This window comes from Arachis hypogaea, chromosome 19 (assembly GCF_003086295.3).
Source record: "Arachis hypogaea cultivar Tifrunner chromosome 19, arahy.Tifrunner.gnm2.J5K5, whole genome shotgun sequence".
In the NCBI taxonomy this organism is placed as follows: domain Eukaryota; kingdom Viridiplantae; phylum Streptophyta; class Magnoliopsida; order Fabales; family Fabaceae; genus Arachis; species Arachis hypogaea.
In genome coordinates, this window is record NC_092054.1 from 153216466 (window position 1) to 153330992 (window position 114527).

Below are 114527 nucleotides of genomic sequence, written 5' to 3' on the forward strand. Positions count from 1 at the left end.
AAAATATTTTTTATTTTTTAATGCGTTTAAAAAAAATTTTAGTAGTAAAAATGAAAATATATCTTTTTTAAAAAACTACCATTTATATCTTTTAAAAACAAAACTTCCTTAAAAAAAGATGTCTTCACATAATAAATAAATAAAAAATATTTTTATATCATTTTACTCAAATATAATTGATAAATAAAAAAATTTACATCAAATATTAAAATATAAACTTATTTTTGTTTTTTTTATTATTTTTAAAAAAAAATTCAACAAAAGATATTTTGTTGGGTGAGCACAGGTATCAGGTACCCGATTACCCGTCTGAATCCAAATCGAACCAATTAAATTAGTTCTGGAACCAACGGGTAATTGGGTCCAATCCAAAACAAACCGATGGGCTTTGTTAATGACTGGTTCGGGTATCAGTTTTGGGGTGCGAAATCCGAACCAACCCGTGAACCCGATCATATATTAATTAAATAAAAAAATAAAAAAATATATATGACTTTTCCATTAGACAAAGATTATTCACTATTAATATGTTTGGATTTTAATAAATTTAGTTTTTAATGTATTTAGTATTTAACATGTTTGGATTATTTCTATTGATATTACATGTTTATTGTACTTGTTAAACTTTTAAGATAAAAATTTGATTTTTTTTTTATGAATTTCAAGATCATCGAATATCCAATTACTCGAACCGAACCAATACGTTTTTAATCGATTTGGTTTGATTCGAATACTTATACAAAAAAACACAAATCCAAACCAAACCAAACCAAACTGATTATATTTTAATCGGTTTGATTCTAATTTTACCATGAATCCAAACCAGATCCGTGATCACCCTAGTTTTTTAGAAACTTGTCCAAATAAACCTTGACAGAATAGCCGGATTGGCTGGGGTAATTGGATTGATGAGGTAGGAAGCAAGGCCCAATTATCTGATGGGCTGAGTCCAACAAGAATAGTTTCAGCCATTCTGTCGAGTGCCGATTTCAATTCCCAATTGCGCAGAAGGCTAGGTTAGGGTTATTGAAGTTGAAAGAGATGGAGCTGAGAAATGTGGTGAAGGATAAGAAATTCTGGTTGGCGTCGTTGATAATAGTGTGGGCAGCTGGGCTCCAGGGACACATGATGTGGCTGCAGCGCCAAGAATCCTTCAAACACAAGTTCGGCGACCTCAACTCTCAAGACCATTCCGATCCACCAACCTCATAACTCGATTACTCCGTTCGTCTTTCTCTCTCTCTCTCTCTATCATAAATCTTAGCTTTTTCTGTTTCTCTGTTTATTACACAACGTAATAGTGTATTGTTTCGCCATATTCTAGTGTGTTCATAATTAATTAAGCTAAGCATGAGTAGAATCCCAAATTACTTGGCTCTGCTGTTTTTGCACATTACACAACTTGAATAGCCCCAATTTCATTGCCTGCAAAGGTTTAATTTGTACAATCCAACGCCATCTAACATTATACTATTTAATATAACAACAATAATAATAATAATAAATATAGTATGTTACCTGTTGATTAATAAATTGGATTTCATCTGCTCTGTGCATTCATAAAATTATATGTATTCAAAGATGTATGAAATTTGAGATTTCGGAGTGCTATATCTGTCAATATCATTCTAAACGTTTTTTTTTTTAAGTTAATGAGAAATGATATTAAATTTTTTTCAATGCACTATAAAAGATCATTCTTTTTTATCAATAAGTTTTATTACTAGAAATAAAAAAATAATTACATAAAAGTAGGATATATAGCATTGTTCTAACTTATTAGACGTACTTTCTATTTCTACATAGTAGCAAAGCAAAAAGAGCATGGTATGATACTATGATTAGCTTTTTTGTTTTTAGTATAGTATCTTACAAAATTAGATAGGAATAGCATAGATTGAATAGTAGTACTAGGAAATAAACGAGCCTAAATAAATAGCATTCTTTGTTTCCGAAAGTTGAGCCGAGTTTTGGATCGGTGGTAGGTGCAGTGGTACACTAACTGTCACTGTCCTAAGTCAGCAAGACCTTAAATTGGTAGCTGATCGGTTCCAAGTTTCACCATCAACTGCCTTTTTGTTATACGCCATAATATAATCTCTAAATATTGTGCGTATAAAAAAAAGTGGTAGGTATAGTTCAAATAACATAAATTTTTAATACTTACTTAAAGATGGTGGATTCGAGTCTCTCTATTTTTAGTAAAAAAAAATGATAAGCTAATTCCTTTCTTAAAAGAAAAAAAATAGAATGAAATGTACGTGAGAGCAATTCGAACTACTACACGATAAAAAAAATTGAACTGGCAATTATTCGAATAATACGAATTTATTTAATTATTTTTAATATTTTAAGTGTTATTATAGATATTTTAGTAATCTTATATTATATATTTATATTTAGACTTATTTTATTTTAGTAATTCCGGCCCGTTGACATCCCCTTTTTAATTTCATTTCCGCATAATACACCTTACTACTTTTTTTTTTTTTTGGTGACAGACCTTACTACTTTGAATGCAAAACAACCTTTTCTTTCTGGTCGTGAATCAACCTTCAATATAGGAAGCGTTGATTTGTAGTATAGACTACTTAGTTTATGTTCTATTTTCCCTCCTTTTTTAAAAAGTTTATTTGTTTACGCCTTCTAGAATGTGGATAAGCCTCAACTAGCTATAGTTAAGCGTAGAAGCATCGTTTCGTTATCGTTATGCATATATAAAATAAAAAATTATAAGTCGCAGTTTCTTTCATTCAGAAAGCTGGTCATATTCAATTTGGAGAGTCATACTCATACAAAATACCCTAAATCACAAAATCAGAGTGGTTTTGTGTATGAAACATGATTTGGAAGTCAGCTCCATCGTGTTTAAGTTTTGACCCACAACAAAAGCACAAAAAATAGCTTCTTAATTAGACCAACAACGCCCATACTAAAAATCTAGCCTCCCCTCTTACGCACAAACTCGTATGCTATTTCTAGACTCGTTTTAGCCTAACATAATTTTCATTGTCGTGCACGTAAAATATAACACCCTATCATCAATGTCTATATATTCACATGGTTTAGCTAGTAATTTGTTCTTCTTTGCCAACGCTGTATGATCCATGTCACCGTGTGCAAGATGACCAACACTTCTAGAAATAATCCTTGATAAAATCCTAGAATTTACAATATCGAAAATTAATATTAAATTTATATTTTTCGCTGGACTTGAAAAATACTGTTGGGCCTTTTACTGACTTAGCCCAATAGACCTTATGAGTTGTCATCATTTCAGCACTACTGTTTTTGAGATGAATGCTTGGTTTTTTTGATGTCTAAGACCGGCATCGACATAGTATAATTCTTCTAGTATTCAAATCTTTGAACGTGACAAAATTATCATTCTGCTCCTTGTGTCTCTAAAATGATGAAAATACTCTCCTGAACACACTACAACAATATAGATTATTTTTTAGGGTTATAATGTGTAAAAGAAAATTAAAATTTGTCAAAAAAACAAAATTTTGACACTATTTTAACTATGAAAATATGTTAATAAAAATTTTGTCAAAAATAGTATTTTTAACATATAAGTGATTGTAAAAAAAATTTAAATCTTATTAGATAAATATTGGCTGTCAAAAATAATTTGTTAGAAAATTTTGAGAACATATTTTCTGTGATACTTATTAATTGTCAAAAATACTATTTATTTTGACACCTATTGACTATAAAATATTTTCAACAAAAAATTTTAACAAAAAATGAAATGAGATCTTGAAACTAAAGAATAAATTGAGATTTTAAAGATAAAGAATGAGTAGTATAATCCTAAATTGAGAGCAGTGTGATGTCAAAATTAACAGAGCCCAAAGAAGAAGAAAAATAGTGGAGTAAATTGAAAACAAATGAGTATCAAAATTGAGGAGTAATTTTCTACGGTCAAATTATTCATCAAGAAAATATAGAAAATTTGACATTTGTGATATTTATCAAAAATATATATTAATTTTGACATTTAATTATGGTGTTAAAAAATAAAATGTTAAAATAACTCTATTTTCTTGTAGTGACACGTATCATTACTACAAGATCATATCAATGAACTGAAAAATGTGAAAATTGATTTTCTTTTTTTTTTTTTGAAATTCTAGATAACAAGGCGACAATAAAAATCTTCTTTGAATATGTACATGTAGCATTTACTATTCATTTTGCTCATTCAATTTCTCTAATGTGACTTGCTCAGCAAAGAGAAAGAAATTGCTGCTAATGACAAGCTATATATAAAATCATAGTGAAAGATCAGATTGTGATAATGACTATGATGAAGTCAAACCAAAATGTATTCTATGGATGTTGCATTGTTGGATATATTATCAACCAAGAAATATCTTATCGGATAATTAATGATAATCAGATAAAAATATTCTCTTAATTCAAAACTAAAAGACATGAAATTGATCAATATAGTTGTCATTTAATTACTTTTTGGTTTGTGTAACTTAAGTGTCAATATTCCGTGCATTCCCATCCAAGAAAATAATTAAAGACCCGTCAGTTTCGTTCTCCTGTAATTAAAAATAAAAATGCACTCACAAATAATCTTCTAGATGCATGATATATCTAATATATTCTAACCTAGTTAGTGTGAATAATTGGTATAACTTGCTCCCCACTCCCAGTATTATAATCCTTTGAAAATAATTAAAATTTAAATTCCACTTTGTTTTACATAATTATAAAACTTTTTTTAAAATTTGATATTTTCTTTTAACCAGCCCAACTTTTGTTGTCACTATATCATATGGTAGAGATAATACCAACCCTCAAGTTCATCAAACAATGACTAAAAGAAGAAGAACTCATCTTTCCTTAAATAATCGTTTGTCTGTAATTTGGTAAGATGGGAACAAAGATTGGGTTAAAAAATATTAAAATTTAAGAGAATTTTGTCCATTTCAAATTAAAAAAAAAAAAGATAAAATTAAAATGATTATAATTATTTTTTAAAGGGTTATTGGTAACCTTTGTTTAGAGAGGGTTACCCACTCTAATAGTAATATCAAAATTTGCACCATCACTTAATAGTTAGACATAATAAGCAAGAAATTAAAGACATATAAAGGAAGGAAAAAAAAAATCATGCTAATGTTAGCGAAATAAGAAAAAATAAGAACTTATCTTATTTAGTATTTATTAATTATTATAACAATTAATGAAGGCTAAATAAAATAACTTTGACTATTTTTTACTAATTTATTTTGATTATTAAACATTCCCGAAAAAATTAATGGAATTGAGAACCGAAGAAACCGAAACATAATTGAACTCCATTTGACTGTTTCATTTTAACTATAACTACCACATCTACTTTATTAGCTCTAGCTACCTACCATATATATGCACACAATCCATAATTAATTAAATAAATAAATTAAATTCCTCAAGAAACGTTGAAATTAAATATGAACACGAATGAAACAATTCAATTAGAACGAAATAACTTCTAGATGGCTACTACTATGCTAAGATAAGTTTTAAAGGGTTTATTTTTGTTACGTTGGAGCCAACTGCACGGAATTCCCTTCTAGACCGTGTGACTATAATAAAACCAATCCAACATATTGTTATTTTATTTATTTTTATATATAAGGAAAAATGTGTGATTATCAAACAAAGATGTGTCCCTCTTAATTGACAGAATCACTAAGTTAATGCAAAAGTCAATTGACTGTAGCTATTAGCTGATTACATTGAAAATGAGGTCCATATACCATATAACAAAAAGAGTACTACTGTTGTTTAGTGTGAAAAATAATGTATCCACCATGAGAATCTTAATAAAAAAAAAAAAAACTTTAACAGTTAATGTCAGTTATTTTTTTAATTATTTTTGTTATAAAATATTTTTAAATTTTAAATTCTAAAAAATAAAAATTAACAAATAATTTCTATATTTAGTCAATAAGAAAATTGAAAATACAAGCCGCAATGTATAGTTGGACATTAAAGAAAATTAGATAAGTGGCAGATTACACGAAAGAGTTTTCATATATACCATCATATACATAATTATCCATGAGTAATGTTACGTGTATATTATCAATATAAATATTAAAATAAATTAAACTATATATATATATTTATATATTTTTATTAGTGGTTAATTTTAGTATACAAATAGTATTTTTTTTTGAAGTCACCAAAAAAAAAAAAGTATTTTTGATTATCCATAGTTAAAAGTAACATGCATAAGCGACATATATTTTACACTAATTTGCAATGTGGAAGCATTCCTACCTATTAGTTATCTTGTAGTTAGCATCGATGCTGCTAATTAATCAAATCATCTTAGCCAGACAGTAGTATTAAATAAACGAACAAGATGTGCAGAATTTTCTTTTATATGAAGAAGAAGAAGAATTCGCATCGTCGGTATATAAATCCAATAGAACGAACAATAATAATAATAGAAAAAAGAAGTGATTAATTTACAAATAGAATAAAGTAAGAAAGAAATGGAAGCTAAGAAGATAGAGTATCGATGGAGGGGAGGAGCTAGCAGCTATGGCTTTTTCTGGTATACATACATACACTAATTAAGTTTAATAAATAAATTAAAATAAGTATCTCCAAAAAGCTAATAACTAAGCTGGATGTGTAGCAGAAGTAGTTACAAACAATGGACCAAGTTAGGAGGATGAGTTATTGTTGGTTGTCCAATCTTCAAGAATGCCAAATCATTCTCAAAGGGAGTCAAGTTCAGATCCACAAACATAACTTCTCTCTTTCTTTTATTATTGCTAGTCACGTCTGAAGAAGGTGGCGGTGGTGGCGGTGGCGGTGCTGTTCTGTGACGCCTCATGTGGCCACCCAAAGCTTGGCCAATGGCGAACTCCAAGCCGCAAACGGAGCACTCGTGAGTCTTAGGCTTTGCCGGAGAGCCATGGCTATCATCACTACTGCTGTCTTCTCCGTTCATGAGCCTCGGCTTCTTGTGGCTTGCACGGTGGCCTCCTAATGCCTGAAACGACGAGAATTGCCTGTTACATGTCTTGCACTCGAATACACGGTTGTTGCTGGTGGTGGTGGTGGTTCTCTCAAGTCCTCCACCACCAGAAAGCAGCATGAGATAGTTGGCCATGGCTATGCTTTCAGCCTCTCTTTCTCTCTTCATGGTCCACGTCATCATCGGGTTTAGTTTGTTTCAAGTTTGAAATGATAAAAAAGAAGAAGTGAGGGTTTAGGGTTGGTTGGTTTGGTGGGTTTGATTTATAAACGCGGGGGGAGAGAGATTGATTAAGACAGTTTGCAGTTTGACTTTTCTAGGAAAGTAGGAATGTGTTTGAGTTTGTGAGTGTGACGTAAGCATATACGAGTGGTGCTGCAATTGGGTTGATGTAAGGCCTTTCTACATTTACTTTGACTACTACTGTCACAGCAACAACATACATACACATTATATGGAGGGGTCATTATGCTATTCAAGCCTGCCATTCTCTAATTCTTAAGAGAGAAAGCACAGGCACACAACGAATTTAGTGTATAATATGTACAATATATATAAAATCGAAATTATAATTAATTAATAATTAATTTAATTAATTCTTAATAATTTTAAATTTTAAAACATAAGAATTTGGTTACTAGAAAATTATATATTCATTTATTTTACGCGTGTGAAAAATGTGGTGCAAATTTTATTTTGACAGTCTCTTACACTGCAAAGGTCATTATTGTCTGCCAGCAAAACGCAACCCGATACTGTTCAACTGTCCGAGAACGTTTAACGAAGACACTCTTTCGCACATGTTGTGTCTGTCGCGCCGCCGCCACCTTCAACGACGTCGCGGCCTGGATCCTCTTCGCCCTCGCTGTAGCACTCGCCGAAAAGGTCAACGGCAGCGGCGGCCACAAGGCCCCCTGGTGTCTGTGTTGGGTTCTCCTCTCTGACTTGATGTTCGTCATCTTCATGATGACGGTTATTCGACCGGCGATGAAGATTCGTGACGGATCTGATTGGAATCCACTCGATCTTCGGTGCATTTGTGTTCGAATTGATGATTTTAAAGGGAAGAAATTTTGCGGATAGTCTAATAGAGAGGATCGAAGATTTTGTGTCCGGGTTGTTGCTGTCGTCGTACTTTACTTGAGTGGGTTGAAGATTGACGAATTTAGATGCTAGATGTTTAATTTATTCGATATGTAGATGGTTATTTTATTTAATTCAATTTAAATATATACAATTAATAAATGTTAGATGATCATTTCACTAGATAATCAGATGATTATTTTAAATTAGGGTTGAGATTGTGGAAGGCACATTTTAAATGGAAAACAAAATATTAACTATGCCTTCTAGATGGGGGTGCCCCCGGCCTGTATCTAACTATCTATGCATGTGTTGAGTTGGTTATTACTTGGAAAATTAATCTCCTTCTAGACTTTCTATTTATATGACCAACCCATAGGCTAAAGAATTATTTATTTTTGGGCGTGTATCCCCATCAGTAATTCGGTATTTAGCATTGACAAAATAGTACCAGTCTAATTAATACTATATGTAACTTGTGAGTCACACTAAGATATCTTCTAGATCAGGTACATATTAAGTGACATAATCTTTATTAAATAAGAGGATTACTGGTTATTGGATTGGGTGAATGCATTGAATAGGACGGCCAATAGGTAGTGACACGTAAACTAGGACAAGTCAGAGATACAGCCTCCATTATCTTTTTGGTCAAACTCTATCTGACACAAGTACTTAGTTTATAAAAGTTTATTGAATCAGTTATTTGGATGTTCACGATTTAACTGATTTCTCATTTTCTTGCATAGTTCTTTTTAGAATAAAGTACTCATTTAATTTTTAATATTTAAATTAAATTATATTGTTATTTTTTAATGTTTAAAATATTTTATTTTCATGCTAAATATTTTATTTTATTAAAATTATTTTTTTGCAAAAATATTTTTTTATTATTATTTTTTTCTTTTTCTTTTTTTATAATTTTTATTTTTAAATAACTAAATAATTATTGTGACTACTATAATTATAATTTGTATTGTTATTTAAAAGAAAATTAGAATTGAAAAAAAAGTATTTTTAGAAAAAAAATCTTAATTTTATTATAAAATTAAAATAAGATAAAATAAAATATTTAAAATAAAAATAAAATATTTTAAAGATTAAAGACGAAATTAAAATTTAACTCAAATGCTAAAGATAATCCAGTATATTTTTAGTAGATTTAATGCGTTTTTTTTCCTGACGTGGAACTTAAATGCTAATTATAATCATGTTTACAAGATGCGAAAAGAAAGATCATAATCATTCGTATAAGCAAGCTACATAATAGGGTAGTTAGAATAAGGGAGTGGTATTGGCATGTCCATGTATCAATCTACTAATAAAAGGTTGGAACTATATATGGCTAGTTCTAATTATTAATGTGATCTTGATTTGCGCATACATAACTTAAATTATTCCATTACAAATTAAATACTGACCAAACCTAACATATCATTTTTGACATTTGTATACAGAAAAAGGTAATATTGTAATATTTGTACCGATATTATGGAATTATTATTAACAATAGGAAACCGCATTGGAGGTGAAAACTGAAGCGCATGCATGTGAAAGCTTGGGTGTTAGGTTTTATAAGAATAAAATAGGAAAATATATAAGAATGTGAAACAAAGCAATTAAAAAATATATAATCCAACCACTTTAATTTATATAATAGAATAGAGGCATAGAAGTTATATGCATCATCATCAATGTAAAGACGTAGAAGTATATTTGCTTTATAAATCAATCAGATTGATGTCCATAATAATGAAGCCTGACTTAACAGGTACAGGTATATGTTAATAGTTACAATAATCATTTGTAAAAAATATCATGTAATAAAAATAAATAAAATACTTGTAATGCATACAATATATTGTTTATTGGAGTAATTTTGAATATGGGAAATGGAGGAAATAAAAAGGAGAAATTAATATTTAGAATTAAAGTTTAATTTTGATGTGCTAATAATGTTAAAATATTTTACACAATTATTTAATTATATCCGTTCTGTTAGATAATTATTCATGTGCAGTCAATGTAAAATGTAGTTATTTTTTTAGATATATTGTTACAATCAATGTTATTATTCATACAGTTAATATAAAATATAGTTAATGTTATTATTCATGTCGTCAATGTAAAATATAGTTGTTTATTCATTTATATCCATTTTGTTAGAAGCAATATCAAAATTGAATTTTTAAAACTAAAATTAGATGTTTTTTTTGTATGACAGATGCGGATCTTTACTAATAGCGCTGGAAGTGAGTTAAGTCAGTTCAAATAGTTCAATAAGCTAAACTCGTGAGCTAGTGAGACACGTTTAAACTTGAAATTAAGTTCATAAATTAAATGATCCGAGCAGCTCATTAGCATCGGGAGCTGACTCGATTATATATATATATATATTAAAACTTTATAGTAATTCTTTATATATAATTTTGATGTAAGACATGAATAAAAAATTTATAATTAATATATAGTCAATATATAAAATACAGTCAATGTAAAATTTAGTCAATGTTATTATTTATGTAATCAATATAAAATGTAATTATTTATTCAATTATATCGATCTGTTCTTTAGATATATCCGTTTGCAGTTTCAAAATTAAATTTCTAAAACTAAAATAAGATTTTTGTGTATGTATCTTTATGAATAGAGCCGGAAGTGAGTTAAGCCATCTCGAACTCTATTTATTAATAGCTCAATCAGCTGAATTCGTGAGCTGATGAGCCGAGTTTGAACTTGAAATTAAGTTCATAAATTAAATGAGCCAAGCAACTCATTAGCTTGTAAACTGACTCGATCATATATATATATATATATATATTAAAATTTTATAGTAATTTTTTATATATAATTTTGATGTAGGACATGAATAAAAAAATTTATATATTGATATATAGTTAATATATAAATTGATTTTTTTAAATATTTGTTAATATATAAGTTATAATGTATTAATATAAAATTATAGATTATATTTTGTTATTTGAATTCGTTCGTGAATTTTTAGTAAGTCAAGTTCGAAGTTAAAAAATAAACTCGATTGTTAATAAGTCGAGTCGTGAACCAAACTCAATATTCATTTGCTTGATTTACTTCCAGCCTGTTTATGAATATGATTTTTTTTTGGGTCTTGGAATATGATTTTTATTTTTCTGGTATTTGTTGTTGTTTTTTTTTTATTATTATTTTTGGGTCTTGGTTGTTCTTGTTTCTTTCGCATAATGATATCTGCTAAACCAAATTCGGCCCAAAAACAGAGGACAACTAATTAAAATGAGTTATCAGTACCCGTTTACTAGTTAGGCCACACTGGCCCAGGTTCGGTGCACGTCACAGTGTTGTTCTTTTTAATCAATTATATTTACCATAAATAATATATGAAATAATCTTATTAATATCTGTTCTAAAATATATTCTATTAAAATAATTCAAAATATTTTTTATATTTTTAATACTTTAAAGGTAAATACTATAGTGTCTAAAAAATAGTATTTACTTGTCAAAAAAGTTTAAAAATTAAAATTTAATTTAAAAAATATAAAAATAAATAATTTTTAAAAATTAAAACTTAGTCAACTTACTACAAAAAATAAGTTAGGTAAAAATTTAGATACTAACTCATAGATGCTATAAAATTGGCCTACTTTGAATACGTTAAATACTTAAATAGTTAAATTTGACAAAAAAGAGCAAAATCTTAAATAAACCTTTCCTTTTATCCACGTGTACGAACATTATGAGACGGTCCAGAAGAGGAGATTGTGGACTCCCGCAGTGTATACTAATCGTTTAGCTTACTTTGAAGCCCAATACTCTCTCACACTTCAGCTTGTTCCCTCTCTCACTTCTCTGCGATCGTTTTCTCATTCTTTCTCCGGCCGCCGCCAGATTTATTTGCCGATCATTCCGGCGATTTCATCATCCTTGTAGTTCCGCCAACCACTGAACTGCGGTCTATCTCTATTTTAAATTTTTAATCGGTTATTAGCTCAATTGCTCTTACTATTATATTTTAGGTTTATTTTGTTTTTTTATATGTTTTTTTTTCCCTGCAGATTAGTTTGATAAAGTTAGAACCTTGAATTTAAGGTGTGGTGGACGAATGTATATAGTGGAATTGAGAGTCTTTTGGTAGAAGAGAAAGTTTGCATTACTGAGAGAGTGAGAACTGGGAAGGTCTCCTCTGAATAGTTGCTGTGGTGAATCATTTGAGTCATTTGAAACATTTGCCAGAGAAAAAAAAATGGTACTTTCCAAACTATGATATACGGATACCGTTTGCATGCAAATGCCAACTCTGAATCTTAATTTCTTAGCGTTTAATTATTTAATATTATGTTTTAATGCTCATATTATATGATGTTTGCTTGAAAATCGTATATGATATTACACAGATTAAGTGTTCCTTCGTTGTGCTCACAAGTCACCATGCTATCAATATGACAAATTAAAATGACCAGTTTATGGTATTATGCTGTACATTCAAAAAATAAATGCTGCTGCTACAGCATAGATGTGATGATTCTGTGCCTCGATTGGTTTTATTTCCAGTTTCTTTAAATATGAGGCATCTTAGGGTTTTAATTTGGGAAATTTATGTTGAAGCTACACAAAAGTCGGTACTCATACAAATCAAATGTAGGTTGAATCTTGTTAGAGGGGAACAAAAAAATATTCTAGTATCAAACTTTTATGGTGGCTTTGGTGGCTGCCTGGCTGGTGAGAGTTATGTAACTGTCCTTTTGTATATGTTATGTTCAATGTGCTGCTTGTAATCTATAGTGGTGGTTGATGAGAAAATATGTAGTGTAATAAACTTTTGTGGACAATGGTAAAACATATTATTCAAACTTTGTGGATGGGATAGTATAACTTGTTACTAGAAACTACGTAAAAAACTTTGGTTTAAGGGTATTTACTTTGCCTGCCATATACATTGGAGTTTGTTTTGCTGTTTATCATTATTTTATACTGCATTTTTTGCCTATAAAGATAAACATTTTTAGCCTTTTTTTTTTTTTTGCAATCTTTTCAGCATAAAAACTTCTGGACGGCACAGGATACTGGCTGCTTAACTGAAGAAAATATGGGATATGAGAATGTTTCTAGAACTGAACAAAAGCGTGGTCATCAGTGGTTTATGGATTCAGGTGAACTGCAAGTATTCAGCAACATTAAAAGGCAGGCAGTTGAATCTGTTAACGGGAACCCAATTTCAGGAGTTTCTCATGTAAACATTTCTCCATGGGACATCAATTCAGGATTTCATTCAGTTACAGGACAATTTTCTGACCGTCTCTTTGGATCTGAGCTACGAGCTCTCAATATGGTTGATAAGAACATGACATCAATTAGAAGTGGTAACTTGAACACAGGAAGCAAGGATTTTGAGAATCAATATGTTAATAATCCATCAGTGGGTTTATCAATATCCCATAATATTGAGGACCCTTCACCATGTCTCAATTTCGGTGGAATCAGAAAAGTCAAAGTTAATCAAGTAAGAGATTCTGACAGTTGTATGCCTTCATCCATGGGGAACTCCTATGGCAATGCTGATAATTGTTTAATGTCAATAGGTTCTGGGTATAGCAAGGATGATGGAAACATATCATTGGGCCCAACCTTTAACAATATAAATGATAATTCCATCTCTATGCAGACCTCAATAAGTAAGACCAATGGCAATCTTGTTCCAATGGATCATGCCTTCAGTAAGGGGGATGGTAGTTTTATGTTGATGGGGCACAATTATTGCAAAGGGGATGAAAATATTTTATCAATGAATCAGCCCTTTGACAGGGGAGATGGAAATTTCATATCAATGGGCCAAACATATGACAAGGAAGATGACAATGTGATATCTCTGGCTACCTCTTATAACAAGGGGCATGAGAACTTTATGTCAATGGGTCCAACCTACAGTAAATCCGGAGAAAATTTCATAAATATTGGTGCTTCATATGACAAGGGCACTGATCATATAATGTTGATAGGTACAACATATGATAAGGTAGATTCAAATATTGCATCGACAGTCCTTTCACATGAGAAAGGAGACTCCAACTCCTTACAAGTGACCGAAAACCATAGTAAGGGTGAGGCAAATACGATATCTTTTGGAAGTGTTCATGAGGGCTGTGAACGAAATCTTAATGGAGGGATCATTAGTGGTTATGATCTGTTGATGGGCAACCAGACTTCTCGTGATTTGGATGGGCAGAAGACTGTGACTGAGTCAAACTCTGAACTACCTACAGATAGCACTCCAAAATCCAATCCTAGTACTGATTCTACACTTAAGAATAAAGATCCAAAGACAACCAAGAAGGCTTCTGCTAACAACTTTCCTTCAAATGTTAAAAGTTTGTTATCAACTGGTATTTTTGATGGTGTTCCTGTGAAATATGTTTCCTGGTCAAGAGAGGTAAACTAATTACTAGTATATTGCTTTCTTCTCAGGGGTGTCATTGTTCTTTTATAATGAATAATTTCTTTCAGTGTATGTGGTATTTTTCTTGGTAGAGAACTCTCAGAGGAATCATAAAGGGAACTGGATATCTGTGTTCATGTGATGACTGCAAACAGTCCAAGGTTAGCACTGCAAATTGTTGCTTTCTTTGGTATTTTATGATTCTCAAGGTTGTGCTCATACATTAAATTCTGTAATGAAGGCTCTTAATGCATATGAATTTGAGCGTCATGCTGGTGCCAAGACCAAACACCCTAACAATCACATATATTTTGACAATGGAAAAACCATCTATGCTGTTGTTCAAGAGCTGAAAAGCTCTCCTCAGGAGATGCTTTTTGATGCAATTCAAAGTGCATCTGGCTCTACCATCAACCAGAAGAACTTCCGCATTTGGAAAGGTAATGGTAATTTAGTTGCATCGTTGTGGTTAACAACTGAAAATCTATGGTGTAACCTTATTAATTTGCATGCTTGAACATTCCCCTTTATCAGCATCATATCAAGCTGCAACTCGGGAGCTTCAGCGGATCTATGGAAAGGACGAAGTGATTGTACCATCTTGAGCTCATTTTTTTTTCTTGGATTTTCAGAATAATGATAGATATGTGATATGTGCATAGTGCATAGCAGCTCAATGACATAGCAGCTCAATTTTTTTTTCTTTGGAAATGATTTTTATATATATGGTGATTTTGTCATTCCCTCGCAATTTGCAGATATCTTGTCACATTTCAGGGAACAAACTATTTTAATATATGAGGAGCTCTTAGTTTCCTAGGTCAATATTCCGGTTTAGCTCAATTTTGCTGAATGCTGATGCCAGACCATCATTCGACGTCATTTTTTGTTTTAAGAAATTGTCTTTATTGTAGATTTGTTGTGTTCCATTGTAATGTTTTTTTTTTTTATAAAAAAAAGAGTTTTTTAGTCAGGTATTGTAATGGAACTTAAATTCTGTAATCAAAATAATATTAGACCAATAATGAATGGATATAGCATAGCTTATATCAAGCATTTTCCCTCTCGTTTTGGTGGTAAAAGTTCCATTCAATAAGTGAGTTACTGTTCATAGACCGAACATTTAAACTTGTGTCTGTGATTAGTCATAAGTCTATCATGAATCAATACTCATCATTGGAGTCAATTTAACATCCTTTCTGATTATCTTCTTTGACATCCTACCGAAGACCCAAGAAACTTTAGAAATAATACAAACTTGAGGGATCACCTATATAACACCCCACAATTATGGAAGAGGCACTTGGGAATTTAAATAAAATAAAATATAAAACACTGGAAGTTATCAATTATTAACTCGCCATGAATTTCAGCTCACCTGGCATTTTGTCAGAGGCAGAACATACAATGTAAAGGGTGAAAAGTTTGTACAAGAATCATTATGTGAAGTACCCCTCAATTATTGCTCCATACATATGGAGGTAAAATCAAGTGCATCATCACTCTTGAATTCATCTATGGATGTATGTATATATGTACGTATAAATATCTGCAAAGCCTCAGTAAGGGTAGTTGATTGGTTCTGGCTGAATAGCTTTCTGAACAAGTTCAGCTTGCTCCTTAAGGTGAACACTCAGAAAACCAGTGGCTACAGCTGCAGACGGAGCACGACCGACATAATTGATGTCTTCATAGCCTCCTCTGCCAAGAGCCTTCAACGACGTTATAAGCCGCGGTAGAACATAAGTGTATGCCCCCATGTTCATTGGCTCTTCTTGACACCAAACAATTTCCGCATCTACCATAACACAACACACAAATGAGTGAAATAGTCAGTAGATTCAATCATTTGGCTTTGAATTGAACCACTGGTTGTTGCATTCAGGAAGGAAGTAGATTCATTACTACTATCGCTGGAAAATACTTACTTGGATATCGCTTGAGCTCTCGTTGGACGAGGTCATAAGGGAAAGGACATAGCTGCTCAACCCTACAGATTGCAACATCTTTTGCATCTTGCTTTCGTCGTTGTTCGTCAAGTTCATAATAAACCTGCAAGGGATACCAGATATTGGCCGTTACTGTTAGAAACTTAGAATATAACTATTTATGCGTCTCTTTCTATTAGCTTTAAGTTTTTGGGAAAATTAATTTCTTGACAGATAGTATCACAACTTCTATGATCAAAAGGTCTAAAATTTAATACTCATTAACTTCCAAAAGCAAAAATTTAAGACAATAAAATGAGAAAAAAGCCTATGCAAAATTCACAAAATCCAAAGAAAGACTAAGACGTGTTATGAAAAAACATATTAATGGATGCCATAGCATATTATAAATAACATACCTTTCCAGAGCAGAGTACCAGACGCCTGATACCCTCCTCAAGATCAGAGTGGTTATTTTGATCTTTGATGAGGCGCTTAAATCTGGTACCCTGTTTGTCGAAACCCGGGTGTCCTTGGACATCATCAAACTCAGATAAATGTGATCTACAATCCTTATGCCGAAGCAGGTTCTTAGGGGACATTACAATTAGAGGTTTACGGAATTCTCTATGTATCTGAAAAAGGGAAGGGTGGAGAAATTAATCAACATAAACTTTTAAGCAGAATGAGCTAAAACATTATGCCAATACCGACCTGCCGCCTTAGAACATGGAAGAAATTTGCAGGAGTTGTAACATTTACAACCTGCCAATTACACTCCTGAATTTGTTTCCTAAGAGTTGGCTCCATTACAGGAATCACATAAGGATTATCATCAGCCATCTGCAAGAAAATTAGAGAACTTTGCTAATTTAAATACTACCAAGAATAAAACATTGAAAGGTGAACTCAATATTAAGAGCAGCGAAAGAAATCATGACATAGATTCATAACAGATTACCTGAAGATAACGTTCCAATCTTCCACTAGAATGCTCAGGTCCCTGACCATCATAACCATGCGGAAGTAACACTACCAGTCCAGTCTGACGGAGCCACTTAGACTCACCAGAACTCAAGAAATTGTCAAATATCACTTGAGCACCATTAGCAAAATCACCAAATTGAGCCTCCCAGATCACCAACGAATTCGGATTCTCCATTGAGTAACCCAATTCAAATCCAAGAACACCAAACTCAGAAAGTGAGCTGCATATTCCATTAAAAAGATTTCTTAGATGAAGACATTCAACATCAAAAATTAAAATGCACAAGATGCCCGGAAAGAAGATTACCTGTTGCTAACAGTAAACATTTCTTCATTTTGGTTACTTATGACATGGTCTAGGGGGCAGTATTGCTCCCCAGTTGCCTGATCATGAACTACAGCATGGCGGTGACTAAATGTTCCTCTTTCAACATCCTGACCACTTAGCCGAACATGGTTACCTTCGACTAACAATGTAGCGAAAGCGAGTGCCTCGGCAAAGCCCCAGTCAATATCTTCTCCTGATTCGATCATTTTCGCACGCTGTTCATAAATTCTTTTTACTGCTTTATGAGGAGTGAAATTTTCAGGTAAGATTGTTATTGCTTTCCCAACATTTTTTAAAATCTCCGGTTTCACTCTGCACAGGATAGATCATATTTCAGCAGTGTTTTAGAAACAATAGAAAATATTCCAAAGTAACTGTAACATGGAATTATCATACCCAGTGTTCCGAATTCGTGAAAGCTGTTCTGGTGACTTGAAACCGGACCAATATGCAGAAAGCCAGTCCCTTCTTTTTGGAACATAATCTTTGCTAGCCAAGAATTCTTCATTTAGAATTGACATGACCTTCTTGTGTATCTTATCAATGTCCTGCTGTGTCACCTCCCCTGATTCCAAAAGTTTCTTCTGATAAATCTCTAGAGCTGATGGATGGTTTTGAATCACCTAGGTATATAGCTCATGCAATTAAAAATCTAATTGACTCATGCATATAAAAGGACTAGAATAATTAACAAGGGGGCTAACCTTATACATTTTAGGCTGTGTAAAAGATGGTTCATCAATTTCATTGTGACCAAATCGACGGTAGCAGACCAAGTCAACGACCACATCCGAATGGAAAGTCTGGCGCCACTCGGCTGCAAGTTCACAGGCATGAACAACTGCTTCCACATCATCACCATTCACATGAAAGATGGGAGCATTTAAGGCCTTAGCAACATCAGTGCTATATTGAGAAGACCTTCCAGCCTTTGGATCAGTTGTAAATGCAACTTGGTTATTTAACACAATGTGAATAGTCCCACCAGTAGTGTAATTCGGTAGTGCACTAAGGTGAAGAGTTTCATAGACCACACCTTGTCCAGCAAAACTACCATCTCCATGGATCAACACACCCATATTCTTCTTCCTGTCCACATCATTCGAGAAATACTGCTTTGCTCGAGTTTTCCCAACCACAACTGGATTGACAGCTTCCAAGTGACTAGGATTCGCCACCAGAGACAAATGTAACCTTCTCCCACCCCGAGTTGGGCGATCATACGATGTTCCCAAGTGATATTTAACATCACCAGTTCCTGTGTATAGCCCAACTTCATCCTGAGGTTGGCCACCACTAAATTCACAAAAGATCTGGCGAAGTGGCTTCCGGACCACGTTGCCTAAAACATTAAGTCTTCCCCTATGTGCCATTCCCATGACAATGCTCTCAACCCCAAGATCAGCTGCTCGATCAAACATTTCTTTCATGCCAGGAATAAGTGTCTCTCCTCCTTCAAGCCCAAATCTCTTTGCTGATTTCCATTTTGTTGCCAAGAAATTCTCAAAAAGAGTACTCCAGGAAAGCCTATCAATGATAACCTCACGACGCTCCCTATCATACTTTGTAGGTGTGGGAGTTTCAATCTTGTCTCTAAGCCAATTACACTTGTCCCGGTCCGGTATATGCATGTACTCATACCCAATGCTTCCGCAGTAAGCTTGCTCAAGCCGTGTCAAAATGGATCTAAGGGTCTGCACCGGCCTATTCTCGGACAAAAATCCAGACATCCTCCAAACCCCCAAGAAGAATTCTCTGTCAAGATCAGCCTCAGTGAACCCATAAAAGGCAGGGTCTAATTCATCAGGGACTTTTCGTTCTTCCAAACCCAAAGGATCTAACTTTGCTTTCATGTGGCCATTAACCTGATATCCTCTCACCAATAACAGCAATTTCATACTCTCCTGGATTGTTTGGCCCGAAATCCCTGGTGTTGTGGAAGCTTGACCAACAAAGTTCCTAAAGAAATTGTCCCAAGATTCGTCCACACTGTTAGGATCAGCTTCCCAAGCTCTTTGAAGCTCCTCAAGATACACACTGCTTGTTCCATCTAAGAAGTTGTCAGTCAACTTGGAAAGGGGAACAGCACGCGGCACAGGCGCTGATTCTGCTTTGGATTTGAAAGTTGTGGTGTGGAAGTTTCTAGAAGCTGGTGGAATTGGAACTGCCGTAGTCCTTGCTACATGATAATACGATCTACCCCTATAGATATTTCTTCTAACTGCATGCTTAGCAATGCTGGAAGCAGCTCTAAACCATGCCATGGTTTCTCACAATCAAGAATATCAACAATTTCTCAATACCATCAGTGTTCCCTAATTCCTATCAATGATGGAACCGACGAACGAAGAATTTATGTAAGTTCACATGTTTCTAGTAATTTAGATTTTGTAACAGATATATAAATTACTCAATGCTGCTTCACCCAAAAAATTAAGAAAGAACAAGAAGATGGTAAGAGGATAACCTGAAAATGATAGAGAAGAGTGCAGGAACTTTGATTCGCAACGAAGAAGAAGATAATGAATGTAATGGCAGTGAATGAAAGATGCTACTTTAATGCAGAACCATACAAGAGTACGTCTCCTTCCAGAATGTGTTTGCTCTTTAATTTTGCCCATACCAACAATACCAGACATCTTTCTTACTTTTCTTCTGTATTTTTGTGGGTCCCAAATTCACAATACACAAAAGACAAGTCTACTCTCTAGAACTCCCTTTGAAAATGTTAGACTCGTCCAGAAAGTTCCCATCCTTATTATTGTTATTATTAGAGTAAAGTAACAATGACATCTTTCAAGATTTTCGATCTAAAACTAATTAGTTATTAAAAAAAATACTGATTAAATCCTCCGATAATAGAAGATGGACGTATCAATAATGCGAAACAAAACAGAATTACTCGTTATTTACTGTCCCGTTACTGTCAACATAGAAACAAAAATTTTGAACACTACAACATTTATTATCAATTTTCATATAACTATAACATTTATCAACTACTTGGAAATCTACACCTAATCGTCATTTTACTTATTATTGTTGTTATTATGTTATCCAATATAGATTTTGTTTTGTTCGCGCGAGAATTTGAATAAGTGCAGAGACTTAAAAAGTGATTTTAAAAACCTAACTACTAGCCATTGTTATGTTATCCTATAACCATTGTTGATTGATTTACAAGACTTGTATTTAATTAGCGTATTTTATTTTTGCCAACTCCTTTAAATTAGTTTTGGTTTATAGTGCAACTCTGAATATCTTTAAAAAACTCAAGTCTTCCCTTAGTAAAATGATCATAACTGATATATACTACAGATGTAAAATACTTTAACTAGGTTGTAGGGCTTTACCCGTGAGGGAGCCCTTCCAGAAATTCTCAAAGGCCTGGGCCAAACCCAGGCCTAAGAGGGGGTTTGGAAATAGTTTTCAACCAGCAATAGACGCGCCTCGGTTAGAACCTCACTAGCTGCGTCATTGCCCCAAGCGCAAAGATGCTTAGCCACTTCTGAGAGTCTTACTTTTATAGAAAGCTGAACCAACTCCTCTTAGTGGCTTCACCCGATGTGGGACTCTGCAGCCTAACAATACAGAGAAAGAATAACAAGTGCTACTAGCCTACTACGAGTATAAGAGATATAGCGATTGATATCCATGTGGCTTCTAACCACAGATATCAAATTATCTTTAACAAATAAATTTTATACAAATTCCTGAAAATATGACTATAAAATATTGCTAGTCCAAAATAATAATATTTGCTGACTTTATTATGCTTCTAATGTATTATTAAATACTTGAAAAAACTCGGCAAAGACTTTATACCGATGGCCTATTTGTTGGCCTCATATAGCCACATCTCAGGTTTGATTTCCAGCTTTAGCTGGGTGTGATAGAAATAAAACCTGTATTGTGTGTGTGAGTGTGGTGTGCGTGAGTGGATAATACCTAAGATTGGGAGCTGTCCAATCCATTGACAAAAAAAAACCTTAAAAAAACTCCATATGATCCTAACTAGTTTTTCATTTCTTTAAAACTCACCATATACCGACTCGTGTAAACTAAAGATTCATGGGTATTCGTTAGAAGGTGATTGCAAGACTTCAAAATAACCGAAGCAAAATACGGGGGCAAAGAATGCATACCAAAAGAAATTAACAAAAAGAGAACGACCAGATGAAGAGAGTGGAAAAGAAAGAAATAGTAAACAAAAATTGTCAAAGAAAACGCTTAAAAGTTTATGGGTAAGTGGCTGTATCATTCTCAATCACTTAACATACGATATAATTTTAATTTTAATTTACTTTAAGAAATTCAGTTGCCAGTTCCACCGTATAACCCATTGTGATCGAATGAAGTGATCAAGTGAAACGACTGCAACGCTATGATGCAGAATAATTGGTTAACTTTTAAGCACAACATTGGCGGTGAGGAAGCAAAGAAAGGATTCCGTTTGTTTCCATTTAAGAACATTCCTTGCTATACTTATGATTGTCTACATTCCTAAGCAAACCAAACCAACAAAATTAGAGCACTTGGAGTGATATACTTTGAAAGTGTTAAAGAGAGTATTTCTGATAATCTATCCGAAGCAAATTAACTAGTCACAACAAATTCCACCAACTAAATTTGTAAAAAAAAAAAGGAAAAAGAAATTTAAAACACTAACTTTAGAACATGACATTTGCAGTTGGGAAATACAGGGGACAAATACACGCTCCCACTTATAATGTCATCAATATAACTTTAGCACCTCATTAGTGAAACTATAGAGTCTTCACCCTCTTGCTGCAGTGAAGATGCTGGTTCTTCTCATGAACCACAGCAAGCTGACTTTGCTGCAGGTTGACTACCACCAGCGCCGGCATCTGGTTGGTTAATCTTGATAGTCTGCGGCTGCACCATCAGAGAAGAGATATTACATTATTCAGGGAAACAATAACAAAGAAAAAAGAAATAACATTCAGGACCGTAAAGAAAAATATCTACAAAATACCTCCGTTTTAGAATCTGTGTCTGCAAGCCTTTGCTTGATGTCTCTTGCTATTGAAAAGAAAACCTCCTCTACATTCATGTTTGTCTTTGCACTCTGCATGTGTTACCCAATGTAAATATCATGAAATCGCATATGCTTTCGACAAAAATGTGATTGTGAAGTATGTTGCTACTCACAGTTTCAAAGAACTTGATACCATACTCATCAGCAAGAGCTTGTCCTCTGGCAGTAGGCACAGCCTACAGGAGAAAAAGGAACAACTTTAGCTTTCATCAATGGAGAAGAATAATAACATAAAGACAGATTAAGAAGACGGAAATCTGTCAATATCAGATTAGCAGACAACTTTGGCTTGTATAGGTAGTCAATTGAGCAACAGCTGCTTGGTTGGTTACTTTTAAAATACAGTCAACCATGGTGTAAGATGTAAAATGTAAACAGGAAAAGAACCCCAGATGTACATACCCTCTTACTTTCATCCATATCAGCCTTGTTTCCCACGAGTATCTTGTTTACATTGTCAGAAGCATGTTGTTCAATATTGCGAATCCAATTCCTAATATCTGAATAGAAGGAAACTAGCTACATTAAAAATTGAAAGCTGGGCAGAGTGGACAAAGGAAGTTCAACTATAAAAGACATGAGAAATTAATTAGAGGAATAGACTCCTGGGGGAAAAAAGAAAAAAGAAAAGAAGATAAATCATTTTAATGGGTCAGTTAAAGAAATGAACAATGTTGAAATGTTAGTGCAAAAAAATACATCAAAATATCACAGGAATGCAATTGATTGAAATATCTATAAACTTTCAAGAAGACCAAGGACAGTAGCGTACTATTAAAAGATGCCTCATCGGTAACATCATAAACCAGCAAGATACCCATGGCTCCACGGTAATAAGCTGCAACAAAGTGTGGCATTGTAAGTTGAAAATATATATAAAGTTTTCTTTGGTCAAAGAAATGGAGTATAGAATAAACATATAGAGAATTGTAACCTTCTATAAATACTAAATAGGCATATGCTTACTCTTCTTTTTCTTTTTTCTTTTTCTTTTTTAAAATTAAGTTGCAAGGAAGAATGATTCAAGTCACTATTTCTTCAAAAATTGTAACTTATAGGTAAAGAAATTATTTTCTATAAAAATTTTCACAAGTTAAAACTTAAAAGATAATGTACTGATCATGCTTCAATATTTAATTTCCTTCAAATATACACTTTCAATTAATCATAACAACCACAGTATTTTCATCTTTGACTAACTTCCACAGGAATGCATGTCAACATACAAGATAAACCCATAAATTATCCCTTTCCTAGTATATGAAGAACAAAAAAAGTACACAGTTAACAAATACCTGTGGTAATAGTTCGAAATCGCTCCTGACCAGCAGTATCCCATATTTGTAACTTAATGCGTTTGCCGTCCAGTTCAATGGTCCTTATCTTAAAATCAATGCTGTCATATAGATTATTATAGTAAGCCCTTTTTTCCCCATCAACAGAAAAATAAACATATGCTTGTGTTCAATTATTTACATTAACAGAGATTAAACATACAGCCTACAGGCAACCCAGTACAACAACAACGAGTAAGTTTATACTATAAAAATACCAAATGAGCTTTAGACATCAAGTACTTCAGAAGCTTATTGGACGAAAACCAGAAAATTTATTCCAGGTAGCCATATACTCAGTAGACAATATAATTACAAGGTAATAGCTGCTGAAACATTTTAGATAAAAAGGTGTGCAGAGACTAACCCAATAGTGGTGATAAAACTGGTTGTGAAAGAACCATCAGAAAATCGCAAAAGCAGACAACTTTTCCCCACACCTGAAATAGCTTTCAGTCAGTTAAAAAACAAAAAGACTACGACCAAAGAAAGCCAAACTAACATAAACACTAGAGGACAAGACTCTGATATTTAGCAATTATACAATCCCCTTAGACCTTAAGAATTAACACACTTATCCCAGTCAAACCAAGGTTACTTAATAACCTGCTGAAGAAAATTTCTGAAAAACCCCTAAAAACTCAAGTGTACGGTCTCCCTTACCCTAGAAGATTAAGCATTTCATGAGATTAATTGAACTCAAAAGGTTGAAAGTTGACCAACTACCGTTTTAATGTCCGATTCTAAATAATCAAAAGTTAATAAACGAAGTAAAACAAAAGAGCAGCATAAGAGTGAAGATCTGGAAAATAAGAGCAAGGTATTTAGTTTCCATGATAGTGGAAGGGATGGAGAAAAAAAGAAGAGATTTTGAGGGTTGAAAAGGAGGGAATGGGATAAGCAAAAACGAACCGCTGTCGCCAATAAGAAGGAGCTTGATTAGGTAATCGTAATCTGCACGAGCCCTAGCTGGTGGTGCCGCCATCGATGCTTACCACTAAACTTTGAAGGCAGAAAGTGAGAGAAGGGTTATGGTATATCCGGGAGAGAGAGAGAGAGAGATCGGATGGGAAGAGAGGGAAGAGGTGGCGTCAGAAATGGTTAGAAGAGAATCGGCGGTGACATGGGAAGAGATCGGAGAGGAAACCACCGATTCAAACGGGTCTTCGTTTTCTCTCTCTCTTCTCTTTCTCTCTCTTCTTTGATGTTTCTATCTCTCTCTCTCTCGGAGTCTATGATTATTGATTAGAGAGAGCGTTATGGTAGGAGAGTGGGCAATAACAGTTTCCGTTTCGTACTCCTTCCCACACTGGATTCTGCCCCCTCACTCTCCCACTCGTGTTTCTTCTTCACATCATCAATTTTTAAAAATAAAAAAAATTTGCTGACCATTTTTTTAAGAATTTTATTTTGATGTATGTCAATATAAAATTATTTTATATGTATATCTAATTATATAATAGGGCAAAAAACAGAAATAAACCAAGGAAAGCCATAATTTATGTGAATCAGCCAAGTTGAAAATTGCTTCATTAATCAACCAAAGGATATCTTTATGTAATTCGAATCAACCTACTTCGAATTACAGTTATATATAATTCGAACCTACTCAACTCGAATTGTACAGAACGAAATGCACACTAATTCGAATCTACATGATTCGAACTATAAGCATACATAATTCGAACTGAGTTAATTCGAATTACACAAATAGTATTTCGAACTAGGCTGGTTCGAATTAGTGAGAACCAGACCTGTATATATATGGTGTAAACGTGAGTTGCTCTCATTAGAGGGGATAAGATGGCTAGTGAGGAGAGTTTTGTAGTGTTGGTTCACCACAGAGGATCGATTAAGAGGAAAACTCGTTCCGGTGTGAAGTTCGCTGATAAGGATCCTCTCTGTATTATCGTGAGGCCTACGACAAGCTATGATGACCTTGTTAGCTCTGTATTGCTGAAACTTGGTCTGGAAGGTGTGAAACGGATTAAGAAATTTTTTTATCGCATTCCAATCACTGTGCTCCAGGAAACCGTGAAGTATGATTGTTTCACGATTAGGAGTGATGAGGACTTGCAGGTCATGTTTCATTGTTGCCGGCAGTTTCCAGAAGTGAGGACACCAGAACTGTTGGCAAAGTTGGTTGATGTGGTATCCAGCTCGGAGGGTTCGAACCGGAATACCATCACTTTAGCCACGATAGCCGGTTCTAGCTCCAGACCTGCTGTTGCTTCTTCCTTCGTCCCTGCGTACCAGCCACCCGTCCAGCCTGTCGCCTCCCCTTCGTTCGCTGTTGATCTCAACGGCAGTGTAGGCGACGAGGTCGGAACATGGAAATTTCTGCCGACCTCTTTACAGTGTGCTGCACCGCCTGGGGTTGGAGATGAATTGTTGGATGATCCAGAGGACGGTGATGTCGAGCTGGATATGATTGCTAATGACAGTGGCGATGATATTGGAGCGAGCGAACCTGCTGGGGTGGGAGGTGGTTCTAGCTCTGTCACACAGCAGTATCCTCCACATTTTTTCTCTTTGAACTTGGATGCAATGAGGCAGGAGGGAGTTCCTGGGCAGCCTGCTGGATTTGGCGCTAGAGATGCGGAAGGGTCTGCAGGTCTGACAGAGTTCCAGGTTGGTCAGTAATTTCAGGATAAAGATGAGGCCCTGTAAAGTGTGAAGACTTACAGCATCCGCCGAGGGGTACAGTACAAGGTAGTGGAGTCTGACTATCGCCGGTATGTGGGCAAATGTTCTGAGTTCGGGAATGGGTGCACATGGTTGATTTGGCTGAGTCTCCGACAGCGCAAGGGCCTTTGGGAAGTCAAACGGTACAATGGACCGCATACGTGTCTCGCCACCTCCATCTCCAGCGACCATAGGAGTTTGGATTATCATGTGATATCGGCATTCATTATGCCAATGGTTAGGGCTGATGCATCCGTCAACATCAAGGTGCTCCTAAATGCCACGGCCGCACACTTTCGGTTTAGGCCGACGTACAGGAGGGTCTGGTTGGCGAAGCAGAAGGCTGTTGCACTCATCTATGGTGACTGGGATGAGTCGTACAACGAGCTTCCAAGGTGGGTGTTAGGAGTCCAGTTGACGATGCCTGGTACTGTTGCAGTCCTTAGGACGAGCCCTGTTCGAGTTGGTGGACAGCTGGACGAGTCTCAAGCTTATTTTCACAGACTATTCTGGACGTTTTCACCGTGTATCGAGGCATTCCGTCATTGCAAGCCGCTGGTTAGTATTGACGGCACCCATCTGTATGGCAAGTATGGGGGAACGTTGCTTGTCGCGATTGCACAGGACGGAAACTCCAACATACTCCCTGTTGCATTCGCATTAGTCGAGGGTGAGAATGCTGAGTCCTGGTCCTTCTTTCTCTCCCACCTGCGTCAGCATGTGACACCGCAGCCGGGTCTGCTGGTTATATCGAACAGGCATAACGGCATCAAGGCCGCGCTTGAGGCTCCCGACGGAGGTTGGTTACCTCCATCTGCATACCGGGCATTCTGCATTCGACATGTAGCGGCAAATTTCGCCCTAACCTTCAAGGGCAAAGACGCAAGGAGGCTACTTGTCAACGCAGCGTACACTAAGACCGAGGTAGAGGTCGATTACTGGTTTGATATTCTGCGGTCTGAAGATCCGGCAATGTGTGACTAGGCGAACCGGATTGAGTATTCCTTGTGGACACAGCATTGTGATGAGGGGTGGAGATTCAGGCACATGACGACGAATATCTCTGAGTGTGTGAACTCAATCCTCAAGGGTGTCAGAAACCTCCCTGTGTGATCGCTAGTGAAGGCAACGTACGGAAGGTTGGCCGAACTATTTGTTCGCAAGGGGAGAGAGGCTGAAGCCCAGCTGGGAACCGGACAACAATTCATTCAGAACTTGGTAAAGTGTATCGAGGCCAACTTGAAGACGGCGAGGTGCTTCATGGTGACTTTGTACGACAGGGATAACTCGGAGTTCACCGTTGCAGAGAGACTCCGACTGGTTCGTTCTCACTGGGTAGCTACAGAGTCTCGCTTGCATCTCAGATATGTGACTGCGGATACTTCCAGGCACTTCATTTCCCGTGTCCGCACGCACTGGCATGCTGTGCCTACTCACGGCTCACATGGCAGCCTTATGTCCACCAGGTGTATCGTCTTAGTTCGGTGTTTAGCGTGTATCAGATGGGATTCACACCTCCCATTCCGGAGGGTTTCTGGCCACCATATGACGGGCCGACTGTGATCCGGGACCCTAACAAGAGGCGTGTGAGAGAGGGTCATCCGAGGTCCACTCGGATACAGACCAATATGGATGAGGCAGATCTGAACCGGCCAAAGAGATGTGGCCTCTGTCGGCAACCCGGACACACACGTCGGAGTTGCCCACAGGTCGGAGGAGCAGAGCACACAGGGGGACATGAGTAGGTGTATTGTTACCTTTGGTACTTTGTTTATTTCACTTTGGCGTTTAGATTCCACTGTTATCGGTTTTCTTACTTGTAGTTGATAAGCGATAGAATTTGTTAATGTTAATGCGATGTACTGTGCATGGGATCTTAATTAATGAATATGTTCTGTTTCCGGAGTTTTGAACGAAATGTTTGTTGAATGCACACGGCAATAAATAAATCTACAAATTAAATTAAGACATGATGCGGAAACTATGCTAGTAACTGAAATAAACACTAAACAGCCATTTTCAAAGTACAATATCATGATTTGGAACAACATACTGAAACATAAAAAACCAAACTACATGTTGGATCGTCAAAGTACATCAACGACAATAATAAACTTGGCTAAGATACAACAATGAACATGAACAAACAACATACAGGATACATGAATCATCTAAACAGATGCGAGCCGGTGAAGCAACGATGGGGTACCCGTGTCCTGTGGCCTCTCCGGATAAGCGGCTCCTCGTCCTCGATCTCATCCTCCTCCTCATTCGGAGCAGGCTATGCAGATGGCCTAGGCTGGACGGGTGCCCGAGACGGCCCGGCAACTGAATGTGACGCAGCAGTGTAGGCGGAAGGAGGAGTACCACCCAATGCAAAATGGTCAGCAGCAGGCATCGTAGGAGGCTCGTTCAGATCGACATCTAAAGGTGCCTGTGTGCCGGAGCTCTGACAACGCCTACGGTCCGCATCATCCTCCTGCATGATGGCAGTAATCTCCTCTAGAAAGTGTGACCTGCCGAAGTCCGCATCAAGCTCATCACCTGCCATGAAGTCTGAAAACATCATCCCCGGGCTAACCCATGGCGTACTCTCCTGAAGTGTCTGATCATCGGCTGGGACACCAACGAAGTAATCTCCAAGCGGCCCCGAACCAAGTCCACCGTCACCATGGTCAGCCCCGTCATCCATACCTGACCCGTACCACTCGCCTCCATGCCCGCCAACATGGGGACTAACACCACCAACTACAACATGCCTTGCAGCAACCCCCCCTCCACGGGCCCGTGCTGATCATCGTCATCGTCGTCACCATTATCACCGTGCTCGTCCGCCGCATCACGTCCTCTCCGTCTCCCTCTGTGCCCTCGTCGTCTTCCTCCACGTCGACCGTCCCCGTCAGCCTCGTCCATAGCCTGGTCCAGCCACCTCCACTTATGCTGGCTCCGTCGTGTCCCCACACGGGCTCTCCTCTCGACCCGACGCCTATCCGGTACGTTGTCAACACGATCCATGTCAGGAACTCGCCCAGCACCCCTCTGTGATGCCTCCACAGGAATAGGAACGGCTCTCGGATCCCTCAAATACATCTCTGGTGACAAGAACCTCTTTCCATGCTGACTCCACCACTCCAGGAAGTCATGTGAGGGTCCAGGGTCTGCAACAACATCGAACCGGAGAACGTGGTCCGCACGACTCTCCCAATGAATATGCCAGAACTGCAAAGCGGACGGGAACCAACGATCACCGCCTCTCCCGTCCTTCGACATCAGAAAGTCGATGTTCAGGGCGGGCTGCGGACGGGCCTGGACTCCGCCGAACTGCGGTAGAACCCTATCTATCTGATGCCACTCTATAACGGCAAAGTATATCAATGACGTCACAGACCGCCACATCGCCGTACGCCGAGGCTCCAACGCCTCCAGATGCACAACCTGTAGTACCTCGGGGGAGCTATACGGCATCCAGATAAACTGCACAAAAATTCCAACATTGTCAGGCCAATTCATGTTCCAAATTCATAAAGTTTAGTTAATTAAATAAACTTAGCCAGTAGTATACTCACATCCCTGGCCTGTAACATGTCTATCCTCAGTCTCCACGTCTGCACTCTAGGTCCCTTCTCGCTACCAGAAGAGTTGTAACCTGACCACCTGCATCTCACATGGGTGTTATAGCTAATTAAAAGTGTGACAGATTTGTAATACATTACAAGCGTACATGAACATTAACTATTTTAAATTGAAATAGAAAAGTCTGAGTAGGGTACCTCGAGGCCAACGGCCAGCTGCAGGTATCATACCCAGCAGGCCTAAACCTAGGAAAGCGCCAAAAGATCCAGGACTGAAGTAGCTGAAGTGGGCCCGCTAATTTCACCACATGTCTGTTCGCCACTCGGCACATGCACCGGTACAACCATGCCAGTGCTGCAGACCCCCAGCTGTAGGTACCCATCTCCTCAAGCCTAGCTACGTAGGGAAGCCATCTGATGTGAATGCAGTTGTTGGACTTGTCGGCAAACAGCTGAGTGCCCAACAACATCATGATATAGGCATGAGCAAAGCGTCGCACAGTCTCCTCATCGGCTCCCTCGGGGCACTCTCCAAAAGTCTCCTCGAACCAGGTGCAGTTTACTGCGAACTTCTGAACCTGGCTCGGAGGAGGAATCACTCCAAGCAACTCCTGGAACCACACCCAAGCTAGATGGCCACCCTGTATGTATATCTGGAAATCTGTAAGGCAACCGCTGACATAACGCCTGTCCACTGGCAACCCCAACTGGTACGCCACGTCCTGAAGTGTGATCGTGCACTCTCCGAACGGCATATGGAAGGTGTGCGTCTCCGGACGCCACCGCTCGACGAAGGCACTGACAAGGGGCTCATTTAACCGGAACCATCTATCGTTCAGCCTCGCAATATGGTATAATCTGGCCATCTGCAAGTACGAAACATACCGCTCATCAAGTCGCATGCCTTGCTGCCGCCGCATGCTCCTGATGCATCGTTGTGGCTGCGCATTACATGGACAGCATTATTAGAACCACTTAGAAAATCAGTGACAAAAATAATTAACACCAAAAACCACTTATGGAAACCGCTAACAGAATCTACATGCAAAACCAATATAACAAACCAGTAGCAAAACCACATGCTTAAACCGCTAACATAAACCGCATACAAATCAACTTACGAAAACCACATGCAAAACCACTATCATAAACCGCACACAAAATCACATAATAAACCACTTCCAATACCACAAAAAAAAACCGTCAACATAAACCATCAACAAAACCGCATACAAAACTACTAACAAAAATCACTAATAAAAACCACTAACATAAACCACCAACTAAACCGCATGCAAAACCTCTAAAATAAACCACTTGTAATACCACTAGGATAAATTGCCACTAAAACCGCATGCAAAACCACTAAGTCAGATAAACCGCTAGCACAAAGTTTTCTATCTACTAACCTCGTTGTTGATGACCTCGGCTATATGAGCAACTCCGTCCAACCAATATAGCCTTTCCGGATCGTCTCCCATCGCCTGAGTATTTTGTTCGAGTCTTTGTTGGATCGAATCTGTGTCGTTTTCTCTGGGATTTGGTGGGGTATGAGAATGGAAAAGTGATTCGAATGAGGCTGATTCGAACTCCTTATATAGCCGAAACCTATGTAATTCGAACCAGCCCCGTTCGAATTACTTGGGGAAGCGTTAAAGTGTGTAATTCGAACAAACCTAGTTCGAATTATGCATTGGTAGTTCGAACCATGTAGATTCGAATTAGGTTAATCACATGTTCCTTCATAATTCGAGTTAGGTTGGTTCGAATTATATGTTAATGTAGTTCGAATTACATAGTAATGTGCTTTGACTGATTCGTAAAGCTATTTTCAGTTTGGCTGATTCATGTAATTTGTTTCCTCCCTTGGCTTAATTGTGTTTTTTGCCCTATATAATATCACATTAATAAAAATAATTATCTTTTATATTAAATATGTGAATGATTATCTAAAAAACAATTATAATTATACGATTATATAAAATATGTTATATTATTAGTATATCAAAATTAAACTTTTTTTTAGGTTAACAAACAATACAAACTTTTCACATCATTGTTTTAGTCAAAATATAAATATATTATATAAATAATTAAATTAAATTATTTTTTATATGAATAATAACTTTTTTTAGCAAAAAAGACAATAAAAAGAGAATAAAAATAAAAAGAAAAAGAGAAAAAATAATATTCTTTTCTAATGATTTTCATATTTTTTTAACTAATTCCTATTCATTTCTTTTAAGTTCTAGATTTTTTTTATACTTGAAAGTTACTTAAATTTCATTAAAATACTCTATTAACGGAAAATTTAAATAAAAATAGAGTAAATAATATTATTGAAGATTTAGATACTCATAAAATTATCTATAAAAAATTTTAAACTAATTTTATATTCATAAAAAAATAATTTTTTTAAATAAAAATATTCGATCGTTAAATTTTAGTTAATTTTATAAAAAATATTATTCTAAAATTATTCTTCTATTATCATCTTCAATTTATTCTTAACTTTTTTTTTAATAACATTAACAAAAACACAAAATTTATCTCTAACCTCACACAGTCACACTCATCGATAGAAAACTATTCTTATTCTCTTCTTTTTCACTTCATCACTACTCACAGTTACAAATAATACCACAAATCTAAAAATCAATCAATATGGTCAAATTTAACGATTTAAATTAATTTAAAAAACAAAAAATACCAAAATTACATATACATATTTAACATTTTAAAACACAAAATAAATCCTAGCACATCAATACATAATCCAATAATTGAATTACTAATGAGAAAAATAAAAACTCTAAATCTTGATACTTAAATTTTGTTGGCGAGTTGAACGACCAGTCGTCCAACGGAAAGAGAAGACTCGTAGATATATGAATAGTTAATGCACTCGTTGCGCATGTACCAAGACAGAACGCAGTCGTTGACGGAGAATTCTGCAATGGCGGCGCCGATGTAGTAATCGACTTTGAAGATCTTCTTCTTGTGAGAAGAGAGCTTGGGGTTGGCCTTGTTGACGCATGTCAAAATGACGTGCATTTTGGATCGGAAGCCAATTGCAGTAGAATCCTGCTTTACTATCTTCATGGCGTATTCAACCTGAAAGAGCCTCTTAACGCGCGAGCCCCATGTTGTAATGTTGGTGTCGTATTGGTTACTGAACATTGTCGTTTAAAGGTTTGGGCATTAGTTAGGTTTCAATAGATTGAAGATGGTGATAGAAGGATAATTTTATAATTTAATATGTTTTTTTTTATAGAGTCAACAAAAATTTAATAATTAAGTATTTTTGTCTAAGGAACTCATCATTTATAGGTATAAGATTGGCTTAAATTTTGAGTAAACTAACATTTTTATCCATAAAGTTGAAAACGCTGACACATCTTCCCATAAAAAAAAAAAGAAAATTATCATTTGTATCCATAAAACATGAGTTTCATATAACAAAATTATCTAAACACTAAAAAATTACATAACTCCAAATTACCCTTATCATCATCTGCATTATCTTTCTCCTCTCCACTAGTCACTCCATCATCCTCATCTGCTCGTCACCTTACCACCACCACCACCACTAATCCCATCCTCTCTCTCTCACCAATAATTAATTGATTTTTAAACAATCCTAGCAGCAATTTTTTTAGCCACGAGCCACCTCTCCTCTTCTGTGACAAATGTCGCGGCCTTTTTTCAGCCACAAGCCACCTCTCCTCCTCCGTGACAAATGTCGCGGCCTCTGTTTTCGTTCTTGCAGCCTCCAGCGTCAGCGTCAATGACTACCCCTCCTTCTCTCCTTTCCTGTCTCGCCCTTGCCGACCAAAGGACTTTTGCACCAGCCCCTGCATCGCCGCCGCCAGCAACCCTAGAGTCGCAATGCCCCCTATTCTCTCTTCACTGCCGACCACCCTCACCTACCGTGGCCACCTTCTCCTCATTACCAAACCAGTGCCCCAAATGGGCCCTGCGTTAGCCGCCACCACCGCGGTCTCCTTTGCGAACCAAAATCGCAGCGAGCTCTTTCTCTCTCTGTCTCTTTCGCCATTTTTCTTTCCTCCCAGAAAAAGTGAATCAAAATACATGAGACTTCTATGTTTGGTTGTTCAGATTTGATCCTTTCTCTTCACACTTTGGATCTGTATCATTTTTCGCCCTATTTTTGTCAGCTTTTTCCATGACACCCTTTTCGTTGTTTTGTTTACTCAAACAGCTTCACACTCAACTGGAACCAAGATCTAATTTTGACTCTCACCCATTGTCATCCATTTCAAATTTCTTTCTGAGTTGATTTTGATTCCTCCAAAGGTGCTTTTATCCGAGGTAATTCATGAGGTCACTATTTTTCAATACACTGTACTTTAATTGAGGTGATGAAGGAGCGGCAATGAGGTGGTTTGTGGCAGAGAAATGAAGGTTAGATCGGAGGGTGTTCAGGTGATGCGAAGAGAGAGATGGGGGATGATGGTAGTAGTGGTAATGATAAGGGTAATTTGAGATTTTTAGGTAATTTTTTAGTGTTTAGATAATTTTGTTGTGCAGAACTTATGTTTCATGAGTATAAATAGTAATTTTCTTCTTCTATGAATAGAGGTGTCAGCTTTTTTAACTTTCGTGGGTTGAAATAGTAGCTTTTTATGATTAGTTTTGTCAACGTTTAAATTTTGATGGTCAAAACTCAAAAATAATGATTTACTCATTTAAATAATATACATGATATCCTAAAATTAATTTTTCTTAATTTTATATATATATGAGTTGATTGATTAACTTAATCATTTATTTAAATAAGTGTCAAAAATTTAAATTTTATTTTATATATACAATAATTTATTATTAACTATAAATTTTTAAATAAAACTTCAATTCATAACAAATTAGTCTTTAATGCGCGTACACGAGATATTATATCATGTTTCAACTTAATTCTCATTTAGCACCCGATCAAATACAATTTCATTTCAAATGAACTCCATGTAATTACCTGATAACATTATATACCAGTACTATAGAACAAAGTAATATATATATTAATAAAATATTTTATATTTAATATGTATAAACAATATTATTTTATTCAAAATAAATCAATTTGAGAGATGCTTTAGTCACGCAGATGAGTATTTTTGGGTTAAAATTTAAATAAAAAATGCCACTTTTTATAAACTGTTAACTGTAATGTTTATAAGAGTTAATAGTCAAAAGTCATTTTTGAAAAATACTTCGATTTTTATATTCATCTCCAAAAAATAAAATTAATCAAATTCGTCTCCAAAAAATAACCAATTTGATTGCGTTAGTCCTTCCGTCATTTTCTGCGCTGTGACAAAAATTCATCCATTCTATAATTCAATTAATGTATCACGTCTTCGTCTTTAGCAGATGGAACCGGCATTCTAATAAAAACCCATAGCATCACAGAATCCATGAATTCTACTTTGAGCGACGGCTACGATGCAGACGACGTCGATGCACAGACAATGACGGTGTTGAAGGCATAGGCAGTGACGCAGGCGGCAACATAGACAACCTGGGAACATAAAATCTGCTATGGAGATGAGGTTCGATTCCTTTGAATTTGGAATTAAGGTCCATGAATTTAGGGACTGATTTGAATTGATGTAATAAATTTATCTTATCAGCAACAAAAAAGTACTAAACGAGTGCCACATTGGCAGTTAACAGGTCATGTCAGCGAGCGTTAGCCGCCTCAGCGCAGGAGATGACAGAAAGACTAATGCGACTAGATTGTTTATCTTTCGGGAACGAATTTGATTAATTTTATCTTTCGGGACAAAAATGAAGATCAAAATATCTTTTCAGAACGATTTTGACTATTAACTTATGTTTATAACTTACTCTAACAAACCTCTTTTAACCATTTTTTTTTTTGTCTTTTTTCCCAAAATTAATATTATTTACTAGTTTAGGTATAACGCGGTGGTTGGGCTAACATGCAATCCGTTAAGATACCTTATTTTATCAAACTCGCCTGATCACTTTGAACTTTGAAGAAGAAAGAAATAAAATGTAGCATCCAAAGCCAACAAAAACCAACCTCTCAACATGGAATAAGTAACATGTACATGCCAACCTCCTGAATAATTTATAGAACCCTAGTACAAATTACAAAAGACATATCTTGATATTGTCATAAACAAAAGCCCAACAACCACACTCCCAACTTCCAATTCTTTACAGATAGTCACATTAATTGATCAGACACACAACTTGTACCAAAATGAAAACAACTCATCATGCATGTCAAGTGTCAACCCCCCAAGTTGTAGTCTCCTCCTTGCTGATATAAATTATACATTCCACCTACTTCCATTTTTCCATCTAGATAATCTCCCCCTGCAAAAATAAAATTAATAAATATAGTTGGACTTAGCTGAATTGCTATAATAGAATGATAGATTAAAGAGAGGATCATCTATAATACTTTGATGGTTTGGGGGGTGGAATTTGGTTTGATTAAAGTTTAGAATTAGGATTAAAATAGGTAATTGAGAATAAATTTGGAAAAAAAATTTAACTAATAGTTGATGGTAAAAAAAATAACTAACTATAATAAAAATAGAAATAAAACATATTTCAAATATTAGAGAAAAAATTGAATCAAATTAAACTTATTTTATTGTAGTATAGATCTGCTTTTCTAAATATCCAATGAGTTTCAAAGAATGTGAAGCCACGTACTTGAGTTTGATAGAACATCATCAAAAACAGGCATACGACTAAAATTCCTTAAGGGTCTTAGAGTGCCATCTGATGTGAAAATGGGATCTGATTTGTTGTTCTTGTTTGGATGTTGATTATTTAAATACTGCAACTCAGGGTTTTGAAAGCACAACTTTTCTGGCCTATTAGTAGCAGAAGCATTAGTCATTATGATGGTACTATGTTGTTGTTGTTGGGAACCAATTAACTCCTCTGGCCTTGTCTTCTTATCCTTAGAATCAACCTCAGCATCTACTTCTGATTCAATAGTAGTAGGTGGCACATTATTTTGAAGCTTCCTCTTTGATCTTGCACGCCTGTTTTGGAACCAATTGTATACATTTGTTTCAGAAATCTGGCCATGGTGGCTAAGTTCAGCAGTGATCTCTTTAATCTTCTCCTTGCTTGGAGTTCCATTTCCTTGATCAAATATCCGCTCAAGAATTTGAAGCTGCAATGGTGTTGGTGTCCACCTCTGCCTAGACGTTATTTTCTGCCCTGCTGATGTCATCAATGAATCGCAGTATATATTTCCCACCCGAACTCCTAATCAAGAAAATTAAACCACAATCACTTTCTTATATTAACAAACAAATAAAAAATTAATCCTCTGCACAAACATCTCAGTTAACACATGATTCAGAGAAAGATCACACTTAAAGAGTATAATGTGCACACTCTAAAATAATTATATGTCAGTTTTCACGATATTAACAAATTCGAATACAATAAAGATATTAATCAATATACAATAAAAAATATTAAAGAATTATCAGAATTTATTATTTTTTGCTATCATTTAATTATTAACTCAATTTTTTTAATCTAATTCTTTTAGTTTCATAATCCAACGACATATTTTATTTCATATTTTAAATATTGATGATTAACTTATAGTAAAAAATAATAAATTCTGATGATTTTTTTAACAATTCTGCTAAATTACATATCATAGAAAATCAATAATAGAAGGGAAACTTGTGCTTGGGTAATGATTATTATTGGTTAATGATTATTATTTTGTTAAAGCTCGCATTGGCTTTCGTGTAAATCGACAAAGACCAAATTGGTGAATGGAGAGGGATCAGATATTCAGATTGGTGTTCACTAAAGAGAGAAAATTGGATGATAAACCTAAACCTTAGACTTTGGGTGAAGAAATTATCATCGATTAAATTTGCAGCTGCAATAATCAAACAATTTTCAAGCTTGTTAAAGAGTTGATTGCTGAAGATTGAAACTGAAAATTGAAGCTGGTTTATGTTTGTAGATAATCTATCACAAAAGTAAGATGATTGATGAGAGAATTAAGAAATAAAAATATGAAACCTGTAAGATCGTGGTGAGTGGAGAGTGTTCTATGCATCTCAACGAGCTGGTCACAGAGAGTGGCATAAACCGCAATCTGCTTCCTCAGAGTTTCTAACTGTTCATCAGTCATAACCTTCACAAACATCATATTGTTGTTAGTACGATCTGCCTTCTCATTATTCTGTAACTGCTTCTGCCATTCTATCATCTTCACCACCATCCAGAGAGAGAAAGAGAAGCTGAGAGAAAAGGTTCGTCAGAAAAAAGTGCAAGTGGCACCAAAAACCAACAAAAAGGTACGAGAAAGAAAGAAAGAGACAAAAGGCGCAAACATGAAACGTTTACAAACACGATCCTCTATTCCTTTTTACGCTGTGCGGCATGTGACTCACTTCGATCATCTCATTCAAAATATTCAAAAAATGAAATGGACACCCATGTGATGTGCCCAAAATTCTTCTTCTATTGCAATCATTTTCTGTTTATGCCGTAAGCGCCTCAAATTCATAATTTAATGGTGCAAGGATAAGTCATTACTCATTAGTAAGGGTGTACATGGGCTGGGTCACATCGGGTTTGACTTAACCTAGACTTGTTCCGAAATATAGACTAGGTCCATAACTCGATTTTAGACTTAATGAAACTTACGTACCTTTGGGCTGGGTGAAAACCGAGTTTTTAACATGTAAGAATCATCTAATTTTCAACCATTATTTCACAATTTACATAGTAAAATTGACTTAAAAAAATATAATAAAAACCAATCCTTCTCTAAAATTATAGTATAACCATAATCAATACTAATATTGTCTAATAATACCAAATATTTAAATCAATACAAATAACACAATATTATGCATTAGTATAAAGTCTTATGCATTTTAAACATAAAACATTAACTTATAATCTTATAATGACTAATAACACAAAATATTAAGGTTTACAATATTTAAATTCCACATAAAAATAGCCACCATCCATCACTAATAACACAAAATATTAATTGTGTATGATGACTGGGTCATCGGGTGACCCGAGCTATGGTCCGGACCCGACCCGAAATAATGACAAGATTTATTTTTGAGACCCTTACCCGATCTTAAACCCGATGAAATCACACTAAATTAGCCCCTAAAGTGTTTAAAGCCGGACCGGATCTTCGAGTCGGGTCGGGCCATGTACACCCCTACTCATTAGATTCAACTTGAACCAAGAGTTTTGTACAACTTTTATGTACACATAACATATAGGGCAATTTACGCAAATAAAATGATTGAAGAAAACGTTTACGCAAATACAACATTGACAATTTTCAGACGCAAATGTAATAAACGCAACTATATATAATCCGCTACACCCTGTAGCGGAAATCAATTGCATGTAATTCGCTAAAGGGTACCGCAAATTACGTTGAGGGCTGCTTTAGTCATAAACCGCTACACCCTGTAGTGGTTTATCTCAAATGGTGCTACACTCATAATCCGCTACACCCTCTAGCGGATTATGAACAATGTGGATTGATGGGAAGATGCCTATATATACCCAACAAGTTGTGTAGAGTGTCATTCTCATTCATTCATCACTTGAGGAATGGAGAGTGAAGAGAGCTTTTTGGTGTTAGTGCATCATTCTGAAAAAATAAAAAAGAGTAAGAGGCACGGTGTGAAGTTTACAGACAGAGAACCGCTGAGTGTTTTTGTCAGAGAAGAGCAGTATACTGCAAAAGTTGGCCGTGGGTGGCACAAAGTGGGTGAAGAAGCTGTTCTACAAGATCCCTATTGCGGTTGTGTCAACCGGCGTGCAATATGAAACGTTCGTGTTACGAACAGATGAAGATATGCGGGTGTTGTTTCATTGTCGTCGGAGTTTTCCAGAAGTGAGGATATATGAGTTGTTTGCGAAGCTGGAGCATGGGATCGATAGTTCTGGTGCATCCGCTCCAAACCCCCAGTCCACCACGATGGGTGGTGCCTCCACCTCGATGCCCGTCGTTGCACCTGAGTGTTTGTTGGAGTATCGGCCAGCCGGTCTAGTTGGGGCATCTTCCCATCAATCCACATTGTTCATAATCCGCTAGAGGGTGTAGCGGATTATGAGTGTAGCACCATTTGAGCATAAACCGCTACAGGGTGTAGCGGTTTATGACTAAAGCAGCCCTCAACGCAATCCACGGTACACTGTAGCGGATTACGTGCAATTGATTTTCGCTACAGGGTGTAACGGATTATATATAGTTGCGTTTATTACATTTGCGTCTGAAAATTGCCAATGTTGTATTGCGTAAACGTTTTCTTCAATCATTTTATTTGCGTAAATTGCCCTAACATATACTTATTATTAGAATATATTTAGGACATTGTATATTAGTATAGTATTTAAGTATACCTTTTGTTGATTTTATGTTTATTTAATTTTATATTAAATTAATTTTATTATTATGATTAAATTATATTATTGATCTGTAAATAGACAATTTTTTCATAAACGAATCTAAAAATTTTAATATATGGACCAAATTTTATGCAAATTTTTTAATTATATTTTTTTATTACATAAAAATCTATGCATGATATGTAATTGCTGAATTATTCTTTTTAAAGATTTTATCAATATATAAAAAAAAAATATATTTTTTTGCAGTAATTTTATTTTTGACATAAAAATTATATAAAAAATATAACAATATTAATTATACTCTATAAATTACAAGATACTAATACTTTTATGATATGTTTAGTTAAGAAGTTTTTACATATATTTTTAATTAAAATTAGTTCTTTAATAGTTTAAAAAACTAGAAAATAAATTATGAATTATTAATTATCTCAAAGATACGAATACTTTTATAAAATATAAGATACAACTTTCAAAGCTATGGAAATAAATTATCATAAAAAAGTAAAGTAAAAGTTTTATAAGTTTAGAAAAAATAATAATAATTTTCATAAGAAAATAATATCTAAAGTAAATAATATATTATTAAAACATAAGCATGTAAGTTATTATTTCTATAGAAATAAGTATATAAAAATTATTTAAAAATATAAAAACTTGAGTATATAATATTGAATTGATTAAGTAAATGTATTGGTAAAGAAAATAAGTAAAACTTAAACTCATCATATTATAACAAATAATTACATATAAAGTCATTAAATATTTTTATTTTATCAAACACATATCTCATATGTATAGTTTTTCAAAATTTTGGAGGACCAAGGCTATTACTTGTCTCCTTAATCTCATCTTGCATTTCTCTTTGAACAATATATAACAACAACAATTTGATATTTATTTTTAAATTATTACCATAAATTCTAATAAATATATGTCTTTTAGTTAACATTTAACTAATTTGTCTTTTTTTCACTTTTTCTTAAAAAAAACTGTATCTGAACTTTTTTTTAATAGAAAAAGTTAGTTTCTTAAAATAAGTGAATACTTATGTATAAATTTAGTGCATATATTTCTTTTTTCATGGGTCATGTTGTGATAAATTTAGTGCATATATATTTGTTAAAATGAATTCTTATTATTAATTTATAAACTATATTTTTGGGTATTTTGTCCCCTGTTAACAGAAGTTTAAGATGAAAAGATGGCCCTTTTTTTTGAGAGAGAGAGAGAGAGAGAGAGAGAGAGAAGGTTGTTTTCAATCTTGTTTTTAAAGGCATGTCTTGTGTGCCCAAAATATATAAAATGGCATGTCTCTACTAAAATTGGACACTTACAATTATAAATGGTACTAGAAACAAAACAATTCCCTTGAACATAAGAAAGTGCATGAGTAGAAAATTGGCAAGCAATGAAGCAAACCTTTGTTAGCTACTTTCGGGTGGTACGTAAACCCGATATAATAAGTCACCACACAGTATATTAATATAGGTGAAAAATGTATACAAATATATTTCGAAACAAAAAGGAGATAAAATATACCGTTTAAACTATGAAAGTATGAAGAAAAAAAAATTAGTCATAGGAGAGTTGATCACGGCGTAAAATCCGGGCACGTCAGCCTGCTTAAATAATAGTAATAAAGAGGTTTGTATCTATTCTAATTTGGGTTATAATAATAAAATAAAAAATTTAACATTAAATGGGTCCATAGCTCAGTGGTAGAGCATTTGACTGCAGATCAAGAGGTCACCGGTTCGAACCCGGTTGGGGCCCTTTTAAAATGATTTTTTAATTCAGTTTATATATCATAGTTCATACACATCTATATTGCAACTACAAAATCCACAAGCCAATGCTAGTGCCAGATATGAAATACCTTGAAATGTGAAAGGGGTATTATGAGTAATTGTTACAAGTTAAAACAACAATACTACGAATTTACTTTTAGATTGAATGAATGAAACCAGTTCAAAGAGAAGAAAAGATAGACTGAAGTTGACAATATCGCATACCATCACATACAAATAGAGTTATCATCACACACAAATAGAGTTAATGGTCAAATACTCTCTTAGTTCCTTTTAACATTTTGAAAAAAATTTAGAGAACTACCATTTTTAAAAAACAAGTTTGACTATTAACCCCCACACAAATTTCCTATTTTGTGTATGGGCTATGGAGGCATAAACATTGAAGCAAAATTTTTACTAATCAACATGAATCATATCATAAATTCATAATTAAATATATTTCGTTTTAAGTTAGTTTCTGCATTGATAATGAATTTTCAACATAATTTGCATTGCATTGCTCTTAGGTGGGTGGAAGCCTGGAAGGGACACAAAGATGAAACAAGCTACTCGTTAATGGTTCGTATAGTCGACCTCTACTTAGGCATAATAAGTCATGGCGTTGGCATAGATGCCTAAATAGAAAAATCAAATCTTAGAATTTAGAAATTCATATTCTGAATGCTAACATCACAAAAACTGTATGAAGATACATCCAACATAAGATACTATCTTATGTAACTTTGCTACCCTCACTCGAAGGATATAAAAACTTTAAGTCGCCAGGAGAATGCCTCCGAATCGTGCATATGGCTCCGAACTTTTCGACTGTATTGCTCCAAGGTATGTGCCTGCTCATTTATGATATCATTAGACATTGTTTCTTCAGCTAATCTAACAGCTGCTATTTGAGAAAGTTGAAAGTTCTCCGCCACATGTTGTAGCTTCCTAGCTGTTTCGCCCTCACCCAACATCATAAGGGAAACCAACAAAGATTTCAGCTCGCGTCTGGCTTCCGGTGTCAAGGACATGCCTTTAAGATGCTCCACCAAGGCCATCTCCTCATCAGGACTGCAATAGTGAGTAAACCAACGTTAGCATTCACGTGTTTCAGTTACTAATAAAAACAACAATTGTGCATGAGGAGAAGTTGCTGGGTCGGGGTTCACAGAAATTTATCATGTCCAAATACCTCCCAGGACGGATTTTCCCTCTTTTCTTCTGACGTCTGCTGTTTCTTGCCTTGCTAGTTGCAGTTGAGCTAAGGGAAGCAGCAGAACTTCTCTGGGTCCTGTTGATGAAAGGAGAAAAATAAATGATAGCGAACAATATCACTAAAGTGAAAATATTTCGGGGTGTATTATAAATCAGCATGATACATCTTGCAGAATATAATCAGATAATATAGGATCAATGCATACCCTGTGGTGTATGCACTCATTCCACTCAAATTACTGCTAGTTTCTGAAGCAGCATCATCATCAATATCACTCGCTGCACGTTCCTCTGACTGGAGCTTTGCCGCCAGAAGTAATCTTCTCTGTCGAACAGCCAAGTAACGGGCCAAGTATTTCCCTGCTTTCTCTATGCCTTCTTCATATTCCCCAATAAGTGTGCTTGCACATTCCGCAGATGCGTTGTTCACTGCTTTAATTAAGTCATCTCTTCTATGCATAAAAGCAACCCTCAGTGCCTCCTCCCACTCCCTTGCAGAAATCAGCAAATTCACCCCATTGCTAATATCTCCACAGTACTCCAGGGCAATTTTGGCAGCTTCCCCAGGTTTACCAAGGGCTTGAAGTTCTTCACAAAGCTCACTAGCAAGATGCAGGACCTCATCTTTTCCAAGATTAAGGAACCCAGCAATTGTAAGCACCCCACTCCAGTTATTAATAGCACGATAAGACTTCAGAGCCTTATCCAGGCAGGAACATGACAAATAAATTGTTGCAGCATCTTCAAAGCACTTTTCGTCACTAAGATAATCTCCCCATGCCTCAAGGAAGGGCATCTTCTTTGCAGGGTCAGTAAAAAGTTTAAGAGACAATGGAAAAAGTTGAGGGTTTTTCTTCACAAGTGCCATACAATCATCATAATAAGAATCTCCAGCGGATGCAAGATGTCTGAGAGCCTTTTCAAACCTTTTCAGCTTCAGGTCAATATTATATTGCATTAACAGAGTAGGCATACGCTGCAATTCTTGTAAGAAAGGCAAAAATTCTTTAGGATCTTTCTGAGCATTCAATGCCACAATTGCTGCAAGATTTAAATCATACAGACCCAATGCAGATTCATAGACAGCATCTGGATCAGCCAACCACAGAAGATGCTTCAATGCTTCTTCAGCAGAAGGGTAAGACATTCTCCTCTGGTCATCAGCATGAGACAATTCCATTTCACGGATGACTTTTATTCTCTTAAGAGCATCTTCAAGTAACGGAGGATCACTCCGGGCTAGAGTGGTCAAAATGCAAAGCTCCCTACTTGGACTTTCTGTCAAGTGATCCTCAAGTGCTTTCCTTACAGCCATCAGAACAGAAGAAATCTTGTCACCAGCGATATCTCCAACTAGCATAACATTAGCAATCTCTGGACAGGGGACTGAAATATGATTTTTGTAGAGTTTCTCTATAATATTTTCATTCTTTATGGAACAAACAAACTCGGTTATGTAACCCAGATTGTTAACCTGTCTAACAAATTCAGAGGCCAATAGTGAAAATGCCTGCCAACCACAGTAATCTACAATAACATTGAAATCTATTCTATGTCGCCTAACCATAAATAATGCATCTTTAAAGCGCTTTTGAACTAAGGCATTGATGATAGAGGCCAAAACCAATTTTCTAGGGTACGTGCACTCTAGGTTTCCCCGAGTAGTTTGCAGTATAATGGCAGCTTCATCCCCATGTAGGACTCCAACAATTTTAGCACCTCTCTCCCATATATTTATGTAGTTTTCACTTTCTTGTCTTCTCCTGCTGTTGATGTGAACAAAGTTCGCATACTTTGTATCTAACTCACCATTAAATATATCAGAAATGTCAACAATAAAAAGCAAATCTTGTTTAGTTGCAAGAACTAAATGTGTGGTAACTAGATCATCCAAATTTGAGTAAAATGAGAAACTGCTACAGTTGCTACAGATTATCCCGCCATTTGCTTGCAGTCTGCCAATCTCATCCATCCCAAAAAGCACGGGTTTTGATTGCCCACCACTGTCAACTAGCACTACACTCATCCATGGGCAAGCCGATGAAAAATCTTGATATTCTTGCTCAGGATATCCTCTATTAAAGCCAATTTTTGAGACATACTCTCTGATCTTTCCACCAGAAAACTGCATATATGCAGAACATTTACCAGCAGGATTTGGAGCAATGCTGATCACTTGATCTTCAAGGGAACTTTGCTTTGAGATTCTTGCATGCCAGCCTGAGCACGTCAATAATCCCGGAACATGATCCTCAGAACACTCTAGTTCCATTTCCTGCAAATAGAAGCCTCGGACACTTCCCTCACTCAATGAGGTTTGAGATAAGTCATTACTGTAACAGAAACCATAATGAGAAACAGCTAGTAGTGTACGTGAATCCAGCCACACAAGATGTAAATTGGATCCAAAAACTACTTCGGCATGAGAAGCTTCAACATTGAATTCTTTCCCCTCCAGTTCTTCCCAGGTTTCAATTGATGGAAACTCAACAATACATAAGCAACCATCTGAAAGAAATGCAGCTAACTGGTTCTTGGAGTTTTTGCAATATAAAGCCATACCCCGGACATGAGAAGAAAATTTCAGGCTAAATAAATACATAGGAGGTGGCATTAAGGATAAGGAAAGGGGGGTTACATGAATGTTAGAGCCATCAACAACTAGTGCAATAGAATTCTCTGTAACAGCTGTGACCCAGACAAAGTTGTAAACTGTGACCTGAGCACCACGTGTCCAACAAATTAACTGCAATGGCTTTGCTGGATCCCAGATGAAACTCACTTCATCTTGCTTCAGGTATCTAACTTCATGCTTCAGGTACCAGTGGTTATTACTAAAATACCATACTTTTATAGCATCATAATTTTCACATTCAACAACACCCGCAAGAAGATCAGAGCTGCAATTCCACTTCAGAGCTTTTATGTTTGCGTTAACTCCCTCATTGATGCTAAATTTGCTTCTTTCTAATCCATTTCTCTCAAAGAAAACAATTGAGGGACATTTATTTTCATCTTTTCTATCATAAACTGCAGCAATTTTAGCGCCACTGGGCATCCACTCCAAAACGGTCCCAGCAAAAGGTTTTGCCTCAGAGGAAGCAAGCAAAGCCCCAGAATCTCGTTCCCAAACCTTAAGCTTCTTAAGCAATGGATCAGAACTTAGCACATCACACATCGCAGCGAAGTATTTTCCATCTCCTCGCCAAGAGATAGGATGCTGTTCAAACAGATTCGACAGAAACTTTTCTTCACCTGAAACACAGCAAGTTTGGTCACTATTTTGAAACGTCTCTGCATAAAAATAGAACACTTATCACCAGTTAGTTAAAGAACAAGTAGTGGCATAAGCCCATCGATATTAATATAATCCTTCACCTCAAATCCGCTTATTTTCAGGATCTCCCTAAAAACCATCTAAGAAAATGGGTTAATACTTAATATCTGCTAGCAATATAAATAGCACTATACAGAACCATTATCGCACAAAATGATAATATACATATGTTTCTTCTTTAAATAAAACAAGAACACTATCTTTTGTGGGCATGAAAAACAGAGAGAAGGGTGCTTAGTCCTTACTTACGTCAATGGCTTCAGGAAGATCATCACCAAGCGGGGTTTCATACAACAAATCCCAATCACAAGTCATCACCAAAATCTGCCCAAAACCAGTGAGTATAGCAATGAGTTCCCCATCAGGACTTGGCGAAATGCACCTGACACCACCCTCCACGTTCCCAACAACTTCAATCGCATTATCTTCGACGCTGTAGAGAATCAAAAGGCCATTTGCAGTTCCCAGAATAAGCGCTTCTTTCTCCATAAGATAATCAAATGAAGTAACCGAATCATCAGGTTCCAGGTCAACAGTGCCAACACCATCCGCAGGTAAAGAACTCTTGCTCCAAGTTCCTTTTTCCTGCAAAAATAAAAAAAGTTGCAAAATGAATAAATCAGATCACGATAGAAACTGTAAATTACGGATGCTTTTGGATGGAACGTGAATGAATGATATTGAGAAGATGAATTAGGGAACTGACATGGAAGCAGGAGAGGTGAGAGGTGTAGATGATGTTGTGGGAAGAGAAGAAGAAGAGGCGGTTGCGCTCGATGTCGAAGGCGGAGAAGCGCAGGGTTTCATCGGCGTCGGAGTTTAGTTGGAGATAGAGAGGAACCTCTAAGTAGAGCTTGAGGTTCTTCATGTTTTTCAGAAAGAGTGGCGGCGCCTCCGGGGAAGTGTAGGCGGAGAGTGGCGGAGGCGGAGGCAGTAGGGTTTAAGCACTTAGGACTTAAGATGAGCGCGTGCGTTACAAGATCCAGTGCTCTGCTTAGCTTATTTTGCAATTTATTCGAATTTAATTTTGAATTAAATCTACGTTGGTTCTTTTAAATGTTTACGATATTGATATTGATATTGATATTAATATTAATATTATTTATTTTTAATCATTTTAAAGCAATAAATAATTAAATAAATAAGTAAATTTATATTTTTATTTATCCGTTTAGGAGTCCTAAGATAAGAAGTGGCATGGCAGCTAGAATGAACACTCTCTCCCTTCTGAACCCTTCTCACGTCTCTCTGCGCCCCAGAGATTCTCGATTCTCTCACAGGCCCCTCAGATTCTACTCTTCTCCGAACCCTAACCGCAGAGCTTTGTTCTGCACATGCTCCACCACAAATGGCGAATCCTTTGTCCTCACAACCCCTCTCTACTACGTCAATGCCCCTCCCCATATGGGCAGCGCCTACACCACCATCGCCGCCGATGCCGTTGCTCGCTTTCAGGTCCAACTCCCTTTCTGCTCCATTTCACTCTAAAATTTGGGAATTGAAATTACCTGCTTTGAAGTGATTATTTTGTGTTAAGTGTCTGTGACTTCATCATTTGACAGCGACTATTGGGAAAGAAAGTTATATTCATTACTGGCACCGATGAACATGGAGAAAAAATTGCAGCTGCTGCAATGGCCCAGGGTTCCACCCCACTTGATCACTGCAATGTCATCTCACAAGCTTACAAGACACTGTGGAAAGATGTAACTCACTCCTTAATATTTGCTGGAATATCTACGCTTTATTTTGCTTTAATCGTTGAACATTCAGATTGGTGCTTCCTATTTTTGGTGATATTCTTTTGTTATTCCTTTTGATTGCAGTTAGATATTTCCTACGACAAATTCATTAGAACAACTGATAGTAAGCATGAAGCAATTGTGAAGGAATTTTATTCAAGAGTGCTCGCCAAAGGTGACATTTATCAAGCGGATTACGAGGGACTTTATTGTGTGAACTGCGAGGAATACAAGGTGATAGTTTGGACTTTGTATGGGCTCTTTGTTTTGAAGGGTCCGGTGACTTTATGTACAAGCAGTCTTGAAGAGTGTCTTGCTATTTGATGCAGGATGAGAAGGAATTGCTTGAGAATAATTGCTGTCCTGTTCACCTAAAGCCATGTGATTCTAGGAAAGAGGAAAACTATTTCTTTGCACTTTCAAAATACCAGAAGTCATTAGAGGAAGCTTTGAATAAAAACCCGAATTTTGTGCAACCTTCTTTCCGTTTAAACGAGGTAAGGCAATGAAGAATCCTTTTTGTCTTTGTAACTATATTTTAGTTGCCTTTGTCAATTGCACTTTTAGTCTACTGCGTGTCATGTTTGTATAAAATTTTATCTTCAGAGCTCATTTAGCTGCATTCAGTGCCAGTACTTTCAGAGTAGATTGAGAAATGGAACTTATATGTTTCTGGGATTGGCGTAGATACAGGTGAACAATCCCAATGTACCTAAGCCATTTTACGTCTCTTAAGCCTTGGGTGGTGCTTGAGTTAATGATGAGGCCTGTCCAATAATGCTCCAAGATAGCAAGAAACCTAAAACCAAAAGAAGCATCCTATTATAGTTAACATTTGATAAATTTTTATAAGAATCTTCAATACTCAGCCAATCAGACATGACTTTATATTATATCTTATATGTTTATAAGGTTGTGTGACTAAAGACAATAGAGTTTCTACTGCCACTTCAGTAATTTTGTGGTCACAAATCTGAATTTGACTTCATTTTGTTAGAAGTCAAACTAAAGCTTGAATTTGAGTTTCATTTTTTAAGTCAAATATAAATTGCAAGGTGTTAGACTCTGATTGGTTTTAGTACTTGCACTTCTACCAACTCCCTCATTCGAGCCCAAGCATATTAGAAATTATAGCTGTTTAAACTACAAACTATAGGTAATAATGGGTATCTAATGAACTTCATATTGTCTCTTTAGGTATATCTTTAAATGGAGTTTCTTGAATATTATCTTCTTTAAAAACTAATTTCTTTCTTATACATCAAGGTTCAAAGCTGGGTTAAAGGTGGCCTTAGGGACTTCTCTATTTCACGAGCATCAGTTGATTGGGGAATCCCTATTCCCAATGACAGAAGTCAAACTATATATGTATGGTTTGATGCTTTACTTGGGTAAGAACCCCCTCCCCCAAAATTTATTGCTGAATTCATGAAAAATGTTTAACAATAATTCAGAGTGCTACTATATCACTTATAATATTTATTTGATTGAATATTTAAATTGCAACCTGCCTTACTAAATTTCTACTACGTACTTTTTATTTTCTATTGGTATTTGCAGCTATATATCAGCGCTATCTGATGAGCAGGAGCAGCCTGATCTACTAAATGCTGTTTCTTCAGGTTGGCCAGCTGCATTGCACTTGATTGGTAAGGTATGCCCCCTATTTTATTTTCCTTCTTTTCGTTTAATATTCTACTACATATATTTTACTATCATTTAAGCAAGATATTTGTAACCATTTTCAGTGGTAATAACTTGTAAAGGTCAAATGATCCCACAATTTATTTGTAGTTTTCCTTTTTGCTGGTATTTTTTATCTAACATTTTTTTATCTTTTTTATTTTTTTTAATATCTGTAGGATATTCTACGCTTCCATGCTGTTTACTGGCCAGCTATGCTAATGTCTGCTGGACTAAGTCTTCCTAAAATGGTTTTTGGGCATGGATTCTTGACAAAGGTAATATAGTTGAACATGCTTACTATTTCTTATGTTTCTTCTTGAAGTAATTGTTATAGCAAGTATAACTTCCTTGTATTCCACTACTTTCTTCCCAAGAGATGATAGTTGTAATAGCTGAGAAAAGTCCAGTATTATTGTTAATAATGATAGTAGTAGTAATAATAGTAATAAAATTTAAGGTGCTTTGCTTCTCTCTGAGGCACCTCTTGAAAACAACCCATGGCTATTGAAAAAGATCAACAACATCAATAATAATCGTAGTTATTATTATCACTATTATTTGACTTGGGATAGTTTGATTGAATCAATTGTTTAACAAAATATGGGTTACTAAAAGCTTAGAGACCAAAGTTTTATGAATCTGGTTCTTATATTAAATTTTATTTCATGCAGCAATGCTTTTTATTTTGAAAATGTTAGGATGGCATGAAGATGGGAAAGTCACTAGGGAATACTCTTGAACCAAATGAATTAGTTCATAGATTTGGGACAGATGCAGTTAGATACTTCTTCCTCAGAGAGGTGGAATTCGGCAGTGATGGAGACTATTCAGAGGAACGCTTCATCAATATTGTGAATGCACATCTTGCCAACACAATCGGTATTTTTAGCTTTGCTTTCTTTGCTTGTAACATTCAGTCACTTCTATTTATTTTTTAAATTTTTATTTAAGACTTCAATGTCAAGTCTGGTATGCATTTCCTTCATTATTTTTGCAGGAAATCTTCTTAATCGTACACTGGGACTTCTAAAAAAGAACTGCCAATCAACTCTGGTGGTTGATTCTACTACTGCAGCGGAAGGAAATGAATTCAAAGACAACGTAGAGAAGCTGGTAAAGTCTTAGGAACTCTAGGTTTTTCATTATTTCTGTATTGAATTTAAAGTGAGCCATTTTTCAGCAGTTAGAGATTATGCCAATTTTTCACCAGTTAGAGATTATGCCAATTTTTCACCATTGTTTGTGAGTTCGGGGAGTTTGCTCTGAGGCAAAGGTTTACCGTTGTTTACATTTGTAGGTTGATAAAGCTCGTATGCACTATGAGAATCTTTCCCTGTCATCAGCTTGTGAAGCTGTTCTTGAGATTGGTAATGTTGGTAATTTCTATATGGATGAGCGAGCACCATGGTCTCTGTTTAAGCAAGGTGGGACTGCTTCTGAAGCAGCTGCGAAGGTAATTTACTACAACCATTTGTTGATGTATTTATATACTGTTGTAAAATTCCATTTGCTCTCAATAGAAGTTACATCATTACAATATTAAGATGTTTCACTTGCAATGAATGCTTTCTAGTCTTGGTTACAATAGTGGCATCATATGGTTCATGAACACTGTCATTTCCTCGCATTGAACTTTGTTTTCCATCTTAACGAAGTATAATAAGCTTAACCAATTCATTTTTTTTTTCTGATGATGTTGGTGCAGGATCTTGTAATTATATTGGAGACGGCGAGAATTATTGCAATTGCATTACTTCCTGTTACACCGAGCTTGAGTTGGAGAATATACGAACAGCTTGGCTATTCCCGGGACCAATTCGATGCAGCAACTTGGGTTTCTTTCTTCTTTCACACAGATGCTTCTACTACCCATCATCAGCACTTGATGGTTTCTGTTGGCTAATTTTAATTTCTATTTTTTGTTGTATTATAGGGAGACACAAAGTGGGGCGGGCTTAAAGGTGGCCAAGTCATGGCTCAACCAAAACCAGTCTTTGCAAGGATTGAAAACCAAACTGAAGATGTGGACAAAGGTGTTGCAGTTGGAAAGACAATGAAAAGTAAAGGCAAGAAGATGAAACAAGCCCAGCAAGTCGCCGGGGCTTAGATATCACAACTTGGATGCATTTCTCTCTCTCTCTCTCTCTCATTTTGAGCCTCTTGTAAAAACTAATTTTTTGCTAATATACGTATTCAAATATTTGGACACATGCGTATGCAAAAACAGCATAAGTTTCTAATGTATATGTATGTATATAAATTTTTAAGAGCAATGCTAGGGGGCAACAACTTTGGTATTTTGTAACCATCAATTGGCCATCAATAATGTTTTTAATGGTGTGAGATTACATCCAATGGTGAGAAATCACTCACTTTTCTTTTGATGGTTAAGTACTGGCCAAAAAACACAAAAGTTGTTGGTCCTCTAGACTTTTCCAATTTTGAATGGTAATTTTTTGGGTTCCTTAGGCGAACAATAAATTTTAGTGCTTTAATTTCTCGTTGTGCTTCACCCCTCTGCGCTAATTTCTTTGCACGCAAGCAGAGTGGTCAGTAATGGATTTTTTTTAACTGCGTAAAAGTTTGTTTAAAATTAACTTTATTGGAAATTTCAAACACAGAACACATTGTTAGAGCTTTTTTTTTTTTTTTGTGTATCCTCCACCTATACTATGAAAATAAACCACATAAGTTTCAGCCAAAAACTCTTTATCCCTCCAAAATTAAAAGAAGCAAAAATGTATGCAACAAATGTCTATCTCTGCTAAGACCTAAGATAACAAAAATAATACGAAAAATTGGACCCAGTTCGGATCTCCAAATTTTGACTCATAATTGGCGTTAGCTTCTAAATTTATTTTTGTTAATGACAATTTGAGTTAGAATGTTAAGTTGTTACAGTATACAAATGAAAACGACGTCGATTTGTATGTAATGTAACTTGTTATAAATGTTATACGATGTCTTTGTTTTTTCTTTTTTCTAATTTGCAAAAGCTACAAAACCATGTCATTTCCATACGTGCATCGTGACAACATAACGTATTAACTCACTTGGTTAGTAAAAATCTAGGGGATCATCAACTTTATTAAATTCTAGCAAGTATGTAACTAGTAAAAAAAAAGTGAGTAATCCTATACTATTGGATAAAATCTCACATTATTAAAAACATCATTAATGACTATTTGATGGCTACAAATCATAAAAGTTGCTGCCCCAGCACTCCTCCACTTGGTTATTGTCTTATTGATAAAGATGAACGGACTGAGGGAGTCACAAATTCAGTTTGGAAATCTTTATTGGATCAATTAAAATTTCATTTATTCGGAAAGAGGAATGTTAGGCACCAGCAATTTTTGTAATTTGTAGTCATCAAATAGCTATTAATGATGATTTTAATAGTGTAAGATTGATGTGAGATTATTTTTCTTTGCTAGTTACATACTTGCCAAAATTTAACAAAATTGTTGGTACTAGACTTCCATTCGGAAAATTCCGACGCCCAGATGGTTTTTAAGTTTTTAACGTGATGTATAATAGCACGTGTTCGTTCATGTGCAGGTAGGAAGGCCCAGTCCTACTTGAATTTTACAGTGTTAGGCCCACAAGCCCCAACCACAAATCTTGAACCACCAAGCGATTCCACCCCCCACTTCACTCCTTCCGTCGGAGAAAACTGACAAGCAAATCAGGTTCCATCTCTCTCTAGTCTCTCGCGATCATAGGTTTTTTTTTTTGTTTTTTTCTTTTCAAAATATTTATACACTTATAGACGTTGTTATTCATTTTCTTTGATCTTCGCCAATTTACATGTACCGTGCTTCAATTTCCGGTTAGATATTTTTTGTTTGTTTTTTCATCTTTGCAATAATCGAAATCCAAATTATGCGATGATCTCTTCTTCTCGCTTTTTACTTCTTAGTTAGATCTATAGATCTACGTCAAATCCTGAAGTCAAAATGTTGGTTCCCTTGGAACCTCCTTCAAGCTATTTGCATTCGAGTAGTTCTCGTATAACGATCGCATAGCGGAGTGGATATCGCGTTAGACTCCGGATCTAAAGGTCGTGGGTTCGAATCCCACTGCGATCGCATTTCCTTTTTGCGTTCTTCCTCTCTGTCAGTGTAGTTTTGTTTCCTGCATGCAATGCATTCCTGAAGTGTTTGGAACTCCATCTTGTGTGTTTTTTGTGTGTGCTTCACTTAATAAGATGAATATTATGATGCGTTTGAATGATTCCTCAGATTGTGTTATCAGTAAAAGGGAAATCAAATTCAAATGGTAGTTTTTGTTCCTTTAGGATTTTAAAATCTTCTTTTACATATTCAATCCTTCAGTGGAATTGAGAGTCACAGGAATTACTTTATAGAGGGGGGAGCAGGATAAATTATTAGTAACTAAAGATATGACGGTGGGATGCTCTTTTCTGTCCACTGTCTCTGCCTGTGTTTTGCTGGTGTTGCCTCTATGTATTTTCCCCATAGTTTCTTGCTTTTGTATTCATGGATTGACCAGTGATTATTTTAAGTTGAGAATCCACAACATTATGCCGCAAATGCAGGACATGAGTCTGTGACTAAGTTAAAACAAGGTTTTTGGAGTGAGGACATAGAAATGCTGAGGAATTTTTGGTGATACGGATGTTGCAATGCAAAACCTCTCTAGGCAATAATCTGGTGCAGGGACAGTGGATTCCACTGCTATAGCAGTTGCCCATACCGTCCCATTTTGACGGATGAGGTTCAAGGAAATGCAGGAAGAGCCCAAGGATTATGGCTTAGATTTTTCTAGCATTGAAAGCTGAGTAGAGAATCATCGCTGAAATGGTGGTCTAGAGATCAAAGCTTGAACGGTTGAAGAGTACAGTACACAATCCTAATTGTTGTTCTGTCTTGATAAATCCATGCTTTAATGAAATCATAGAAATCCTTGATCCCCTTTCTGATTGCTTCTCCAAAGCTATGGTCAGGCTGGTGGTTATATCCCTTTGTAGTGGATAGATTCTCCCAATTAGGGCTCTTCATCTTTTGTGTATACCTCGGAACATGTCTGATTTGCGAGACTGCAATAGATGGCAATCCGCCATATAATTTGCAGTGATGTTAGATTCAAGCTAAGTTGTCCATCGTCTAATCTGAATTATACTGTTTTAATAGAAATCTTGCCATATGTTTGATATCGTGGCAAACATAAGTTTACCACATTCAATTTTGATTTAATGGTTGTCATGTGTACGCTACTTTAATTTTAACTTTTGTATTAGCTTTGGTAAAAATACAGGAGTCAATTCTTTAAATTACTCTAATAATTACTTATTCAGTTTTGGGTAGTTTTTCCGATCCCACCAATATGTACATGGTAGAAGAAAAGGTAAAAAAGCCGGTAGAATTTTAGCAGCTTGTGATTATGCGAGCGATCTGTTTCTTCCATTAGAAGCATCATATACTAGCACCAAATTAGTGAGTAGGAGAATGTGATGCAATCAAATCAATAATGTCTCTTTCTCTCTTTTTGTTATTCTCTCTCTCTCTCTCTCTCTCTCTCTCTCTCTCTCTCTCTCTCTCTCTCTCTCTCGTGGTGATGTCTCTTCCTCTTGCTACTCTACAATGTGTTGCCAATGAATAGTGACTGAGATACGATATGTCTCCAAGCTTAAACCATTTTTCTTTTTTAATAATAGGGGATAAGAAGTGACGGGAGAATTTGGAACTTTTCTTGGTCGAGCGTATTTGCCTTTTGAGTTTAGTCTTTTCCTACCATTTGTTCTAGTCCAAAATCTATTCGGCTTTTCATAATTTCTACACGGCAGGGAGAAAGGACGGCTAGAGCCATCGATAAATTGCTAGTTGTGTTTATTTTATAAGTCTATGAATTTTAAATTTTTAAAAGTAGAAAGGCCAATAAAACATTGGAAGTGAATATGAGGTGTACGGATTAACAATAGAAAGGGGATGAAATGGCGTGCCAAATTGGCAGAAGGAGCACTTCTTTATCAGAAAAGCAATTACATATTGAAGAATATTTTACTACTTAACACTAATAAAAATTAAAAAATGAATTTATGAAATCGATAGACTTAAATTCGAATGTAACGGGAACGCAGAGCATGAGATGGCTCAAAAATCAAGATCACACTTGAACCCTGTCAGTCCATATCCACAGTAGCGCGTTTGGCCTACAGTGAAAAAAGAAGAGGAAGAAGCACCCTCCTCAGACTCAGACCAGACCAAACCTGACCCCACCCAAATATTCCCTTCTCTTTTTCTCTGACCGGTAACCCCCTTCGCTGCACGCGGCATGGCATGGCATGGCATGGCACAACTCACAGGTGAAAACGCGAACCGTTGATTATGAAACAGACGACTCGGAAGCCCGATAGCAGAGAAGTGAACCCCAAGAACACAAACGCACCGTAGCCCAACGCGATCGCGATGTCCGATTGCACGCAGAACGAATTGCTGGCCGTACACGCGTCCCCCGCGTCCTTCAGTGTCCTGACCGTCGACGTGCCCGCTGCACTCGCCGACAATAGCAGGTATGCGAACACCTGCACCAGCACCACACAGTATCACTCTCACCCTCACCCTTACCCTTTCACACAGTAGTGAGAGAAAGAGAAAGAAAATCGAAATTCGTAACTGACCTGGTCATGGCCGAAGTCGAACCAGACCTGAAGCACCTCGGGGAAGAGCGTGGCGCCTCTTGAGATCTCCCACACCGACGCGCCCAATTCGAACAGTGAGTAAACCGCCACTATCGCATTTGCAGCTAGAACGAATCTGAAAAATAAATCCATGACGCCAATTTACCATTTTTTCTTAATTTGCTTGTTTTGAGTTGACTTAGCTCGAAAAAAGGAGGGAAGCAGGAGGTAGTATTAACCTGAAGGTGTCATAGTGGTACCACTTAGGAGATGCGGAGTCGTGAGTGTTGGTGAGCATGAAGACGGAGGAGGCGAGGGAGAAGGAGAAGGAGACGAGGCGGAAGAGGAGGATGAGGGAGTTGAAACGACGCAGTTTGTGCTCCGCCACCGTGGAGTGGAACCGCGGTGGATGATGATGCTCCTGCGGTGAGCGGTTACCGTTGCGGAGCTGCTGAGGAGAGCGCATGTCCGTTGCCGTTGAAACTAACGCTGTCGTAATCTTCCTGATGATTATTAGGAGGAGGAGGTGAAATCATGTGGAATAACTATTCTTTTTTCTCTTTCCTGTTTTGCTTATTCTGGTGAAAAGGATTTTAATTTTAGGGGGAAGTGGTCACAATCACGGGAGAGAACAAGAGTTCCATGACTGGCCACAGAATAAAGGAGGAGGAGGCTAAAAAGCAGAGTGGAGAGAGAGGGTTTAAAATTTGATTATTGGTGAGAGAGAGGATTGAGAAACTGCATGGTATGTGTTTGACAAAAGTCGTTCGAAGCAGAACGCGTGCAGGCAGAGGCAGTTGTGGTCGTTAGTCGCTACTCATCTCTTCTCTCCTTCTTTTCACATTTTCTTTTTCCTCTCTTTTTCTAATCTCCGTTGGTTACATTTTCATGCTTAGTTCAACCTTTTCGGGGCGCACACTTCTAATCTTGGGAAATTGCTCATCTTGATACTTTGAGGTTCAACACTGCTGTTTAACAGTTTAAGTAAAAACAAATTTACCAAACAGTTTATCAAACTCGTTTCTATAAAAATAAAAAAAACTTTATATTTGTTTTCTAATAGTAATGTTAATATAGATATTTGTAGAATATATATTAGTTAAACTCTTATTTAATTAAGTACATTTAATTAGGGTCAATGAGTTATAGTTCAAATAGTATAATTTTTTTATATTCATTTAAGAGGTTGCGAATTCGAGTCTTCCTATTTTTGGTTAAAAGAAAAAGGTACATTCAATTAGGAACAATACATTTAAAACTAACAGCAAGTATTACTGTATTATGGTAATTTTTTAATAGTTATTATGAAAACATGAACCATCTAACTTTTTACTTATCTAAAGTTGTATAACCCAAATTGAGAAATCTCGTAACTCTTAAGCACTACCAGTTGGCATTCTTATCCCTTTGGTAATCATTCATGATTGTGTCTACCCTTTGGAAGTAACTAATAACTAATACCAATAATAAATAACTCAACACGTGATAGTGTAGGAATATGGGTGGGTTCTTCATCAAATAATTGGACAAAAGCATTGCTGTCAATATCATTTTTCTCTATGCTTTCACACTAAGCCTTTGCGATAAACTGATTTTGAGTTTTCTTCTATCATTGAAGAGAAGACAGGATGTCCTACTTCTTATATATTTTTACAATTTTATAATTCTTTATATCGTTGATTATGTTGACCTCGTGTGTTCACTTTGACACTAACATCCCTTTCTACATGAACAAAACAAATTGCTTTGACTTTTGTTAGCATGTCAACATGGGCAATAGAATACATGCATTTTTGTATTTTGCATTCAAATGTTCCTTTCATATTTTAGGATTTGGACCTCTTTTGTTGTCTAAGAACTTTTATTACTACTAGACAGTTTTGCAGTACCACAGCAATATACAATTAAATAATTGTATTAGGGATTTACAACATTTGTTCACTTGAGACTTCTCAGGTCTCTCACATAGCAACTAACTTTCCTTCTAAACTCAGCCCTCTCTCTATTCTTTATGCAGATAACAAGATGAAAAGATTAAACGTGATAATCAAACTAACTATAAATGGGTATGCGTTGCTTTTGATATAATAACATATATAAGCCTATCCACTAAATTCAAAGGATGAAAAACTCTCTTAACGTGAGCATCTCTGTAAAGTGTGTGTATTACTATACACACCCTTTTAAATTATTTATTTATAATTATAAAGTACTTTTAGAGAAGGAATATATTCTTGCATTCTCACAATAAAAATGCATGTTTCTGAAGAGATTCATCCAGATTGAGGATAGATATTGAAAATGCAGCAAGTATCTACTAACTAGCTAGTCTCTCAGAAACCGTATGGATTTGGGTCAATGAATCAACATTATGGGCTGAAAATTTCTCAAGGCCTCAGGAGAAGGGACCAAAACTTGAAGCATAGTTGGGCATTCCATGGATCCATTACAATCAAGCAATGAGGGTCTGCTTGCCCGTTCCGACAACTGCTGCACTTGTTGTGCATACAACACGTGTCCCCTGACACCACCACCCCCTCCGAATAATTTATGCATGATTAGTTATTGTTTAGTAATGGTAAACCCCACATTACGGAAGGGATAAAGAGGATACTATATGATATTTCTCCAATTAATGCCCCATTACCACGGTTCCTATAAAGCCACTCTCATTTTGGTCGGCAATAATCTTATTTTTATTCAGGGATAAAGGAAAGTCATAATTCATTTTCTTTATTATCTTTTTAATTTTTAAATTAATAAAATTGTAAATATATTATTTTTAAAATATCAAAAACTAAAAAGTTACAATTTTTATTTAAAATTTAAAATAAAAAAATTTTGGAACTAATAATTTTTAACAAATACTAAATTATATTTAACAAATAAATTTTATTAATTTATATCTATAAATTTTAATAAATACAGATACAAACTATATTGACGTGTGTAAATTTTAATAAATCTAAGTATAAATTATATATATTTTATATATAAATTTTTATAAATATAACTAGGAATTATTATGGATCAAATGTTAACTTAAAATGATAATATATATTCAAGGAGCTTTTTTAAGTAGAAAAAGTATTTTCAAGACTTTTATGGTCTAAGATTCTCTATAAATTATGGCCATTAAATTTTTGAATCAATGGTTCAGATTTAAAACTTTTATTAATAATATAGTAATTATATATATGTTTAAATATTTTTATAAATACTTCTATTTTAAAATTATATTTTTGTCCTTTCTTTTCATTTTTTTTCATCACCCTGGGCTAAGAAAAGTAGTTCTTTCATTGGCTAACGGGATTACGCTTAATGGTACTTAATGGGATAGACCGATCATCGCTTTCTTCCTTCTACTAGTTCTGGAGTCAAGCTAGCAAACAATTTATTAAATATAGGTCAATCACGGATTCAAGCTATAGCAAACAAGACTGATAGTCTATCCTCAGCAGCTGAGCTTCGCTATACTATAAACTCAACTCAAAGACAGAAATTAGCATATAATGAAAGATGGATTATAAGTATGGTGAAACCTGTATCCCAATTGTTAAATAAAAAACATAAGGTAGTTTACTTACTTAGTGCTTGCGCTCGAACGATAACATTCATTTTCTCTCAACATCATCAGGCACCTCTTCCCTTCGTCGGAATCAGAACCGTTGATTCTTTCTTGGTTCATCACGCCCGTCGATCTTACCGGAAATTGAAGAAGAAAGAATGAAAGACGACGGTGCGGTAGGGTTCTAGAGAGAGAGAATGGCGTCGCCGGCGAAGATGCAGGAGCAAGTATTGGAGATCAACTTGATCTCAGCACAAGGACTGCAGCCACCTTCGTCTCCACGGCGGAGGCTCCAAACCTACGCCCTCACATGGATCGACCCCTCCACCAAGCTCCGAACCCGAGTCGACAAGGATGGCGACCACAACTCTACCTGGAACAACAAGTTCCTCGCCAGCGACACCTCCGGAATCTCCGTCGCCATCTACGACGTCGGCACCTTCCGCAACCACCTCATCGGCACCATCAGGTTCCTCATCAGCAACATCCTCTCCTCTCTCCCTATCCAATTTTGGGCCCCGACGCTGCCAGAACACCCTGCTTCAGCGCCGTCCAGATTTGCCGGCCGTCGGGGAGGTTCCACGGCGTCATGAACATCGGCGCCATGGTCGTGGAAGCCTCCAACTTCCCGGCGCTGCACAAGATCTCGGCGATAGGGTACTGCGATCTCATGGGAATAAAGATAAAGCACCACCGGAGGAAGCAAAACCGAAGCCCGCGGCGGCGGCATTGAAGGAGTGGGACGGGGTGAGGAAATTGACGGGGAACAAAGGATTAACGGCTTCGGGATTCTTGTGCTGCTTGGTGGCCCGCAGAAGTATCCAACTCACTCCCACTAACCCTGCCATGGAAAGGTAAACCAACAATAAAGCTACAACCCTCTCTCAGCACAGCCTGGGAAACCTTTTATCCTCTACGTTACCTCGAAAAAAAATCTATTGGTGGATTATTGTCTCGGGAGGTAGATGGAGTGGAATAGGGCTACTCCACCTGACTCACGGTCGCTCCACGGGAAAGCACCACTAGGAGACAAAGCAAGCCGAGGCTTTCGAGGCAGATATCGCCATTACACGGTAGTAGGAAAATCGGTCCTTGTAAGCAGCACTAGGGAGGGGATAGAGACTCGAGACTTCAAAAACATGTCCTTCTTCCTCTGATCCAGGTTCCTTGTAGAGTCTATCTACTAGAGACATTAACGGTGCTCACCCGGTTGGAAAAATTCAATACTCGAATGGGGAAAGCCCTCCATCGTAAAGTTCGGCAGACACGGAATAGCTAGTTCATAGGGCTCATCCTTTCTCAATATGGGCATGGGACCGCCAATCCGCCTTAGGAAAAGCTCGGGATGATGATGTGGCTAGCAACCGGTCCTCCAAGAAGCTAGATCTCTTGGCCGCTTTCTTTCCCTTGTAGCCAAGTCATACTCATTCCGTACGACGAATGGGCCTTCGAGGTCAGAACTCATCACACATTACTGGGTAGATCCGTTGGGGGATAAGGGTTCTAGTTCAATAAAGGTGCTTCTCATTATATCGAATAATAAGTTAGGCCTGTAGTGTGTTCATTAAATTAAATTAATTAAATTAAAGGAGGTACTGAAGCTCAATCTCCCGAAGTTGATGCTTTTATGTTGATTAGTAATAGACCCCCGTAGAAAGCTACCGCATTGCAACCAGGGAGTTTTAGATAGCTATAGCTAACGATAAAAGGCTGTTTTTTAAAACTAAAACGTCATTAAAAAATTCTTTTTATTACATATGCAGGAATAGCTGTAAGGAGGAGCACGACCGCCACGAGGAGTCGTCGTCGTCGTCATCTTCTCGGATTGCCTCTGCGTGCGCCGTCTTCGCCGTCGTTCATCCGCGTCTTGCCGTCACTGAGCCGCCGTCGTCGTTATCTAGATATTTCAATGGCTATAGTAGATGTTGAGTTCCGGTACTTCGTTGGTGGGCTTCCATGGGCCACCGATAATGAAGCTCTAGAGAAAGCCTTCTCTGCCTACAGAGAAATCGTTGAATCGAAGGTCCGTTTATTGTAGGCATCATCAATTGGAATCTGAACACCGATTCGGATTTGGATTTGTTACCGCTATCCATCTTATCCGTGATATGTGATTTCTCTGATCTCTGATCTGCTCTTTGATCTCTGAGCAAGCCATGAGGGATGCGATTGATGGCATGAACGGCTCCAACTTTGACGGCCGTAATATCACTGTCAACGAGGCTCAATCCCGTGGAGGTGGCGGAGGTGGTAGAGGTGGCTTCAGAAGTGGAGGCGGCGGTGGATATGGTGGTGGCAGATTTAGCCGCAGCGACGGTGGTGGTGGATACGGAGGTGGGGCCGTCATGAAGGTGGATAACGGTGGTGGCGGCGGTGGCTACGGAGGAAAAAATGTGAGAAGAAGAAGAAGAAGATGGGAGAAGAAGAAGAAGATGAGGGCATTTATATAATTTACTATTTTATTTTATAATTTTTTTTAAGACCACCAAGAACCTGAATATACTTTCCCCACCTAAGACAAAGCCTATATTCAATATGTAGTATTGGTATATCCCATATCCATTTTCTTTAACTTTTCTTCAAAATTTTATTATTACACACCGCTGCAATTCGTGAAAGATTTTCTTTCAATGACGTTAGTCAAATGGTGATGTATGTGGTAAAATGTGTTGATGTGAATCACAAATTGGTAAAAGTACAATCTGATAACATCTGATAAAATCTGAACATCATTGTTTCAATAGTCAAAATATCTTTAATAGAGTATTTTTTGGCTCATTAATTTAAATATGGAAAATATTATGGTGTATTGGCTGAAAATGGAGCAACTGTGTGTATTACACAAAGATGGACGTGTCAGATGGAGGCACAACACGCAGGAGGCGTGTTGCATGAACCACGTGGGGGGCGTGGAGGCTACGTGGCTTGATCTGGTTGAGCCAACAAAGCAGCACGCATGGGGCGTGCTGACGTGGCAATCACAGGTTGGCGGAGAATGGAAAGCACGTGGGGGCGTTCTGAGTCAGCACGCCGGGGGCGTGCTGACGTGGCGAACGTGCATTGGTCCAACTATGCAACACGTGGGGGGCGTAGTGAGTCAGCACGCGGGGGGCGTTCTAAGTGCACCTCTCTATATAAGGCAAAGTCCGGTAGTATTTTGCATACTGAAGAAGATTTGAGTGTGTTTTGAGTGTTCTTTGAGGCTATTGTTAGTGTAATGGAGGGCACCGCAAACTTGGTGGTGTATCGGAATGATGAGATAATACATAATACTCATGAGGGAGTGAGGTTTGTGTCCCAGAATCTGTTTTCGTTTGTGGTTCCATGCACGATGACGTTAATGGAGCTGCAGAACGGCCTCTGTCAAAGCATGGAAAACGGTACATTAATGAGAGTGAGCATAATTCTGTATCGAAATCCGATTGTAGTTTTTGGTGGTCTAATACAGTTTGATACATGCCGATCACTAATGAAGCGAGTATGCAGAATATGTTTCAAATTCACCGGCAGACTCAGATGCGACACCCACAGATTGAGTTGTACGTTGAGTTTGAAATTGTAGAGGCAGTGGCGGTTCAAAACGATATAGATATACATGATGATAGAGCTGCAGTGTACGAAGGAATGAATAGTGACAGCGAAGAGGACTTCGAATCCACTTATGAGGCCGGCAACGAAGATGAGGATAGTGATGTGGGAGTTGAGGCAGCAGCAGAGAATGTAGTGGTTCATCCGTCGAGCAGTCAACCGATGGACGTTCCACCTTTTATGCGTGAGTTGGATCTCGAGGCCATGCATACCCCCGAGTTTCCGGAATATGCAAACATAGGTACATGTTGACTAAATAATAAGTTTTTGTTAGTTTATACATTGGCTTTAGCAATAAATGATGATTTTGACTTTCTGTAGGGGTTGCTAATCCTGAGGACGGAGAGTTCCGGATTGGAATGGAATACAGTAGTAGAAAGTCGGTCGTCGCAGCAATTAGAAATTTCACTATATCTAATGGAGTTGACTATGAGGTGTATGAGTCTGAGCCACAGACGTTCTATGAAAAATGCAAGATGTACGGGCATGGATGTGACTGGCTTATCCGAGCCAGCTTGATACGAAAAAAAGGCTGTTGGGAGATACGCAGATACAACGGTAGGCACACTTGCACGATCGGAACGATTTCACAAGATCATTCAAAGTTAGACTCAGATACAGTTGCTGAGGCTATAAGGCCATTGGTCGAGACGGACCCGACCATCAAGGTGAAATCTATAATTGCAGAAGTCCAGTCGAGGTTCAACTATACCATCAGTTACCGAAAGGCTTGGTTGGCAAAGCAGAAGTCAATAGCCAAAATTTTCGGTGGTTGGGAGAATTCTTACCAAGCCTTGCCATGGTGGCTCTCGATCATGGTGCAGAAGATGCCTGGTTCAGTTGTCCAAATAGAAATACGACCACTGTACAACGGGAATGAGGAGGCACAGGGTGTAAAAATACTGCATCGTGTATTTTGGAGTTTCAATCCATGCATTAGGGCATTCAGGCATTGCAAGCCCCTGGTTCAGGTTGACGGCATACACCTATACGGAAAATACAAAGGTACACTTCTAGTCGCTGTTGCACAAGATGGGAACCAGAACATTGTGCCTATCGCCTTTGCCTTGGTGGAAGGGGAGACAGCTGATGCGTGGCACTTCTTTCTCAGGAATCTGCGAACGTATGTTGTTAGAAAAGACGGGGTGGGTATGATCTCAGACCGGCATGAGTCAATACGGGCAGCAGTTAATCGTTCCGGTGGTGACTGGCAACCTCCAAGAGCATGGTGGATGTTTTGTATAAGACACATCGGCAGTAACTTCCTAAGGGCATTCAAAGTTCTTCACTTGCAGAAGCTTGTTGTCAACATAGGGTATTCAAGAACGGTGGAGGAGTACAATATCAACTATAAGAGGTTGGAAGAGCGAGGCGAGGCATATGCCAGGTGGTGCGATGCCATCGGACTCAGACATTGGGTATTGGCATTCGACGAGGGACATCGATGGGGCCATATGACAACGAACCTTGTCGAGTGCATTAACTCAGTGTTGAAGGGTGCCGGTAATCTACCTGTGTTGGCGCTGGTCCGAGCAACATATTATAGGTTAATGAACTCTTTACGCGGAAAAGTGCCGAGACTCATGAACGCAAGCGTGCTGGATATACGTACTCCGCATTTGCGCAACAGCGGATAGAAGCAAGTATGCAACAGGCTGGGAATATAGTTGTGCACCGCTTTGATAGACGAAATGAGGTGTTTGAGGTGCGCGAAATGACTACTAGAAAGGTGTTAGTTGTTGATCTTGCGCGACGGACGTGTGACTGTGGACACTTTCAGGTTGAACGAATACCATGTCGCCATGTTATTGCTTGCTGTGCTAACCAGCGTCTCGATTGGCAGTTGTATGTGCATGATGTGTACAAGATGACGGAAGTTCGTAAGGTATATAGATTTGAGTTCACACCATTAGGAGATCCCGAGACATGACCTGCTTATGAGGGACCCACATTGGTCGCTAATCCCGCCCTGAGGCGAACGTCTAAAGGCAGGCCCAAACTGACCCGATACTTGAATGAAATGGACTCACGTGACATGCGTGGTCCTCGGATATGCCATCTCTGTGGTGCTCAGGGTCATAGTCGGAGTAGGTGTCCACAGCGTGCTAGACCGAGTGGTACTGGTTCATAGTTTAATATTCTCATGTTTGTACTTTTTAATTTGCCATCATTTTGTCAGTTGATGCTTTTGAAATCAGACGTGTTTGTATTTTTCAAATGAAGTCTATCTATTGATATTTTAATGTCTGCTTAATACTCTCATTAACTGATTTTCTTAAGTTAATATACAAAAAAAGAACTACGGATTACATAAGTTAACAAACCAAATATTAAACACGAATTACCTTAACTTAATTCTGAAAATAAAATCTAGATAACCTAAACCGAAGCTCACTTCTTTCCAGCTAAGTAGTTCAGTCCCTTACCCATAATGCCCAGACCGAACCGCGATGGAGTATACCTATCAGGTGGATTTCGCTCCGTTCGTAAGTCATATGGGTGACCTCGAACTGAGTCATCCACCCCCAGAGCTCCCGAACCACCTGCCTCTGTAGGGGCGGTCGACCCACCTGCCTCTGTAGGAGCGGCCGACCCCCCTGCATCTGTCGGAGCGGCCGACCCGCCTACCTTTGCTGGAGCGGATGATCCGGGGTTGAACGTGTCAACAACTGCGTATGCCCGCTGACGATGGATAAAACCACTATCACATGACGTACTCCCTGATGTGTGGTCGGTAGTACGACCCAGCAAACCATGACCCCTATCTACTGATGCCCTATGTGGATCAGCTGACACCGACAGTGAAGGGATACCACTAAAATCTTACCAGCCACCCAAACCAGCGTTGGTCCAATGCTGTAGTTGCTGATCTCCGTGTCCGCCGCTAGAGAAGTCAAACCAATCTGTACCGGACGGAATGGTAAGTATGGGATCATGATGCTGGCCGGACTGACCGTGGTCACTGTGCTGAGAATGGTGGCTGCTCTGAGCGTGGAGGCTGTGTTGACAGTGATGAGAATGGTGGCTGCCCTGAGCGTGGTGGCTGTGCTGAGAGTGCTGAGAGTGGTGGCTGTGCTGAGAGTGCTGAGAATGGTGGCTGCCCTGAGTGTGATGGCTACCATGACTGTAGGCCGGTGGCTGTGGTATATAGTAAGGAATCGGCTGAAATACTGCATGATGTGGGGCAGGTGGCTGTGGGACAGGTGGCTGTGGGGCAGGTGGCTGTCCGTGAATAGGGTCGACCCTAACAAACAGAAAATATGACACCTGACGTATCTCCTGGTGGACTCCTCAGTGTCCAACGGCTCTGCGTCTCTGATACGTCGAACCCAACCCAGCTTTATATAGGACTTCGCATTATGACTGACTGATGGCTCACGACCGAATATCGCTATGCTCTGACTTTGAACGAAGTCGCTACTACTATCTGTCCATCCACTGACAGGCTCTCCATCAATGGGTAGGCCGAATATATGAGCGACATCCTCTAATGTCACTGTAACCTCACCGATCGGCAATACGAATCTGTGGATTTTAGGCCTCCACCTTTCAACTAGAGCAGCTAGCATGGGGTGAAATCCTCTTATGATTCCAATTCTAGAGACGTGGTAGAATTCCGTGGCGCGTAAGTAGTTCTCCATCATTGGATTCCACGTCTGTGGCGGATCCAGTTTACACACCAACAAATTCCTGTTAGGCTGCATCAACAAAGATATATGTTATATTAATTAAATAATAATCCTTATAAATATTTTAATAAACATTAACATATTTATGCAATAACAATATTTAATAATATTTATTTACCTATCACATATTATTTAATAATCTTTATTTTATCAAATTATTTATTTTTTTAATTTTTTAACAACAATATAATACAATATAATATTTATCTATCACGTATTATTATATTTAATAATTTTTATTTATCAAATTATTTATTTTTCAGTTTTTTAATTATAATATAATATACTATTTTAATAACAATATAATATAATATACTATTTTATAATATAATATATTATTATTTTTAATAACAATATATTATTATTATTTTTACAAAGTCGAACTATTTTTTTTATTCATCAACATATTCATAATAACAAAAATTATAACAAATTATACATCTTATTATTATTATTAACGTTTATTTTATAAAAACTATTGTTATATTCTTAAAATATTTATAAATTACACAATAATATTCTCATTACAAAATATATATGCATAAAAAGATAGAAACACATAAAAAATAAAATAAACTTTAAATACAACAAAAAAATAAATTTATCCACTCACATAAATAGGATGATCCAAATAGTTGATAATATGTTCTTCAGGCGCCAGATAATTACGTACTATTTTTTTTTTAATTCTTAGAACTAATATTTTTTTTTTAAACTCACCACTATTCACTACTACTCACTACACTCTCTTCACTAGTACCTATAGACTAACACAAACACACACTTTCTTTTTTTCTTCTCTCTTATTTTAGCTTCAGCTCAATAGCATGAGAAGAAATACATCATGAATGGAGGAGAAGCTCACCGATGCATATATATATCAAGGTCTCAAACTGCCGCTGGTTGCCGGGGTGGGGGACTGTCCCCTGCATGCAGGTAGGTCTGGCAACACGCCCCCCGCGTGGTGCAGCAGCAGCGTTGGAACTCCGCAGTCAACTCTGCTGCGCTTCACGGCCCTCCAAGTACCACGCCCCCTGCGTGGTGAGTGTACCACGCCCCCCTGCGTGGTGAGTCAGCACGCCCCCAACGTGTTGCAGGCGTGCTGCCACCTCGCTCTCCCGCTCAGCCACCACGCCCCCGGCATGTTGAGGGTGAGCTCCACCCATCCGCAATTCCCCTCCTTGGCCAATAACCCGCCAATACACCAACACGCAGTCCATAAAGAAAATAATTTCTGGTATTTTTTTTAGAGTATTACTTTTAATATTTTTAAGAAGTAAATTAATTTAAAATTAAAATTTATATTAAAATTAATTTATAAAATAAAATTAGTATTATTTTAGAGATATGATATTATTTTGATAAAAAATTAATAAAATTTTGTTATTTATATAATTATATTAATAAAATAATTTAAAATAATATATAATTTTATAAATATTTTTATAAGACACAAAATAAAATGAAATTAAAACTAATATTAGAGAGAAACGACTAAATGCTGAAAAGAGAATTAGAAAAATAATAATACCTTCTACTTATTTATAACACAAATATAAATTTTCTTTTTCTTTATTGTTAATTCTTCCTGAATTGAAGGAAAAATTTAAATGACCTTGCTCCTAATCCCTTCTTTTTTTTATTATGAAGTCAAAATATAAAATATGCAACATAAAAATAGTCGCCAAAAAATATCAACATAAAAAGTCAACACTGCTACGCATATTAGTGCTTTCAATTAAGTTAAAACTATCCAATATACAAAACGATAATCATAGACTTATGGTGGCCAGTGGTTAAATAATATATAAATTATATATAGAATAGGCTTCAAAGCAACTTATGCTTGCTTGTTAATTAAGGGTATGCCATTTAAAATTTAAAAACCTGAATAAACGAAGAGAATGTGGGATAGGCGCCGGCCTTTGCAACTCATATATCTAAAAAGATTATATATGCAATCATTTAATACAAAGTTTTAGGATACAATATTTTAATATATTTATTTTAGATTTATTAAAATTAAAAGTTCAAAATTTTTGTTAGTATTAATTTTAATCTGCGTTTCAAAAACACTTGCTACATTTTTAATATAATAATAAGCAGAAATCTTATTATAAAATTTAATATAAAAAATACTATTTATACACTAAAATCAGTTACTAATATATTTATATATAAATATATGTGTGATTTAATTTATTTTTAATGTACATTTATATTCTAACATATATTTTATACTGATAGCTGACTCTAATAACTAATTTTAGTGTACATATAACATATTACTTATTTAGTATATGCAGCTGACCAAATATAATAAATTAAAAAATCACGGCAGCCTCCAACAGAAAGTCAGAACCAATTACAAATGATAATTACTCTTATAAATCACGAAATAGAATCTAGGAAATGTGAATTATTTTATTCATGTGGCCGGTGTTCCTGGTCAATAATGAACATGCCTATATATACACAGAAGCCAGCTAGCTTTAGCAACTCCAACATTATACAACAAATTAAAATTGAGTTAGTTTTTTTGTGATCTAATTAAGATGAATTGTCTTCTAGTTTGTCAGTCTCGATTGTGGATAGTTACCATTTTGTTGTACACATGCATTTTGATCCCATTGATGCAACTCAAGAAGGCACTGTTTGGTTGTTACATGGCTTTTTTCTCTTGTAACACCATCAAAGGCATGTCCAAGGAGATTCAATTTCCAGAAATTTCTTCTCTGCCTGTGGCCAGGTTCCAGGATTTACAGTGTCTAAGAGAAGATGATGATGAGACTTGCTCCATTTGCTTGGTGGAGTTTGAAGATGAAGATGCTGTGAGCAAGCTTAGAAGGTGTAACCACATATTCCATCTTAATTGCATTCAGCAATGGATAGAGCGAAATCAATTCTCATGCCCACTTTGTAGGTCCTTTTTATTTTCTCATAATCTTCATGCTAAGAAATTCAATGAATACTAGATCTTATTTTTTTAATTTGTAACTTAGTTTATGTTAGTGGATCGGAAACCAGTTTATAGCTAGTTAGTTTCAACATACGTCATCTTTTAGATGATCATAGTCATATATACATAGCAATTTAATTTGAGATTGGTTTTGTTTGACAGTAGTAGTTTTGGAATGTATCTCTACAAAAAATCAATATGAAGAACAATATTTTATAGAAATTGATGAGTTTCATCAAATTGTTGATGTCAACGTATGATTAAATTAACAGTAATAATTCATATGGGTTGACAAAAATTATTGTAGCGTCGATCTTTTTTAAAAAAGACTTGGTTTATTTAATTTTTTTTTTAAATAATTTAATTTTAACTATGTTACTTGTAAAAAAAAACCATTAAAATAGTCATTCGTATAAAAATATATTGAAATACTCAGTGTATATTATGAGCTTCCACAATAAGACTTTTGGTATTAGAGTGGCATTTCGATGCTCAAATAAAAAATTTAAAGAAGTCAAAGATTTAAAGAAGTTATGAAGTTGTTTGACTAGATCTAAAATTTTAGAGAATTTTTTAGAGATTAAAAATGATATGATAGTTTTTTTTTTGTCAGATAAATTGGATAACTTTTGATCTTAAATCTTAGCTGTTTAAAGTTGGTGAGGCGATTATTATAGTATAAACCAATCATTTCAGTTTAAACCTGATTTTTATTTGTGAGTTGAATCCAAACAAAGTCTATAATAAAATTAAATTAAATAATACATGTATTTATATATAAATAAATATTAATTAAGTATTAATTAATTTTTTATGTAAATATAAAATTTTTTATTTCATTTTTAATAAAATTGCAAAATGAAAATTTCGATCTTCATAACCCAATATTTATCGAATAAAATATTAGATTATTAACTCCTAAAGAACTAACTTTAGAATAGAACATGTTATACTTAATCACAATATATAATATAATTTTTTTATAATTTTATATATTTTTAATTAATAAATTTACTTAAGTTTTTTTTATAGTTTTTATAAGAATTTTTGTCTTAAATTTTTTTTCTTAGTTTTGGTATTGTAAAATTTATAGAAACAAATAAAAGGAGTATTTTATGGAAGTAAAAAAATATTTAACTCAAGAAGATGTAATCAAGTCAATTATATAGAGATAGAATAAAAAATAATTACAATAATAATTATTATTTTAAAAATATAAATCACCAAAGAACAAATATAAATATTAGATAATCAAATTTTTTAACTAAGTCAAAATTATATACGGGCGTTTATATTTTTTTTTTCTTTCTCCTATTCCTCCTCCTCATCATCATTATCATCATCTTTTTATAGCCTGAATCAAGCTATGACTGTTCCTCAGTAAGTTAAATGACCAAATTTTTAAAAAAATAGACAGAATTTTCTATATTTCTAGGACCTTATCAACATAAATTTTATTTTCCTGTATCAACAATAAACATCCATTTTCAAAGACAATAACAACATATTCCAATCATATCCACAACCAAACATGTCAAAATACGCATCATATATTAAGTTGATAACTAAAGTATATAGTTAAATCTATAAGTATTACATAATCAAATCATAATTACTATCTAAACAGTTCGAGATTTAAAATAACATAACCCACAAGAAAATTTTGTTTGTGGTAGGGGTGTGCATGGGTCGGGTGAAACCGGGTTTGATGTGACCCAGACCCGACTTAAAATATATATTGGACCTATTTATTAGACCCGAATCCAGCCCTAGACCCGATGAAACCTATACACTTTCGGGCCACGATTATACCGGGTGAAAACCAGGCCGTTAACATTACATTACCTTGATAACTTCTTATAAACTAGCATGTGAAAATATCCAAATTTCCAAGACTCCAACCATTATTTGACATGATAAAATTCACTTAGGCTGCGTTTGTTTTTAGAGACAGGACAGAACATGACACTGAGACAGAGACAATAAGACGGAGACACTAAAAATTATTGTTTGTGTATTGTGTTTGAATACGATGTACAAGACACTAATGTAATGTCCATTATTATGTTTGGATACACATGGACAAGACTAAAATATTATATAAAATGACTAAAATAACCATATGATTCCAAATTTTTTACATCAAGTACAAACTAATTTAATAGAGAATGAGAGTACGTGAGAGTACGTAAGAGTACAGATAAAACTTGAAAAAATGTTTGAAGAGACCAAAAATTTTAATAAAAAAATATATAATAGTATTTATATTAAAATAAAAATTATAAATATATTTATTTTATTTTTAAATTTATTATTAATATGTAAGAATACATATGATTAAAATTAATAAAAAAATTTGTGTAGGTTAATAAGTCAAATTAATTTTAAATAAAAAATCAGTTTTAAAAAAGAATCCATTTTTATATGAAAAAAAATTAGTTTTTGCACATAAAAATCTATTTTTATTTAGAAAACCAATTTTTTTATCTAAAAACTGATTTTTCTTTAAATTATATAAAATCAATTACAACTTATAAATTATTTTTTAGCATTTTAAAAGATTAATTTTACCTTTAATAATATTTATCTTTCAAAAATTTCAAGACTAATTATAAGAAAAATAAGAAAGGATAATAGTGGAATAATAAAAAATATCTATGGACAAAAAGGAAAACAAAATTTATAAAAAGGTCCGTGTCCACTCTTCCAATTCCCGTGTCCATCGTTGTCCTTCGTAAAAGAGTGGACACAAAAATATGAAAAACTGTCTCGGAGACAATGTGTCCGTGTCCATGTCTCTGCTTCCAAACATATTTTAAACATGTACTGTCTATGTCTCTGTGTCCTGTCTCCGAAAACAAACGCTACCTTAGAAAAATATAACAAGAACCAACTCTTCTTTGAAATTAAAGCATAGCCATAATCAATACTAATATTGTATAAGAACACCAAATATTTAAATCAATATAAATAACACAATATTATGTATTAGTCTAAAATCTTGCATTTTAAACATAAAACATTAACTTATAGTCTTATAATAACTAATAACACAAAATATTAAGGTTTACAATACTTAAATTACACATAAGAATAGCCATCATCCATCACTAATAACACAAAATATTAATTGTGTATGATGACCGGGCCGCTGGGCCGAGTTCGGGTGACTCGAGCTATGACCCGGACCCGACCCGAAATAATGACCATGTCTATTTTTGAGACCCTTACCCGACCCTAGACCTAGTGAAATCACACTAAATTAGCCCCTAAAGTGTTCGGGGCCGGACCAGGTATTCGGGTCGAGCCGGACCATGCACACCCCTAACTTGTGGCATATGGAGCATTGACATAATCTAGGTTTTGAATAAAGGTTCCATTACATAATTACTTGGCCCTTAGAAAGAAGAAGGGCACACCGAAATGACTAAGATTTATTGAGGGACTAGTGGAATGGAATCTGGAATGACTCTTGTATCTAAAAAATATGAGAATATAATAGGGTGAGTTTAGCAACTCAGTGAGTAAATATTATATCTATAACTCACACGAAACAATACAAGTTTTACCATAAAAATTATATTTCTTTCCAAAGATGAGGAATTCATATTAATTAATTATGCAAATAAATAGATAAATAATTAAGCGGAATGAACTGAAATGGGAGTTCTCATTCCAGAAATCAATCAAATCGAATATTACACACTTAGGCGGCTCCATCTCTAAGGGTAGCCCTTTCCTTTAGTGTACCCGTACGGTATAACAGATCTAATATGTGGCCTATACATTAGGCTAGTAACACCCCTGCTAACTGAGGTCTAAGGCAGATGCATCTAGGTTAACGTCATAACCGCCATTAAAGTTCAATAAAGTCAAATAAAAAAGTATGCACGCTTTACAAAATATATAAATATCGTCTCGTGTGTATTTTTATAAAATTATAAGTTTCATAACTCAATATTAATTTCAAAAATCAGAATAATCAAATATTTTTAAAATTCAAAAATAATTATTCACTTTAAATATTGGTAATAATACACTTAAAAATAATTATAGACATGGACGGTTCTATGTACAATGGTGCGGGGGCGAGCGCCCCATTACGATTTGAAATTTTTTTGAGTATTATATGATAATAATATTTATTTGCCCCCATTAGATTATTAAGTTTGACCCCATAATAATTTTTTACTCAACTTTTGGTACTTAATCGTCAATTTAAAAATTTTATATTAGAAATTCGTTAGAATGATTAATTCTCAAATTTAAACGAAATTAGTGTTCCTTTTTAAAAATCAACTCAAAAGAATATTATTTATCTTCTTTTTAAATTAGCTTTAATTTTTGCATAGCAACTATATTAATTGTAAGAACTTTTTTACCTATAAATATCAATAAGAGTCGACTTCTAATTGCGTTGGGAAGTGGATTTCTATATAATTATTTAGTAATATATATAAAAAGAGAGAAATTTTGATGGTAGTGTTAAGAGAAAAATTATTTAATTTTTTAAAATAGAAAACCTAAAACAATAGAATTTTAAATTATATATTATTATTTAAATTACTATTTTAGTATTGTAATTTATATATTAGATATTTTGAAGGCTAATAATATTTTACAATAATAAAATATAATCATAACAATAATCATGCTATATGTACATAAAAAATAATTATTTGTATAAAATATATATTAAAATATAAAATACACATTAAAAATAAGTTAAACAATACATATATTTATACACATATATATAATGGTTAATAGATAATTTAATATTTAATTTTTTATATACACATATTATTTTTATTATAAAAATTATTATGATGTTATATAAATTTTGCCCCCACTACCAAAATTTTTTAGATCCGTCACTGATTATAGACATAATATCCACTTACAACTTGATTCCAGAAAATCGGAAGCAATTTTAAGCACATCAACGAGCTATCAAATGATGTTCAATAACTCTACAACTCTAAAAATATGACAATAATGATATTTGTGAGCTACTAATGTTATCAATTAACATAATCTTACTCACTTTGACAAAAACCCCAAATTTTCTAATCTAATAACCCTAATTTTGGATTTTACTATACCCACAAGTATAAGGATGATAAAAATTAAAAATATAGCTAATTATTGAGTCAAAAAGTTACCTTAAAGTCTCAATAATAATTAGAACTCAAAAGTTGAATACTTTCCTTACTAATTAAATTGAATCTCTATGATTTAGGATTGTGATAAATAAAATTTAAATGAATAAAATAGAATAGAGAAGAAGAAGGAAGTAAAATGAAAGAAGTGGATTTAATGATAGCGAATAATTTCAAGAAGAAGAGATGAGAAGATGGAAATGATGAAGAAGAAGAAGAGAAGAGAAAGAGAGAATAAATAAAATTGCGAAGACAGAGAAGGATTTCAGGAGAAAGAAATAACTGAAGTTGGAGAGGGGGTGTGTCACGTAACTCACGGGAGTGGATCCTCTTAATTGTAAAAAAAAATTGAGAGTATAAAGTGTAATCTCTAGCACTTCATTGCTCTCTCTTATATATTTATTCTTGATCCCACTTATAAAATTAATGGTGAGAGATCACACTTTACTTCCTCAATTGTTAACAAAAATTGAGAGGATCCATTCGGCGTAACTCACTAAATCCTTTTTTTTTTCTCTCTCTTTTCATTTATAACACATCTCTTCTTCCTTATATTTTCTTTTTACTATCCTTTTCCTTTCTTATTTAATTTTTTCTCTTTCATCTTTTTTCTCATTTTTTCCTTCAATATCATTATCATCACCTTCTTTTTCTTCGTAGTTAGTTAAATATCACATAATTAATTTAATGATAATAAAAATGACACAAAAATTTCATATTAATGACACAAAAAAATTATTAAAAATAACACTGAAATTTTTTATAAATGACACAATAAAATTTTAAAAGATTGCATATCCAAAATCTTAACTTACTCAACCAACAAAATACACTTAAATATATTTTGAAAATAAAAAATATAATAATTTGTTACAAATGACAAAGAATAACTAGACATCTTATATACGAGTTCAATATCACTCAATCAATTCAATGATAAGAAAAATTAGTTAAAAAATTGTGTCAATGTTAAAAAATTCAATGTCAAAATAAAAAAATTTTATGTGTCACAATTAAAATTTTTATGTACTAATTTTCTAATAAATTTTACACAATTCAAAATTCTTTTTCCTCTTCTTCTTCATCGTCATCTTTTTCTTTGTGTTTCACATTCTCATTATTTTTCTTGTTTCATCCTCCTCACAAAAATATGTGTCACAGTTAAAAAAATTCAGTTTTATTTTTAATAAAATATGCACAATTCAAAACACCCCTTCCTCCTCCTATTATTCTTTTCATCATCATCATCATCATATTTCACATTCTCATAAATTTTCTTATTTCATTCTCTTAACAAAAACATGTGCTACGTTTAAAAAATTTCAATGTCAAAATTAAAAAATATATTGTATCACGGTTAAAAAATTTTGATATCATTTTTTAAAATAAATTCTATAAAATTTAAAATTCTCCAACATTTTCTTTTCTTCTTTTTGTAAACTTACTCATAATTTTTTTCTTTCACATTTTTAATAAGAATACAAACAAAAAAAAAAAGAAAAAAATGCTGCAACAATTACGAAGAAGAGGAGGAGGATGAGAAGAAAAAAATCTACAACATTAAAAGAACAACAATAAAAAAATACAAAAAAAAAAAGAAGTGTGATTCAAACATATATTGTGTAAGTTATTTTTATTGGATTTGGACTAATTAGACTTAATTAACAAAAATAGTTAAATGTATAGTGAAATCGAAGGATAAAATGCATAAAAAGATTCTTTTCTTCTTCATTTAATAAAGTTTGGAGTAAAAAGAAAAAATAAAAAAAATGATTAAGAGAAAATGAAAGATGATGTATGTAGTATATTAGAAGTGTTCATCTCTATTTTTTAAAAATATTTTTTATTTTTTATTTTTATTTTTTTAATCATATTGTTAATAGGACATTTATTATTTTTTATACAAATTTAATAAATAAAAATAATTTTAATAGCTAATATTTCTAATTAACATATATCTATTTATTTGCTTTTATAATAAATAATAATAATAAAAATATATGGTGAATTAAGATGATAATTATATTATATTCTAATAGAAAAAATTGAATTTGTATATTACAAATACATTTTTTTTATAAATATACATAATAAAAAATTTTAAAAATAAAATTAACGTCTACTTATATAAAAATATTCATGATATCTAATTAGTTAAATAATGTACGTATTCAACTATTAATTTTTTATGTTAAAATAATAATTTTTTATACTTTTATATAAATACATGTAAAAGGAAGCAGTGGAACAGGATTATGAGAAAGTCTACGGCGTTAATATTTTTATTAAAATCAGTCTAATATTTAATTAATAAAAAAATAAATAATCTCATATTATTAAGTAAAATTTTACGCTACTAAAAATATTAATAATAACTAATTAATAACTACATATTATAAAACTTGCTGTAACTATCACCCCAAATTATTATTGGAACTAAAAGCGATTATCGGCCGGAGAAATTTGATTCAAAAATTAAGTGAGAAAGAAGAAAGAAGCGGAAAAGATAAAAGTTTACCCAGTGATCAAGCAACAACACAAACAACCCATTTGGCGCGGATTGCATCGCCATTTCACCCCTCTCAGAACATGGAATCGGAACCCGAAACCGACGTTGAATCGGAGACTGAGCATTTCAACGGAATTTCAAACAAAAGAATGTCACCGTGGGAGTCCTTCCTCCGAAACCAACAAGATTCCATCAGATCGCTCTTCAACCGCCGCAACCGCCCCTCCTCCGCCCTTCCTCCTTCTCCACAAAACAACTTATCCTTCAAACCCATCCCTCAGCTCTCTCCTCTCGCCAACTCTGTCGTCGCTCGCTCTTCTCAGTTCTCCTCTCTTCTCTTCTCTTCTTCCATTCATTCCAATTCATCAAAAACCGTCTAATCTAATTGATTTCATTCTCTTTCTCAGGATCCTTGGAGTTTCGACTCACGAACTACAACACGCCTTCGATTCGGAGCTTCCGTTGAGCGTCAAGGAGCTTCTAACTTACGCTAGGAACCTTCTGGAGTTCTGCTCCTTCAAGGCTCTTCACAAATTCACCGCCACTCCCAATTACCTAAACGACAAGCACTTCCGTCGTTTGACCTATGACATGATGCTCGCCTGGGAATCCCCCAGCGTCGAGAGCGACGACAATGTCTCTCTCTGTTCTCATAATACATAGTTCAAATTGTTAACAAAGTGTGTGATGTGATGAATGATGATGTGATCAAAATTGCAGGAAACTCCTAAATGCAGAAGATACGAGGCTAATGGTGATGAAGATGAAGGTTCCTTCTTCTATTCCAGTTCCACTAACATGGCACTTCAGGTTCTTTCTGCTTTCTGTTTTCTAATGAATAATGAACGATACGGCATTGCAATTTGTTTGATTGTTTAGTTGGTTGGAGTTAGGTTGATGATGAAAAAACGGTTGGTCTGGAAGCTTTCTCCAGGATAGCTCCTGCTTGTGTTACTGTTGCTGATATAATAACCGTCCACAATCTCTTTAGCGCGCTCACTGTTTCTTCCGAGAATCGCCTCCACTTTCTTGTTTATGACAAATACATAAGATTCCTTGATAAGTATGGCTATTGTTTTGCTTCCATCAACTTCAGTTTCTGTTGGATGGCCTTTCAGTGATCTGCATTGTTTGTTTTAGTTCTTAACAATGCGCTGCATGCAGAGTTCTGAAGAATTCTAAAAATGCGCTGGCTGCTTGTTCTGGGAATCTTCAGCTTGCCGAAGAAGAGATTGTCCTCGATGTTGATGGAACAATACCAACTCAACCTGTTCTTCAACATATTGGAATGTCTGCTTGGCCGGGTGAGTCATTCTATCAGGCATTCATATAGTCTAGTTGCCCCTGTTGATTATAGGGTCTCATTCGATCTTGGACACCGAGTGACTGAGATACTTCTAGGATGATAGAGCCATAGAGGGTTCCTATAGTTTGCAATGGTAGTATCTAGCTCTTTTTTGTTATCTTTATGTGCTATAGATATCAGGATTGGTGGAGCCACAAAAATTATTCATTCTGCTAAGTGAATCCTTCTTCTTAGAATTCTTTTCTTTTTCTTCTTATTTTTTGTGGTCCTAAATAGTCTTTTAGACTTTAGGTGGATGAATCCAGCAAGTTGGAGTAATTGTGGAATGAAGTAAGCTATTGCTGATCATGCAGTTTTAGCCATTTCTTTATGCATTATGTATGAACAATGCATTGAATAACGGACTTAGGAACCCCAAATTTCTTACCTTCATAGGGCGGTTGACCCTGACCAATTATGCTCTATACTTTGAGCCACTTGGAGTTGGTTTGTATGAGAAAGCTATTCGATATGATCTTGGCACAGACATGAAGCAAGTCATAAAGCCTGACTTGACTGGACCCCTTGGTGCTCGCCTTTTTGATAAAGCCGTGATGTATAAATCAACTTCTGTGTAAGTTGTAACAAATACTTTATGAGACTGGTCTATATATTTCACTCGCTTTCCAATTCAAATTTTATGGTTTTTCAAAATGTATTGACAGAGCAGAGCCTGTTTATTTTGAATTCCCTGAATTTAAAGCAAACTTCCGTCGTGACTATTGGTTGGACATTAGCCTGGAGGTTCTCCGTTCTCACCAGTTTATCAGAAAATACTACCTTAAAGAGGCACAGAAATCAGAAGTACTTGCCAGGGCTATGCTGGGTGTTTTCCGGTATCGTGCAGTTAAAGAGGCTTTCAAGTTTTTCTCATCTAACTATAAAACCTTGCTTACTTTTAGCCTGGCTGAAACTCTTCCACGGGGAGATATGATCTTGGAAACCCTGACAAATAGCTTGACATATCTAACTGCTGTTTCCATTAAACGTGATATTCCTGGGACTTTAGATACAAAAAGACAACCGGTTTTATCTCCACCGTCAGTTGTGGCACTTTCCTCTCATGGATTTAAATCAAAATGTGTGGCTAATGTTTATGAAGAAACAATTGCTGTTGGTGATATCCGTGTTGGTGAGATTAGTCCCTTGGAAGTGGCAGTGAAACAGTCCCTTAATGACACTGGAAAAGTTGCAGCTGCACAGGCAACTGTGGACCAAGTGAAGGTTGAAGGCATTGATACAAATGCTGCAGTAATGAAGGTTCATTATGACTTTTGTCCCATTATCATTTTGTTTGCTTTTTTTTTTTTTTTAAAGAAAACTTAAATCACAACTCACATTCATTGTGGAAATCATGGTAACTCAATTTACTGCTTCTGCATTAAAGAATAGCTTAGCCTTATTGGTGGTTCAAATGAGCTGAAAATGTGATGCCTCGTGCCCTCGCTAGAAAATAATTTATTAAAATCTTACAAACACTTCAACTTACATATGCTGCAAAAAACTAGAACTGTAAATGCTTCCTATGCACCATAAAAGTACTAATTTGCTGGATTCTAGTTGAATGCAAAATAAGTAAAATATATTTTTTGTTTTTGCTTTTGGTGATATCATTTGTTCTCTTTGGTACATCTAAGCTCAATATAAATAATTTGCTTCATACTGAAATTGTATTTCAATTTTCAACTCAAAAGATATGCTCAATGGGTTAGGCTATCTATAAGCCCAGAATATATGCTCATTAGAAGGTTTCCTCAAGCAGATAAGGAAATTATAGGTGGAGCCTATGGTTTTTGCTATATGGTATGGTATGGATGATTTGTTTATCTCCTTGTAGGAACTACTATTCCCATTGATAGAACTTGCTATCCGACTACGGCATTTGACCTTGTGGAAAGACTTTTGCAAATCAACATTGTTTTTGATTCTCTCCTGCTATGTAATTATAAGGTAATATTTCGATTGTAATATTGGCATATTATTAGCGGACCATGTTAAAACGGGTTACTCTATGCATAAATTGTTTCAATTTGGTTTTCCTTAGAGTTGAAAATTTTTAAAGCCTTCATTCATGGTCCTTAACTTCGTCTCGTCAATCTCAAATAACCATATAACCATTGGTCTGAATCCTTAATCTATCGAGTTAGGCCCAAGAATGGGGTACCGTTAGTTTCTTATTGTTTTCCTCTTGGACTTATGGACAGGACTCAACTTCATTACTAATCGGTGTATAAATTTAATCTGTACTGGATATTGAGATTTAGCTGCAAAGTAACTAAAATCACATAGCAAAAGATACTAAAAAATCAGAAGGAAAAAAAAAAGGAGAGAAATTAATGTGGAATGATATTAATCAAGGACCAGAGAGTAATTTTAATGTATTGACATGAATTGTATCTACTTTTCTTGATTCTTGAAATTCTTATCATTGTGGTTATTTGTTGATAAGGCCATCTCATGCAAGATCCTTCAACGTTTCCCTCATCATTCTGCATACTACCTGTGTATTTTCAACTTTACATCGACAAGTAGTTCATAATGTCAAATCTCTGATCTTGAAGTGCGTAATTACTAATTTGCATTGCCAGTTTTATTGAACAAATTGATTGCCAACTGATCTGAGAGTGATCGCTGTTTAATAATTGATATTCTTGTGTTGAAGATTGGATGAATAAACAAGTTTGTTAACATTGATGTACAGGGGCTGGATTCAGTATTTAGTGCCATCCATTTTCATGTTCACTGCAATTGTCATGCTCTGGCATAGGCATTTTAGAAAGGGACGACCATTAGAAGCATTCATAATAACTGCGCCACCAAATAAAAATGCAGTAGAACAACTGCTGACATTACAAGAGGCCATTACGCAATTTGAATCACTTATTCAAGCTGGAAATATTGTTCTCCTAAAAATGAGAGCGCTTCTACTTGCTCTATTACCACCAGTGGGTATCCTAGTTGTCTATTTCATTGTAAGCTGTATGATGGTTAAACAAATTGATTCATAAGGAACTCTATTTTCCTCATGCAGGCTACAGAGAAGGTTGCAATGTTCATGGTTTTCATAGCTGCCGTGTTTGCTTTTGTTCCTCCAAAATACATATTTTTGGTGGTGTTCGTTGAGGGTTACACAAGGGCGATGCCATGGAGGAGGGAAAGCAGTGCCAGATGGATAAGGCGCCTTAAAGAATGGTGGGTCAGAATACCAGCTGCACCTGTCCAGCTCATTAAGCCTGAAGAAAGCAAGAAAAGAAGATGATGTTGCGTTTACTTGCATTGTACTTCAATCATATGGCTTGATACCAGCATAGGTTGACACTATTCCATGGGTAATCATCAAGCATTAACCCAATATTAAATTTTTGTCTATCCCATAAGCGCGAAATCATTTTTGTTTTTGGCAGCTAAGTTGTATATCCTCTTACCTCATTCGTGCTTTCCCCTTGTATTAAACCCCAGTTCATTTGAAAGTTTTGTATGGCATAATGTGCTTTCACTTCAACATACCAATTTTTAAGATCATAGCTGTTGCTGTGGTTAGGTTTTGAAAGCTCATTATCATACATATCAGACATGATACAAAATTATCTCCGGAAAACATTGACAGGATTGTATACAGGATTCAGAGAAAAGCTTATTATTTTCTGGATCCGTATGTGCCTTCACTAGCGTTTCAAACTTAGAAAATCTTCTTGTTGATTTAACGCGTGCTTAGTAGGATATAGCATGTATTTCTTTTATGTAAATCACTTGCACCAATATGACCACAAAAGTCAGGGATGGTTTCATTAAATATTTTCTTAAGAACAAAAAATCTGAAAAACTTGCCGGTTTCTATTTATTTTGCACCAATTTGATGAGAAACAAGACCAAATCGAAAACGATAAAGTTTCATATTTAATAAAGGAAAAAGATCCTCTAAATGATAATTTTAGTAAGGTGAATTCTATCGTGTAGAAGAAAGATTCTTTCTATATGTGTAGAAATTTGTTGTCATGTTTTTAGTAGAACAAATGTCTAGAGAGAGAGTACAATTACAACTATAGTGGAAGATAAAAACTGATGTTGATGCAAAATGTGGACTCCATTGTAGTGGATTAATTTCATCAATAATTTAATAATATAAATTTGATTAGGTATTAATTATGAATGATAATGATGGGTTGGTTTTTGTTTTTTTCTTTAATGGATTTAAGTTTCTGGGCCAGGCCATTTTTTTCTCTGGATTTGGGTCTTACTTGAATTTTTTTTATGAAAAACGAAAATAATAAACATAATATCTTATGAATTTGGGAGTTATTTGAATTTTTTTTGTTTGGGTCTTAATTAATTTTTTCTATGTAGATGTAGGTGTTGATTGATGAAAAGTGGACACTTTTTTTTGTCATGAAAGCTGTATTTTGTGTTCTTGAAAATATTAGTTTAGTCTTTTGCACATATTATTTTTATTCTAATACTATTAATAATCTTATTGTTAATAATATTTTAGACTATAATCATTCATTAGTTATGATTTTATTATTAGTTATATGGTTAATTTTGTAGTAGGTAAATTAATCATTAGTTATATGGTTAATTTTTGTAGTAAGATATATAATTTACGTTATAAAAAAAATATAATAGTGCACAAGAATAAAATGGTTTAGCATTTAGAATTTAATTTTGATTCGTTTAGGGTTTACTTTGATGATACTATTTTTGGTACGTGATAAAATTTTTGTATTGTAACAATTGTAAATCGATGATAGAATTTAGTGTTTAATTAGAATTCTTTTCGTAAAACCTTGGTAAAAATTTTGAATATATTTAGTTAATATAGTTGTTAGAATTTCAAAATATAATTTATAATTTTTACTAAAAAATTAAATATGTATGCTTTTTTCATGAGTATTTTATTAAATGGCATCATGTTATTTAATAAGTTATATTCATGCTTGATAATAAATAATTTATTGATGTAAAAACGATTACAAAAAGAATATGTTAGATGGATGCTAATTTAGAATGATTCATATATATATATATATATATATATATATATATATATGTGTGTGTATGACCGGAAAAATTAAAATGAGGGTAAATTACATAAACAAATTGAATGCGTTCTAAATTTATATGAATGTCCAAAATGCAAAATGGTTATATGAATTTATTGCAATTTTTTGTCAAAACCATTAAATCTAAACTCATGAATTTGATTTACCTTGAGTGTGGTTCGATTATTATAGTTTCGATTTATCTCCATTGAAGCTGCTCCTATTAAATCGAAGCTATTGACTTTGTTTTACGTAAATTAAATCAAATAGATTTGATTTATATGAGATAGTCTTCACTAAAATATTTTTTCATAGTAAATTGATTCCAACGAATTCGATTTACTAATACACCTATTAATTCGAATCACATGTAATTGAACATTCATGTAAATTTAAAACTCATTCAGTTTATTTATGTAATTTATCCTTAAAATGAATGTTGTCATTTTTATACATTAAATTAGTTAATATAGATATTAAGTAGAGTATTATCTATTATTGGATATGATATGATATCATTCTTTCATGATTCATTTAGGTGAATTTTATTGCTATTTTTTTCTTTTTTTTTTTAATATTTAATTCGTTCTAAAATTATGAAATGATAAGTACTGTTATAAAAATGAATCCTTTAAAAAATGAGCCTTATAAAAAATTTTTAAAAAATAATTATGTACTTTGTATTCATAATATTTAAATAAAGTTTAACATATTAAAATTGGATTAAAAGCCATTTAAATTCTTTTTGTTGTTTCATTATTTTTAAACTTATACCGTAAATTATGTATCTTACTACAAAAATTAACCATATAACTAATGATTAATTTACCTACTACAAAATTAACCATATAACTAATAATAAAATCATAACTAATGAATGATTATAGTCTAAAACATTATTAACAATAAGATTATTAATAGTATTAGAATAAAAATAATATATGCAAAAGATTAAACTAATATTTTCAAGAACACAAAAATACAGTTTTCATGACAAAAAAAAAGTGTCCACTTTTCATAAAAAAAATCAACACCTACATCTACACAGAAAAAATTAATTAAGATCCGAACAAAAAAAAATTCAAATAACTCCTAAATCCATAAGATATTATATTTATTATTTTCGTTTTTCATAAAAAAAAATTCAATTAAGACCCAAATTCAGAGAAAAAAATGGTGACCCAGAAACTTAAATCCATTAAAAAGAAAAAAAAAAAACTAGCCCATCATTATTATTCATAATTAATACCTAATCAAATTTATATTATTAAATTATTGATGAAATTAATCCATTACAGTGAGGTCTACATTTTGCATCAACATCAGCTTTTGTCTTCCACTATAGTTATAATTGTATTCTCTCTAGACACTTGTTTTACTAAAAACATAACAACAAATTTCTACACATATAAAAAGAATCTTTCTTTTACATGATAAAATTCACCTTTTAGTAAAATGGTAAAATGATGCTTTAATCACCTTTAAATTTATAACATTTATTATTTGTGAACCCTACTATTTTAATTCAATGGTGATTAATAGTGTATTTTTTTCTCTAAAGTGACAATACAACTTTAGAGGAATCGATTCCCGTAAGTGTTTGATGGCAACATTCTGTAGCACGAACCCAATGCTTTCAAGATTTTACCTATCAGGGACATAGGGATAGGGCCATAGGGGTGTTGGGGTGAAACACATTCGGAGAAAATACAATTGGGAGCATTCTTTACTCTTTAGAGGTGGGTTAACGTTAAGTACCCTTTGACCAAAAAAAAAAAACGTTAAGTACCTTCAGCCTTTACATATTTTATCAATTTTACAAAAAATAATTAAAGAAAAGTTTATTATTTACAGTTAAAATATGCTGCTGTAACTGCTTTTGTCTTGCAAAGGCTTCTGAACTCCTGTATGTAGTGAAAATGTTTAAAGATCCAATTTGCACAAACTCTGAACTAATCTACAGTATTCGATGGTAAATGCAGGAGGTAATGATGACGTATAATGGTGTGATACACCTTATTATCAATTATACATTTTCTGGCCAGAACTCCCTGAAGAAAGCACGCTCAAATTCCTTCTCTTGCATCTTCTTCTCAAACTCCTCCATCTTTCTAATCCGTTTAGAAAGTGCTTTGGTTTTTTTCTTAGTTTCCTAAAAGCAATTGAAGTCGATGAAAATCAGGAAATCATGTCATGTACAATATCAAAGAACCAGTAGATAATGTAGAAAATAAAGACAGCAAGCTGTCTCGATGTCAAAATAGCAGCAAATCATATCAAAAGGGATGTATGACTCTATCTTCAACCAGATAGCTCGGCCAACTAATGGCGACCATTGCACAATTATGCTAAACTACCAGAATATATTGCCAAGCCAAAGTCCTTCTCCCATGTAAGTTGCCAAGCTATAATTTTTAACATAGTCTAAATCAAATAGAACATAGAATGGTAGATAATCTTAGATGACAAAATTTAGAAAAGAAAAAAAATAGAACATACCTGCTTATTGTTTTCCCTAGAACCATCATCAGTATGAACAGGTTTGACAGCCTTTTTCTTCGCTTTATCTGCTCCCAAACCTCGCTTATTATTCTTCACATATGTTTCTACAGGCTCTAATCTACCCTGTTTGGACAATAAACTTATTTATTATATTTTCTGCAAGCGAATTGAAAATACCTTACACAAACTAACTATCAAAGTTTCAAAATAGACTACAATTGCTGAGAAAATGGAAGCATTGCAAGAGTAGACTTGCAACCACTGTTGGAATTGGGGTGACAAACAAACATAACCTCATAAACTCATTAGTGATGTATAGGCATTTCACTATTTATTATGCTTCTAATATAGTGCAACACAGATAGGCTTCACAATTTATAATCTCAATATGCAAAGTGATGTGAAGGAAAAAAAAAGAAAAAGGACAGTCCTGCAGTCCATCTACGTCTTAATATTTAGAAAAACCAAACCAAATTCAACTCATTTCCCCCAAAAGTATACAAATTTTCCAACGGAATTATCAAGAAAATAGTTTGGCGTGAATTAACAGTGTAACATAACTGTTCAAAATTATATCAGTGTTATGATTGCTGATTCCATCTTCAGAGAGTAAGAAGATAAAAAAAAGGGAAAAGGAAATACCTGCTCAGAGACCCCAAGACCGGTGCCTTCTTTCCAACCATGCTTCTTCAATAGCTGCCAAAATAAGAAAAAAGATACCCCACGCATGTTACATTACAAGAATCAAAACAGAAGGAAAAACTGAAAAATCATCATCATCACGGTAAACGGTGAAAGAAGTGAAAGAAACAAAGTACCTGAAATCCTATATTGGAAGAGTTGATTGCTGTTGAAGAACTAGTTGAACCCAACGTATCTTCCATGGCTTTATAATATACCCCCCTTATTCTGCTATACACACAAGTAACCATCATCAATACACTGCAGCAACATAATATAATCAAACAATTCCAAATCTCTTTAATTACTTGAAAATTTCAGCATTTAGATTCCTAAAACCCTTTGCCTGTTCTGTTACAAACCCTAGAAAGATTAAGAAAAGTGCAGCCTGAGGTTAAACCCCTAATAATCCACACAAAAAAGAAAGAAAACAAGCGTTTGAAACCATCGGTACCTGCCTCAATCCCTTAACCGATAGAGTCAGATTTCAGGACGGAAAAAACTTCCGCCTCCGTCGTCGTCGTGGTCGTCGTCGGTCTTCTCCCTCTCAATCTCCCTCTTCCTCTCTTAAATTTTGTTAGATTTAGGCTTGTTTGGATGAGTCTATTAAAAAATAATTTTTTTGAGTTATCTTTTTATAAAAAATTTTATAGAAAAATAAAAATAAATTTATATTTAAATATTTTATATAATTTTTTTATTTATTTATTATATAAAAAATATTTTTTTTATAAAAAAAATTTAAAAAATATTTTTTTAATTTTTATTATTTTTAATTTTATTATTAAAATTTTTTTTTATCAAAATAATGTCATTCAAACAAACATTTAGTATTTTTTTTTTTGGACTTGAAACACTTAGTATTTATGTTTCTACTAAAAAGACGCTGAACGGGCCGGTAGGCCCATAATACAACGAGCATTTGGGCTGAATCCAACAAGCCCAACCTCAAGGGCAAAATAAGCTGATGTCGTTTAGCTTCCAATTCCATGGTTCGAGCCTTCAACTCATCGCGAGCGTTTCTTTGTCGTCGTAAGCTGAAGCAGCTGATTTTAGTTGGTAAGTGGTAACAGAATTTCTCATTCACACTCTCTTTGTGTTTGACAAAATGCTTCAGTGAGGAAACTACACTCTTTCTTAGTTTAAGAAGATGATAATTTACTAAGGCACTTTCAATTCACCTTCCTTATCCATAATCGATTCCAACTCTCAACAGCTTCGGGTTTCGTTATTATTACTCTCTTCTTTCTTTTAACTGTATTATATTCTGATATCAGAGTCTTTCTCTTTGAAATATTTTGCACGAAGAAATGGCACTACCAAATTCGATGACCTTGCCCTTGTCATCCTTCGTATCACCTACTTTTGTAAAAAAGAGGAACTTGATCATTCCCAAGCAGAAACAGTTAAAGCTCGGAAAGAAGTTTTTGAATGTGAGCTTTTTCTCAAAACTCTTGAGGCTTTCTTTCATGATGCGTATATGTATGAAGTTTATCTTAGCAAAATATTCTGATTGTTATAGTCTGAAAGAGTTCAATAAAGTTTTGTTTGTTTCTTTTGGTCTATTTCCTTGAAGCAGGTTGGTGATTCTAAAGTGATAAGAGTACCAACAAGAGTTCAAGCTCTCAAGTCTGATGATGCTGATTGGAAGAGACGGCGTGAAGCTTCTAGTGACTCTGATGATGAAGAGGACACACCTCCTTCATTTGATCAAAATGACCCTTATAGTATGAGCCTTGAAGAGAGACTAGAATGGAGGAGGAAAATTAGAGAAGTAATGGATAGAAAGCCGGAAGTTCAAGAGGAGTTAGACCCTGAAGAGAAGAAGAGAAAATTCGAAAAGCTTTTGAATGATTACCAGCTTGTTGTGGAAGAGGAGGATCCTGACTGGCCTGAAGATGCAGATGGGCGGGGATTCAACTTAGGGCAGTTTTTCGACAAGATTACCATTAAGAACACCAAAAAGGCCAATGATGATGACGACGACGACGATGACAAGGAAGAAATAGAATGGCGAGATGATAATTACATTCGACCTATTAAAGACATAAAGACTGCAGAATGGGAGGAGACTGTATTCAAAGACATAAGTCCGTTGATTATTCTCGTACACAATCGATATAGAAGGTTTGATTTATATCTTAAAAATTCAGTTGGATGTAATGCAAAATTATTTTGTATATAGTTTGCCATTTTAGAGAACTCTAATCAGAGCACTCTGCTGTTTGTTCAGTGTAATTAGCAACCTAGTTGGAGTGCAATTTGATAGTTCACTTTGACACTTTCTTCTCCTTACAATAAGAATTCCTCTGCTAGAATCTAGATTGAGTTTCCCTGTAAATCACTATGTGTGCATTCATGTGAATATGAGGATGCTTATTGTCTTGGGTTTTTATCTTGCGTGTGTAATAAACCTTAGAATCTGCAAAAGTACTCTCGGTCTACTAGATGTAATATGCAATAAAATTACGTCAACTGATCATTCTTACTACTAATAACATTTTTATTTTATTGTTAGGCCGAAAGAGAATGAAAAAATTCGAAATGAACTGGAGAAGGCTGTGCATATCATATGGAACTGCAGATTACCATCCCCAAGAGTAAGTAGAGTCATAACATTGATTGACTTTGATTCCTGTTACTCCATTTGAATTCTTATTTTTCATTTTTCGGATCTCAAATCTTATCTCATTTCATGTGAAGTGTATTGCACTTGATGCTGTTGTCGAGACTGAACTAGTTGATGCACTTCAAGTGTCAGTCTTCCCAGAAATTATCTTTACCAAAGCAGGGAAGATCTTATACCGTGAAAAAGGTATTTGACTGTCTATTTTATTTTAGCATTTAAAAGATTTAAAAGAAGGAGAAATGTCCTTTTTCATATCTTGTTAGTTTTCCTTCGGACTAAGCTTAACTTCAATTTGGTGGTCTGTCAGCACTTCGAAATGCAGATGAATTGTCAAAAATCATGGCATTCTTTTACTACGGCGCAGCTAAACCTCCATGCCTGAATAGCATATCAGATTCTCAAGAAGATATTCCTTCTGTTAGCATTGATAATCCGGTATCCTGAAAGATTAAAGGACAAAGTTGTTAGAGTCAAATGCTACAATGTCTTCCTTTAAAAATGTCTTTGCCATTCAACCTTCGGTAAAATATGTTAAGTGAATGTGTAGCCCCCTCTGATAACATATAATCTGATAGAATAACGTACATCAAGGCAACAAAATTCCTCGGGTGGACTGCTCGATGCATTCTGGTCGAAAAGTAGCCACAACAGGGAATGAGCAGACTTAGCTGTGACTTGTGGCAAAAGAAAAGTTGAAGTTTGAGTATGATTTTTAGTGACCTGACTGATGAGTTTGCTAATGGAAGCAAAAGCAATGTTGTATACATTTAGCACAGCTTTTTCCGAAAGAAAAATGTTAGTTAGTTATAATTGTTTTTCCACAAATTCATGTGGTTGTAAGAAAATTCCATTTCATTATGGTTTGTGTAAATTTTTAGTTGGTTTGCATGTATCTATTCTTTGCATGTAACTAGTTGTCGCCTCCCCTCATAAGCGCAATAGCGTCTTACCTCTGCATTCATCTTGATTAAAAGAAAAAGCTTTGCTCTCAGATGACTTTTGAACTTCTCATTGCCTCTAATCGTTTCTCTGTGTTCTATTTAATGCAAAAATATAACCTAACAGAATATTTCGCTCTTAATGACTTGATAGAGTCTTTGTATTGATATCTTTGAGCATGAGACAAGTATAATTGTGAAAATAGATGATGACATCAAAATAAAACTATACAGTTATAGAAATAATATTAGTAGAGTAAGATTGAAGCAATATTAATGATAGCTAGATCAATGACACCAAAGTCGTCAGAAGATAATGTATTTTCCCCTAATTTTATAATTATTATATTGTTAAGAATAGCTTGAAAAATAGATAATAATGATTAGAAAAATCAAAACTGAAATAAGAAATAGGGAAAAAATAGAATGCTCGTTAAATAGAATGTTCGTTTATACTATTCCTAAAATTTTGACAGAAAAAATTGTCAAAAAAAACCTAATTATATGTCATTATTGTTGTTATAAAAGAAAGATACAGATTGGTGTGTGCTTTTCTGTCGTGGTCGTTTCTTCAGTTGTTTTCTTCTTGACCGTGTCGTCTGACAATTTTTGTTGCAACAACTGATTGTTTTTGTTCCCTCGTTACATGCAGATTATGCTCTAGTTTATTCAATCTTCACCGTACTATTTCATAGAGGTATACCATTTAATTTGTCTCAGACCTAATTCAATTTGTTTAGTTTATTGTTCATTTATGTTTTTCCTTTTTTTTTTTTTGAGTTCTTTTCAGATACGGTTATGTCGTTGGGAATTGAAATCTCTCTTAAGTTGAAATGTATATTTATGTTTATGCCTTGTAAAAAAGAGACATGCATGGCAAATTAGAATAAAGAAACGAGGACAAATTTGAATAACAAGCATATATATGTCTCAGGATAAAGCAGAAAAAATTGTTGTCCTATCATTTTGTTCAAATATGTTAAAATGGGAATGTCTCAAATTAGTTCACGGCTCTTCCTCAGTTGTATGTCTATATGAACATTTTGCTTCTTTCTTCTGGCTATTATATTCTTGTATGTAACTCCGACATTTTTTCTTTGCAACTATAAACAATGTGAATTACTAGCCATTATTATGCCCTGCAATTCAATGAAATAAAAAACACAAAAAGTACTTGAAAAATACACGAAAAATTTCTAAAATATCTATGCGGTGTGCTAGTTTTTTTTATTGTATTTTTTGGTTAATAATAAAATTGTCATTGTTATTATTATTTGCATTGTTTCTAATTTGAAAAAGTTAAAATTTGAACAGATTTTTCGAGTTATTCAGAAAAGACAATTCATTTTACGAAATTCTAATCCCAAAATCATAGCCAAGTTTATTCTTAATATGCAAAACTTAGCTCAACGTCGTAACGTGGGTATCAAAATCCTCACTACATTACCTTCGAATGAGGCATTCTTAAGTTCTCCTGCATCCCCATCACCAATCAATATCTCCATCAACACAGATGACGGCACCAGTAAGAGTTGGATTGCCATTCAAAAGGAACCCAATGTCATCGATCATCACCAGAATGACACAGTGAAATCTAACAGTTCTCAATTATCAAGAGAAAACGAAGCGGTTAATAACACAACCACGTCCATCAAGCGAAGTAATAGCAGTAAAAAGGAAAAGAAAGTGTTCCCTCCTCCTATACCATCTCTAGCACGGACACAGAACCTGGCTTCGCACATGCCATGGGTATTGAGAAGGTACTACACAAGCGAAGGAAGGTTGATTCTCAAAGAGGAAAAGGTGAGGCATCATGAGTACTTTCGAGTACATAGGGCCAATGGTAGACTCACCTTGAAGCTTGTTCATCTTGACAACATCAACAACAAAGATTATCAAGAGATCACTGAAGGCTCTCATAATAATCATACTGCATTTGCTCCTAACAAATTTGCAGCTGAAGATAAGGGTAATGAAGAATTACTACATGGCCAAAATAATGAAAATGGTGTTGTAGTATGTGGCAGCAATAATGGTAGACTAAAGTGCATGAACTTCAATTGTTTGACATCACCATCTCCTCGAAGCCGGTGTACTTTCGAAGTGAAGATGCACCCGGCAATTAGAACGGTTCATGGTTGATTACCGTCTTGTTAACCTATTCAACTTTGTTTCGTTATGCCTATGTATTTTTTGTTTTTTCTTAATTTTTTTTTAAGTTGGAAAGGATGCAATTTAACAATATTTGCACCAATTTTTGGACATTTAAATATTACATTTTTATTAAAAGAAATTGTGTGTAAAGTATATTTATGTTTTTTTCATTCCAACATTTCTATTATCGTCACATTATCGACCACTATGAAAAAAACTTGGTAATTATATAGTTTTTTTTTTTGTATTTACATTATTATCAAGAACGGTGATTTTAGAAAACGACGTAATTCTGAGCGCCATTCTGATTATTATAGTAATTTTCAAAAAACTATCACAATTTCCTTAGTTAAAACGGTAATTTTATAAGTTAAAACGGTAGTTTTTTATAAGTTAAAATGGCGATTTTAACTGCCGTTATATTCAAAATAAAATGGCATTTTTCGATTGGTAAAAATGGCGTGTAAATCGCTATTTTTTACCAAGTTAAAGCAACATCTTGTAGTTTAAAATGACGTTTGTAAATCACAATTTTTATCTGATTAAAATGACATTTTTCAATGGGTTAAAACAACGTTTAAAACTACCATTTTTATCAAGTTAAAAAAGTGTTTTATTTTGTTTAAAAATAACGGTTTGCCGTTTAAAACCGTCATTTTTACCGAATTTAAATAGTATTTTAATTGTTTAAAATAACTGTTATAAACCACTATTTTTATCAGTAAAAAATGACATTTTTTTATTGTTTAAAAAGACAATTTTAATTGTTGTTTTTATCGTGTTAAATAAATAATTTTTTGATTAAAATTTTACATTAACAAAAAATCAATACCCCTAAATAAAATATTATATAACTCAAAAACAAAGGATTCACATAATATATGGTTGAACCAACCAATGGCCAACTTGTGGCAATGGCAATTGTCACGATGGGTAACCGGAGATTAATGGGCTGGACTTGTAAGGTTAGCCCAAACGTCAGAAGGAAGTGGTCTCCGACTTGTATGCGTCCGGGAGCCGCCGTCCGACTTGTGTGTATGAAAGAATGGGGGGTGGTACCTGCAAAGACACTCCGATGCCTAAGTCAGCAAGGGGTTAAGCAGGTTTGGAGAGTATTGGAACTTAGAGATACCTGAGGGGTGTCAGTGTATTTATAGTGGTGAACCAATAACCACCGTTAGAGTAGTTCTACCTTTTAAAGTGGATAACCGTCCCTTTATCTTAGAAAAGTTGAGATATGGCTCATGGAAGTGGGTTGAGAGATTTTAGGGGCAGTTACTTATTTGAATAAGTGTTATCTGCCAGCTATCATTCATTCCCGACTTCTTTGGAGTGGAGTCTGTATTCGATCTGACCTCTTATAAAGATAAGAGGTCGGTGGATAGCGAAGGCCAATCTTTGGATTGGGCCTTTTAGGTTTATTTGGACCTGGACCTTAGTGTTGGGCCAAGGTATGAACAGTGCCCCTACTCGAGTCCGATCTCCATCATTTATGAGTTGAATTCGAGTATTTGAACTTGGGCTTGTAGCCGACGTGATATCGGAACTGATGTGATTTTGAAACCGACGTGATTTAAATTTTTTAACAGTCGCGTCTAATCAAACGTCGCGTCTGTACGGGTCTCGCATTTACACATGGGAGCAGTTACATTGGTAACGACGCATTTCTTTAATGATTGGAGCTGCCCCTAGCGTGTTTATAAATGCTTTTCCCTCTCTTTTTTTTGTTTTTCTTTCGCCTTCTAAAAATTTCCTGCTTACGCTCTCTGTTTCTTTTAAAAGAAAAAACTCTCTATTCTTCCCTTTTTAGAGTGCTCCGCTGCTGCTGTATTCGTTTTCCTTTACGCTTATCAACAAAGGTTAGTCTTTTCTTCTTCCCTCTTTATTATTTGATGATTTATTTTGCACATTGGAGGAGTTTTTTGCGTGTTCGCAGTGAGTCTATCTGTAGGTCTAGTGACTCTGTTTTGAGGGACTGCTTTATTCTTTTAGAGACCTTTCTTTTTTATCTTTTTTTCATTTTTTTAGGTCTCGTTATCTTTTTACCTATTTCTTTTTTACTGGAAAAGATGTCTTCCCTCGAATCCCTTTTGCAGTGGGTGGATGATACCGTTATGGAGGAAAGCCCTTTAATAGATGTCGATTATATCACCGACCTTCGTACCCATCATAGGATTTGTAGCGATGAGATTGACGAGCCCAAATATGAGGTAGTAGCCTTGGGTTCTGAAGACCGGGTTTGTTTTGGGAGGGTTTCTGAATCAGAACCCCATTTTTTCTTCATGTATGACTGTCTTTTTACCCGTCTGGGAGTTTTCTGTCTTTTTCTGACTTTGAGATAGAGGTTCTGAATCATTGCCGAGTTGCTTCTACTCAACTCCACCCTAATTCTTGGGGTTTTATGAAAATTTACCAACTTGTCAGCCGAGAGCTGGACTTTCTGACCTCCACAAAAATGTTTTTCTATCTTTTTCATCTGACCAAGCCTTTTAGTGGTCAAAATAACAAGCAGCAGTGGGTGTCTTTCCAGGCCATTCAAGGTCGAAAAATTTTTTCTATCTTCGATGAGTCTTTTCATGATTTAAAATTTTTTTTTTCAAAATTTAAGCCTTAGAGGGTCACCATCCTTTTTTTCTGGACGAAAATTCTTCTCCCCGCTTTCCTCTTTATTGGTTAGAGGTCTCTTCTGTGGAGAAATATGGCCTGGATGACTTGGATGAGGTTGAGGAGGCTGTTGTGGGGTTCTTCTGAGAAGTTTGGGGAAGGACCCCTAATCTGGACACGAAAAAGTTTCTTTTGGGTTCTCTGGGTTTAGTGCAGACGCAATTAGGTAGCTTTCGTTTCTCTTGTCGTTGATTTTGGTAACTTCCGACCTGTAGTCTTCCGACTTGTAGTCTGACTCTTTGTTTTCTTCTTTTCAGAGAAGGTAAAGAAAGATTCCAGTGCCTCCTACCAGAAGGTTCAGAATGCCAAGAGAAGGTCGCGGGCACGGGTTGATGCCGCGAAGGCTGCCGGCACTCTTCCTCCTCTTCCTCCTCCTCCTCCTCCTCCTCATCCTCGTGATCTGGGGACCTCTTCTCGTCCCATTATGGTAACTTATGCTTCTGCCTCTTCTCTTCCTCCTCCCATCCTTTATGCCCGAGCTTCCCCTGAACCTGAGAAGAAGAAGCGTAAGACCTCGGGGTCTGGCTCTTCTTCTAGGGATTTTGATGGTCCCCAATTTATTTGGAATCACATCTTTTCCCATACTCAAATTAATATGGATGATGTTTCCGTTCGAAACCATCTTAATATCCTGGTTCAGGGGAGTGTTCGGGCTGTTGGGGTATGTACAAAACTTCTTGATATCTTGGACCAAACTCCCCTCAGCTCTTTGGGTTCTACCCAAAAGGTTGAGGAGTTGGAGGGGAGGATTGGCCTCTATTAAGAGGAAGAGAAGAGGCTCCAGGGGAAAGTTGCCTGGTTGAAGGAGGAGAGGTCCCGACTTCAGGATCGGGAGAAGAAGTTGATGGCCTAATGTGCCATGGCAAAGGGCCTTAAGGAGAAGGCGAAGCAGAATTATGTAAGGGTCTTTTCCGAGAACATTTATCTCTAGCGGGAGCTGGAAAAAGGTCGGGAGGCTTATCAGGATTTGGAGGACTCCGTGGCGGAGAGTTCGGAGGAGGCCTGGAGAATTTTCAAAGAGCAGGTCGGAGTTATTGCTCCCAGCCTGGATCTTTCCCCTCTTGATCCTGATAAGATTGTGTGGATGGGGCTATTGTTTCTCCTCCCCGACTTGAGATGGATTCTGAGCTGAAGACCCATGGGCAAAGACTTGTAGAACCTCCTCTTTGTGAGGATCAACTGGAGGGATCTCAGCCAACATCTTCAAATGTTCCGACCCCTGCTGCCGAAGAGACTGTTCCGTCCTCCCCTGCTGCTGATTCGACCTCTCTTCCCTCTGGTGACTCTTAATTTTTCTTCTTTTAATTGATTTGAGCTATTTAGGGACCCGGATAGTGGGCCCCTCTTTGAACAATTTATCTTTTTCTGTTGTTTGTGGTGGCTGACTCTGACTTTCTTGGCCTTTCATGGCCGTTAACAAAAAATTATTTTATTTCGCCCTTTTTGGATAAGGGCTTTTAAGAAATGGGTGTGCATGCTTTCTGCGATTTTTTCTTTTACTAGGTTTCTTATTAGAAAAAAACCCTCTTTGTTCTTTTTACTTTAAAAATCCCTTTTGTCTTGACAGGCTGTACTTTGTCTGAGTTACTTGATTTCTCAAAGACTTGAGACAACCTCTGCCTTTGATTTTTATGGGCTTTCTTTGCCCTTTTTTGTATTCCTTATACTCAATTTTCGTTTATTGAGTTTCTGCAACTTAAGTTATTTTTGCGATGCATTTCTATTTTCTCGGTGCCCCCGACTAAGTAGTCATTTTTAAGTTTTGGAATTCTGAGTTACCATGATCGACCGTGTAACCTCTTTACACCGACTTGTACCTCGTCGTTTTATCCTGTCGACCACGTAGGTCGGGCATGGGACTTTCACGTTTTATCGAGCTTAAGTTGGTGCGTTTCGTAGAGTAATGATAACAACTAATGGAATTTATAAAGAGATGTGGTAAAAAGATCTTTATTTATTTGATGAAGGTACTTTTTTGGTACTATGGTAGTCTTCATGATTCTTCCCTAGCCTCCACTTTGATGCCTTATTAAAACCCCCTTCAGGAAAATCCTTTTTGGGAGAAAACCATGAAGTCGGGAAAAAGAGTACACTAGGGAGTGGAGTTCGCTTTTAATTATAGTACATTTTCATATTACAAGCATGCCACGACCTTGGTAGCTCGGTACCGTTCAAGTTGGTTACTGGTGCGCAGAAATTGTGATTACACTTTGATTATGTAAAATTCATCGCTCTTTCTTTCCCTGGTAATGGCGCCAAAAACATGATGCCAATACCATGGTTCACAACTTCGCACAACTAACCAGCAAGTGCACTGGGTCGTCCAAGTAATACCTTACGTGAGTAAGGGTCGAATCCCACAGAGATTGTTGGTATGAAGCAAGCTATGGTCACCTTGTAAATCTCAGTCAGGCGGATATAAAATAGTAATGGGGTTTTCGAAAATAATTAATAAAATAGGGATAGAAATACTTATGCAAATCATTGGTGAGAATTTCAGATAAGCGAATAGAGATGCTTTCGTTCCTCTGAACCTCTGCTTTCCTGCTATCTTCATCCAATCAGTCTTACTCCATTCCATGGCTGGCTTTATGTGATACATCACCATTGTCAATGGCTACTTTCGGTCTTCTCTCGGGAAAATGATCCAAATGCCCTGTCACGGCACGGCTAATCGTCTGGAGGCATCACCCTTGTCAATGGTTTCATCATATCCTCTCAGTGAAAATTGTCAACGCACCCTGTCACGGCACGGCTATTCATCTGTCGGTTCTCGATCATGCTGGAATAGGATTTACTATCCTTTTGCGTCTGTCACTACGCCCAGCAATCACGAGTTTGAAGCTCGTCACAGTCATTCAATCATTGAATCCTACTCGGAATACCACAGACAAGGTTTAGACTTTCCGGATTCTCTTGAATGCCGCCATCATTCTAGCTTACACCACGAAGATTCTGATTAAGAGATCTAAGAGATACTCATTCAATCTAATGTAGAACGGAAGTGGTTGTCAGGCACGCGTTCATAGGGAATGGTGATGATTGTCACATTCATCACATTCAGGTTGAAGTGCGAATGAATATCTTAGAAGCGAAATAAGATGAATTGAATAGAAAACAGTAGTACTTTGCATTAATCTTTGAGGAACAGCAGAGCTCCACACCTTAATCTATGGAGTGCAGAAACTCTACCGTTAAAAATACATAAGTGATAATGGAGTTCATTGGTCTCGGCCCCAGAGGGGAACCGGAGTAACCAAGACTCTGAATACAATGATAAAAAGTTCTATTTATAATAAACTAGTCACTAGGGTTTACATGAGTAAGTAATTGATGCGTAAATCCACTTCCGGGGCCCACTTGGTGTGTGCTTGGGCTGAGCTTTGAGTGTTGCACGTGTAGAGGTCCTCCTTGGAGTTGAACGCCAGCTTTTGTGCCAGTTTGGGCGTTCAACTCTGGTTTTGGATCCTTTTCTGGCGCTGGATGCCAGCTGGACGCCAGAATTGGGCAGAGAACTGGCGTTGAACGCCAGTTTGCGTCATCTAAACTTGGCCAAAGTATAGACTATTATACATTTCTGGAAAGCCCTGGATGTCTACTTTCCAACGCAATTGGAAGCGCGTCATTTCGAGTTCTGTAGCTCCAGAAAATCCACTTTGAGTACAGGGAGGTCAGAATCCAACAGCATCAGCAGTCCTTCTTCAACCTCTGAATCTGATTTTTGCTCAAGTCCCTCAATTTCAGCCAGAAAATACCTAAAATCACAAAAAAACACACAAACTCGTAGTAAAGTCCAGAAATGTGAATTTAACATAAAAACTAATGAAAACATCCCTAAAAGTAACTAGATCCTACTAAAAACATACTAAAAACAATGTCAAAAAGCGTATAAATTATCCGCTCATCACAACACCAAACTTAAATTGTTGCTTGTTCCCAAGCAACTGAAAATCAAATAGGATAAAAATAAGAGAATATACTATAAATTCCAAACTATCAATGAAACATAGCTTCAATCATATGAGCGGGACTTATAGCTTTTTGCCTCTTGAATAGTTTTGGCATCTCACTTTATCCATGGAGGTTCAGAATGATTGGCATCTATAGGAACTCAGAGTTCAGATAGTGTTATTGATTCTCCTAGTTCAGTATGATGATTCTTGAATACAGCTATTTTATGAGTCTTGGCCGTGGCCCTAAGCACTTTGTTTTCCAGTATTACCACCGGATACATAAATGCCACAGACACATAATTGGGTGAACCTTTTCAGATTGTGACTCAGCTTTGCTAAAGTCCCCAATTAGAGGTGTCCAGGGTTCTTAAGCACACTCTTTTTTTTTTGCTTTGGACCTTGACTTTAACCGCTCAGTCTCAAGTTTTCACTTGACACCTACACGCCACAAGCACATGGTTAGGGACAGCTTGGTTTAGCCGCTTAGACCAGGATTTTATTCCTTTAGGCCCTCCTATCCACTGATGCTCAAAGCCTTGGGATCCTTTTTATTTGCCCTTGCCTTTTGGTTTTAAGGGTTATTGGCTTTTTGCTCTTGCCTCTTGGTTTTAAGAGCTTTGGCTTTTTCTGCTTGCTTTTTTCTTTCTATTTTTTTTTTCGCCTAATTTTTTTTTCTGCAAGCTTTGTTCTTTGCTGCTTTTTCTTGCTTCAAGAATCATTTTTATGATTTTTCAGATTATCAAATAACATGTCTCCTTGTCATCATTCTTTCAAGAGCAACATATTTAACATTCTTAAACAACAACTTCAAAAGACATATGCACTGTTCAAGCATACATTCAGAAAACAAGAAGCATTGTCACCACATCAATATAATTAAGCTAAGTTCAAGGATAAATTCGAAACTCATGTACTTCTTGTTCTTTTGAATTAAAACATTTTTCATTTAATAGAGGTGATGGATTCATAGGACATTCATAACTTTAAGACATAGTTACTAACTACTAATGATCATGTAATGAAGACACTAACATAGATAAGCACATAACATAGAAAACGAAAAACAAAAGAAATAAGAACAAGGAATGAATCCACCTTAGTGATGGTGGCGTTTCCTTCTTGAGGAACCAATAATGTCCTTGAGCTCTTCTACGTCTCTTCCTTGTCTTTGTTGCTCCTCCCTCATTGCTTTTTGATCTTCTCTAATTTCATGAAGGATGATGGAGTGCTCTTGATGTTCCACCCTTAGTTGTCCCATATTGGAACTCAATTCTCCTAGGGGGTGTTGATTTGCTCCCAATAGTTTTGTGGAGGAAAATGCATTTGAGGCATCTCCGGGATCTCATGGTGATGAGCTTCATATGCCTCTTGAGCTCCATGAATGGGCTCTCTTGCTTGCTCCATATTTTTCTTGGTGATGAGCTTGTCCTCTTTAGTGAGGATATCTCCCTCTATGTCAATCCCAGCCGAATTGCATAGGTGGCAAATGAGGTGAGGAAAGGCTAACCTTGCCATAGTGGAGGACTTGTCAGCCACCTTGTAGAGTTCTTGAGGTATAATCTCATGAACTTCCACCTCTTCTCCAATCATGATGCTATGGATCATGATGACCCGGTCTATAGTAACTTCAGACCGGTTGCTAGTGGGAATGATTGAGCATTGAATGAACTCCAACCATCCTCTAGCTACAGGCTTAAGGTCCAGTCTTCTTAGTTGAACCGGTTTGCCTTTTGAGTCAATCTTCTATTGAGCTCCTTCTACACATATGTCCATAAGGACTTGGTCCAACCTTTGATCAAAGTTGACTCTCCTTGTGTAGGGGCGTGCGTTCTCTTCCATGTTTGGCAAGTTGAACGCCAACCTCACATTTTCCGGACTAAAATCTAAGTATTTCTCCTGAACCATTGTAACATAGTTCTTTGGATCCGGGTTCTTACTTTGATCATGGTTCTTGGTGATCCATGCATTGGCATAGAACTCTTGAACCATTAGGATGCCGACTTGTTGGATGGGATTTGTTAGAACTTCCCAACTTCTTCTTTGAATTTCATGTCGGATCTCCGGATACTCATTTCTTTTGAGTTTGAAAGGGACCTCGGGGATCACCTTCTTCTTGGCCACAACATCATAGAAGTGGTCTTGATGGGCTTTGGAGATGAACCTTTCCATCTCCCATGACTCGGATGTGGAAGCTTTTGTCTTCCCTTTCCCCTTTCTAGAGGATTCTCCGGTCTTAGGTGCCATCAATGGTAATGGAAAAACAAAAAGCTTATGCTTTTACCACACCAAACTTAGAATATTGCTCGCCCTCGAGCAAGAGAAGAAAGAATAGATGAAGAAGAAGAAGAAATGGAGGAGAGGGTGAAGGGGTTGTGTTTCGGCCAAGAAGAGAAGAGAGGGTTGTGTTGTGTGAAAATGAGGAAGAATGGAAGGCTTTATATAGGGAAGGGAGGGGGGTGAGGTTTCGGCCATATAGGGTGGGTGTGTGTGGGTGGGAAAGTGATTTTGAATTTTGAAGGTAGGTGGAGTTTATGAGGTAGGTGGGGATCCTGTGGGGTCCACAGATCCTGAGGTGATCCTGTGGGGTCCACAGATCCTGAGATGATCCTATGGGGTCCACAGATCCTGAGGTGTTCAAGGATTTACAACCTTGCACCAAATTAGGCATGTAAAATGCCCTTGCACACAACTTCTAGGCGTTCAGCGCCAGGTTGGTGCCCATTTTGGGCGTTCAACGCCCATTTGTTGGCCATTTCTGGCGTTGAACGCCAGAACCATGCTTGTTCTGGGCGTTCAGCGCCCAGATACTGCCCATTTTGGGCGTTCAGCGCCAGAACCATGCTCTGTTTTGGCGTTGAACGCCAGGCAGATGCTTCCTCCAGGGTGTGATTTTTCTTCTGCTGTTTTTGATTCCGTTTTCAATTTTTATATTTATTTTGTGACTCCACATGATCATGAACCTATAAAGACATATAACCAAGAAAAATATAGTTAGATAAAAATTGGGTTGCCTCCCAACAAGCGCTTCTTTAATGTCAATAGCTTGACAGTGGGCTCTCATGGAGCCTCACAGATGTGCAGAGCTTTGTTGAGACCTCCCAACACCAAACTTAGAGTTTGGATATGGGGGTTTGACACCAAACTTAGAGTTTGGTTGTGGCCTCCCAACACCAAACTTAAAGTTTGACTGTGGGGGCTTTGGTTGACTCTGCTTTGAGAGAAGCTTTTTCTGCTTCCTCTCCATGGATACAGAGAGAGATCCTTTAGTTGTAAACACAAGGTTGTCCTTATTCAATTGAAGGATCAATTCTTCTCTGTCCACATCAATCACAGCTCTTGCTGTGGCTAGGAAAGTCTTCCTAGGATGATGGATTCATCTTCTTCCTTTCCAGTATCTAAGACTATGAAATCATCATGGATGTAAAGGCCTTCAACCTTTACTAACACGTCCTCTACTTGTCCATAAGCCTGTTTTCTTGAATTATCTGCCATCTCTAATGAGATTTTAGCAGCTTGCACCCCATAGATTCCCAGTTTCTCTATTACAGAGAGGGGCATGAGGTTTATTCCTAAACCAAGGTCACACAGAGTCTTAAAGATCATGGTGCCTATGGTACAAGGTATTATGAACTTTCCAGGATCCTGTCTCTTCTGAGGCAATATCAGTTGATCCAGATCACTTAGTTCATTGGTGAACAAGGGAGGTTCATCTTCCCAAGTTTCAATACCAAATAATTTGGCATTCAGCTTCATGATTGCACCAAGAAACTTGGCAGTTTGCTCTTCAGTAACATCCTCATTCTCTTTAGAAGAGGAATACTCATCAGAGCTCATGAAGGGCATAAGGAGGTTCAATGGAATCTCTATGGTCTCTAGATGAGCCTCAGATTTCTTTGGTTCATCAGAGGGAAACTCCTTATTGATCACTGGACGTCCCAGGAGGTCTTCCTCCTTGGGATTCACGTCCTCTCCTTCCCTTACAGGTTCGGCCATAGTGCTTATGTCAATGGCCTTGCACTCTCCTTTTGGATTCTCTTCTATATTGCTTGGGAGAGTACTAGGAGGGGTTTCAGTGATTCTTTTACTCAGCTGGCCCACTTGTGCTTCCAAATTTCTAATGGAAGACCTTGTTTCATTCATGAAACTTACAGTGGCCTTGGATAGATCAGAGACTAGATTTGCTAAGCTAGATGGATTCTGCTCAGAATTCTCTGTCTGTTGCTGAGTGGATGATGGAAAAGGTTTGCTATTGCTAAACCTGTTTCTTCCACCATTATTAAAGCCTTGTTAAGGCTTTTGATCCTTCCATGAGAAATTTGGATGATTTCTCCATGATGAGTTATAGGTGTTTCCATAAGGTTCACCTAAGTAATTCACCTCTGCTATTGCAGGGTTCTCAGGATCATAAGCTTCTTCTGCATAAGAAGCCTCTTGAGTACTGTTGGATGCAGCTTGCATTCCATTCAGACTCTGAGAAATCATATTGACTTGCTGAGTCAATATTTTGTTCTGAGCCAATATGGCATTCAGAGTATCAATTTCAAGAACTCCCTTCTTTATAGGCGTCCCATTACTCACAGGATTCCTCTCAGAAGTGTACATAAACTGGTTATTAGCAACTATGTCAATGAGTTCTTGAGCTTCTGCAGGCGTTTTCTTTAGGTGAATGGATCCACCTGCAAAAGTATCCAATGACATCTTTGATATCTCAGATAAACCATCATAGAAGATATCCAGGATGGTCCATTCTGAAAGCATGTCAGAAGGACACTTTTTGGTCAGCTGCTTGTATCTTTCCCAAGCTTCATAGAGGGATTCACCTTCTTTCTGTCTGAAGGTTTGAACATCCACTCTAAGCTTGCTCAGCTTTTGAGGAGGAAAGAACTTGGCTAAGAAAGTCGTGACCAGCTTATCCCAAGAGTTCAGGCTGTCTCTGGGTTGAGAGTCCAACCAGATTCTAGCTCTGTCTCTTACAGCAAATGGGAAAAGCATGAGCCTGTAGACTTCGGGATCTACTCCATTAGTCTTAACAGTATCACAGATCTGCAAGAATTCAGTTAAGAACTGAAAAGGATCTTCAGATGGAAGTCCATGAAACTTGCAGTTCTGCTGCATCAGAGAAACTAATTGAGGTTTCAGCTCAAAGTTGTTTGCTCCAATAGTAGGAATGGAGATGCTTCTTCCATGTAAATTGGAATTAGGTGCAGTAAAGTCACCAAGCATCCTCCTTGCATTATTATTATTTTCGGCTGCCATCTCCTCTTCCTGTTCGAAAATTTCTGAAAGGTTATCTCTGGATTGTTGTAATTTAGCTTCTCTTAATTTTCTCTTCAGAGTCCTTTCAAGTTCTGGATCTGCTTCAACAAGAATGTTCTTGTCCTTGCTTCTGCTCATATGACAAAGAAGAGGGCACAGAGAAAATAATAATAATTGAGATCCTCTTTTTTTTTTTTTGTGAGTGAGGGAGAGATGTTAGTTTGTGAATAAACAAATAAAATAAGATGAGAGAGGGAAAATTTCGAAAATAATTTTTGAAAAAGAGTTAGTGATTTTTGAAAATAGTTTTTGAAAAAGGTTAGTAATTTTCGAAAATAAAAATAAAAAATTAAATTAGTTAATTAAAAAGAAATTTTGAAAAAGAGGGGAGATATTTTCGAAAATTAGAGAGAGAGAGAGAGAGAGAGTTAGTTAGGTAGTTTTGAAAAAGGTAAGAAACAAACAAAAAGTTAGTTAGTTAGTTGAAACAATTTTGAAAATCAATTTTGAAAAGATAAGAAGATAAGAAGTTAGAAAAGATATTTTGAAATCAAATTTTTGAAAAAGATAAGATAAGAAGATATTTTTGAAAAGATATGATTGAAATTAGTTTTGAAAAAGAATTGAATTTTTTAAAATCACAATTAACGACTTGATTCACAAGAAATCACAAGATATGATTCTAGAACTTAAAGTTTGAATCTTTCTTAACAAGTAAGTAACAAACTTAAAATTTTTGAATCAAAACATTAATTGATGATGTTATTTTCGAAAATATGATGTAAAATTAAGAAAAAGATTTTTGAAAAATATTTTTAGAATTTTCGAAAATAACTAAGAAAATGAAAAAGATTTGATTTTTGAAAAAGATTTTGAAAAAGATAAGATTTTTAAATTGAAAATTTGATTTGACTCATAAAAACAACTAGATTTTAAAAATTTTTGAAAAAGTCAAATCTAATTTTCGAAATTTTGAGAGAAAAAGGGGAAGATATATTTTTTTTATTTTTGAATTTTTAATGATGAAAGAGAAAAACACTAAAAATGCTCAATGCATGGAAATTTTAGCTCAAAACAATGAATGCATGCAAGAATGCTATGAATGTCAAGATGAACACCAAGAACACTTTGAAGATCATGATGAACATCAAGAACATATTTTTGAAAATTTTTAATGCAAAGAAAACATGCAAGACACCAAACTTAGAATTCTTTAATGCTTAGGCACTAAGAATTCAAGAATGCATATGAAAAATAAGAAAAGACACAAAACATGCAAATGCAAAGATCAAACAAGAAGACTTACCAAGAACAACTTGAAGATCATGAAGAACACTATGAATGCATGGTTTTTTTTTCGAAAAATGCAAGATGCACATGCAATTGACACCAAACTTATGACATGACTCAAGACTCAAACAGGAAACACAAAAAATATTTTTTGATTTTTATGATTTTCTAATTTTTTTGTATTTTTTCGAAAATTAATTGAAAAACAAAAATAAGGATTCCAAAATTTTTAATATGAATTCCAGGAATCTTGCCATGTTAGTCTAAAGCTCCAATCTGAGGGTTAGACATGGCTTAATAGCCAGTCAAGCTTTAGCAGAACTTTACATTCAGCAGCCAATTTGCTAAGAAAGATAAAGAAGCTCTTCTCTTGAGTCCAAAAGAATTGAGACATGGCTTTACAGCCAGCCAGGCTTCAACATGCTTCATGAAACACTAGAATTCATTCTTAAAAATTCTGAAGAAAAATATATTTTTGAAAACATTTTTTTTATTATTTTTTTTCGAAAACAAAAGAAAAATTTTTGAAAGATTTTTGAAAAATTTTTGAAAACAAAACAAAAAGAAAATTACCTAATCTGAGCAACAGGATGAACCGTCAGTTGTCCAAACTCGAACAATCCCCGACAACGGCGCCAAAAACTTGTTGCGCAGAAATTGTGATTACACTTTGATTATGTAAAATTCATCGCTCTTTCTTTCCCTGGTAATGGCGCCAAAAACATGATGCCAATACCATGGTTCACAACTTCGCACAACTAATCAGCAAGTGCACTGGGTCGTCCAAGTAATACCTTACGTGAGTAAGGGTCGAATCCCACGGAGATTGTTGGTATGAAGCAAGCTATGGTCACCTTGTAAATCTCAGTCAGGCGGATATAAAATAGTAATGGGGTTTTCGAAAATAATTAATAAAATAGGGATAGAAATACTTATGCAAATCATTGGTGAGAATTTCAGATAAGCGAATAGAGATGCTTTCGTTCCTCTGAACCTCTGCTTTCCTGCTATCTTCATCCAATCAGTCTTACTCCTTTCCATGGCTGGCTTTATGTGATACATCACCATTGTCAATGGCTACTTTCGGTCTTCTCTCAGGAAAATGATCCAAATGCCCTGTCACGGCACGGCAAATCGTCTGGAGGCATCATCCTTGTCAATGGTTTCATCATATCCTCTCAGTGAAAATGGTCAACGCACCCTGTCACGGCACGACTATTCATCTGTCGGTTCTCGATCATGCTGGAATAGGATTTACTATCCTTTTGCGTCTGTCACTACGCCCAGCAATCGCGAGTTTGAAGCTCGTCACAGTCATTCAATCATTGAATCCTACTCGGAATACCACAGACAAGGTTTAGACTTTCCGGATTCTCTTGAATGCCGCCATCATTCTAGCTTACACCACGGAGATTCTGATTAAGAGATCTAAGAGATACTCATTCAATCTAATGTAGAATGGAAGTGGTTGTCAGGCACGCGTTCATAGGGAATGGTGATGATTGTCACGTTCATCACATTCAGGTTGAAGTGCGAATGAATATCTTAGAAGCGAAATAAGATGAATTGAATAAAAAACAGTAGTACTTTGCATTAATCTTTGAGGAACAGCAGAGCTCCACACCTTAATCTATGGAGTGCAGAAACTCTACCGTTAAAAATACATAAGTGATAATGGAGTTCATTGGTCTCGGCCCCAGAGGGGAACCGGAGTAACCAAGACTCTGAATACAATGATAAAAAGTTCTATTTATAATAAACTAGTCACTAGGGTTTACATGAGTAAGTAATTGATGCGTAAATCCACTTCCGGGGCCCACTTGGTGTGTGCTTGGGCTGAGCTTTGAGTGTTGCACGTGTAGAGGTCCTCCTTGGAGTTGAACGCCAGCTTTTGTGCCAGTTTGGGCGTTCAACTCTGGTTTTGGATCCTTTTCTGGCGCTGGACGCCAGAATTGGGCAGAGAACTGGCGTTGAACGCAATTGCTGGAAAGTATGGACTATTATACATTGCTGGAAAGCCCTGGATGTCTACTTTCCAACGCAATTGGAAGCACGTCATTTCGAGTTCTGTAGCTCTAGAAAATCCACTTTGAGTGCAGGGAGGTCAGAATCCAACAGTATCAGCAGTCCTTCTTCAACATCTGAATCTGATTTTTGCTCAAGTCCCTCAATTTCAGCCAGAAAATACCTGAAATCACAAAAAAACACACAAACTTATAGTAAAGTCAAGAAATGTGAATTTAACATAAAAACTAATGAAAACATCCCTAAAAGTAACTAGATCCTACTAAAAACATACTAAAAACAATGTCAAAAAGCGTATAAATTATCCGCTCATTAGTTACCTTGTAGTATCCCTTTCCTAAGATTTTTCTTATTTTATATGGCCCTTTTCAATTAGCAGCGAGCTTTCCTTTTCCTGACTTGTTGACTCCGATGTCATTTCTAATCAAGACCAAGTCTTCTAGGGTGAAGCTTCTTCGAATGACTTTCTTGTTGTATCTGTTTGTCATTCTTTGTTTTAACGCTGCTTCTCTTATCTGGGCTCGTTCTCAGACTTCAGGGAGTAGCTCGAGCTCCTCTTTGTGCCTCTGTGTGTTGCCAACCTCATCGTAGAAGCTCACCCTTAGGCTTTTCTCATTGACTTCAACTAGTATCATGGCTTCTATGCCATAAGCAAGTCGGAAAGGTGTTTCTCCTGTGGCAGACTGAGGTGTAGTCCGATAAGCTCATAGTACTTGAGGGAGTTCTTTAGTCCATGCTCCCTTTGCATCTTGTAACCTTTTCTTCAACCCAGCCAGTAGGACTTTGTTAGCTGCCTCAGCTTGCCCGTTTGCTTGCGGGTGCTCTATCGAAGTGAACTGATGCTTGATCTTCATACTGGCTACCAGGTTTCTGAAGGTGGAGTCGGTGAACTGAGTTCCATTATCAGTATTAATGGAGTGAGGGACTTCATACCTTGTGATAATATTCTTGTAGAGGAACCTCCGACTTCTTTGGGCTGTGATGGTGGCTAATGGTTCTGCTTCGATCCACTTCGTGAAGTAGTCTACTCCTACTATTAGATACTTTACTTGTCCATGCTCTTGGGGAAATAGTCCCAATAGGTCCAATCCCCATTTTGGAAAAGACCATGGAGAAGTTATGCTAATAAGCTCCTCGGGGGGAGCAACGTGAAAATTTGCATGCATTTGGCATGGCTACACTTCTTCGCGAATTCGGTGGCATCTTTCTGCAAGGTTGGCCAGTAGAACCCGTCTTGTATGAATTTCCTAGCTAAGGACCTTGCTCCAAGATGATTCCCACAGATACCATTATGGACCTCTTCTAAGACTTCTGTTGTCCTTGAGGTCGGGACACACTTTAACAATGGTGTGGATATCCCTCTTTTATAGAGGATATTTTTTACCAGAGTGTAGTTTTGTGCTTCCCTCTGGATTTTCTTGGCTTCCTTTTCCTCTTTGGGTAGGATGTCGTATTTCATGTATTCGATCAGTGGGTTCATCCATCCGAGGTCCAAACCGGATACTTTAAGGATGTCTTGCCTGCCCTCTGTTTTTGTAACTGAGGGTTCTTGGAGAGTTTCTTGGATCAGGCTTCTACTATTTCTTTCTGGCTTGGTACTTGCTAGTTTGGAGAGGGCGTCTGCTCTGCTATTAAGATCCCGAGTTATGTGTTTGACCTCGGTCTCTGTAAATCACCTAAGATACTCCAAAGTTTTATCTAAGTACCTTTTCATGTTGGGGTTTTTAGCTTGATACTCTCCATTTATTTGGGAGGTCACCACTTGAAAGTCGCTGAACACGACTACTTTGGTCGCGCCGACTTCCTCGGCTAGCTTTAACCCTGCAATTAAGGCTTCATACTCTGCCTGATTGTTAGAAGCTAAAAATTCAAATTTGAGGGAGACTTCTACTTGGGTTCCCTCTTGGTTGACTAATATTATGCCTGCACTGCTTCCGACTTTATTGGAGGATCCGTCCACGTATATCTCCCATATTCTGCCACGAAGTCGGTGAGGCATTGAGCTTTAATGGTCGTCCGAGTTTCGTACCTAAGGTTGAACTCGGATAGCTCTATAGCCCATTGAACCATTCTGCCCGTAATATCCGTTTTCTGAAGGATTTGTTTCATGGGCAGGTTTGTTTGAACTCTTAATGTGTGTGCTTGAAAATAAGGCCGTAACCTTCGGGAGGCTACGATTAAGGCATACACAAACTTTTCAAGTTTTTGATACCTTAATTCAGGGCCTTGCATAACTTTGCTGGTGAAGTATATAGAATGCTACCCGACCTCGTCTTCTCGTATTAGAGCTGATGCTACAGCTTTGTCGGCTACGGACAAATACAGGACGAGTTCTTCCCCAACTTTAGGTTGGGTCAGAATGGGAGGTTGGCTTAAAAACCTTTTGAACTCCTAGAATGCATCTTCGCACTCAGGAGTCCTTTCGAACTGGCATCTTTTTCTTAGTAGAGAGAAGAGTGGTAGGGATCTTAATGTTGATCCTGCCAAGAACCTGGAGAGAGCTGCAAGTCGGCCATTCAACTGTTGGACTTCCCTTAAGCAAGTTGGGCTTTTCATTTCTAGGACTGCTTTGCACTTGTCGGGGTTGGCTTCAATTCCCCTTTGTGTAAGCATGAATCCCAAAAATGTTCCTGCCTCCACCGCAAAGGTGGATTTTGCGGGATTCAGCCTCATCCCATGCATCCTAATGGTATTGAAGACTTGCAAAAAGTCAGTCAAGAGGTCGGCCTCATTCTTGGTTTTTACTAGCATGTCGTCTACATAGACTTCCATTATTAGAGTCCCAAAGTGAGGTGCAAACACCTTATTCATCAGCCTTTGATATGTGGCTCCTGCGTTTTTCAACCCAAAAGGCATGACCACATAGCAATAATTTGCTCTTGGCATGATGAAAGATGCCTTTTCTTCATCCGACTTATAAATTGGAATTTGATTATATCCCGAGTATGCGTTCATGAACGACAAGTATTGATACCCCGAGCTGGAGTCTACTAAGGTATCAATGTTTGAAAGTGGATATGGATCTTTAGGACATGCCTTGTTTAGATCGGTATAATCAACACACATCCTCCACTTGCCGTTTTGCTTTTTGACTAGCACCACATTTGCCAGCCATGCCAGATATTTGACCTCTTCGATGAAGCCGGCTTCTAGGAGGGCTTGTACTTCCACCACTTGGGCCCGTTTAGGTCCAAGATTTCGTCTTCTTTACTGAACAGGTCACGATCCGGGGTATACTGACAGTCTATGTGACATGAGCTCGGGATCTATTCCCAGCATGTCGGAGGCTTTCTAGGCGAAGAGGTCGGAATTTTCTCGTAGGAGCCTTATAAGCTTCTGCTTCACGTCTTCTTTCAGGTTAGCTCCTATGTTGGTATTTTTTCCTTCCTCTTCTCCGACCTGTATCCCCTCAGTTTTTCCTCCGGGTTGTGGTAACAACTCTTCCTTACCTCTGATCCCTCCGAGCTCAATTGTGTGCACCTCCTTACCCTTTCCTCTCAAGTTTAGGCTTTCGTTGTAGCACTTCCTTGCCAATTTTTGGTCTCCCCTGATGGTTGCAATTCCGTCTGGTATTGGGAATTTCATACAAAGGTGGGGATGGACACCACCGCTCCAAGCCGATTTAGGGTTGTTTTGCCTATTAAAGTATTATAGGCTGAACCCACATCGACGACTATGAAGTCGATGCTCAGAGTTTTGGATTTCATCCCCTTTCTAAAAGTTGTATGTAGGGATATGAACCCTAGTGGTTTTATTGGTGCATCCCTAGTCCATATAAGGTATCGGGGTAGGCTCTTAACTCTGTTTCATCCAGTCCTAGTTTATCAAACGCTGGTTTGAACAGGATATCGGCCGAGCTTTCCGGATCCACCAGGGTTTTGTGTAGATGGGCATTGGCAAGGATCATAGTTATCACAACTGGATCATCATGTCCAGGAGTGATGCCTTGCCCATATTCTTTAGTGAAGGAGATGGTTGGAAGGTCGGGGGTTTCACCCCCAACCTGGTAGACTTCCTTTAAGTGTCTTTTGCGAGATGACTTTGTGAGACCACCTCCAGCAAACCCTCCTGAGATCATATGTATATGCCTTTCCGGGGTCTACGGTAGTAGGTCTCTTCGGTCCTCGTCATCTCGCTTTCTCTTGCCCTGATGGTTCGACCTTTCCATGAGATATATGTCAAGCCGACCTTCTCTGGCTAGCTTTTCTATCACATTTTTTAGGTCGTAACAATCATTTGTTGAGTGACCATACAGTTTATGGTACTCACAATAGTCGCTACGACTTCCCCCCTTTTTGTTTTTGATGGGTCTAGGGGGAGGTAGTCTTTCAGTATGACAAATTTCTCTGTAGACATCAACTAGGAAAAATCGTAGCGGAGTATAGGCGTGATATCTTCTGGGCCTTTCAGGGCCGATTTCCTCCTTTTTCTTAGGCTCTCTCTCTTTCTCTTTTGATGAGTGAGAGTGCCCAGGTCGTCAGTTCGGCTCTCATAGTCTGCCATTTTCCTCCATGTTGATGTACTTTTCAGCTCTCTTCTATACATCACTCAAGGAAGTCGGGTGCCTTTTTGAGATGGACTGGGAGAAGGGACCTTCTCAGAGTCCATTTACTAGGCCCATAATCAGTGCCTCTGTGGGCAGGTCTTGGATTTCTAAACACGCTTTATTGAACCTCTCTATGTAGTCTCTCAGAGATTTTTTGACCTCCTGTTTTACTCCTAGGAGGCTTGGTGCGTGCTTTACTTTATCCTTTTGGATAGAGAATTGCATCATGAACTTCCGTGAGAGGTCGTCGAAGCTGGTGACCGACCTTGGGGGGAGGCTATCGAACCACTTCATCGCTGCTTTCGTCAGGGTTGTTGGAAAATCCTTACAGCGAGTAGCATCAGAAGGGTCGGCCAAATACATCTGACTTTTAAAATTGCTTAAGTTATGTTTTGGGTCAGTAGTTCCATCGTAGAGGTTCATATCAGGGCTTTTGAAGTTTCTTGGAACTTTTGCCCTCATTATGTCCTCACTGAAAGGATCTTCTCCTCCCAAGGGTGAATCTTCACGGTCGCTGCGAGAGTTTCTACCTCGGAGAGCAGATTCTAATCTTGAGAGCTTTTCTTCAAGCTCTTTCCGTCATTTGACCTCTCCTCTTAGGCTCTTTTCTGTCTCTCGTTGCTGCTCCAATTCCTGTTCTAGCTACTCTAGCCGTCCCTGGTGGCCATGGAACAATCCCATGAAATCAGTTGTATGGGGTTGTCCTTCTTTGCCTGATTCATGTCCCTCAGAGGAGTTCTCTTTTGGGTCTTTTACCCCTGAGGAGCCTT

At 36.1% G+C, this 114527-nt stretch overlaps 16 protein-coding genes, 1 long non-coding RNA gene and 4 other non-coding genes across 34 annotated transcripts; 12 read left to right on the top strand and 9 right to left on the bottom strand.

The window, feature by feature from the left end:
* Positions 1–6428: 6428 nt before the first annotated feature.
* On the bottom strand, positions 6429–7250 carry LOC112776352 (uncharacterized). The gene has a single exon (XM_025820493.3). It carries the CDS (start codon positions 7178–7180, stop codon positions 6662–6664), a length of 519 nt encoding a protein of 172 aa, XP_025676278.1. The 5' UTR covers positions 7181–7250; the 3' UTR covers positions 6429–6661.
* A 4608-nt stretch (positions 7251–11858) lies between these two features.
* LOC112776351 (uncharacterized) lies at positions 11859–15580 on the top strand. 2 transcript variants are annotated; one of them, XM_072226546.1, is made up of 7 exons: positions 11859–12033; positions 12137–12327; positions 13117–14508; positions 14607–14675; positions 14756–14954; positions 15049–15101; positions 15273–15580. In XM_072226546.1, exons 2-7 carry the CDS (start codon positions 12325–12327, stop codon positions 15306–15308), a joined length of 1752 nt encoding a protein of 583 aa, XP_072082647.1. In that variant the 5' UTR covers positions 11859–12033; positions 12137–12324; the 3' UTR covers positions 15309–15580. The 2 variants fall into 2 exon arrangements, 1 of the variants encoding a protein (XP_072082647.1); XR_011876921.1 differs by having other exon boundaries at positions 14583–14675; positions 15049–15339.
* A 237-nt stretch (positions 15581–15817) lies between these two features.
* On the bottom strand, positions 15818–21432 carry LOC112776349 (uncharacterized). 2 transcript variants are annotated; one of them, XM_025820489.2, is made up of 9 exons: positions 20225–21432; positions 18462–20079; positions 18154–18380; positions 17737–18069; positions 17404–17650; positions 17157–17285; positions 16862–17077; positions 16443–16566; positions 15818–16312 (listed from the first exon to the last, which is right to left on the bottom strand). In XM_025820489.2, the coding sequence occupies exons 2-9, from the start codon at positions 20019–20021 to the stop codon at positions 16074–16076; spliced, it is 3075 nt and encodes a 1024-aa protein (XP_025676274.1). In that variant the 5' UTR covers positions 20022–20079; positions 20225–21432; the 3' UTR covers positions 15818–16073. The 2 variants fall into 2 exon arrangements, with proteins under 2 accessions (XP_025676274.1, XP_072082646.1); XM_072226545.1 differs by lacking the exon at positions 20225–21432 and having other exon boundaries at positions 18462–20164.
* Positions 21103–21253, bottom strand: LOC112781898 (U4 spliceosomal RNA). The gene has a single exon (XR_003192647.1). It is a non-coding gene; the product is annotated as a U4 spliceosomal RNA (small nuclear RNA).
* Positions 21433–22283: 851 nt separating the features above from the next.
* Positions 22284–25498, bottom strand: LOC112775953 (ras-related protein RABE1a). The gene is made up of 8 exons (XM_025819875.2): positions 25063–25498; positions 24518–24590; positions 24112–24212; positions 23589–23654; positions 23219–23316; positions 22930–22992; positions 22754–22846; positions 22284–22653 (listed from the first exon to the last, which is right to left on the bottom strand). Exons 1-8 carry the CDS (start codon positions 25133–25135, stop codon positions 22570–22572), a joined length of 651 nt encoding a protein of 216 aa, XP_025675660.1. The 5' UTR covers positions 25136–25498; the 3' UTR covers positions 22284–22569.
* A 7735-nt stretch (positions 25499–33233) lies between these two features.
* LOC112779125 (proteasome subunit alpha type-1-B-like) lies at positions 33234–33587 on the bottom strand. The gene has a single exon (XM_025823379.1). It carries the CDS (start codon positions 33585–33587, stop codon positions 33234–33236), a length of 354 nt encoding a protein of 117 aa, XP_025679164.1.
* A 2853-nt stretch (positions 33588–36440) lies between these two features.
* LOC112777216 (WUSCHEL-related homeobox 13) lies at positions 36441–38977 on the bottom strand. 4 transcript variants are annotated; one of them, XM_025821531.3, is made up of 4 exons: positions 38783–38977; positions 38469–38689; positions 37119–37685; positions 36441–36773 (listed from the first exon to the last, which is right to left on the bottom strand). In XM_025821531.3, the coding sequence occupies exons 2-4, from the start codon at positions 38668–38670 to the stop codon at positions 36688–36690; spliced, it is 855 nt and encodes a 284-aa protein (XP_025677316.1). In that variant the 5' UTR covers positions 38671–38689; positions 38783–38977; the 3' UTR covers positions 36441–36687. The 4 variants fall into 4 exon arrangements, with proteins under 4 accessions (XP_025677316.1, XP_025677315.1, XP_025677317.1 ...); XM_025821530.3 differs by having other exon boundaries at positions 38796–38963; XM_025821532.3 differs by having other exon boundaries at positions 38800–38930.
* A 3571-nt stretch (positions 38978–42548) lies between these two features.
* TRNAC-GCA (transfer RNA cysteine (anticodon GCA)) lies at positions 42549–42621 on the top strand. Its single transcript has one exon. It is a non-coding gene; the product is annotated as a tRNA-Cys (tRNA).
* Positions 42622–43183: 562 nt separating this feature from the next.
* LOC112775103 (elongator complex protein 1) lies at positions 43184–48247 on the bottom strand. Of its 2 annotated transcripts, none has more exons than XM_025818570.3 (5): positions 47896–48247; positions 47435–47774; positions 44059–47107; positions 43830–43928; positions 43184–43708 (listed from the first exon to the last, which is right to left on the bottom strand). In XM_025818570.3, exons 1-5 carry the CDS (start codon positions 48055–48057, stop codon positions 43390–43392), a joined length of 3969 nt encoding a protein of 1322 aa, XP_025674355.1. In that variant the 5' UTR covers positions 48058–48247; the 3' UTR covers positions 43184–43389. The 2 variants fall into 2 exon arrangements, with proteins under 2 accessions (XP_025674355.1, XP_025674356.1); XM_025818571.3 differs by having other exon boundaries at positions 47439–47774; positions 47896–48234.
* Positions 48248–48360: 113 nt separating this feature from the next.
* Positions 48361–53098, top strand: LOC112777315 (methionine--tRNA ligase, chloroplastic/mitochondrial). The gene is made up of 12 exons (XM_025821659.3): positions 48361–48644; positions 48752–48895; positions 49016–49165; positions 49261–49428; positions 50198–50322; positions 50492–50585; positions 50794–50892; positions 51316–51496; positions 51615–51730; positions 51915–52070; positions 52323–52451; positions 52551–53098. Exons 1-12 carry the CDS (start codon positions 48387–48389, stop codon positions 52722–52724), a joined length of 1794 nt encoding a protein of 597 aa, XP_025677444.1. The 5' UTR covers positions 48361–48386; the 3' UTR covers positions 52725–53098.
* A 1002-nt stretch (positions 53099–54100) lies between these two features.
* Positions 54101–55913, top strand: LOC112775490 (uncharacterized). The gene is made up of 2 exons (XR_003189572.3): positions 54101–54309; positions 55179–55913. It is a non-coding gene; the product is annotated as an uncharacterized lncRNA (long non-coding RNA).
* On the top strand, positions 54636–54708 carry TRNAR-CCG (transfer RNA arginine (anticodon CCG)). The gene has a single exon. It is a non-coding gene; the product is annotated as a tRNA-Arg (tRNA).
* A 661-nt stretch (positions 55914–56574) lies between the features above and the next one.
* LOC112775489 (CASP-like protein 4C1) lies at positions 56575–58228 on the bottom strand. The gene is made up of 3 exons (XM_025819126.3): positions 57500–58228; positions 57261–57396; positions 56575–57164 (listed from the first exon to the last, which is right to left on the bottom strand). Exons 1-3 carry the CDS (start codon positions 57724–57726, stop codon positions 56940–56942), a joined length of 588 nt encoding a protein of 195 aa, XP_025674911.1. The 5' UTR covers positions 57727–58228; the 3' UTR covers positions 56575–56939.
* A 2394-nt stretch (positions 58229–60622) lies between these two features.
* LOC114925902 (uncharacterized) lies at positions 60623–62434 on the top strand. The gene is made up of 2 exons (XM_072226547.1): positions 60623–60790; positions 60898–62434. The coding sequence occupies exon 2, from the start codon at positions 61183–61185 to the stop codon at positions 61684–61686; it is 504 nt and encodes a 167-aa protein (XP_072082648.1). The 5' UTR covers positions 60623–60790; positions 60898–61182; the 3' UTR covers positions 61687–62434.
* LOC112779126 (uncharacterized) lies at positions 62014–63400 on the top strand. Its single transcript, XM_029295471.2, is given in 3 exon segments — positions 62014–62281; positions 62592–62854; positions 62856–63400. Coding segments are annotated over 3 exon segments (699 nt in total). The 5' UTR covers positions 62014–62268; the 3' UTR covers positions 63279–63400.
* Positions 63401–64284: 884 nt separating this feature from the next.
* LOC112779127 (uncharacterized) lies at positions 64285–66346 on the top strand. Its single transcript, XM_025823381.1, has 4 exons — positions 64285–64657; positions 64738–64850; positions 64893–65942; positions 66047–66346. Exons 1-4 carry the CDS (start codon positions 64285–64287, stop codon positions 66344–66346), a joined length of 1836 nt encoding a protein of 611 aa, XP_025679166.1.
* A 12324-nt stretch (positions 66347–78670) lies between these two features.
* LOC112777378 (uncharacterized) lies at positions 78671–83779 on the top strand. Its single transcript, XM_025821727.2, has 10 exons — positions 78671–79057; positions 79143–79371; positions 79456–79545; positions 79629–79798; positions 79900–80039; positions 80477–80654; positions 80746–81340; positions 81918–82030; positions 82782–83025; positions 83112–83779. Exons 1-10 carry the CDS (start codon positions 78816–78818, stop codon positions 83337–83339), a joined length of 2229 nt encoding a protein of 742 aa, XP_025677512.1. The 5' UTR covers positions 78671–78815; the 3' UTR covers positions 83340–83779.
* A 3041-nt stretch (positions 83780–86820) lies between these two features.
* Positions 86821–89138, bottom strand: LOC112779466 (uncharacterized). 5 transcript variants are annotated; one of them, XM_025823746.3, is made up of 6 exons: positions 88757–88909; positions 88611–88665; positions 88440–88530; positions 88264–88317; positions 87619–87744; positions 86821–87271 (listed from the first exon to the last, which is right to left on the bottom strand). In XM_025823746.3, exons 3-6 carry the CDS (start codon positions 88503–88505, stop codon positions 87146–87148), a joined length of 372 nt encoding a protein of 123 aa, XP_025679531.1. In that variant the 5' UTR covers positions 88506–88530; positions 88611–88665; positions 88757–88909; the 3' UTR covers positions 86821–87145. The 5 variants fall into 5 exon arrangements, with proteins under 5 accessions (XP_025679531.1, XP_025679528.1, XP_025679529.1 ...); XM_025823743.3 differs by lacking the exon at positions 88611–88665 and having other exon boundaries at positions 88440–88533; positions 88757–89138; XM_025823744.3 differs by lacking the exon at positions 88611–88665 and having other exon boundaries at positions 88757–88929.
* Positions 89139–89248: 110 nt separating this feature from the next.
* LOC112779403 (thioredoxin-like fold domain-containing protein MRL7L, chloroplastic) lies at positions 89249–91823 on the top strand. 4 transcript variants are annotated; one of them, XM_025823645.2, is made up of 6 exons: positions 89249–89361; positions 89580–89735; positions 89879–90429; positions 90821–90902; positions 91006–91117; positions 91239–91823. In XM_025823645.2, the coding sequence occupies exons 2-6, from the start codon at positions 89613–89615 to the stop codon at positions 91373–91375; spliced, it is 1005 nt and encodes a 334-aa protein (XP_025679430.1). In that variant the 5' UTR covers positions 89249–89361; positions 89580–89612; the 3' UTR covers positions 91376–91823. The 4 variants fall into 4 exon arrangements, with proteins under 4 accessions (XP_025679430.1, XP_025679431.1, XP_025679428.1 ...); XM_025823646.2 differs by having other exon boundaries at positions 89882–90429; XM_025823643.2 differs by having other exon boundaries at positions 89286–89361; positions 89611–89735.
* Positions 91824–92394: 571 nt separating this feature from the next.
* On the top strand, positions 92395–94382 carry LOC112777076 (uncharacterized). Its single transcript, XM_025821359.3, has 2 exons — positions 92395–92566; positions 93184–94382. Exon 2 carries the CDS (start codon positions 93262–93264, stop codon positions 94009–94011), a length of 750 nt encoding a protein of 249 aa, XP_025677144.1. The 5' UTR covers positions 92395–92566; positions 93184–93261; the 3' UTR covers positions 94012–94382.
* An 11010-nt stretch (positions 94383–105392) lies between these two features.
* Positions 105393–105500, top strand: LOC112781473 (small nucleolar RNA R71). Its single transcript, XR_003192249.1, has one exon. It is a non-coding gene; the product is annotated as a small nucleolar RNA R71 (small nucleolar RNA).
* The last annotated feature ends 9027 nt before the right edge of the window (positions 105501–114527 follow it).

Coding starts and splice junctions, on each gene's coding strand:
- LOC112776352 (XM_025820493.3), bottom strand. CDS start 7,180: ATGATGACGTGGACCATGAAGAGAGAAAGAGAGGCTGAAAGCATAGCC.
- LOC112776351 (XM_072226546.1), top strand. Junction 14,676..14,755: donor ATGACTGCAAACAGTCCAAG/GTTAGCACTGCA, acceptor TCTGTAATGAAG/GCTCTTAATGCATATGAATT. Junction 14,955..15,048: donor GAACTTCCGCATTTGGAAAG/GTAATGGTAATT, acceptor CCCCTTTATCAG/CATCATATCAAGCTGCAACT.
- LOC112776349 (XM_025820489.2), bottom strand. CDS start 20,021: ATGGCATGGTTTAGAGCTGCTTCCAGCATTGCTAAGCATGCAGTTAGA. Junction 18,381..18,461: donor CACAGCCTAAAATGTATAAG/GTTAGCCCCCTT, acceptor CTATATACCTAG/GTGATTCAAAACCATCCATC. Junction 16,567..16,861: donor TGGTACTCTGCTCTGGAAAG/GTATGTTATTTA, acceptor TATCCCTTGCAG/GTTTATTATGAACTTGACGA.
- LOC112775953 (XM_025819875.2), bottom strand. CDS start 25,135: ATGGCGGCACCACCAGCTAGGGCTCGTGCAGATTACGATTACCTAATC. Junction 24,591..25,062: donor CCTTCTTATTGGCGACAGCG/GTTCGTTTTTGC, acceptor AAGCTATTTCAG/GTGTGGGGAAAAGTTGTCTG. Junction 22,847..22,929: donor GTATCAAGTTCTTTGAAACT/GTGAGTAGCAAC, acceptor TAACACATGCAG/AGTGCAAAGACAAACATGAA.
- LOC112779125 (XM_025823379.1), bottom strand. CDS start 33,587: ATGTTCAGTAACCAATACGACACCAACATTACAACATGGGGCTCGCGC.
- LOC112777216 (XM_025821530.3), bottom strand. CDS start 38,851: ATGATCGAAGTGAGTCACATGCCGCACAGCGTAAAAAGGAATAGAGGA. Junction 38,690..38,795: donor AGGAATAGAGGATCGTGTTT/GTAAACGTTTCA, acceptor CTTTTCTCTCAG/CTTCTCTTTCTCTCTCTGGA. Junction 36,774..37,118: donor TGATGTTCTATCAAACTCAA/GTACGTGGCTTC, acceptor TTATTTTTGCAG/GGGGAGATTATCTAGATGGA.
- LOC112775103 (XM_025818570.3), bottom strand. CDS start 48,057: ATGAAGAACCTCAAGCTCTACTTAGAGGTTCCTCTCTATCTCCAACTA. Junction 47,108..47,434: donor TCCTGAAGCCATTGACGTAA/GTAAGGACTAAG, acceptor GCTGTGTTTCAG/GTGAAGAAAAGTTTCTGTCG. Junction 43,709..43,829: donor GGGAAAATCCGTCCTGGGAG/GTATTTGGACAT, acceptor TCACTATTGCAG/TCCTGATGAGGAGATGGCCT.
- LOC112777315 (XM_025821659.3), top strand. CDS start 48,387: ATGGCAGCTAGAATGAACACTCTCTCCCTTCTGAACCCTTCTCACGTC. Junction 48,645..48,751: donor ATGCCGTTGCTCGCTTTCAG/GTCCAACTCCCT, acceptor ATCATTTGACAG/CGACTATTGGGAAAGAAAGT. Junction 50,586..50,793: donor CATTGCACTTGATTGGTAAG/GTATGCCCCCTA, acceptor TAATATCTGTAG/GATATTCTACGCTTCCATGC.
- LOC112775489 (XM_025819126.3), bottom strand. CDS start 57,726: ATGCGCTCTCCTCAGCAGCTCCGCAACGGTAACCGCTCACCGCAGGAG. Junction 57,397..57,499: donor TACCACTATGACACCTTCAG/GTTAATACTACC, acceptor TTTATTTTTCAG/ATTCGTTCTAGCTGCAAATG. Junction 57,165..57,260: donor TCGACTTCGGCCATGACCAG/GTCAGTTACGAA, acceptor GTGCTGGTGCAG/GTGTTCGCATACCTGCTATT.
- LOC114925902 (XM_072226547.1), top strand. CDS start 61,183: ATGGCGACCACAACTCTACCTGGAACAACAAGTTCCTCGCCAGCGACA.
- LOC112779127 (XM_025823381.1), top strand. CDS start 64,285: ATGCCGATCACTAATGAAGCGAGTATGCAGAATATGTTTCAAATTCAC. Junction 64,658..64,737: donor TCCGGAATATGCAAACATAG/GTACATGTTGAC, acceptor GACTTTCTGTAG/GGGTTGCTAATCCTGAGGAC. Junction 64,851..64,892: donor CTAATGGAGTTGACTATGAG/GTGTATGAGTCT, acceptor GAAAAATGCAAG/ATGTACGGGCATGGATGTGA.
- LOC112777378 (XM_025821727.2), top strand. CDS start 78,816: ATGGAATCGGAACCCGAAACCGACGTTGAATCGGAGACTGAGCATTTC. Junction 80,655..80,745: donor ATGTATAAATCAACTTCTGT/GTAAGTTGTAAC, acceptor ATGTATTGACAG/AGCAGAGCCTGTTTATTTTG. Junction 83,026..83,111: donor TACTTGCTCTATTACCACCA/GTGGGTATCCTA, acceptor TTCCTCATGCAG/GCTACAGAGAAGGTTGCAAT.
- LOC112779466 (XM_025823743.3), bottom strand. CDS start 88,505: ATGGAAGATACGTTGGGTTCAACTAGTTCTTCAACAGCAATCAACTCT. Junction 88,318..88,439: donor CTTCCAATATAGGATTTCAG/GTACTTTGTTTC, acceptor TTATTTTGGCAG/CTATTGAAGAAGCATGGTTG. Junction 87,745..88,263: donor GTCTTGGGGTCTCTGAGCAG/GTATTTCCTTTT, acceptor TTGTCCAAACAG/GGTAGATTAGAGCCTGTAGA.
- LOC112779403 (XM_025823643.2), top strand. CDS start 89,292: ATGGTTCGAGCCTTCAACTCATCGCGAGCGTTTCTTTGTCGTCGTAAG. Junction 89,362..89,610: donor GAAGCAGCTGATTTTAGTTG/GTAAGTGGTAAC, acceptor TTTTGCACGAAG/AAATGGCACTACCAAATTCG. Junction 89,736..89,878: donor TCGGAAAGAAGTTTTTGAAT/GTGAGCTTTTTC, acceptor ATTTCCTTGAAG/CAGGTTGGTGATTCTAAAGT.
- LOC112777076 (XM_025821359.3), top strand. CDS start 93,262: ATGCAAAACTTAGCTCAACGTCGTAACGTGGGTATCAAAATCCTCACT.